Source organism: Alligator mississippiensis, chromosome 3 (assembly GCF_030867095.1).
Source record: "Alligator mississippiensis isolate rAllMis1 chromosome 3, rAllMis1, whole genome shotgun sequence".
In the NCBI taxonomy this organism is placed as follows: domain Eukaryota; kingdom Metazoa; phylum Chordata; order Crocodylia; family Alligatoridae; genus Alligator; species Alligator mississippiensis.
The window spans coordinates 87457876-87602054 of NC_081826.1; the positions used below are offsets into that span (position 1 = coordinate 87457876).

The 144179-nt window shown below is 42.4% G+C and overlaps 1 long non-coding RNA gene across 3 annotated transcripts; it reads left to right on the forward strand.

Annotated features, from left to right (window-relative positions):
• Nucleotides 1-12108: 12108 nt before the first annotated feature.
• LOC109283073 (uncharacterized) lies at nucleotides 12109-105908 on the forward strand. Of its 3 annotated transcripts, XR_009460754.1 has the most exons (4): nucleotides 12109-17627; nucleotides 26915-27078; nucleotides 72345-72524; nucleotides 105276-105908. It is a non-coding gene; the product is annotated as an uncharacterized LOC109283073 (long non-coding RNA). The 3 variants fall into 3 exon arrangements; XR_009460755.1 differs by lacking the exon at nucleotides 26915-27078; XR_009460756.1 differs by lacking the exons at nucleotides 12109-17627; nucleotides 26915-27078 and adding an exon at nucleotides 47845-48085.
• Nucleotides 105909-144179: the final 38271 nt, after the last annotated feature.

The following is a 144179-nucleotide window of genomic DNA, read 5'->3' on the forward strand; positions in this document are numbered from 1 at the left end:
AAGGAAATACCTGGCATGATGGTACACATCACTGTGGGATGCAGGTTCCATCCCATACTCACAGGCCTGGATTTTTTCTCTGTTTTTACTGAAAGCTGAGATTCCAGCAGGTTGGGCTTTAGGGAAAATACGAAATATTGGAATACTGGCAGTAATGTTATTAATGTTATTAAAGCTGGCAACATTGTAGTTCTTACCTCTTAAAGTTATGATTCAGGCTCTCTGCAGACTCAGGCAGATATCATTATATCCATTGTACTCAGGTTACATTCTCCAGGTTTTTAAGAATGCAAGGTGAGGTTCTGTTTTCAGTCTGTGATTCTGTGAGACTGGAGCCCTTGGCATGAACTTATAGTACTGATGCCTCTATTCTGCCCTGAATGCTGGAGCGGTAACTTGGGTAGCAGGATGGTGGGAAATATTTATTGCCTTCTTTATAAGACTGCGGGCAGAGTCAGGTAAGAGTGCAGTGCAAGAAGCCAAAATGAGCTGGCAAGATAGATTTGAAAGTGACTGACAGTATGTGGCTGAGACAGCAGGTACAAGGCATGGAGTTGTGGGTAGAAAGTTGCTTGTGGGAGAAATAAAGTAGACCCAAACTGGGGAGCAGAAGACTAAGGAGTATCTCTATTAAAATTTGTCACGGGCATGTCAGTAGACAGCTTGTGACTCCTATTACTAGGAAACACCATGGCTAGTAACTTATTCAAGGATGCTTGTTTTTGCATTTATCTTTTGAACACCTTGCCCTCTTTCTTTCCTTCCTTTGCCTTTATTCACTTGCTAGATGTTGCCTTGAGTGTAAGCTTTTTGGATAGGAATGTTATTTATATTATTGTTTGAACAATGCTTGGCACAATGGATCCCTGATCCCTTACTGGGTTATTTGGTACTTTTTTGCAAGTAGAAACAATGAATAATACAAGGACATTAGAGATGAGAGAATGAAATCAAGTGAAGGAAAGATACTTCTGCATTTATTTCTGTTTCTGTCTTTGTTCTTCATTTGGTTGAATAAAATTAATTACTTCTGCCCATTAAAGCAAAGAGAAAAATGTGGGCTATGTAGCCCAGGGCCCAAAATCTTGAAATCCACCTTGAAATCATTTTGAATATCATCTCTCGGGTGGTGTAAATCTTGTCTTGTGGCTTTTTTTTTTTTTTTTTTGGCTCTGCTCCTGGAAATCTCCGAGAGGCCTCCTCTCAGTACAAATGTTGCAAAAGGAATCTTGCTATTTGCTGTGCTATTGTAATTACTTTTTCAATAGGCCAAAAACTGCTGTGGACCCATCTTGTGAGAGCTCATATTCTGTATTTCTGATTTGTTGTCAAAATCTTTCTGGATATCAAGCTCTTGTTCCTGATCAAAACAAATTTGTTTTCCTGCACCAGGCATCTAAGTTTGTCTGTTTCCCTGTAAACCAAACTTCTATTACTCCAGTTTCACTGGGATGTAACAGCAAATACCAAACTGTGGAAGATAAAGAGGAAAACAGGACAGGAAGACAGAAATGAAACTCCCTTGGATACTTGGGCAAGGAAGGAGGAACCATGATTGATTTTTAATTTTCTCTCTCACTTTGGGGTCCTACTCCTGAAAGGCATTGTGCATCCCAGGCATGGAATAGGCCCTTGATGTCTGCTTTAAAATAGCAAATGGATATTGGCAGATATTTCATAACTGAAGAGTTTTTAATCTGGCTTGGATCTCTGAATTGTTCTTGGATGTTTTTGGCAATGAGATGTTTGGGCAAAATTTCAGGTATTACAGAAACGCTGCAAGTTAATAGTGTCAGAAGGGGTGTGGAGGGAATGCTGTGAGAGAGACAGTGCTCTACAGTAGTTCAGATTATTTTGTGGTAGGGTGTAAGAAAATTCAAATTAGATCAATGAAAGAAGTTACTCAAAAAAACCAAACAAAAAAAAGAAATCTGGTTGATTCTTGAATACAGTCATTGGCTCCACCCTGAGATTTATAGGGAGCTTAATTTGAGATATCAGGCATCTCAAAGATCTAGCAAGAAAGGAGGCAAATGTATCAGAGAAATTCAGGGTGAAGAAAATGCTGATGCCAATTTTCCTGGGTATAAGAGACCACTGTAACCTTTGAGCTCTGATTGTCAAGAAATGTAATGCAGTTCTGTATGACAGATTGCCACGGGGATTACCAGCAGGCAGGGGGAGAATAACATCCTGACTTATTTTGTTTTCAGTTCAACATTTATCTTTAAATATTTTTTTGCCTCTGAATTAGTTTCAATAAAACCTGCATCACTGCAGCAGGACTCATGGAGTTCCTCCAATAAAAAAGTCATTGTGTGTTATACGATAACACTGAACAGACTCCAGACACTCCATTTTCTTATCTTAGATATACAGTGTAGCATAACTCAAGTAAAGGGGAGAAGTTAATGTATCTGTAACACTAGGTAACAGAAGCAACAGTAGCATGTTAGTGTAGTAATAACTCTCACATGTGAAATATCTGAAGATGGGTTTTATTGAATTCCGTTTATTTAACCAGGATAAACCCTTGAGATATGGATCTCATTTACAAGATGGTGTTGGCAACAAGGCAGATTATTACAAGCACATGCTGAAGATAAGTATGAAACAAAAAGTGAAAGACCTGGTTATATTTTTAATTCTAAAGCCTTTCATCATGAAAATGTTATGAAAATAATTTGATACAATTAATATTTGCATTATTATTAATAACATTAGCACCTACTGTTGATGCAGTACCTTTTTCCCTAGGAATTACATTGAGGTGCAGAAGTTTCTATTTGGTCTGCACCCTAGATCTGTGTTGCATGATTGTTCTCATTTTGTTCAGGGAATTTCCAACAGGATCTACAGGTCAGCAAACGTATGCTGAATATACAACCAAGACTAGAGAACATGCAGGCAGTTCTGAGGAAGACTAACAGTTCAAGAGTCAAAGTCAAGGAGAGTGCCATATTCAGTGGAAATTTCAAAGTGAATTTAAGCAGGCAGGGAACTTAAGCAGTATCCAAAGTAGAATTTGACCAGGATTAACCTCCTTAATCTTGCTAAAAATACTACAGAATCTTTAATGATTGCAGGCATTCAGGACCTCACTCTTACATTTGACACAGAAAGCATTAAAAGATTTTGTTTATATGAATGCAGTTTTTTTTAATGGATAGCTTTTGAATGACCCCCTAAACAGATAACTGATCACATTAAAGTTAAATGTGATATGCTGGCACTCAACTGTGTGAGGGAATGAAGTGCTTTTCTATTTACAGGATAATGCTGCTTGATAATCAAATATCTCTGCTGGGTAAATATAAAGCCTCTCTCTTGTATTAAAGTGTTACTATGCTATGTTTACAAGATATTCTTTTAGTCTGTAGTTAACATACTTTAAATACTCTTACAGGTAAGGGGCAGCCTGCCAGTGACATATTAAGGCTGTCAAGCTGTTTATATATAATACTGAGTCTGCATTTTTGCTTCCCTTGAATTTTAGCTTTTCACACAACCTGTGTACAGAATAACACAAATTCAGTAGGTTTCTCACCTCTCCTTGTTGTTGATCTAGACCTCTAGAGAAGGACTGATTTGGCCAGCTGGTCAGGGGCAAAGGGAATAGTGTGATAAAAATAAATGACATTACTGCTTGGAACAGTGGAGTGGCATAGAAAAGATCTTTTATGCAGTGATAATATAAACAGAAGTATATTTGTATTATGATAACTTAACACTATTGTAGTCAAAGGAGAAGCTGTATTGACAACTGCTGTATAAGTAAAGCCAACATGGTTTCCTTTTGCAGGAAGAGGCAGTTAGCTATTTTAGCCTGAAATCAGGCAGAAGGTAGGGCAGAGTGGCATCATTCAGAGTGGCATATGATTTCATAAACAACAGATTTCTTCCTCAGATGCACCTCACAATGTAATTTGCTTATAAAAAATTATGCCTCACTGAATTAGTGAGTTTATAAGGTGCCACTCTGCTCTGTTCTGCCCTTCTGCCATGCTTTCCTTTTGTTTGCTTATCAAGGCAGCTTTCTATACTAGTTACAGCCAGGCACTGGAATCGGGAGATCTGAGTAATACTTCAAAGAGTCGCTGTGTGACTTTAGGCAATTCACAGAGGCCTATTTTCAGTTGGGTGGGGCCCAGACGCCCTGTTTGTATGTGGAATTTGCCCCCAGTTTTGTATCTACAGTTTAACTGTGGGAACAAATAGGGGTAGGTAACTGTCTAACTACCTGGTTTGCTTGCAAGAGCTTAGAAATTGAACAGCTCAAATTTTCATTAATGAATTTAATTACAGGTGCAAAAATTAAGGTGTAAGTTGGCTTGTGAAAATGTACCTTTTAATCTTGTCTTCTTTATATGTTTTAGCCTCTGAGTTGCAAAGTCCCAGCATTTGCTGGGCAGCTAAATAGGGAGAAGCTGCTTGTATGATTATACTGACACATTATGCTTTATTTTTCCAGTAGAGGGTGTTGTGAACCTCAGTAAGCGTCCTGTCTGTTTTTTCCTGGCTTTTTAAAATCACCATCCTGTTTTAGGTGGGGTACTAGTTTCTCAAAATTTCCCAGGAAAAAAACAAGAAGAATAATTACAGCAGTAAAGCACCAATAATCAAAGATACAGGCCAGTTCCCCAAAGCTTGTAAGCTTTCTTGCCATTTAACTTACTGAGTGGGCGTGTCTACACATGCACATTTTCTGCACAGTAACCAAAATTACTGCTCCATACAGGCACGCGTCTACACATGCACACCTGTACTGCACAGTAAATATGGTTTCTTACACCAACTTGAGTGTAAACTTGATACCTGCATCATGCAAGTATCACATTTATGCCCAATTAGTTACTGCACAGTTACGTGTGGACTAACTCTACCCACAACGTTAACGTGCTTTAATGCCTGCACATCTAAGCCTATTCCCTCTTACTGCACAGTAATTTATGCCCAGTATGTCTCTATCAGGTGACTGTCTCTTCCCATTAGATTTGAGTGAAGAATACAAAACATTTCCCATGAGAATTTATTTGAATTTGTAAATTAATTTACTATGCCTATGTTTGTACCTACCTCTGTGTATTTGCTTTCTCTAATTCCCTGGCAGAAAAAAAAATGTACAAAGCATGTTTTGAGGAAAATGCCAGTATTTGCCCTGTAAGTGCATGCATATGCCACAGCTCAGCAACATACGTACACACATGCCTAACTTTAAATATGAGTTCTGCCACTGACTTTGCTGAATGAAACTATGCAAGGTGCTGAAGCAATGGCATAAATCCTTACTGATAAAATATAGCTTATGCTTTGATGATCAATCCACAGTAACAAATTTGAAAAGATGCAAGCAAATGCCTACATTTGAAGAAATCATAATCTGATTATGAACGTGCAGTGAACGGGGAAAAAAACCTATATGTTTTTTCTGGATTTTTCTCTGTGCTGGTCACTGTGCAGGTTGCAATAAAAAGAAATCTAAAAGAAACAGGAAGTTGAAAAAATGCTAATGATGATGCTGAAAAATAATGTTTGGAATGAGAAAGCTGGGTTATGTTCTACATCAAAACTTGATTGCTTGGTGGCTCTGAAGCAGAGTGAGTACAGAGATGTCAGGGTTGCCAGGGCAGAAGGCTTTTCTTTTACAGCCATAAAATAATTGAGTCTCTAAGTTTTCAGTAATGTCCATTACCTAGTGAATTTTATGATACAACAGTGATGGGAGCTTTACAAGCATTTATATTGACAGATTATGATTTTTCCCAATGTTTTTTAATTATGCTAGCTGTAAACCTGCTGGAGAGATGTGGCTGTCTGAGGCTCTCATTGCTGTGTAGGAATAGTTCTAAAGAGCAAGAAGTATTGGGCTCTTAATTGAGCCCACAATAGCAAATTAAATAATACTTTCAAATATTTACTATAGAAGGAATGAAAATCATTCCTATATTAAAGTTAGCTAATATTTCCCATTATTAAAAAATCCAGTAGCTTTTTTGTAAAGTTCTCATATAGTCTATAGCAAATACTTCAATTTGGCAGGGGCAATTCTGTGGTTAGGGAGGTCCTTTTGGGTGTCTCTTGCTCAGTCATTTCAGGTTTGGCTGAATTCCATGCTGTAAAAAGTCACCATTTGCAGTCTGTTATGGTCTGCAGATCTCACTAGGGACTTTCTACTCAAATCTTTGAATATCCCATTTCCATGGAGCCGGCTTCACTCCCAATTAGTTTCTTTTTCTAAAGACTGCACAACTGAGCCTGCTACCCAGCTAAGCAGCCACATAAAACCATAGTCATAAACACTGGGGAAATGGACCGGGAAAGTGACAGGTCCATGCTCAGACATAGGTATTACACATTTGATTTTCTCTGCATCAAGATGAGCCTTGTTTGATTAGTCTGAATTCTGAAGTTATTCATAGAGTCTGGAAAGGCAAGAGTTTGAACCTGAGCAGGACTTAATCCAAATCCCATAGAAGCTAATGACATCATTTACATAGACTTCTGTGGGCTTTGGATCAAGCCCTGTTTCAGGTTCAAATTCATGTGTAGACCTGTGTATCTCTTTAAACTCTGCCTCTGGCATGATTTCACACAGATGCAGTGAGGAACATCAGACTGTGGGGGTAAAATAGTTCGAGTCCAGGAGACTGGAGGTGTAAGTGGTTGAAGTAAATGTAATCTATAGTTTAATCAGATGAAATAACATTCCTGCAGAGATTTTCTTTAGGAGGGCAACATACTAAAGCTCATGATCTAAAACTTTGCCACAAGTTTTAGAAAATGGGCTGAGTATATCCTCTTTAATTTTCAGATGAAATGTGACCTTCTCTCTGAGTTACATGAAATAACAACATACACAATTGAAAATCATATAGCTTAAAATTATCCACATGGCCAAGTTCAACAAATCAGCAGCCAGAAATTTTAATCAGACATTTAATCTTTCAACTGTGTAAGTGAGATTTTGTGTTTGTAGTGGCAGTGGGCCAGTTTAATCTCAAGGAAGGAACCTTGCTAGCAGTGTCCTTGAAGCTGGGAAGCTGAGAGAAGTGACCCAATACTAATCAGGTCTATCTGACCGGTGGCTCACATGATGGTTGTGACCATTACTGCCTGCTGCCATGGGCAGGTTTATTTCCTAGATCAGTACTGAGAAACAAAGACAGTTATCCCTTTTCCCATTAACATTGACTGGGGCTTCCAAAATAATAAAAAAATAGTAAAAAAAACCGAAGCATTAGTGATACTATATGTGTAATTCAATCCATTATTGATGAACTCCTAATGTGTTCAAGTCCTGAATAGATCAAATTCTGTATTAACCTGCAAATCTTTTTCAGAAAGACTCAGACACACTTGACATCCATATTTTGTCCACTGATGTCCCCAGCTTCCTCATGTGTATGTGTATCTGAGCGCACACATACTATTTCTTCCAGGAGCATGACTAATTTGTAAAGGGCTTATTTGCAAGGACCCAATGTGATGTGATGTGTGTGTGTGTGTAATATAACAAACAAGTTATCCTCTGCAATCTCAAGAGCATGTTCCAAAATGTCCCACCTTGGTGAAGGGTCTATAGAGTAGCTTCTGTATGGGTTTTAAAGAGTGTAAGGTGATCAGGTATTATCAGAACAAGGGTCATATAGGTATGTGAAAGGACAGATACATAGCCTTAGAGGAGCTAGAAGTAGAGTATTTAGCTTCCATTGGATTAAGTTTTCTGGCAAATGCATATGTACTATACTTTCTAGAATTTGATACCCAATTTTGGGCCACAGTGATCAGCTTGGAAAAATATTTTTCCCCAGCTATATTTTGCTATTGGCTTTGTCTCTTGGCATTTTGCAAGAAATATTCATGGGTTAACAGAGATCTCTTCAAACAAGCTGGAGGTGAGAAGTTGACACCTTCCTGCCAGTAGCTTTGTCTTTCTGTGTGTCCCTTCCTTTAGCAGCAGTAGTGGATTTCATTAGGAGTTAAAGTAGTCGATAAGTAGCTGAAAGAGACACAAGATGACCACACTGCTTGTTTGGCCTACTGGGGTCTCCTGAGGTGGTTTACCCTGGAGACTTCTGTATTGTTGCTCCTGCCACAACAGAGCCGCTTACAGGAAGGTGCCACTGGCTCTTCTATAGATGTGAACAGCATCTGCTGCTTTAAGGAACAATTAAGAGTCAAGAGGCCAGGGAAAATTCTATAAATTTAAAAAGACAAAAGTTGTTCCATCACTGTAAATAAACCTGAAGGTTATGCTATGTCACTTTTGGGAGATGTGACAGTGGGAGAAATTTTGCCTACACACTTACTGAGGTGGATGATCATCTTACAATGGTTTTTGAAGACTTTTTCCCAACTAATGTCACTACAGATTTTAAGCATGCTGTTCTAGCAGACCTCTAGACACACAGACTCCCGAGTTTTAGGACTACTTGGCACAGGCTCATTTTATAATTTTTCCTAAGTAGAAACCTGAACTCCCTTGAACTTTAGGAAATTTTGCATTAGGAATCTTGATCTGAACATTATGTCCCAAATTGGTTTTTTTGTAGGTATATCTCCAATTTTATGAAAGAATAGCTGCCTCGGCATACACATATTCAGGATGAAAGCTTGAATGTTGGCGAACCCATGTTTCTAATGATGAAATGTCAACTAAAAAATTACAGGGAAGTGAGGTCATAAATTACATAGTCTAACTGCTTGGTGGACAGTTTTTCTGGTATCCATGAAAGAAGTGGGTGCTGGGGTATATGCTTGAAGTACTCACATTTAATGAACTGCAGTGTAACCATGAAAATGGCCTAGGAGTCACCTTCCAGTCCTATGGTGCTATTTCATTGATATAGTTTAGCTACTGTTATCTATCTCTCTATTACCCATCTTTGTGGTTTTTGAGCACATTGCTTACAAAATCAAGAACAAAAATAAAATCCTTAGAGGACTTCGTAGATTAGCTGGCTTTTCTTACTTGTGGTATATAAAAATTCTGCCTGAAGTAGGGTTACATTTTAGAAAGCACATGTCTTTCTGTTCTCTTACAAACTGAGTGCATCTACATGTTCATTGTTGTACTGTAATTACGGTCCATTAAATTTACTACCTGTAATAACAGGTACTAACGTAATGTGCCATAATTGGTGCTACTGCACATTAGCACAAACAAATGGGTTTTTTTGGGATGCTTAATGTTCATTGGACTAAGTCTACCGTGCATTAGTGCAAATTAACACTTTTCTTGTGACAGTTATTTCTTATTGGACGAATCTTCTGCTCATTGGCACAGTTTTTGCCAGTCCACTAATGCGCAGTAGAATTAGTTCAATGGGCATTAAACATCTCCTGTAGACACGCCCACTTTGCAATTTCTACATAAAGCATGTCACTCTACAGTTCTCCAAACATGTAAATGTTTCCTGTGTCTCTCATTGCTGCAGTTTACTTGCATTTGTTGTTCCCATGCCTTTTTAATATGATTAATGTCATAACAGGTCTGTGGACATTCCTTACTTCTTTACCTTGACAGTGGAACAACAGTAGTGACAAAGAACAGGTTATGGCATAATGAATCTCTCTTTTGCAAGAAATGGCCTAGAAGTGCTTATAAGGATATCAGGCTTGGTGTTCACTTATTGTGCAATCTTATTCATCATCATTACTCTGGGTCCTTGTATTTCATTCTATCACAGAGAGAAATTTAGCCTAAGCTCAGGTTAACATGCATGTTATATAAATAAATGCCCAGTTATTTGGAACAAAGGTACATAAAATCTCAGTTATGGACATCCCTAGGTTAAACTGAATGTCTTCCTGCCCAGCCCAATAATGCTGTGAAGATGAAAGTTGACTACTTCATTTGCATATAGCAATACTATTGGTTAAAATTAGATTTGGTCCAGTTTGGACTTCAGGCAGGGATATGGAACTGAAGCTACTTTAGTGGCACTGATGGATGGTCTTTTGCTATCAATGGATAGAAGGGAGGCATCTATTTTCATACCCTGAGATGACTTTGTTTCATATGAGAGCTAACAGAGACCCAAGGTAATGTGCTAAAATGTTTGGGTTCTCCCTGGAGGGCAGTATGGCATAAAAAAATATAGAAATTACACATCCTGAGACTCCTCACTTGTAGAGTCCTTCAAGGACCAGTCTCTCTTCTCTTCTATTCAACATCTTCAAGCAGCCACTAGATGAAGTTGTCCTATGACATGGATTCAAGTATGCTGAAGACATGCAGCTCTATCTTATCTTCACTGTTCATCATGCTACTCTATCAGGATGTCCTCAGGGTTGGATGAGATCAGGTCCTGGATGAAAAGAAGCTACTAGAGGTTGAATCCAAGCAAGACAGTATGCTGGTGGGCAAAGGAAAGGATTCTGAAGAGTTTGTACCATTGTGAAATCTGCGGTGGAAAGTATAATTAGGAGTACTCCTAGATTTCTCACTGATTCTCAGCTTTCATGTAGTAATATAGCATATATAGTAATATATATAATAATATGCTATATTACTACATATTAGTATATCTAATAATACAGTAAATATATATATATTTCTATATTTCATATGGTAATATAAACATTATCCATGGATAATACTGTTATATCCAGGTGGCTAGATTTCATCCCATCTTAGTGGACAATGGCCTACCTTCAGTTCATAAAATCATAGAAAGAAGGACTGGAAGGGACCTGTAAGATCACGAAGTCCGGTCCCCTGCCATGGGGTGAAGGTAATTGGGCTCAAATGAGCTCAACAAGGTATTTGTCCAGCCTCCTCTTAAAGAACGCCAGAGATGGCGACTGCACCACCTCTGCCAGAAGTGTGTTCCAGATTCTAGTTACCTGTATGGAAAAGAAGTTTTTCTTGATGTCCAGCTGAAACTTTTCCTTGACTAGCTTGTGTCTATTGGTCCATGTCTTCCTGGATGGGGCGGGGGCGGGGGGGAGGGAGGGGCTTTCTGAAAAGTTGTTCTCCTAGATCCTGGTGTTCTCCCTTGACATATTTGTAGGCGGCTATCAAGTCACCTCTCAGGCTGTCTCAGCATTCTTTTGCTCAGGCTGAACAAACCCAAATCCCAAAGTCTCTCCTCATAGGACCTGTCCCCCAGGCCCTTGATCGTGCCCTTCTCTGCACCCTTTTGAGCTTGTCCACATCCTTCTTGAAGTGTTGTGCCCAGAACTGGACACAGGCAGACAAGGTTCCTTGGGTGAATTTGATATCTTTTATTAGACCAATTCAAATGGTTGGAGAATAGTTATTAAGCAAGCTTTCAGGTTCAAAAACCCTTTGTCAGGTTAAGGAAGCTTCAGCAGTTGGTGTGTGCTCTTCCTGGATGGAATGAAAAGTAAACAAGCCAGGGGCTGGGCTGGGGAGTCAGTTGCCAGGCAGATTATAATGTATCAAAAATCCAATGTCTGTGTTTAGTCCATGATCTCTAGTATCCAGGAGGTTGATGAAATGGAGCTCATAGGCTCGTCTCTGGGAAGTGTTGTGTAAGTTTCCCTTGAGGATCAGGACTGAGAGATTGGAGAGAGAGTGGCCCTCCTGTGAGAAATGTGCCCCCACCGGTAATTGAGTGTTTCTGTCTTTGATGGATTTCTGGTGTGCATTCATTCTGGTGCGCAGTTGTTGTTTGGTCTCTCCTACATATTTTCCATCAGGGCATTTGGTGCATTGGATGAGGAATATTACATTTCTGGAAGTGCAGCTGTAAGATCCTGGGATGCTGATGGCTCTGTTGTGGGGTGTAGTAATTGTGGGGGTGGTGGAGATGTGTTGGCAGGTTTTGCATTTCTTGTCCTGGCACGGTCTGGATCCTTTTGGTGTGTTCTGGGCTTGAGGAAGTTTGCTTCTGGTGATGAGGTTGGAGAGGTTTGGTGCTTGTTTGAAGGCTAGGATGGGTGGCTCTGGGAAGATTTTTTTAAGAGTAGGGTCTCTTTATAATATGGGTTGCAATTTTTTGAGGATTTTCCGTACAGGTTCAAGGGATGGGTGATACGTCATAACCAGCGGTGTGCGATTTGTGGGAGTTTTTCTTCTGTGCTGCAGCAGTTCTTCACATGGTATCCAGGTGGCTCTTTCAAACATGTGATCTACCTCTCTGGAGGAGTGTCCTTGCTGAGTGAAAGCCTTTTTAAGATTGGTGAGGTGGCGATCCCGGGTGTTCTCTTCAGTACAAATGCAGTAGTATCTGAGGGCTTGGCTGCATATCACAGCTTTTTTGGTGTGTTTAGGGTGATTGCTGGTTCTGTGCAGATATGTATGTTGGTCTGTGGGTTTCTTGTATACTGTGGTCTGTATTTTACCCTTCTGGATACTGATCATTGTGTCTGAAAAGGAGATGTTGGTGCTGGAGTATTCTAAAGAAAGTCGGATGGAGGGGTGGTGATTGTTGAATTTCTGGTGGAACTTAATCAGAGATTGCAGGTTCTCAGTCCAAATGATGAAGATATCATCGATGTATCTTAAGTATAGCAAGGGTTTGATGGTGCAGTTCTTAAGGAAGTCTTCTTCCAGGTGGCTCATAAAAAGGTTGGCATACTGTGGGGCCATTTTAGTGCCCATAGCTGTTCCCATCATCTGGAGGAAGTATTGATTATTAAAAGTGAAATTGTTGTGTGTGAGGATGAAGTGTATAAGGTCAGTAATATCTTTGGGTCTGTATTCTGGGTTGTAATCTTGTTCCTGTAGATATGTAAGGCAGGCTTGGATGCCATCCTGGTGTGGGATGTTGGTATATAGGCTGGTAACGTCCATGGTGGCTAGGAGTGTGTTGCTGGGAAGGTGGTCTATGTTTTTAAGTTTCCTTAGAAAGTCTGTAGAGTCTTGTACAAAACTTGCTCTGTGGGTGACAAGCGGTTTTAGGATTGATTCAACGAAACCTGATATTTCCTCAGTTAGGGTCCCATGGTTGGATATGATAGGTCTGCCAGGGTTCCCTTGTTTGTGGATTTTAGGGAGCATGTAAAAAGTCCCTGGGTTAGGCAGCGGGGGATCAAGGTCTGTAGTTTTTCTTGTAGTCTTGATGGAAATGATTTGATGGTATTGTTGAGTTTTTTGGTGAAAAGGGGAGTAGGATTTTCTTGTAGTTCTTTGTAGTAGGTGGTGTCAGAGAGCTGTCTCTTGGCTTCCTTTATGTAATCCTCACGGTTTAGGATGACTATATCTCCTCCTTTATCTGCTGGTTTTATTACTATTTGGTGGTTGGATCTTAGAGATTCTATGGCCTTTTTCTCTGGTAGAGAGAGGTTGTTGTGGTGGCGTGTGTTGCTGATTATTTCGTTGTTCATTCTTTCCCTGAAGCAGTCAATGTAGCGGTCAAGGTTAGGGTTTCGTCTACTGCGAGGTGTCCAATCTGATGTTTTTTTGGGCTTTTTGGCATTGATCCTTTCCTGAATGTTGTCAGAGGATGAGTTGTTGTTGGGAGTGGGTTCAGTTTGGTCGTGGAAATATTCTTTGAGGCGCAGGTGTCGGAAGAATTCTTCTAGTTCTCCACATTGAAGTATTTTGTTAGGGTATTTTTCTGGACAGAAATTTAGGCCTTTAGAAAGGCCAGATTTTTCAGTTTTGGTAAGCGTGTGTGTGGAGAGATTGATAATATTTGTGGGTTGGTTGCTGCTTTCAGTTTCATCGAGTCTGAGGCTGGAAGGTCGTAAGGTGTTGGTGTTATTCCTCTGATGGTTGTTTTGTGGCTGGGGAGCTTGTTCTTGGAGTAATTTGTTCCGTTTCTTCTTTTTATGTAGGATGAATGCTGTAGAAAGTTTTTCGTAGTCTCTTTGTATCCACTGTATATTGTCAGGGAACATGCATTGATTTTTATCTTTTAAATTGTTGTAGTATATGGTGATTTCCTTCCTGAGTTGGTCTCTTTTGGAGTAGAGTAGGTGAAGTAGATGATTTCTAATTTTCTCTGAAGTTCTTCTGCATAGCTGTGAAGCATATTTGGAGCTGTGTGTAGTAGTCAGGGGATTGTAGATGTTTAGTCCTCGGGGAATGATGTTGTGTTTCTTGCAAAGGCTTAGAAAATATATGTTGCTGTTGAGTTTGGCTTCTTTCTTTTTCATGTTGTATAGTTTCCATTTCAGACGGCTGAATTCGATATCTTCCATGTTGCAGGGGTTTGGGTCATAGCCATGTTGGTCTAAGGACATAGGCAGACAAGGTTCCTTGGGTGAATTTGATATCTTTTATTAGACCAACCCAAATGGTTGGAGAATAGTTATACTCCAGCTGTGGCCTCACCAACGTCGAATAGAGTGGGGGGAGCACCTCTCTGGATCTGTTGGTGACACATCTGCTGATAAACACCAGAGTTCTATTTGCTGTGTTGGCGACTTCATCACACGGGTGACTCATATTCATCCTGTGGTCAATTGGCACCCCTAAGTCCTTTTTTGGATGCATTGCCAGCCAGTGGACAACCACCCGTTGTATAGATATGGTGACAGTTCTTCCTGCCCAGATGAAGGACCTGGCATTTGTCCCTGTTGAAACTCATATTGTTTTGTTCAGCCCATAGGACCAGCCTGTCAAGGTCTTCCTGAATGGTTGACCTGTCCTCTGATGTGCTCGCTTGTCCCCACAGCTTGGCATCATTTGCAAACTTAATCATTGCACTTTTCACTCCCTCATCCAGGTCATTAATAAAGATGGTAATGAGCACAGGCCCAAGCACTGACCCCTGGGACACACCACTGGAGACGGCCTGCCAGGATGAGGCCACTCCCTCAATTATGACTCATTGAGATTGCCCACTGAGCCAGTTCCCAACCCACCTCATTGTAGCCTGGTCTAGGCCAGTACTCTCCAACTTGACTGAGAGGATTTAATGGGAAACAGTATCAAAGGCCTTTCTGAAATCTAGGTAGATGACATCCACCTCCTGTCCCATGTCCAGGTAGTTAGTTACCTGGTCATAAAAGGACACCAGGTTTGTGAGGCATGACCTCCCCTCTACAAAGCCACGCTGGTTGCTTCTCAGTACCCCACCATATGCGAGCTTGTGTTGATGGCCTCCTTGACAATTTTTTCAAAGATCTTCCCCAGGACCAAAGTCAGACTGACCAGTCTATAGTTGGCAGGGCCATCCCTCTTTCTCTTCTTAGAGATAAGAAACACATTTGCCTTTTCCAGTCATTAGGGACAACTCCTGAGTTCCACATCTTCTTAAACCGCCCCGCCAGAGGCACCACAGTTATTTGTGCCTTTGTCACCTCATGGCTGGGCTACAACAATATGGTATATCTGGGCACAATGTCTACAACAGTTAGGAAATCCCATTGCTGCAGTGCATCTCAGCAGCACAGGCTAGTTAAAGCACTTAAGATCTGCCCTCCATTCTTTATACTATCTTCCTATAGAAGTTTCAATGCAGTTCTTATTCTCAAGATGTTCCATGGACCAGGCTCAGAATAGTTAACAAGAGTGCCTAAAGTTCTGGTATGAAGACTGTGATTGACAAATATGTTCCTTTGTCACAGTAGAACTTGTCTGCATAGGAGACAAAGTTTTCTTATAGGGTTGCTTAAGGCTACATAATGAATTAAAGACTATCAAAAACCTAAACCCCTTCTGCTCTAAGTGCATGGTGCATTTCCTGAATTACTCTGTGTATATTTTTAATTTAAAAAGAAAACACTGTACTGAGCACACTGTCCATCAGAGGAATAAGAGAACCAATGCGTGACATGTGTTGTTAGGTTGCTTTAATGCAGTACTGAAGATGCTCAGATTCTACAGTGATAAGGGTGATATAAGAATATTGCCTAGGTTCTAGTTAATGTTTCTGGGTGATATTTTTATAGCATTTATTGGAATTTGTTTTTAATATTGGTTGAAACTCTTAAACCAGGAACTATTTCTGGAGAGATGAAAAGGTCCTTATATTATTAACATTTTCTCTATATATTTTGACAAGGCAACAAAACAATGGAGCCAGAGGTAGGACAAAGGACTTAATTAGGCTACAAAAGAAGACTAAGAGTGGGAGCACACTGGGATGGGGATAGGGAGTCTACAGGGATGAGACTAAGACTTTCTGGAAAAGAGGCTGGAACCAAGAATAGGTAGATGTAACATGAGCATTCTTAAGTTTCCTTCAGGTCCTGTTTGCTTCCATTTATCTGTCCCTCACCAAATGACAGGAAAATGCAGTTATATTAGATTACTAATGAAGTACCATGATCTGAGGGTGATGTGTTGCAGTGGTCAGTATCTCACTATGGTTCCAGAAGCATGAGTTCAAGCCTTGTGTAAGGGTCATACCAAATGCTGCTCCCAGTGACCCAGCTATAAAGATCTATTGGCTGGTAAGTTAAAGGTTGCTAGATGTTATAAAATCACGTGCCTTCTTTTTATACATTATGGGCCACCTAAGGTTGGACTGATCTTGACCTTTTACTAATATAGTAAGTCCCTATACCTGCAATTGGACCTGTACAGACAGGTCAGGGCATCTCTGTGAAGATCTTAGATCTTGAATGCTGATTTGAGTGACAGACAAGGTTCCTTGGGTGAATTTGATATCTTTTATTAGACCAACCCAAATTTGAGTGACAGTAAGATTAGGGAACTATTTAATTATTTTTGCAGTCCTTAGCTGTGATTGTTCTGATAGTTCAGTCCTTAGCTAGAAAGAACTAGAACCCTGTGATCAGGTGTTGCTATTAGGATGACTGGCAACTGCTCTGCAGACCATACTTGGAAGACTGCTTGTGTGTAATGGACAGTTCTGGGATTAAAACATGAAAAACAAGATAAACAGGTCTGTCTGTCTAGTTCCTTATGTAGTGCCCATCAAAATGGCCCTTATGTTTGAAGACCACCCAAAACAAAGATATAAATTCACAAAGGAAAAATGGGTTTGAGTAGGAGAAAACACTGTGTGGATAAGGTTTTGTTTGACTCAGTAACAATCCTATGGATTCAGTTGCTGTGTGACCAATAGTCTCTCTCTTTTTTTTATTGTTTTCACACAAAGAAACAGCAGCTCTAAAGATTTTCTAGACACTTTTTGAGGCTCAGCCCAACTCAGAGCCCAAAAAGTCTTCCTTTGAGTCTTATGTCACCTTCTGGTGTTTCGCCCATGAAAATATAGTCTGCTTCAAAGAAATGACACAGCCTCCAGCGTGGCAAACAGCATGTACTGAGAAAGGGTTCTGGTATTTCTGACTACTCTGTAGGATGTGTCCTTGCTTCGTAGATATTTAAGTTTAGCAGAAATCTTTGATATTTTTTGTTTCATTTCCTTGATATCCATCAGATTAGAGCAAAACTTGGCAACATCAGTATACAGAAAATATCTGTGGGTTTTTCTGTTTTTGTTTTGTTTCTATTTTTTTTTTTTACCATAAAAAAAACCCCATGAAATTCTCAAAAGGCAGTTTAAGTTGCAACCTGCCATAAGAGCACTCTGGACAGAAATGTTCTTGTTTTATGTTTCATTGTTTATTGATGCTATGTATTAATCATTCTATTTCCCCACCTTTCAGATGCATTATTTGTCACAGGCTCTGGTTAAAAATCAGCAGCTGAATAAAAATTCTGTGGGACCAACTTCTCATAGGGTGTAAATGAGCATATCTCCATTAAAACCCATGGAAGCTGCAGAACTTTATGCCAGGTGAGGAACTGGTTTGAATAATTCTTACAGGATCTGTATCATTCCTCAGTAGTGCAGACTGCATCATGCTGGCTCAATGGAAAATGAATCAAGCTTTTGAGTCTTTTTGTAAAATATTCTGATTCTTTATTGACTTCTATTCTAGAATAAATTATTTAAAACAGGAGACTTTGCTTTGCCTGATAGTGCTGTGACTTGTTGGAAATTTTCTCTATTGACATAAAAAAGCAATTAAAGGCTGATCGTGACTGTATTGTCTTTGAGAATCTTGTAGCACTACACTAGATTGGAAGGGATCACTGAATCCAGTCCCCTGATCTTGCAAGTAACCATGTCATCAGATCATTCAAGCCTCTCATTAATCAGAATAATGTGACAACATTTAGAAAATGTGATTCAGGCTTATCAAAATCATAGTTTTACTTTAAAATCATTAACTTTTTTAACACAATAATTGTAGGGCCTTTTCATTTGTCTTCAGGTGTAATAGCTTTAGGGCTCATGTTTTCAAGTTCTCTCTGCTTAAAAACCTACTTAAATAATGAACATTGACATTCTTGTGTAATCATGTGCCTCCAGAAGCTCAGACCTTAACCTCCACCACAAATAAAGTTAAATATGGTTGGCAGCATTGGTGCCATATCATTCTCTTAACATTATGCAGTATGAAGCTCCATAGGACTGAGAAAAGAATTAATTAAAAAAGGATGTTTGCTACAATAGGGCTAGTCAATTTGCTGCATCTTAATATGGAAAAAATCAGTTCCTGTGTTCATAGATTCATAGATTCATAGATGTTAGATCATCGAGTCCGACCCCCTGCATAAGCAGGAAAGAGTGCTGGGTCTAGATGACCCCAGCTAGATGCTCATCTAACCTCCTCTTGAAAACCCCCAGGGTAGGGGAGAGCACCACCTCCCTTGGGAGCCCGTTCCAGACCTTGGCCACTCGAACTGTGAAGAAGTTCTTCCTAATGTCCAATCTAAATCTGCTCTCTGCTAGCTTGTGGCCATTGTTTCTTGTAACCCCCGCGGGCGCCTTGGTGAATAAATCCTCACCAATTCCCTTCTGTGCCCCCGTGATGAACTTATAGGCAGCCACAAGGTCGCCTCTCAACCTTCTCTTGCAGAGGCTGAAATGATCCAGTTTCTCTAGTCTCTCCTCGTAGGGCTTGGTCTGCAGGCCCTTAACCATACGAGTGGCCATTCTCTGGACTCCAGGTTATCCACATCCCTCTTGAATTGCAGGGCCCAGAATTGCATGCAGTACTCCAACTGCAGTCTGACCAGCGCCTGATAGACGGGAAGTATCACCTCCTTGGACCTATTCGTCATGCATCTGCTGATGCACGATAAAGTGCCATTGGCTTTTTTGATGGCTTCGTCACACTGCCGACTCATGTTCATCTTGGAGTCCACTAGGACTCCAAGATCCCTTTCCGCTTCCGTGCCACCCAGCAGGTCATTCCGTAGGCTGTAGGTGTGCTGGACATTCTTCCTCCCTAGGTGCAGCGCTTTGCATTTCTCCTTGTTGAACTGCATTCTGTTGTTTTCTGCCCACTTGTCCAACTTGTCCAGGTCTGCTTGCAGCTGTTCCCTGCCCTCCGGCATGTCCACATCTCCCCATAGCTTTGTGTCATCTGCAAACTTGGACAGAGTACATTTGACTCCCTCGTCCAAGTCACTGATGAAGATATTAAGGAGTATCGGTCCAAGGACCGAGCCCTGCGGGACCCCACTGCCCACACCCTTCCATGTCGAAACCGACCCATCCACCACAACTCTCTGGGTGCAACCCTCCAGCCAATTTGCCACCCACCGGACTGTGTAGTCATCCAAGTCACAGCCTCTTAACTTGTTCACCAGTATGGGGTGGGATACCGTATCGAAGGCCTTCCTGAAGTCTAAGTATACGACATCCACCCCTCCTCCTTTGTCCAGGCGTTTCGTAACCTGGTCATAAAAAGAAACCAGATTGGTCAGGCACGATCTGCCTGCCACGAACCCGTGCTGATTTCCCCTCAGCATAATTTGTCCTGCCGGGCTCTCACAAATGTGAGCCTTGATAATTTTTTCAAAGACTTTGCCAAGGATGGAGGTGAGACTGACAGGTCTATAGTTGCCCGGGTCCTCCTTCCTCCCCTTTTTGAAAATGGGGACCACGTTGGCCCTTTTCCAGTCCCCCGGGACTTGGCCCATGCGCCACGAGCTTTCAAATATTCCTGCCAGTGGCTCTGCAATGATGTCGGCCAGTGCCTTCAGCACCCTTGGATGGAGCTCATCCGGGCCTGCCGACTTAAAGGCATCCAGTTCTTCCAAATGACTCTGCACCATTTCAGGGTCTATGCATGGAAGTCTGGCGCCTTGCTGCTGCCTCTCTACAACCCCAGTGAGAGATTTGTCGTGCCCCTCACTTAGGAACACTGAGGCAAAGAACTCGTTGAGGAGTTCAGCCTTGTCCCCCCTGTCCATCACCGATTGTTTCTGCCCATTTAGCAGGGGTCCTATTCCTCCCTGGGCCTTCCTTTTACTCCCTATATATCTAAAAAACAATTTCTTGTTGTCTTTTACTTGGGTTGCCATCCTCAGCTCCATGGTAGCTTTGGCCCGTCTAACTGCCTCCCTACAAGCACGAGCAGAGGAGGTATATTCATCTTTGGTGATCTCTCCCTGTTTCCACTTTTTATGTGCTCCCCTTTTGTCCCTTAGACTGCTCTGGATTTCTCTGGTCAGCCAGGGAAGCCTCCTGGCCCCTTTCCCTCTTTTGCCTCGCTCAGGGATCGTCTTGCATTGTGCCCGAAGGATCGTTTCCTTAAGGCACAGCCACCCTTCTTGGGCTTCCATCTCTTCAAATCTCCTACTCTGCAGTGCGTCCTTGACTAATCACCTGAGTTCATTGAAATCAGCTTTCCTAAAGTCTAGCACTTTCACCCTACTAGTTACCTTACCCACTCGCCGTCTTATGGTGAATTCTATTATTAGGTGATCACTGTCCCCCAGATGGCTACCGATCTGGAGGTCCGCTACCATGTCATCCCCCGTTGCCAATACCAGATCCAGTATGGCATTCCCCCTAGTGGGACCGTGTACCTCTTGAGTCAGGTGGAGGTCCTGTACACAGGTTAGAAACCTGCGTGAGCGGTGGGACTTTGCTGTCTGTGACTCCCAGCAGATGTCCGGGTAGTGTAGGTCCCCCATGACTACCGCCTCTTTAGCTTTTATGGTCTCCAAGATTTGCCTCAGGAGCCCCGAATCTCTTTCTTCTCCTTGATGTGGGGGTCTGTAGCAGACCCCTACCACCAAATCCCTTTCTCCTTGCCCCCCATGTAGCCTAACCCACAATCCTTCTACTTCCTCATCCTTGGATTCCGTCTTGATGAGGGTTGATGTATAATGCTCACTGACATAGAGCGCAACCCCTCCCCCTTTCTTCCCCATCCTGTCCTTTCTGTACAGTCTATAACCCTCAATATGTACCACCCAGTCATGGGATGAATCCCACCAGGTTTCCGTTAGCCCCACTAAGTCATAGGTGTTTAGTGCAAGCAGGAGCACTAGTTCATCCTGCTTGTTTCCCATGCTCCTAGCATTAGTATATAGGCACTTGAGCCCTGCGACTGGTGCCTTTGCTGCCCCCCCACTCCGAGTCCCAAGGGGCCCTTTGATTCTTACCTTCTCATTTCTTACCTGTGCCGTAGTGCTGGCCTCCCCATGGCTTTCAGGTTCCCAATGCTCTCTTTCTTCAGGCTGGGCTGTCCTTGTGGGTGCCACATGGTTTGGTGGTCCACAGCTTCCCCCGCCCTCATCTTCCCCTCCCCCCGGCGAGCCTAGTTTAAAGCCCGCCAGAGGAGATCCGCCAACCTAGAAGAAAACACACGCTTACCTTTGGGGGACAGGTGAAGCCCATCCCAGCTGAGCATGTCCCTTGTCGTGATGTGCGGGTCGTTGTCTATTAGTGTTGGTATTGTTAAAAGTGACAGTTTTTTATAAGTGGGTTCTTCATAATGAGGTTGTGCGGTATAGTCGTCTTCTTTAGTCTTGTTCTTTAGTCTTCTTTAGTCTTGTTCTTTAGTCTTCTTTAGTCTTGTTTTCTAAATAATGCAACTGGCCGTTGATGCTATCCTTTTGGATGTCAGTGTAAAATCTTGGGGATCAGTAAATTTAAATGTAAATGGCTATGTAAATGGGGCAGATGGTGCTATTTCAGTTATTGCATCTTTTCTTTAGTAGCAGTATTCATCTGAATTCAATTACATGAGAGACTCTGTGTGTGTGTGTGTGTGTGTGAGAGAGATTGTGAAACTGGAACTCGTGGTAGAAGTGATATCTTTTATTAGACCAACTAATAAAATGTGTGCATGTGCACACATGGTTATACATGTAATTTGGGATTACCTGTTAATTTAATGGGGAAACAAAAAGTCCCCTTTTCAGTATTTATTTTATTTGCCCTTGATCAATTTTAACTTATTTAACCAGTTATTCCAGACATTCTTGTGCAAATTTGTTTGTTTCTTTAAGTTGAACACTTCTCTTTACTTCTGTTCTGGTCAGGGATGTTCACCACCCCCTGCCCTTTGCTCTTGCCCTTGTGTAAATCTCATAAAACTTGAGTGAAACACAGCAGCACAGACAGGCAAATGATGACTTGACCATAAATTGACCTTGCCAGACAGTGGTGCCCTCAAACACGTCGGGTTGCCCAGGCAGACTGTCTCCTGAACGGGAAGCAGTGTAGCTGCCTCCACATGATGTGAGGGGTGTGTTAATTGGCCCTGTCACTCAGCAGTGCTACTTAGTTTGTCCTCTGCACTGTACAGACATGTTTACATCATTTCTGTTCGGGAAGAAGAATGCTCAGAGCAGTGCAGCATATTTAAGGGTTGCCTCTGCTTTGCTTGGTAAGCTTGTAGACTAGAAGTGGCCTTGGATTGTCATAAATGAAAGAGATGCTGCATTTATACTGTGTTTAGCACAAATGTTGACAATATAAAAATCCTATTCACAGAGAGAAAAAAATCAGCTTTTCTGCTGATATAGATAAAGCAGAAAATTTTATATTAAAATATCAAACCTTGTTAGCACATTTAGAACAAAATGCAGATTGTGTTAGGAAAACTCTGACAAGATTACTTATCTCTGTAGACAGAACAGTATTTGATAAATATAAAAGCAGAATCTGAAAAATAACAGAATTCTATAATTCTACAGTGGAATTTCAGTCGACGCGAGGAAGACTTGGCAGTTTCTGCAGTTTAGAAATCTTGTGAAACTCTTGAAGTTTCATCAAATTAGTACAAGTTTTGCAAATGCTTTTTTCACCTTGCACTAATTATATTGCATTGGTTTTCATAGAAATTCCATTAAAGCAGGTTGTTCTACCCATGCTCTGCAGATGTAGAAGAAACAAGAAGGATATCTTTGTCTGCTGCTTGTTCTTCTGTGTAGGAGCATGTGCAGGACTTGATCAAGCACCTTAAAAATGGAACAGATGCCAGGTTACCCAGCAAGTAGTACAAAGGAATGGAAAGGACTTGCTGAACCATTGAATCCATTCCCCTGCAATCAAATGTACCATACAGAGACCATACTGAAACATACATTAAATTAAATATTCAGGATTATGGTAGTCACTAGTTTCCTGGTAAATAATAAAATTATAATCCTACTCTAGTGACACTATATTTTATATCACCCACAGTGGTTCTACTGTTTCCAAATAAATGTATTTTCTGGCCCAGCATTTTTTTGTGGTTATACCTAAAAAAGGTCCTTGACATTTGTCAGAGAATATCTTAGTTAACTTGTCTGTACTTGGGAGGTTTACTTAAGATAGTAGTTTAAGTGGTTCAACCATGTTGGACTGTAGGCAGTCCTCCAAACGTTTCTGAATTTGAAGGCACCCCAACTGAAAACCACTGTTGTAATGTCAGCTTACCTACTTTATGTCCAGGCTGCTGCACCACTGCCCTCAGGTGGAACTGTCCCATGTGCTTCTGCTTCCAGGCGGTACATATGGAATGGGAAGTATGTAACCAGACAGTACTGATGAGGCCTCAGTTAGAGTGCTGTGTCCAGTTTTGGATACCACACTTCACAAAAGGTACGAGCCAAGTGGAGAGAGTCCACAGAAAAGCAACATGAATGAGTAGCATTCTAGCTAACCTGGCATATCAGGAAAGTCTTCCTATAAAAAAGGTTGTTTAAAGAGGATGACAACCAATTTTTCTCTGTATCTGCAGAGGACAAGACAAGAGGCGTTGTCCTTAAATTGCAACCAGGTACAAATAAACTAGATATCAAGAGGAACTTTCCAACTTTAAGGGTGGTTGAATACTGGATTGGATTTCCTAGCAGATTTTAGAATCTCTCTCTATCACTGGAAGTTTTTAAGTGCAGGTTAGACAAACATTTGTCTAGGATAGGGGTGGCTTTATGATTCTGAAAAGGGAGGTGCAGCAGAGACCTCATTGGTGCAGGCAGTGCCATAGCAATGAAGTTTGGTGCCTGGGGCAAAGCCCACAGCGGCAGCCTGCCTTCCATCCGCGTACAGATCTGGGGGGCACGTGCCCTCCCCCCTGATTGCCCTGGAGTGCATGCAGCAGTGGGAGCTACCCTTTCCCCATCCCTGCACCCCCCCGAATGAGCCATTCGTGGTGCTGTCCCATAACCCGTCCCATCTGGGCAGTGCCTGTTGGCACCCCTTCGCTTTGGCACCCAGGGCAGTTGCCCCACTTGCCCTCCCTTTGCTACAGCACTGGGCACAGGGGATAGAACCAGTGGTCAAGACTGGTGGCTGGGTCCAAAGATATTAACACTGAAGAGAAAACTGCATGCACTACACATTGGAAGGTGGCCGGGAGGCAGGGAGTGGGGGTGCAATTGCACTACTGCACCCCTCATGGATTTACCCCTGGTCTGGGATCATTTATGGGATGATCCTGCCCATCACCTCCTGAGGTCCCTTCCAGCCCTATTTACCTATGATACTGTGAATAGCTCTGAAATAGGAGTGCCACAAACATCATACTTCAGAAACCTACTGCTACCCAAAGAAAGGCATTAGGCCATGGCGTGGTTATAGAGCAAGGAAACTCCTTTTTGCCATGTCCTTAGGGCCCTGGATTGTGTTTGGCATGGAACACAGAAGGAAAATGAATCTACTTTCATTATATGGAAGCAAGTATTTCTAGTAGACAAACCAACACGCTCTTATTAAGTATCACAACTTTTAAAATATACAGTGGGATCAGGACAACTTAAGAGGGACACTATGAAGGACAAAGATCAAGAGGAAGAGAACAGGTAACCTCTAACAGAGGGCATAGACTATTTTAGTTATTGTACACCTTGTCTGTAGTCTTCATTTGGAAGCACGGTTCATTCATTTAAAAAAAAAGAGATAGACAGTAACAACAGAGAAACTCTAGTGTCTTGCTGTGCTGAGCAGTGACAGCCACATATGATACTATCTGACCACTAGTCCACTGGCTTTTCAGCCTCTCAGTATCTTCATGACTGCACCCCAGTGAATTCTAGGAATCTCAACTGAAATTAAACAATATCTTGAAGGAACATCAAATAGAAATGCAGAAGATTCATAACTTCCATTTCAAACATTTTCTGAATGACAGCAATATCTATCTTGAGCTATGAGAGAGCCTATTTTCTCATAATTTTACTGGAGTGTTAATACTTGATGTTTTTTTCCCTGTGACAGTTATGAAGGTAGCTACTGTTCACATATAAACTGGAGAGGGCTGGTACTTGTGAATCTAAATGGGACTGTGCCAAACAAAGGAATATTTGTATCACTAGTGACTTCAGAAGAGTCACTTCTGTTGCTTGGTCTTTTGCAACTAATTTTCTCACTCTGATAACTCCATGAAGGAGAATGATTTTGAAGTGACTGTGTAGGAGTGATGCATGATTTCTGCTTTGGTGACATCTATTGCTGGCAATCAGGCAAGAATCAGCCTTACCTACCTGTTCGTTTGAGTGTCAGTTGAAGTACCATAGATCTAGCCCCTTTGTGAAAGGATTTGTCTTAAAAAGCCAAGGTCACAGGGACAGCAGTCAAGGCAATACTTTTTTTATTCTAAAAACTTTAGAAAAACCTAGCCCAATACAGGTAGTAGGCCTAGGCATTGGTTAGGGATACTGCACTTCACAGGGGATAGTTTTTTCTATCTCTAATTTCTGGTGAGCAGCTATAACAACATAAGGTATGGTGTTAAACATGAGACTAACATCTCAACATCAGTAAAATGTTCTTGGCAGAAGACAGAGAGATGAAATTAATTAATTTGGTTCCATGCATTTGTAGGCCTTTCTGTGGAGACTTTTGGGCTGAAATCAGTGATTATTGGCCTGAATTTGTTATTGAATTTGCTAACCTGTACACTAACTTACTCCAAGGCACCCCTCCCCGCCAAAAAATATCCACAGTGTCGATAGCACCAAAATTGTCAATGCATTTTAAAATGTTTGCATCTTATAAAAAAGGCTGCCTCATTACAATGAGTGTGGAGGGGGACATGAGGGAGTTGCAAACAACAAATAGTCATTCTAGCTGTCTAGAATAAAAATGAGGCAGAAAAGGGGAGACTGAGTATCTACTTTGCAGTGGCAGCCTTCCTCCCCTTCTCTCCTCCATTCCCAGGGGATAAAAAGTGCAAGAAGGCTAGGCACAGTGCTAACACTACAACTAGCAATGTCTGCTGTGGCTCAGAGCGAGGCGGCTTGGCTCCTGGACTGTGTTTGTTGTTGTTCATACGGCTCAGGAACTTGGCAGGAGCAGAGCAGCCAGTTCCCACTTTTAGTCCCACAGTCAGGAAAGTCTCACAGCCTGTGGAGGAGACAGACTGACTGAAAGAGCCCAGCCAGCTCCACTGTAGATAAGTTAATGTACACAGAAGGGACGTAAATTACCACGACCCTCAGCAGCAGGACATTGGCCAGGGCCTGTCAAAAAGAGGACAAACGTCGGCAGGCTGCGTGTCTCCCTGACATTTACCTCCAGATAGAGCAGCCTACTGCCCTACAAGGAAGGACCTCTTGGAGCCAGGGTTTCCTTGAAAACAGCTGTGTGTCCCTGACACCTACAAGCTAATGCAGTTTTAATCAGGGGAATTAGCTAAGGGCGGTGGACTGTTTTCCCAAACCATTTGCATGGGGGCAGTAGGGTTTGGTTTTTTTTTCGTAATTCCCCTTTGTGACTCTATTGTCAGATCCATTATGTTTCTTTGTCTGTATTAAACTTTTCCTTTTCTTCCCTCCCCACTCCAGGGAATAAAGCATCTTTTTATCTCCACCCACCAAGCCCTGACGACACTGTTCTGTCTGTTTACATAGTGACATCATGTTCTAGCGCTGTTTAAGTCCCAGAAATAACTGAAAGTGTAAAGCAAACAGGAAGAGGATCTTGATGCAGGCACTGCTGTTACCTCCTTGTGAGTTGTAGTCATATATTTCTGACGCAAAAGACACATCTAAATATATGATATGCTAATAATAACATTCTGTCTTGCTATGGTGCTTTCCATCCGAGGGTCACAGTGTTCAAAAAACATTAACAAAAAGCCTCATAGGGCTCTGTATCATACCTTCCATTTTACAAATGAAGTAGTATGAATTAATCAATTTGAATAGGAGTCAGTAATGGAGCAAAGAATGGAGCCCAAGTCTTTTATTTTCAAGGTATTTATTGTAACCATTAGACTGTGCTTCCTTCTTTATACAAGTTTCTCTGGCAGGAGAGATGAAGATAGATTTAGCAAGGTATAATGAATGGAGGAACAACAGTGTGGAAATCCTCATAAAGCCACCCTCAGAGAGAATACTGTCACAACCCAAGGGTGTGATTTTGTGTGTGTGTGCTTCGGCACTGCTAAATTATTTCCTGCCACGAGGAGCTTTCTTTGCAGGGTGCATTTCTCAGTTGCAAAGAGAAAACCCTGGTGCAAAGAAATTCCCGCCACCCGCATGCAAATTTGTGTCCCACTATTGGCCAGTTCTAAATTATTCCCACGTGGTGGCTAGCGATTGGCTTGCTAGCCGTATAAGAGGCTTGAGTGGTTTCCGCCCAAGTTGGAGAACTCCGAGGAGAACCCCGCAAGGGAGGACTCCGTAACCATCTTGAGGAGAACTCTAAGTGCGCTGCGGAGCTTAACAAACCCCGCATGTGCCTTAGAGGAGGATACAGGGGCTGATCAACCTCTAGCCTCTCCCCGTCGCCTCCCGATCCCTCGACATACCCTTCCCTGCGCGCAAGTTCCACAGAGCCTAGCAAACTTCGTGTGAGTGTATCCAGAGCTCTTTCTCCGAGTTGTTTTCTTTGGTTGACACGACAGGCTCGCGTGTTTAGAGCCTTCAACTGGATTGGACTAGAGGTTCGCGTGGAAGGAACTCTTGTCCGCTTTTCTTCTTTTCTGTCTGTAACTGCAACTCAAGCAAGTTTTCCTGCCTGCACCGCGACCATTTTCGGCGTAAGTAAAATAATCTTTAATCAACCGCTAAGCGTCCAAGCCTAATTCTAGTCCGCCGGCCTGCATTCCCCGACCCGCGTGCCAGGGCTGCTGGCCACAGCCTGCCGCGCGCCCCCGAGGACCTCGGACCGCTCCCGGCCCACACAAATACTACCTTGTATCACAGTCTTATCAATTCAGTAAGACTTCTTGTGCAGCATCGTTCTATTACTAGGAGTAAAGGTTCATAGAGTTTATTACTGTAAGTACCAGAGGTAGAAGGCTTAGCCTTAGAGGAATGGATCTCTTTGCTTTCCCTACAGTGAGAAAAGCATCATTTATACGTATTTTCATGTTGCTTGTACACAGTTGTGCTGACTGTGCTTGGGTTTCTTTTTTGTTGACATATATGGATGTATATTCTGATTGTCCAAAAAGTTTGTAGATTGTTCCTGTGAAGAGACTCATGGGAATCATCCTGACTACACAGGTGCTGAACTATTTGGAAATGGATTTCAGGTTCAGCAAAGAGAGGGCACTGTCCCAGAGACCAGGGTCTGTGTCCAAGGGTCATATTTTGGTCTGGGGGAGATTCTGAACCCCTTCTAGAAAGACTGTGTGAGACTGGAGTAGATAGCTGGAGACCAGAGCAGTCCATGGTGATGTGGACTTTGCTAAACTTGTGGAAGACATTATTCTCTAGTCCCTAAAACTGTTTGGACTGGTGAATGGAGTTGTGGCAGGTGGAAGTTGTTGTCCAACCAAGTTCTGAACCTCAACAAGTTGGGCAATTAATATCCTAGTTCAAATGGATCAGCCATGTTTCTGATGGACTGGGTTTTTAGTGTGTGTAATAATATATGGTTATCTGTTTTTGTTTAGTATTTTCTTCCCAAGTAAAAAGTATTTGTGATTCACTTTCCCCAAGATCTCCTGTGACCTGGCAAGGGGGGGTGGGGAAGGGGGCAATCATGTGCAGACATGACCAGGAAAGATCTACTTTAATTTCCCAGAGTCAGAAATTGGACTGAGGCTCTAGTTTGATTATAGAAAAGTACTCCATTATGTGTTGAACCTATTCTTTGTTGTTGTCACTGGCACCTGGCAGAAAGGTTACATGTATTACTACTATTTATATTGTGGTTGCATCTGGAAGCCTGAGTTCTATACCACAATGTTGCTTTGCTTGGAATTGTATAACTTAACAAGAGCTAGCAATCAAAGTAAGAGATAAGAGCTGTCTGAGGACAGATAGAAAGACACAATAAAACAAATAAACCAAATGGGTCTGCATGACAAAACTTAGTTTCAAATTTGCTATAACTCTGTATTCTGATTCCGTTTTTTAACATTACCATACTTTTCTAGCGACAACTGCCAGCTCAATAAGAATGCAGGACTCATCAAAGGTGTTTTGTTAACAGTTCTGGAGACTCATATGTTCAGTTTCTCTTTTGGGTAGCGCTTGCTGCTTACCCTTGTCTTGCCAGTGGGTCCAAACCCCAAACTCATGCCACGCAGTTTCCTAAGGGCAAAATATGAGAGACTGCAATGTAAGGGATATTATATCTCCCTACTATGACCATCTGTTGTCCTTTTTCCTTCCTTTCCTCATTTTCACCTTTACTTATATGTTTGACCTATTGTGTTCATGGTCACAAGTTCCGGGAAGACTGTTTTAGGCTGGACATAAGAACAAACTTCTTTACCATCTGAGCCCCCAGAGCCTGGAATAGACTCCCCTCAGAAGTGGTGCAAGCACCTACTCTGGACACTTTTAAGAAACACTTGAATGCCTATCTTGCTAGGATCATTTGACCCCAGCCGACTTCCTGCCCTTTGGGCAGGGGGCTGGACCCAATGATCTTGTGAGGTCCCTTCCAGCCCTAATGTCTATGAAATCTATTCCCTAGTGATACAGGCTAGGGACAGACATTCAAAAAGCCTAAGGCAGAATTGATCTATGTTACGTGGTTTTCTGTAAGTGGCATAGTTTAGATCAATAGCGAACATAACACACATTCGTCCTTTGGTGAGTGGGGGGCCGGGGGAGGAGAAAATCTTAGACTTCAGTGGATTTAGAGGTTACTGGGAATTATAAATTGTGGTGTTGTCCTTTAGGATAAAATGCTGTATAAATGTCATATCACTATTAAAAGACCCAGGGGATATAGAAATGCATGAGCAAAAAACAACAACCCACCCCTGCAAAAAAAACCCCAAACCCAAAAACTCAGCACTGGCCAGAAGTGCCATACTTGTTAGCAACACATTCCCAACATGCTGAGGCAGAACAACAAACAGGCTGGTACTTGATTACTTTGGATAGTTCAACCACTTTTTAAAAACTGTGGTCTCATACGTGGAAGCAATCATATTTCAGTCAGGAGGTTAAATATCATTTTACCCAGCATAAATGATACTGTGGAAGTATTAAATTCACACATGAAGGCAGGCCCTGTAACTAACAGAACATGTATTTTTACCTTTTACTTTTTAATTTATATCTTAAGTAATGGGAAAGGTAAGAAAATGAAAGGGAAACATAAATGGGTTGATTAATAAATGGGAAATTGGCTCTGAGGTCGGACCCAGAGAGTAGTGGTCGATGGCAGCGAATCGTTAGGGTGTTCCATGACCAGTGGCGTCCCCCAAGGCTCTGTCTTTGAACTGGTTCTCTTTAACATCTTTATCAACGATGTGGACATTGGTGTCAGAAGTGCACTGGCTAAGTTCGTTGATGACACTAAACTTTGGGGCATAGCATTAACACCTGAGGACAGGCTAGTGATCCAGGCTAATTTGGATAAACTTAGTAAGTGGGTGGACACAAACCCGATAAATGTAAGGTACTTCACTATGGGGGAAAAAAACCCGCAGCATACTTATAGGTTCAGCAGTGCTATGCTTGCTAGCACCATTGCTGAAAGAGACTTGGGGGTCATGATTGACCACAAGATGAACATAAACCACCAATGTGATGTCACAGCTGGTAAAGCAAACAAAACCCTGGCTTGCATCTATAGATGCTTCTCAAGTAAATCTCAGGATGTCATCCTTCCACTGTACCCGGCCTTGGTGAGGCCACAGCTGGAGTACTGCATCCAATTCTGGGCTCCGCAATTCAAGAAGGATGTCGAGAAGCTTGAGAGAGTGCAGAGGAGAGCCACGCACATGATAAGAGGGCAAGAGAATAGGGCTTATGAAGAGAGGCTAAGAGCTATGGGACTCTGCAGTCTGGAAAAGCGCAGGCTCAGGGGGGACCTGGTGGCTGCTTATAAGTACATAGGGGTGTGCATCAGGACCTGGGAGAACGTCTGTTCACCAGAGCGCTCCAAGGAAAAACAAGGACAAATGGTCATAAACTCCTACAAGACCATTTTAGGCTGGACATAAGAAAAATTTTCGTTACAGTCAGAGCCCCCAAGACCTGGAATAGACTCCCTCCAGAAGTGGTGCAGGCACCTACTCTGGACTCATTCAAGAAACGCTCGGATGCTTATATTGCTGGGATCCTTTGACCCTAGCTGACTTCCTGCCCCTGGGGCAGGGGGCTGGACTTGATGAACTTCAGGTCCCTCCCAGCCCTAATGTCTATGAAATCTATGAAATAACAGGTACAAATTCAGGATAAAATGATGATCTTGATGATCTACTAACTTACACTTATTTTATGACTGGTGTAACTCCATTGATGTTAGAGTTACTCAGAGTTTGGCAGCAGAACAGAGAAAAAAATCAAAACTAAAATATATATACTGCACAATTTGGGGAGTTTAGAATACAGAATTCTGGCCACATATGGAGGAACTCTGCCACACCTCCTAGAGAGAGCCTTGCTATTCAATAAGTGGCTCTGCAAGAAGAGACCACATCCTCCGTTTGTATTTAGCTCCTAGTGTGAAGAGGCACTAACCCTGTTTGAGTATTACCATGTGTACTACTGCAAGACAAACAACAAACAGTTGTTCATTCTGTCTCTGAATACAATAACCAAATCTCTTCAAGGCCCTCTTTTCTCTGTTTAGTTACATTTCTCCAGGTCCGTCAGCTCTGTTGCATTGATGTTCTGTACCACTGCATTACACTAATGCGCTTTTGAGGCTAATATATGTTCTCATCTCTTCCAGGATGGAACACCCTCTCCATTTCCCTCTAAAATGCATTCACATTTCTGGCACTGAAAATCTTTATCTTTATGTGTTGCTTTGAGCACACCCACTGCTTCCTGACTTTAAACAGTTATGGGCCAGATAGAGATTTACTGGCATCAGATGATGGTTTCCTTAAAGCTGCTTTAAATCATGCTTTTCATACAGTGAACACGACACAACTGTAATTCAGTTGGACAGAAAGTGGGGACTAATTTCCCAAAAGTGAATGTATCTTTAGTAAGATACTAAAATGTGAATAAACACCTTTGAATGTTGAAAAGCCAGGAGTGAAAGGGTCAGGATTATAATCTGTGTCTCTGAGCCTATCTCTATGTTTTAAGTTCCAAAAAAGTTAAAAATCAGGAGATGGACAGATTTTTGGTTCTAATTTGGATGGGACTGAAATCTCACAAGAACACTCAGTCTCACAAGAAATTGCCCGCCATGATGGAAAGCTTATGATCTAAGATGATCTTCAGCTATATCTACTATTGTGTATCAAACTTGCTTAAAAACAAGTCATAAGATCTGGGTGCCATGGACTTCAAAATGGTACCAGAACTCTAGCATTAATTGAAATCTCAGACCTTACGCTTCTAACCTTACACTTCTGGAACCAGATCCAAACACTGCCTTCTTAGTCCTTCTGTAATTTTCAGAAATGGAGCAGAAAAAGACTTGTATAATATAGATTTCTTTTTTAGTCCTGGTCTGCTTATTCCTCTTTACATTTTTTAAATGATTGGCTCTATAGGGTTCCCCCACTCTTCACTGCTTCTATGCAGAACACAGTTAGGATGAGATTAGCTTTACGTTATTTTGTGGTTTCAGCTTTCATTTTGTTCACATTTCTCCAATTTCAAAATGATTATTGCCCTTTGTTTCAAATGGGACCTCTGTTGTGACTTATCCTTGAAATGGATAGGGGTAACATACAGAGTTCTTCTGGAAGGAGGACTCCCCAGTTTTATCTTTTGTGACTGATGCACTCTGATAACATTGCTGTCTTCTCTTTGGCTTCAAAGTATCTTGTGATGAGCTCCAGGTTTATCATACTGAGCATGAAGCTTTACTGGTGCAAACCAAGATTAAACCAGCAAAATCTGACCCACAGGCATTGAGAAGAATCTTGGGGGTACCCCTGATTCAGAGAAATATTTACTCAGCCTTCCATAGAAGGCCTCTGGCTTCTTTCATTAATGTATCCCCTCCCCAGTACCTAGCACTTCAATCATCCAGAGGCTTGGAAGTTTACTCAGATTTTTATCCAGATTTCTTTGAAGGGATGGATTAAGGCAGGAACCTTGGGATGCAGGCCAAGAAGCATCTACAGAGCAGCAAACCAGTGAGAAACCAAGATTCTATCCAGGGGAGCTGGCTAGGGAAAAGTGAAGGAGTCCATTCGAGGGAGGTCAACAGGAAGGAATCGTCTGGCTGAGGATGGAGGGCTCCATTGGGGAGCTGAGCAAGGAAGATGAAAGAGAATGGGGGAGGGGATAGTCTATGTTGGAAGGGGTGTGGGAGAGCAAAGTTTAGCAAATGCAGACCCCAGTCTGTCTTAAGCCACTCCTGCCTCCTGGGTCTGGAAATCAAGCTGCAAATCTTGTAAGAACAGGCTTTTTTGTGAGACATTTTGTACTCCCTGGTTCTGGCTGAATCAGAATCACTGATGGAATATCCTGTTAACATAGTGCAGTTTACGTTGTGGAAGAGATGAATAAGAGGAGACATGAAGAAAGCATGCAAAGTAATAAATGAATAGAGGAAGAAGATTGGGAATGTCTATTGCCCCTTTCCCATAGTGCAGGGGAAAAGAACATTTAATGAAACTGAAAAGTAGCCAAATTTAAAACTACTATTTAAACGACTATTTTAAAAATTAAAAGCTACTGTTTAAATTACTATTTTAAAAATTAAAAGCTACTATTTAAACTACTATTTAAAAAGGGAAATACCTTTACAAATACTCTTAGTCATTATGGCTCATTGGCACAAGATAAAATTGAGACTAAGAGCTTAAAAGGATTGAGCAAAGAATTAGATACATGCAAAGATGACAAAACTATGCTGAGTTATAATACTAGCAATTAAAAAAATCCTGCTCTGTTCAGAAACAGAGAGCTTTGGTTTCAGGACTGTCAGTTTATTTCTGTCTAATATGGGCGTGAAATAATTCGATTAAGGTGGTGAGATTTTATTTTGAGCTGATTAAAATTTTGTCAGTGGAAAAATTTTCTGTTTAAAAAGTGCTGATTCAGCAGAATCTCCATGTTCTGTGTGAATGTGTCAATTCCATAAAAGGTTGAGATGGAAACCAAGCAGGTTGGCTGCATATTTCTCCGTTGGGCAGCTGGTAGCAGGCTGGCTGGCAACTTAGATTGTTCCATGTTGCTGGGAATTCTGTAATGTCAAGTTTTTGTTCTGAGGCAGAATAAAATGAAACTTTGACAACCAAAGATTTTCACAAAACAGAAATTCCTGTCTTCGGCCACCTCTCACGTTTTATTTTTATTGTGCATGTTTGTTTTTGATTGTATCTGAGCTGGGTCTTTATACTTGATTATTTTTTCTTAATAAAACCAATTAGACCCTTTTACTGAATAAATATATTTGTGTCCCAAACTTTTTCTCCTTCTCACACAGCAGTGGAAAGTAGAAGCAACTTCCCTGACTTTAATGGAGCTTTATGTCAGTGAAATTAAGCTCAAAACCAGGCTTAATATAGGAAGTATGGCATGTAATCCTGAAACTGTTTTTTTAATCATTCATATAAATGTAGTCAAGCTCTTTTTGGGTAGAGGAAGTATCTTACTCTTGTAAACTCTTCTTTCCCAAATGTGAATCCCCTCACCTCTACAATACCTCAAAAATTCCTTGATTCATATTAATGGCTACATTTTAAATTATAGAATTTTTTATGCCTGAATTATAAATTTGGGCTACGAAGAATGTAGGACCCAATCCAAACCTTTGCCAGAACCCAAGCAAGTTTTTAATCCCTGGAAACATTTGGACAACCCTTTTCACTCCATTTATTTTAATTCTCTTCCTTTAATTCTCCTTAGTTCCAGGATCCAATTAGGACCAGAATTACTAAGACAAAATATTTCACATAAGAAGCTCTTCTCACATGTGTGTTTGCAACTGGACCATATGCAGAAAGGACCAGGAAATCTGTATGAAAGCCTAACTGGATAACATTTCAAGTCTAGCTCTGAGATGCTGCTTGATATGTATAGGCTACAGGGGTAGGGTTCATCATGTGCTAATGTAAGCACAACTCTTGTATCTTGAATAGCAACACAACAGCAACACAATGGGGGAAGTGACAAGTTATTTCCAGTTGCTTGCTTGCTTGCTTTCTCAATAGTGTTTGTTTTAGAACTGTTTTTATGGTTAATGTTTAACCTTTTTCCTTTCCACAGTAACGTTCATGTTATCAGTTCCATTGCTGAAGGTCACAGCTAAAATAAAAGTCATATCTTAACTGTGAATAAATAACACATGCAGAAATTAATTGAATGGGACTGACTCAGACACCTTTTAAGGTTTTCTTTACCTACGAATGTAAGCAAATGGTGTAACCATGTCCTTTTTTGTCCCATGAGCTGAAAAGAAAGCAAGGGAGCTTGAATGACCTATTGTGTTGCATACACACTCAGGGTCCATTAGGAAGGCTCTTGTTCTGAGAGCTAACTACTGTAGGAAGCAAACAACTGTATACATTTATAATACAAATGAACAAGCTTACCCACATAGAGAATTTCTAATCAGTGGAACTCTCTCTGCTAAGGAAGAGCTATAGAAAGGCTTTTGATAGATATTGTGCTCCAATGAATGATAACTGTGGTTTTGACTGATGTTGGGACCTGTCTGATAAGAGCTCTATAGATAAAAACAACTGCTTTTGGGGAATGCAAGACTAATGCATCAATTATTCAATTAAGCAAACAAATGCAAATCAAACCAATTTATCTCTCATGTTTGGGGACCTGAAAAATTTCAGATAAATAGGAATTCAGTGAAAGAAGGGAGTTACTGAGCCAGTTATTCATCTGGAGGGACAGTCCCCCTGAGATCTGGTAAGTGAGCTTCAAATTGAGAGCTAAGACAAACAAGGCTTTCCTATAAATCTAAAACTGTGTTCACTTGGAGTTTGAGGCAAAAAAAAACTCTTTAAAGAAGAGGCAAAGAAGGAAAAGAAACATATTAGCTGATAAAGATTTTGAAATGTCAACAGGAATTGTTCCATGTGTGTTTTGTAAATCTATATACTTGATACATTGTATGTAAAATACCAAATGGTCAATGTTTTTTTCCTTAATTTGAATTAAATGATTGATTTACCTGGCATCCAAGTACTGAGAAAAAAGGCTCCATCCAGTTATGTTGGAAAGCATAGAGCCCCTTATTTGTACATCAGAACAAAATGATGAAATATATCCAATGATTGATTTGCACCTGAGCAGAAAGTGTTATTCTTATTCATGATCTACTACTTTTACCTGCTTTTCTGAAACATACAGACTGAGTTCTGTTTCATTAATCATTTCTCAGACAGTTGCTAAGGGCCTGGTTTTGTCACAAATTGGGTAGAATTTATTTACTTCAGTGGCCAGTTGATGTGTATCGGACTGCTTGAGTAATTGCATTTTACTCAGTGTGGCAAAACCAGATTCTAAAGTTCCTTCAGTCTTGGTGGGAACAGAAAAGCTGCAGAAATTCTTAAAAGGTTTTCTATTCTATAGAAATTCCACATACAGGTGCCTGTATCACAATTGCCAGTAAATTTTCATTTACATTGGTTCACTGAATAGCCAAGAAACCCAAATGTTTGAATTGCTTCAGTTATATAGTTTTCTGAACATGCAACCATCTACATGAGAGTTTAAATAAATGTAATCTTCAGATGATATAAGTAGCATCCCTGGAGTAGGTGCATGTCAGGAAATTTGCTGGAGTACTTTCCATACTGATAAACCTTATTTATTAATGGCCAATAGAGGGCAATTGTCAGCTTACATGAGTTAGAGACACCCAGAGGCTGCTCTAGCTTTTGTAGAAGGCTGACCTGGGCTCTGGCTTTCACTAGGAGCAGAGATACAAAAAAGGGAGCTTTAATGTCTTATGCCAAGTGTAGCTCAGCTGGACATAAGATATGGGTTAATATCTCCATCAAGGTAAAAATAAAGCCTTGGCATGTGAGCCTTCAAGGACATAATTTACCCAACTATAAAAGGAATATGTAAGGGTAAAGGATTTATAACAGGAATAGAAATATGCAGAATGATGTAGCATTTGCATGAGTGTTAAACTTATTGACAATGATTACTATTTTCCTAAAAGACATTTGACTTTTCAAGTAAAAATTAGCATTGCAGCCTTATTCACTAAATTTGAATTCAGCTTTGAGGCTGAAGAGTTACAGTCCACGACTGAAAGTGAAAGTGGTTGTCACAAACATACATTTTTTTCAGGAAACAAACATTGGCAAATAGACAAATAAGTGGTTCTGTCTTACAGTGTGAGCCAAAAGCTTAATTTTCTGGCTGATAATGGCAGCACTAATGCTGAGGGTGAGAAACCTCTTACAAATTTAAGTGATATAAGTTTTCAAAAGAAACCAAAACTCTGTTGAAGAAATGGGCAGTGTTGCACTGCATCTTTCCACCCAGCAAAAAACTTACGACGCAAATGATTCCAATAGCAACAACATTTCTCTCTAACTGCCAACACAGACTTAGCTGGCACCATCGCAACTACCTCACCCAAAATGACTGCCTATAGCACTTCTCAGTCCAAATAGGAAGGTCAGTATTTTGCTGTACATCAAGGGGCCCAGACAGAGAGCAGGTTTTCACACTTTTCATCCCCCCCCATTAGGAAGGACTATTCCATTTTCTAGTTCAGGGGTCAGCAACCTATGGTTTGTGGACTGGATTTGGCTCAAGGAGCCTTTGTATTTGACCTGCAGAGCCACAGTGTTGGCAGCATTAGACAATGAAGGCCTGTGCCTATGCTGTGCTGCGCTGCACCACAGCTATGGGCTTTGGTGGAGGGGAAGCTTTCCCTGCACTGGATCACAGCTGGATGTCTGGGAGAAGCAGTGAAAGCAGCTGGGTTCTAGTGACTGCTTTCCTCAGGCCCAAGCTGTTTTTCAGTGCCCACCTGCGTCAGACCTGACAGATTCCAGCCCCCTGTCAGAAAATGTTGCTGACAACCCCTTTTCTAGTTGAAGGACTAAACACATGGTGTTTCCCTATGTAACCTCTAGTATCTGATGGGTATGGGACCAGGGTCCTAACTTTATGCTGTGGTCCAAGTCACTGTCTGTCATGCTTCCCTGCTTTATTTTCGTTCCTCATGTAACATCACATCACTTCATATAATACATTTGTTTCTGATTATAGGCAATGTATAATGGCTCAGCTCAGTGCCTTACAGTATGCCATGGCTTCGTGCCATGGGAAAACATATTCGTAATTTTTATGACCCCAGTACAGCAATGATGCATTCTTTGAAACAGAGTAATATAGAGAGGAATTATTTTGTAGCAGTACTAGGCATCATTACTCACAGCAGACATGCACATGAACTCATTAAGCCTTTGCTTTGTTATCTTTTGGTATTTCAGAACATGTGCTCTGAATGTCTTGTTCTTCCAAATCCAACAACATGTCCCCTTTCCACCCCCTCTGCCTAAAAATTAGAATTAGGTCACAAAAATCTTAATCTCTGATCTTGGGGCCAGATTCTCTTTTCAGTGTAATACTGGAGTGAATCTGAAGTCAGGAGTATTTTTTCATATTTAAATGGTGTTTAACAAACATTGGTGGAATGGTAATAGTGAGGGTAGAGAAAAAAAAGATGACCTGAAGTAGGTGGCTTGGTTCAAATGGACTGCTAAATCTTACTTACTCCAGAAGGAGAAACAAAAGCTGTATTTGAGGAAATAGGTAACAAATTCAATTAAAACAGAACCCTGTCATGGCAAGCTTTTTGGGGCAGCAATTACTTCTATGTACAGTGCATAGCCCAAACGAATTGGGGGGTTCGGGCACATACTGCAAATATGTTTTGTTGTTATCTATATTTCAGTAAAGTGTTGACTTGGATAGTGTCAGAGAACTAACCTTGGGAATGGAAAGGCTAATGCAGGCTTCACTGAAGGTGCATCATTTCGCAAGCCAAAATACTGGCATCATAAAAAGTATTCAGATATTAATTACAGAAGATTGGTGAAAAGTTAGGTACAGAGTCTACGCGCTTTTCTCTGTCCAACTGGCAGAATACTCATTGGAAGTCTCCCTCTGAGACACCTTTGCAGCTACAGTAATTGATCACAAGACACTGTAATTGAAGAAACAAACGTCAATATAATAGTGTACAAATGAGTTCTGTGGGGCCCATGGTATTATATGTCATTTAAATGCCACCCAGCAAACTTGATGCTTATAAGAAATTAACCCCAAAAATTACATAAACAGTGAGTGAGCCATTGTGGATGTGTAGCAATAGGAGTGTTTCTGATGCTACATCAGCAGAGATCAACACCGCAGAGGACTACACAACAGTTAGCTGCATTTAAAGTAATAGCAATGTGAATACCAATACATCATAAAAAGTATTTTGTGTGCAGACATATCTCACACTGTTAAGGGAACCAATCACTAACTTCTGCCCTTTCTTTTGCTAGAGTGAACAAAGTCTCATGGACTGACTCACTTCAGCAGAACTGTTTTTATCTCCCTCTTCCTCCCATCCCACCCATCAAGTAAAAACATTCGCCACCAAAACATGACATTTCATTGAAATGTTTTGCCCTTAGAGGGAAACAGTCTTTGAAAATTCTTTTACACTTGCTATAGGTTCCAAAAGTTGAACATTTAAAACCTGTTTTTCTATTTTTTCTTTAAATGTACCCCCTTTTCAGCCACCAGACTCAATAAATTGAGGTGTGATGATTCCCTCCCCCACCCCCAAATAGTTCTTTCTTTGTAACTTCCCCTCCCACCCCCCCCCAAAAAAAATCAGCTTTGGAAGCATTAAAATAGAAAGCTATGGGGAGCAGGGGTGAAAAGAAAGAGTAAGAACAAAACCCCAATTATTCATTTTATTTAATTTAGTGGCATCAAGTTGAAAACATGGAGGAAAAAGAAACAAAAAAAATTAATGCAAATATTGAATTTTGCAACATGAACAACTTCAGAAGTCTCATGAGATTCTTCTTTTTTGTTTTGTTTTTTTAATCTAGTTCTGTGGGGTAGTGTTCTCAAAGGAATAATAAATCAAAACCAGAATGATACAAGCACAAGAGGTGTGCTGTGCTACATATATTGGAAGACTGGATCACACTGGATCAAATTCAGCCTTGCTGAAACTATGTTAACTTCAGTGGATATATTTCTTTGTCCCATTGAGAAAAAGTTCTTTATTTTACAAGAAAGGGATTAAGGTGAATGTTAGGGTGGAAAGATTTGTTAGGAGGGACTGAAAGTTACTCTATCAGCATTTCACTGACTTTCTCTTTTGTACTCTGCTTGAACTAGATGGCTTTGGGAACACAAGTCATTCCACAAACAACCCATTCTTGTACAAGATTGACATACCAACTGCATTACCTACCTTGGGTCTCCTACATATTGTCATGAACTTATCTGAATTCTCACAGATGTGTACTAACATTAGAATCCTTTCTATAGCCTCAAAATGCAGTAAATCTGCCCATGCAGTGAGTCAGGATTTTGTCATGCTAAGTGCTAGAGAAAATCTGCATGAACTGATAACAACAAAGCTAAGAATAGTCTGTGTCTTCTGAGACTGGTTTTGGCTTAATATCATCCAGAAGATGACTTAAGTCAATTCCCTTGTGCTTTGTGGAGTGGTTAGGTGGAAATTTTGAATCCAGTATATCAACTGGACCTCCCTCATTCTTTAACCCTATTTCAAATGCCGTCTTCCATGGTGAGTTGACTATTGTTAGTTCCCAAACTAAATTAGTGGCATGTAACTTCCTTGGACACACCAAGGAGTGCAATTAAATTTATTGGACTAAATTTTCAGTTGCCTTAAGATGGCCCTGAAATTCACCCGTGCAATTTTGATCACTCACATTTTTGCATATGTAAAAGAGATCAGTAAACATCCAGGCTAGGGACAGACATTGCACATAAACTTGTTTAAGTGATCAGAAACTAGTTTAAATCTGTAATAGAACAGATGTTCAGTGTACATAAACCAGTTTGAAAATGGCTGAAACCAGTTTGAGATAAACCTGGTTGAATGTAGTATCAGACTTAACTGATTTGGGTCAAACCAGTTTATGCTATGTCTGTCCCAGACCCCTTGCTGGTTTAAAATAAACCAGACTCCCCCAGCATCCTGGCATGCTCTCTGGGCTGGATGGGGCTCTCTGTTCCACACCAGAGCTAGCCCCTCCCCTCTGCTCCCTGGTTGGAGTTCCTGCAGACTGCATGTACAGCAGGGTCTGCCTGGCTTCCCCCTGCCCCTCACTGCTCACTGCTTAAACAAGAATCCCCTCCTCCTTCCCTCCTAGCTCCCACAGCATGGACCCCAGCCCCATGGACCCTAGACATGTGGTATGCTAGCTAATGCCGAGAGGTGTCTGTATATGTCTCCAATTTCACTGGAATAGGCAGACAGTGGCACTTAGGGCATCAACAGATGCATGCACTGTACAACCTCCCTTGCCTCAATGCTAGCAGGGGTCTGGCAACACTTCCACCCCTTGAGCAGCCAGTGGGGAAAAGCCTGGGACGGTGCAGGTAGACTTCCCTAATCAGAGGTCCTGCCAGGGCCTGGCCAACCCAGCTCAGTACTGTGCAAAGGAGGGGAGGGCTGCTCTAGCACCCCCCAGCTTCTAGGCTGAGCCACTGCAGGCATGTGCCTGAATTTCCTCAGTCCAGAGAGAATGTCTCTCCAGTTACAAACCAGTTCTGCCTAGCCAGGTTAGACTAACCTGCAAAGATTGAATCAATTCAGCCTCAGGCTTTTTGAATGTCTGTCCCTAGCTCTAGACATCTGAGTGTCGTGGCTCAGATATGACCTGTGGACAGAAATGTGCATGTGAAAGTTTAAAGGCTGCTTTGAAAAATTTGGCCCATGGAAAGTTGACCCTATCCTAAATGGGTTCATTTGAAGAGAACAGAAGGAATGCTTTTTCAACAGCCAGTATGACAAAACTGCATTCTTTGAGAATGGAAATCCTATGAAGAGATTCACACAGTGAGCATGGTTTGGTCAGACACATAATATTAAGATACAATCATCGCCTCTTGTGGGCTAAAAAATGAAAATACTGGATAGAATCCCACCTCCCAGCTTCATGCTTGTCAAGAAAAGGATCTATTAGTTTCTGAAAGAAATAATAATGCAAAGTAGCCAAGGGGAGCTATGTGAACTGGCATTTAATCAATATTTCATAGAGGTTGTTCCCCTCTTTATTTTTTCATAATTCTCAGAACTGTAGTTATCAAACAAGATTTTTCTGTTCCAGCCTTTCACTGCTCTTCTCTTGCAGTGAAATTACAGAACTCTGGAAGGATTTACTTTCTTCCTTTTGTAATGATGATCTGTATCATGAAGATGATAAACTCCCAATCAAGGCCACATAAGAATTGGGAAAACTTTTTGCCACAAAAGAAAGCAGGAAATGTTGGAATTCATTTAATTTTTGGTTCTGAGAGTAATTTTTTCCAAAGGCTTCTAAGTGGCCAAATTCTGCTTTCACTTGCACCAATGGAAAAATATTGGCTTAGCTTTGTGCTTCCCTGCATCTTGTGCAGTCATTTTACATCAGGGTCAAAGTCTATGAAATGTGAGTAGAAATGCCAGTTTTCAGTCAGTTTTATCGGTATAAATGACTGGCTGTGATTTCTAGCAAGTGCAATAGAAAAGTGCCAAATATTACTGTCTTGTATAGCTAAAATCTCTTAAATCGATCCTACATTCACTGATTTGACTCGGAAAATGTAGATTGGAATTGTTATTGCATGTCCTGCTAAGATGATCTTCTGATGTTCTAGAGCCCAGAGACCTAGCAGGGCAGCCACAATACCCAGGGCAGTGCCAACTGCTCCAGTGCCCCTGCTCCCTGACAAAGGCAGCACCTGGGCTGCTACCCCAATTGCCCCCTTCCCCCTTTTACATTACTGATGTAACTTTGCCCTACTGATAGCTTAAAAGGTTTGGCTCAGAAAGAAGAAGAAGAAAGAAGAGAAGCTGGTCATGTTAGTGTGAAGTCAGCAGAAGGTAGGGTAGGGTGGCATTGGAGCTAGGGACAGATATTCAAAAAGCCAGAGCCTGAATTGATTCAATCTTTGCAAGTTAGTCTAACCTGCCTAGACTGAACCAGTTTGCAACTGAATAGACATTCCCTCTGGATTGAGGAAATGCCGGCACATGCCTGCAGTCACTCAGGCCAGAAGCTGGGGGGGCAGGGGAGGGTGCTAGTGTGCACCCTTGGCTGCAGGAGAGCTATGCTGGTGGAGGTGTGGCCAGCCCCGGCACTAGCCTGGAGTGAACTGGCTGGGGAGGGGGTTGAATTCCCCCCTCTCTGTCCTATGGACCTGAGCTGGGGTCCACCTGGCACTCCCCAAACACTGCTGCAGCAGCAGGGGCCCCCTCTGCCCCTGGGGGATTGCAGTGGGGTCTAACTGGTGCTGCTTGCTCCCTGCACCAGGAGAGCAGCAGCATAAGCCCCATCCTGCCTCCTCCACCAGACACTGGAGGGAGGGGGGAAACCCCCCTCCCCCTGCTCCATCACCTAAGGGGCCCATGCCGGCCAGCCTCTGGCTGCCCCCCTCTACTGCTGGAATGGTGATGGGGGAGAGACCATGATGGGGGCTGTAGCCCCTGTCGTGGTGTCCTGGAGTGCCAGCCTTTTCCTGGCGGGGGAGGCCGCACTGCAGGGTGGGCAGAGCTGCTTCAGACTGTACAGGGTGAGTGGTGGTGGCGCTGAGGGGGATTTAGGGGGCTATGGCCCCATCTGAACCCCAGTGCCACTGCTTGCCCTGCGCAGTCTGCAGCAGCTCTGACACCCTTCTCCCCACCCCGTTGCTTGTAGTCTCTGCCTCCCGTCCCCAGCTGGGAGGAGGCTTGCACTCCCTGGACACTGTTACAGGGGATGCTGCCCCTATCAAGGGCCCTGCCCCCTTGTCACTCCAGCAGCAGGAGTGGGGCGAGGCCACAGGCTGGCCAGCATAGGCCCCTTAGGGATGGGGGCAGGGAGGGGGGTTATTTCCCCCTCCCTCCAGCATCCAGAAGAGGGGGCTTATCCCACTGCTCACCCCTTGCAGGGAGTGAGCGGCGGCCGTGGTGGTGGCCAGACCCTGATATGGTCCTGAGGGGGCAGAGGGGGAAATAACCTCCCTCCCTGCCCCTTCGGCCTCAGGAGGCCATGCCGGCCAGCATCTGGCCGCACCCCCATCACTGCAGCAACAAAAGGGGAGTGCTAGGTAGACCCTGGCTTGGGTCTGTGAGATGGGGAGGTGGGAATTCAACCCCCTCCCTGGCCAGTTCACTCCAGGCTACTGCTAGGGATGGCTACACTCCTGCTGCAGGAGCAGCTGGAGAAATGTAGGTTTGTACTGGTGGGAAGAGGGGAGGTAGGGTGGGGAAGTTAACTTCTTCCCTGCTCCCTTCCAGGCCAGCATCTAGCCAGGCCTCCACCCCTGCCTGTCCCTGTCCCGGCTTGGGAGCAGAGTGGCGGGGCCAGCCCTGCCCTGCTGGGGCAGAAAGCACAGCCCAGAGACTGGTTTAACAGAACAGGAAGGGGTCTGGGACAGAAGTTGCATAAACTGGTTTGAGCTCATCAGTTAAGTCTGATACTGTATTCAACCAGGTTTATCTAAAACAATTTTGGCCATTTTGAAGCTGGCTTATTTGCGCTGAACTTCTGTTCTGTTACAGGTTTAAACCAGCTTCTGATCACTTAAACCGGTTTATGTGTAATGTCTGTCCCTAGCCTTATAGACTTTCTGGTTCAGAAATGCACATGCTTTAGTAGGCAACACCCTACTTCATCGAATGCTATGACTGGACCAGTGGTTCTCAACCATTTTGGATTTGAGTCACCCCTCCCTAACTTTTGTGGGACCCCATTTAAAAATGAATGTATATATTACAGTGCCTTACCTCCTTACACAGAGGCTGGGCAGTAGGGTTGGGGGATCATCTATGCAATGACAAGCCTGAGCCTCATGTACCTGCTTAGCTCACCTGGCTCAATTCACAAGCTCAACAATCTCAAATAACTGGAATATTCATAGTCCATTCATAGCATCTGATGAAGTAGGCTGCTGCCTACGAGTGCTTATGAATTCCAGAAAAAGGAGGCACATGAAAAGCATCTCTACACCTAAGAAATCACTGGGCATCATATAGAGACCTTGCTCTGCTATACTCTGGTGTAACTAGAACAGCCTTCAGCAAGGGGACTGGCTCAGTGTGATTAATCACATTCAAACCCCAAAGATTAACTATTGTTTGGAAAGGCACTTAAGGCTTAATACTTGTTTTCTCACTTGTAAATTGACAGTGCTATTTTCTGTATGTAACTCTTCTTTAACAAAAAACCCAAACCCTCAGGAATCATTTCTTTCTTGGCTGAGTGACAGTTTTCTTTGAAATGTAGGATTCATCCTCGCTCAGAGCCATTTTTATTTTGTATAGATTATACTTTACCCTGGCCCCAAGAATAAGCAGGTGTCTTCTGGGAGACTGTCATGCCACATAGTGTTATGGCATGATAATTATTATAAAGTATAATATGTTCCTTATAAAGTATCATAAATAGATGATATAGAAGACTATCTTGCCCCATACTGTTTATACCTGTTGGATTATTGGAAAGGGTAGTATGGGCAGTGAATTAGCCTCTCAAACCTCACATGTATTTACATTTAGAAAATGGGGTTCAAAGATTTAAACTTTGGAGGAGGGAAGCTTCAGTATTTGTTCTCTGCTAAGCAGTCCATCTTTCAGACAAGAAAAAAATGCTGTGGTCAAGCCAAGGCTCCTGCTCAACAAGTTGATGCAAAGCCAGAAAAATTATGGCAGAAACTATAGCCTAAGCATGACCAGAATTTGAACTACTAAAGAACAATTTTGTGTGTGTGTGAACTGTATACATTTCTTCCAAATAAGTTTTTGCTGTTGGTATTGCTGTGCCATTGAACAATTTACATTTTTTTTTTTTTACTCCCCGCCCTCCCCAAAAAATAATTAGAGGTTTATATTTTAAATAAGAAATAGCTGAACGAAATGACATGCTGTAAAATGCCTTGATAGTCTTCCAATGTAAAATGTTTCCATAAGACTTCTGAATGTGGTTTATGTCATAATGCTAAGTAACAATAGAAACAATTTGTTTAAAAAAAAAATTATAATTAATGAAGGCTCTGGAATTTAAAACTTTCAGCTAACAGTTCTTAAGTAGAGTATGCCTCCTTTCCCAAGTTCTTTGATGAACTTTTTGAGAGAAACAGAGTGAAACAATCATCTCTGAAACAATCCTGGATCCTTACCTTAACTTTTTCAAGGGCAAAATTCACAATTGGCATTGACCAGATTAGCTTAAATAAATGTGCCTATGGTATCTGCTAGCTGGGCAAGTTCATGGGTAGAGTAGGACCTGGGCCCCACAACTAGCTGCCTCTATGTCTGGCCTCTGCAATTTCCCTTCATAAACTATCCTCAAAGGGCTATTAACTCTGGACCCAGTCTAGCTCTTTCTTCCAGTCCCCTTATTCCTGTTGGACTTCATGCTCTTCTGTTCCTGGTATCACTCAATAGATAACTTACTTTTCATTTGACTTGTTTATCTGTCAGGTCCCCACAGACACTAATGGGCACTAAGGATTCTGCTTAAATCTCCTTCTGCTCAAATCAGGTATGATGGCTGTGCCTGTTGCTGACTATGCCGGCTACTCCTGAGTCTCTCTTTGTGTTGTCTCTGATCTCTTGCAGTATAACTTCCTGTTTCATTTCTTGGGCTGAAACAATCCCTTTATTCCTTGAAGTACATATATACTTTTCTGCACCATTCCCTGACTCTTCTTTAACCTTGAGTCTTCAGTGTTTGGGATAGAATGTGTCTTAATTGCTATTTCTTACTTTCCTTGAGTGTCCCATACCACAGTTACTTTCTTACCTACAACCGGTGGCATCAAAGCCTTGTAAAACTGTCCCTTAAAAATACATTGATGGTATGTGGATTCATATGGCCTTCTAATAGTCTCTCTCCTGTCTAGTTATCTATCTTCTCTTTAAATACTGTTTTTTCAGTGTCAGTGGTATAGTTATCTGGACAGTACAAAATCCACTCCCAGTTCCACATGATTGTGAGTACAAGAGTTACAGTTATACATTGTAATCAACCTCATAGCTATAAGGCTTGGTCTCGTGAAAGTTTTTCAGGAGTGCTCACTACTTGAAAGTGGATATGATCCAAAAAAATCCCTGTGAAAATTTTTCTAGGGAAATGGCCAGCACCAAATAATACTGATTTGGAAATCCTTTCACAGTGCCTCAGGGGAAGTGTAGTGTAAGTGCTTCTTGTTCCTGTGCACTTCTCTGAGCTGGGTTCTTTGCTTGGATTATATCTCCTGAAAATGAACAGTGGAGAGGGAAAGCAGTGCATCATGGAAGTCCCTGGTTGGGACATACCATGGGAGATGTAGTCTAGCTGGGGAGCTGATCCGTGGAGGAAAACAGAGATATGAGGTGACCAAACTACACTCCAATGCAGTGCTGCAGCAGTATGTCTGACATGAAATATTCAGTTCCTAATTTGAAATGACATTTTCATGGATAATATGGTAGGCAAAAAAACCTAATTTTCTGACAATACAATTTTAATAGAAAATGTTGACAAGTTATATTTCTGCCAAAGATGATTTTAAAATGACAGTTATGTATATGCTAAATGTGAATATGATGAGAACACTTACTGACCTGTAATTGGTCCAGTATTATTTCTGGAGATGGAGGGGTTGAGTTTGCTGATATTGCGTATATTAGTAGAGGCTGGCAATGATAAGTGAAAAGAAGGAGAGACAGGGGCATATATTTGGACAATGTATCAAAGTAAGACCTTGTGTAAATGAATCCATCTCCTGTTGCAATTTTACAAGTCAAATTATGCATTGACATAAAAGTAATGTAAGCCTCACATCAGAGGTGAGTTGGTCAGACAGTTGGCCTTTATTTTATTCTCTTACACTAGTACAAACCAGAAGCAACTCCAGTAAAGTCAGTGGATGTATAAAAAATATATTTTATATCAGTATGAGAATATAACTGATAGAGTTAAGGTTATTTAAGTTGTAAAGTAATGAGAGATATAGGGCTTGGATACATAACATAATTACAGTAGTATAATCTGCTTTTTCACCAGTGTAAACAGGAGCAAACATGTACTGTAATGTACAGCCCTGCACCCCCCTGCACTTGAATTCTGTTTAAAATTACCCAAGGAAAAAACAGGGGTCAAATCACCATGATTTAAGCTATATTGATGGAATTGTCTGAATATAACAGAAGTAAGTTGCCTACTACTACCTGCTCCCCTGCCACCTGTTCGTGAGGTTCTGCAATAGCTCCTACTACATGCAACTATATTGGAATAGCTGGTTGCCTGCTCCAAACACTGGCATTATGTACATTATGACATTGGTGCACAAAACTGATGTAAATTACACAGATAAACTTCACGTGCCCAGGTTCTTAGATAAATCAAGCTTGCCATGGTTATGCAAAATTAATTCAACCTACGTGGCAAGGGAACAAAAGCAAGAGTGTTCCAGGAAAAGTAACTAACAGCAGGGAGTAAGGTTATGTGCTGGGGGACCAGCTTCAACGTCTACCCTCCCTTTGTCCCTTAGGTATATAAATTACTCTTGTTTTGCCTTTCCAGAGAATGCTGTATTGGTGCATGTTCTGCTACTTGACTACTTATACCCAGCAGGTAACATCAGCAGTGGCGTAAGTTACTGTTTTGGTTGGCCCACGTTACAGAACAGTACTGGAAACAAAAACGAAAAGGAAGAAAAGCCTTTTTTAACATAGCATTAAATGCTTCTCCTCTCTGTATGTTCCAGAGAGAGTGTCTCTAGCAAAGCCAAAGATTAAATTTCATGTTCACAGTTGTTTTAAACCAAGATATTATCCTTCAGCTTTTACGTTTTTTTATTCTTTTTGAACTTATCAAAGCATTTAGATTAGGCTGAGAGACTGACTAGAAGAAAGCCAAAATAAATAGTGTAGGTTAAATTACAACTGCAAAGGGACCAAAACTTGAGCCAGGCTTAGAGTTATAGGGATTTCCAGCTATTCTATACAGTACTATAATATAAATTTTGTAGACTTGGCTCACATATCAATTTTCACTATACTGCTGATTTATTTCTGATTTCTAAGGTCATCCCTGCATTTAAAATATAATTTATCTTGTCAGAAAAGTTACTGATGGAGTTTTCAGAGACCCAGGTCAGCCTATAGTTCTCTTCTTTATAGAGTGCCTAAGGTCTTAATCCATTACCTTTGATGCATGAGGCAAAATGTTGTAGTTCTATATTTGCACCTAAGAACTGGAGATGCAGGTAAACTCTGTTTTAAATGCTTATATATAAACTCTGATTTACGTATCTGACAGCTTAGCTGATGTCACTCAAAAGTCAAAAGTCTGACTCTGAACTAGCTTATACCCATTTTACACTGGTATAACTCTGCTAAACGGGATTTACTCATGTAACTAAAATTGGAATCGGACCCAATATGTTTAACAGGGAAGAAAGATAATGGTGATATTTCCAACATAATCCAATTGGTAGAGAGCCCCATGGTGCCAAAGAATTTCTCACTATTACTCTCCTAGCTGGCCAGTGGTTACTTGCATTTACCTTTAGCACTCATCACATGACCTCAAGTAGACACCTTAACTTAGATGCTGCATTTGAGGCAATAGACTTTGTATCTGAATATATAAATTCCCATATATTGTGTATATTTTTATACTTAGTGTAGCATTTCTTCATAGTTTTTCAAAACCAAAATTATTCAGTTTCCTATTTTTTCTAATATTTTCACCCTTTTACTCTCCCTTCCTCCTTAGTCCACCACTGGAAAGTATTTTTCCTGCATATGTATGCACAGCCTGAGGGTCTACCTGTCTGTAGAGCCCCATAGATATCTTGGTAGCTTAGTGGTCCTGTAAAATCTCCAGATCTTTATGGGTACAAGTGACAAGTGTACAGCCAAAGATGGGTGTGTGAGTGGGGCTACTCCCTCAACAAAACTTCATCAGGAAATAAAGATACTCTCATTTTGGGGGGAAGAGTGATACCTCAACATTTGGAAATCATTACATTGGGAAAGGCAATTATTTTGGCTGAAAGGAAGGCTGCTTAATGAGTTTTAGCAAGCTGTCGAGGGCCACATGGGTAGCCTTGCCCCTTGATAGGTGCCCTGCCCCTGGTCGCCATCATGGGACCAGAAGTCTGGCCCCCTAACCCCTGACCTTTGCCACCAGAAGTCCCTCCCCTTGCCTCTGGAAGTATTCCTTTTGGTAAAAGTTTTGCCACCTTGGAACCAGAGAAAAAACAAATTATATTCTAAAATTCAAACACTACTATAACATATATTAATTTGATTTTTTTTAAACATTTTTGTCCTGATTTACGTATGTTTGTGTAGTGTACATAGAGGTGATAACATAATAGCTTAAAATGAAGACTTACTTTTGTATATTGTGGGCGGAGTGTGAAGGTGCAAGTGGGTGGGTGGGTACAGGGTTTGTGGGTGGCTATGGGTGTGGGTATGAGTATATGTGTATGTTGGATGTGGGGGGTGGTGTGAGGTTTGTGGGGGGATGGACAGGTGTGGAGGGTGTGGGAATGGGGTTTGGGGTGGGTGTTTGTGGGGGAGCATGTGGATGTGTGTGTTGGTGGGTATGGGGTTTGTGGGGAATTGTGTGTGGAGGGAGGGAGTCTGGGGGATTGTGGCATTTGTGGAGGGGGTGACTAGGGTGTATGGGGGGAGAGTGGCTGGGGGGATTGTGGAGTGTGGGGTGGCTGGGGTATGTGGGGGGTATAGAGTATATGGCAGCACTAAACAGTATGAATCTATGTGAAATGTTTGTAAATGAAAAATTATCATTGTATTTTTAGTATTTCAGCAAACCCTTGTTTTACAGGAACCAGAATTTGGGCAGGATAGTAGGGCTAACAAAATCACTAGTGGGGGAAAGTGCAGTCGTTAACAAAGTGAAGCTTGTGCCTGTGCCTTGGTCGGTGCTCTACCTAAATGAACAATGCAGTCCATAACAGCCAAATATTTCATCTTGAATCAAGGACTCAGGCCCACTGAATTATATGTATAAACTAGTCTATGTAACCACATATTCCTATCTCTCTTCTTGCCATGGACCTCAATCCCCATCACGTTAGTAAAATTAGAGATAACTTTAAAGCATTAGCTGTGCCTAAATATTGAATTGCAAACACATGTTTAGAGAAGTCCCAGAGTAGAGGGTGGCTGTATATATGGTACACCAACAGTACACTCAAAACTACAGTTTCTAGATACAACATGGCAAAGACAGTGTAAAAGTGTACCTACTTTGTCCTGCAGTGTCTCTGGAAAAAGGCTGTGTTCCAACCCACTGTCAGTTTTCAAAACTCATGGCAGGATTGGGATCTAAATCTGCTTATTTCTCAATCTCTATGTTGGCAAGATGGGGAAACCCTAACACTGTTTGAATGTAGCATGTTAAAACAGCAACTCTTTGAAGCTTCACGTGTTTGCTCCCTTCTCTCCTCCCCCACCTTTTTTACTCTTTAGCCTAGCTCTGCTGCTGTTTAAGCAAGACAGAAAATTATTTAAGAATGAATTGAGAGGCTTCATTCTACCAAAAGGTTAAAGGAACTGGTCTTGGACTTTACACAGCTTCAAGTTTTGTTTGCATGAAGGGAGGAACTGACCTTTGAGTCCAAACTCAGCTTTCCCCTCATGATTGCTAATAATACCTTCAGCACTTTGTCCATAAAGTTGCTGAATACAACATCTTGTATAATGAAACTAGGGTAGGGATAGTTCTGTTCTCCATTCTTGGAAATTTCTTCAGTCCAAAAACTGAATGAATTTTGGCTTTTTAAAACCCAATGGGGGTGTCTCATTTCTGATCTTCTGATCTTTCTGATACTGTGGACACACAAAGCTGATGAGAAACGGGAGTGATTAACCCGATTCCTTTTCATTGAGAAATTAGGATTTAATGCCCGTATCAATAAGAGGAAATACAGTCTTCATTCTTCAATTTACAAAGAGAGAGAGAGAGTGTGAGTGAGCGAGAGGGAGATTAACAAATATAATATACAGGAGCCTAAATTGAAACATCATTTTTCACAGGAAGAAGGCTTTGGCACAGTTCATGCTGTTTGTGATGTAGTGTCTCCAGTCAGCCTCAGTAAAAGTTGGCTGCAGTTTCTCAGAACCTGCCTTTTGAGACTCAGTGACTGCTTTTCTTCCCACAGATCTGATTAAGCTAATTGCACATTTTTTTAAATTATAAAATGGAGGTCATACATCTACATACAATTTGAAAAATAGATGTGTTTGCAGGGTCAAGTTTCACCCTGATTTTACAAAGGTGCTTGTTTTCTCTTTCTCTTTCCTGTTTTCAACTATCCTACTTATGATTTCAAAGGGGCTAGGTGTTGTGGAGCTGGTTTGTAGAGAAACTGATTGGGAGTTTCTGAGATTTTTTTTTTATAGGATCTAGTCATCATGATTTATAATATAAGGAATACCTAGAATATGAAAAGATTCTCCTTCAGCCAAGGTCTGAATTACAATAGTGCAAAGATCTGTGTTTCCTTCTTCCTCCTCAGATTTACACTTCTGACAGTACTGTAAGGCAGGGCCTGTAAAAATATGAAAGGAAAGTAGTAGCCTTCATAAAGTAAGTTACCTGGCAGTACCCCTCACTTCTTTGAGGGGCTTTTTCCGAAGGTAAAGATTGAAATACCCTAGAACATGCTTGAAAAGCAGATGCGTGGTCCCATTCCATACAGACTGCCCCATCAATTACTGAGCTGTTAGATACTACAGTATTTTTTTTTAAAGCATGTTTTAAAGATTCCTTCATCTCTGGTCTACAAAAGTATCAGTCTCAGGAAGCCTCTGCCTAGAAGCAACCCTGTTATATTATCCTCTCTACCCTGCCAACTCATAGAAACAAGAAAATTTGACATTCAGGAGCATAATGCCCCCCTTCATCCACCAGGTCTATGAAAAGATGGTCATAAAAGGCAAGGAATTAATGTGTGGGGGTGAGATGGGTGGGGAGAAAGAAAGCTGTGGTTTAGGGAATTTCCATAAAATGGCTTCAGTAGCTGTCTGCTCATGGAGATTTTCTACAATGTCTGGTATGCACATATGGGTTGACAACAAGTTAAAAGGACTTTGAAGCGCCCATCACAGCTATTTTGTAGTAGCATTATTGCCTTTCAGGAACTGAGCACTTCTTCTATGCATGATACTACATCAAATAAGCAGTATTTAGTATTAGTTTAGCACTTCATGGGTGCATTTACACATGCAATTAATGTGAAGCAATACATTCCGGAGCAGCTTGAGCTGAGTAAACTACTCCTAGGTGCAGCATCTACACAAATTGCTGCTGTCCTGGGCACATGAGCTGGGAAGAAGCAGGCTCAGGCTGCCAAGAAGCATGGGGGGTGAGCCCCAGGCTCCAGGTGGTGATACTGGGCAGCAGAGGAGGTAACTGGGGGCATGAGGTAAAAGTGCAGAGCCATGTGGCTAGGTGGCAGGTACGAGTCTGGCCTGCTGCTGATTGGGCACAATTTATGCCCATGGTCAACATCTACATGTGTGTTTAATTGCAGTAAATTACCCCACTGTAAGTACTATCTTACTGAGGTGTAAATTAGTTTTATTGCGGCCTAATACCATTGCACATTTAGACAGTAACACTTTATTCTACAGCTAATTAGTTTACCCCACAGTTAAGCACATGGGTAGATGTGGCACATATGTTTGAAGGATAAGATTTAATTCTTTAGTTTTCAGTGTGTGGGGTTGTGATCTGGTTTCTGTTACGAAGGAGAAGAGGTAGAAGCCCACTGGGTTAATCAAACCTCCCAACTTTTTGGTAGGTGTGTATACTAAATTCGTTTTCCTATTTGATAGTTGGAAAGACTCAGGGAATAAGGTTAGATGCTTTTCCCAAAGCAACATCAAAGCAAGCTGGTGACAGCGATGGGATTGGAGAATGGGAACACCTTACTCCACTCCTTGGGGGCTTCCCTCCAAACCAATCGCTTAACCTGAGTGTGCAATTTCAAAATGTCTCTCCTGACCTCTGTACCTCACCCTTTGCCTAATATCCCTATGCAACTACAGATTGGATTACCTCACACACACAGATTTTAAACTGATATATGTCTATTGACTTCAAGGATGTTACTTTTCATTAGTTATGTACATGAGAGAAGAAACACTGTGGCTAGGGACAGAAAGTTACACCTAAACTGGTATAAGTGATCAGAAACTGATTCAGACCTGTAACATAACAGAAGCTCAGTGCAAATAAACCACTTTTTCAAAATGGCTGCACCCAGTTTAAGGGAAATCTGGTTGGATTCAGTATCAAACTTCATGATCTGGGTGGATCAGTATCAGTATAGGTTAAATCAATGTATTGAACTTGGTCCTAGATCCCCTCCTGACTCAAGTTACCTCACAGTCCCCCAGCATCCCAAGATGCTTTGCAGCCCTGGGTTGTGCTGCCTACTTTGGTGGCATAGGGCTGGCCCACCGCCAGCTGTCACAGAGTGGAGGCAGTAAAGCCTCCACTCCCTAGCCTGCATCCTACCTGCTCCTGTCAGCCTTGCAGGAAGTGCAAGGGCCAACCAGAAGTAACGCTCTCCTAAACTTGGTCTTGGCCAAGGAAGATGATCTGGCGAGTGGCTTGAACGTTGAGGGTAACCTGGGTGACAGCAACCATGAAATTATCAGGTTCACTGTCCACCACAAGGTCAACAAATCAACCAGCAGAATTGATGTCCTAGACTTCAAAAATGCTAACTTCAACAGGCTCAGAGCATTAGTAGGGGAGGCGATGCAGGACCAGGAAGGGAAGGCAAATGGGTTGTACAAAGAATGGTTGTTGCTCAAGGATACAATCCTCGAAGCACAAAATAAAACTGTTCCCGCAAAGATGAAAGGTAGCAGAAGGGCTGACAAGCCCTCCTGGCTCATAAGGACGTTGTGGTCCTCTTAAAAAAGAAAAAATTGGTGTACACACAGTGGAAGCTAGGGGTTGTCCTCAAGGAGGACTATACAACAGTGGCCAGCACTTGTAGGGAAATGATCAGGAAAGCCAAGGCGGTGACTGAGTTTAGGTCAGCCACAGGAGTCAAGGACTATAAGAAGTCCTTCTTTAGGTATGTAGGCAGTAGAAGAAAAACAAATGGAAGTGTGGGACCCCTGCTTAACACCTTGGGACAGCTGGTAACCAACATTCAGGAAAAAATGAACTCCTTACTGCCTACTTTGCTTCGGTATTTTACCGGAGCAAAGGGAAAGACAAGCGAGATAAGGCTCAGAGGGGACATGCCAGGAATAACAGCCTCCCCACTGTGGATGCTGAGCGGGTGCAATGCCAACTAGAAAAGCTAGACATTTATAAGTCAGCAGGACTGGATCTGAGAGTGCTGAAGGAGCTGGCTGAAGTAATTGTGGAGCCCCTGGCAAAGCTCTTTCAGAACTCCTGGCACACAGGGGAAATACCTGAGGATTGGAAGAGGGCCAACATTGTGCCCATCTTCAAGATGGGGAAGAGGAAGGACTGGGGAAATTATAGGCCAATCAGCCTAACCTCTATCCCAGGAAAAATCCTGGAAAAGCTCATTAAAGAATCTATATGCGATACACTCACGGAAGGTAAGATTCTGAATGATAGCCAGCATGGCTTTGTCATGGGTATGTCTTGTCTTACCAGCCTCATCTCCTTCTATGACTGGATCTCTGACCACCTGGACATGGGAGACAAGGTAGATGCTATATACCTAGACTTCCAAAAGGCTTTTGATCTAGTATCCCATGATATCCTTGTGGGAAAACTGGAAGATTGTGGCCTCAGCTGCTCGATAGTTCAGTGGGTGGGAAACTGGCTACAGGGTAGGACCCAGAGAGTTCTCATAAATGGATCTGTGTCATCCTGGTGCAAAGTGGCCAGTGGTGTCCCTCAGGGGTCCATGCTTGGACCGGTGCTTTTCAACAGCTTTATCAATGATTTGGATGGGGGAGTGAAAAGCTTGCTGGCCAAGTTCATGAACGACACTAAGTTATGGGGCAGTGTGGTCATGTCGGAAGATAGGTTGCAGATACAGGCAGGCCTGGACAGACTCAAGAGCTGGGCAGACTGGAACCAGATGATGTTTAACACTTCCAAATGTAAGGTGCTCCATCTGGGGGCAAACAACCCTCAACACACATACAGGCCCGGTGGTGACAGCTTGACTTGCACCACAGCCGAAAGGGATATAGGGGTAATGATTGACCATCGCATGAATATGAGCCGTCCGTGCGAGGTGGTGGTCAGCAGACCAAATAACATGCTGGCATGCATCAACCGATGCATCTCGTGTAAAACTAAGGAAGTGATACTCCCACTGCAATCAGCACTGGTGAGATCGCAGTTGGAGTACTGCATCCAGTTCTGGATGCCACTCTTCAATAAGGACATGGAAAAGCTTGAGAGGGTCCAGAGAAGAGCCACCCATATGATCAGGGACTTGCAAGGCAAGCCATACAAGGAAAGGCTGAGGGACCTGGGCCTTTTTAGCCTAAAGAAGAGAAGGTTGAGAGGGGACTTGATAGCGGCTTGCCGCTATATCAGAGAAGTGCATCAGGAGCTCGGTAAACAACTGTTCACTAGGGCACCCCCGGGGAAGACCAGGACCAATGGATACAAACTCCTGGAAGGCCGCTTCAGGCTTAATACCAGGAAAACTCCTTCACAGTCAGGGTGTCCAGACTGTAGAATAAACTCCCTCCAAAGGCAGTGCAGTCACCTACCCTGGAGGTTTTTAAGAGGAGACTGGACAGTCACCTCACTGGGGTCATCAACCCCAGTTGTCTTCCTGTCTAGAGTGGGGGGCTGGACCCAATGATCTGCAAGGTCCCTTCCAGCCCCTAACAATCTATGAAAGCACCAGCCCCACCTAGCAGGGATCTGCGTGGTGAGTTGTGGGGAAGCCCCACCAGAGGTGGGAGCTTTCCCCCCGCACAGCACAGTGAGCCAGGCTGCAAAAGCTGCAGACCTGCTCCCTTGCTGGCTGACAGCCTCTCTGAGAGGCGGGGGGAGAAACTTACTCCCCAGCCTGGCAGTGGCCCTCCCAGCAGTGGTCTGTGCAGTGTGGTGGGGGGGAGCAAAAACCCCAGTCCTGCCCACTTACCAGCCACCAGCCTCTCTGTCCCAGCTGCAGGTGAGGCGCAGCAGGCACCAAGAGCCCTGTGTGTGCCCAGGGGCTTCATGATCCCCTGACCCTTAGGGATCACAGCAGCCACAATTCCCAGGGCTTGGTGGTTGCACCCCTGTGGCTGAGAGCCCTGTCAGCTTACAGACTCCCAGCCTCAGAAGAGACCCTGATACATGTGCAAATTAAAGTTTGATAGTAAGCAGCTATAAAGTTGGTACACATTTTCAAGATCTAACTTTATAGCTGGTTGGAGCTTTTTATCATGTAATAGGTACTTTGCTTGTGCAGCTGGTCTCAAGGTAACTGCACAATTAACTGGTTAATTGTGCAATACCTGTAACATGTAGAGGGTCCCTAGTTATGCTCCTGGCTGCCACTGATGATACTGGACCAGTGGTGATGTGTAGGGGGTGCACGTGCACCCCCTGAGAGCACTGGTGCACCCCCCTGATGGCCACACTTGCTGCTTAGGCAACGGGCAGGGGAGGCAGGTGGGAGCCCCACCCTGTGACCGCTGGCTGGGGAGCAGGGCTGCCAGGTAAAGCAGCCGTGCTCCCAAGTGGTGCATGAGTACCGGCTAGGGAGTGGGGCTGCCAGCCACGGCTGCTTTTTGGTGAGTGAGATTGGCCGCAAGGGGACCCCCCAGTCCCTGACTGGTCGCTGCGGGGACATATGCCCCCCTGACTCAAGAGGCAGCACTAGTCATTCATGTATTGGACCCTGAAACCTTTAACCTTTGGGGGCAGTTTGTGCTCTGTGTCTCTTTCTAGGTTTTTATAACATGCCCAATAGAGGGGGCAGCTCTTATTTCTGTTACAGGCAGAAACAGATCAGATGTGCCATCTTTTCCATAGCTAGAGCTGCATGCATTATTTATAGCAGCTTCTAGATTCAGTTCCTATCAGTTACTGTGGTGGGACCTCTTGTTTTGTTTGTTTTCCCCATTTTTCCCACAGGGTAAACTCCACTTGACTACTGTGTGCTGCCAGTGCTCATGGCTGTTGCTGTCTCTATTGAGTGTATAGTCTGTTTGTCACTTAGAGCAGTGTTTCTCAACCCATGGATCGTGACCCAAAAGTGGGTCACAAGAATATATGAAAGGGTCATGAACAAAAATAGATTAACAAACATTAAAAATGGATTCTCCTTTAAAGGAGAAAACCCTGGGAAACCGTGGCTTTTCCCTTGCAGGCTGGCAGAGTTCCAGCCTGCAGGGGGCTGATAGAGGCTGCTTGGGCCCTCCCTTTCCCCACACACCCAGCCCCTGCCCCCTGGGGACCAAGGGGGTAGTGGGTCGGGAGTGAGGGGCACTGGGTTGGGACTGGCCATCAATGTTTACAAATGGGTCTTGGTCCAAAAAAGGCTGAGAACCACTGACTTAGAGCATCTTTATAGCCTCTCTATTGACCCTGGGACTACTACTGAGAAAATAAACCCTGGCCACTCACTCTTGTCCCAACATACCAGAGGCTGGTAATTAGACTCGACAGCTTATGAGTGGCTCTGAGTAGCTGGGAGACCCTGAGACAAAGAGCCTGAATGCAGCCCAGGGGCAAATACTGGAAGCTGCTTAGGGGCCACTTCAACCTTTCTAGTTTACCTGTTGCCAATCTTGTGCATGCACGAGGAGAAATGAACGTATGATGCGTATTTTCTTAGTGAAATCCTGGAGTTGGGAGGGAGGCCATACAGACATAGTTTCAGAAGTCATAGCATATATTTCTTTTTGCCTGGGGACTTACTGGCAGGCTGGTTTTGTTTGCACAAACAGTGAATCTGACCTACAGGGGGACTAGACCCATGCATGCATCATTTCCAGACTATTATGCTCCTCCCCTATTCATCAGGCTCCACTCACATCTTCCCTTCCCCGCTCATTACCCTCTCACGCATGAAGGCCCAGCACAGACTTCCCTAATTAGTCAATAGATTTTTATCACTGCTATTTAGAAAGACCCTCAGCTTGAGCAAACACAAGCACAAGAATGGTCCCTTGGAGAGGAGAAGTAGAATACAAATTCTCTGACAGTCAGATTGCATTGGATGTGAACAAGCAAACACAGAGATCAAACTCCTTTGGAGTTTCTCTGCTTCCTTCTCATACAAGGTACAGGAGGTAATCTAGGTCTGCTGCTTAGGGATTGCAAGGGAAGGTTGATTGGCTTGAAATGAATTTGAATACATTCCACCACAGTGTGAGCCAGTGGTGAAGAGGTTAATAACCAAAACAGGGAAGAGAAGCAACTGGGTGAAGTGCGTTATTGTCTTGTGTCTGGATGTTTTACGTAGAGCTGTCATGAAACCTCACAGACTTAAGAGGTCCTACACTCTGGTTCCTGTAGCTTTAAAGTGCTCAGGATGATTTAGTGAAGGGGAGGGATGCCTGATCAGAGAAGTGCCTTTCACTTTTTTTTTTTTTAAACATGTCACTGATCAAAGCGGTGCCAGGGAGGCTAGGAAGAGCAGGATTCTAATGGATCAGCTGTGGAAAACAAGCCAGCAGACAAGTCCCAGTTCTCACGTGTCTCATAGGGGACTACTAGCAGATTAGGAAAAAAAAAACCCAAAATCCTCTAGCTGACCTCATGTCAAAGAGTTAAGTGTTATTTGGAAGGGACTAAAATAGGCATTTTTTCCTTATAAAACCAAAAAATATGTTTCCCAAATAGCTAATGATAATTTAAGAGGCCAATGGAAAGATTTATACAATTGAGACAATAATTTATTTTAGGCATACTTAAAACATTTGGTTTAAAGGCACAATGGATTCTGTTATCAAAGTGAAAGCACCAGTGGTCCTTTCTCCACACTACTCGTGGAGCTATGAACATGTCTGCATGTTTGCTAAGCTTCTACATTTTTATTTTTGCCTTTCTTTATATTATATATAGATTCACACATACATGTTATTCCTTTATTTAAAAAGCCCTACACATACATGTGTGTTCAGATTGCTCTCAACTATGCAGGAGTTCTTGGCACACATTCACAGACTGTCCTTCCTAGTGTATGCAAATTCAGTGCTGTTAGTAGGTTTTGGCTATAAAAAAATAAAACCTTATACTTATCCACTGCACAGGTGAAGCAGAAAGAATCATGCTAAACCATTTTTTTCACATTGCCTCCACTGAGAGACCTCACTTACAGGTGAGAGGGTATATCCATTCCCTCTACTCAGACTCTAACAAAGCACTGTATTCATCAAGGGTGCTATTGAATACTAATTACAAGATATTGTAGCTTCTCCTAGGAAATGCTCTGAAACCATTATCTCATTTCACCATTGCAGAACTAACTTGTGTTATCTACCCTTCAGTTATTCCTCTCCAGAAGTTCAAGTTATACAAGAGATAAATTAATTCCTATTATTACCCATTTACACAGAATTTGAACCAGTGACCCAACTGCAATTAAGCCGTTGTGCTAGCTAGTTCTTCCTATTGTAAATTGGGTAGATGTTTGAGGCAATGATCATCCAACATAAACTTGGTTGGTCTGGCCATGTCATCTGAATGTCCAACTCCAGATTTGTGAAGCAAGTTTTATTCTCTCCATTCAGCCAAGGTGTACACTCAAGATAGGGGCAGAGAAAACATTTCAAGGATGTCCTTAAGCACAACTTTAAAAAATGCAACATTGATATCAGCTTGTGGGAGATTATTGCCCAGGACCACCCCAAATGGAGGAAAAGTCTGCTGTAGAAATCTTGGTACTTTGAAACTTTACAACAGAAACAGGAGATGGAAAAGCAGGAGCGGCAAAAACATCATGTCATGGACCAAATCAAGAAACCAGCGCCACCCATCCCGCCCAGAAAAACATGTTCAAGCTGCAGTAGAGTCTGTCAATCCCAGATAGGTCTCATCAACCAGCTTAAGACATACAGATAAGACAATCATGGAAGCTGATCATCCTTGACTGCGAGGGATTGCCAAAGAAGAATAAATCAGATAGAAGCAACAGGTCAGGGTCCAGGTTTATGAGGAATGTGACGAGGATTATGTTAAAGATCCTTGTGTGGCAGATGTTTTTCACACATTTTGGTATCATTCTGGAGAGAAGGTGCTATTCTGTGTTCCATTCTCTTTTATCCTGGCTTCCTGGTGTGATTTTTACCAAGCAGCCCAACAGCAAAGCGTCTACCGCCTTCTGCAGAAAGAAACCTCTCTGGTGCATTTTAGCTACATTAAAACCTCTTATGCAGTCCTCAGCATCTGCTGCCTGTGCTGCCCTGACTAATCACACAGTTGTGGAACAAAACTAAAGACTTCTGAGAGCCAGTGAATGAAGACAAGGTAGTTATTTGATAAGTTAGCTGAAATCCCTGGATTATGTAAACAAAGAATGAGTTCACTTTGCACAAACATCTACATTTTCACTAGAATAAATCTGTAACTAGCTTTCATCTTTGGCTAAGGAAAAAGACAGTATGTAAAAATATACACTGGTATGTAATTATGTGCTTCATATTTTATACTCATAAAAGGTAGAAGGGTTTCTTATGAGGTGTACTCTGATTTATGTTTACATCTTTCAATATATTTGACAGTGTATACTGTATATATGGTGTATTTACAACTTTCCTTTAATTTAATATATTGCAGTGTGAGTTATGAAGTTAGTTTTATCTATGGAATGTTCTTCAAATAGTGCTGATAGAGATGCAAAAAAGTAAATATCAACATGTCGATATCTCAAATTCACAGGTGAGGGAATTGGACAAAAACAGGTGAAAACACATACATATGCTTGAAAATATCAGGGGGCCCAATTCATATTAATAGTTACTACTTTGAATTGTTCTGATGGCTAAAAGTAAATATACTTCCAATTTAAGGTCCCTTTACGCAGTCGGAGAAGCGTAAGGTAATTTTCATAGGAATGTTAATCAGTCCCTATATCTGATTTTGATCTCAGCTGTAGCAGTTCTACACAGGTATAATTTCGCTGAGTTCAGTGGAGTTGCTTCTGATTTTATACTAGTGTGAGATCAGGATCGGATCCTTGAAACACAAAATGGTCCTTTGAAGTCTGATTTTATTGTGCCATTGTACTGAAGTTCAGATGTAGAACCAGATCTGAATCCAATTTTTTTTTCTAGTTGAGCCCATTATACAGGTAGGCCCATACTGTAACACTGTGTTTGGTGTTTGTAAAGTGTCTTTGTTTAAGCCTGCATCTTAGCAACAGCTTTACAAAATATTTCTACTAATGTTTGATTCTCAGAAAGCTGTGGATTTTGTAACTGGTGTCTAGCACTGGAATGGTGCTATCCTCTGCCCATACTCAAGCCAAAGTATTTCTTTCCCTGCTGTCCCTTAAAGAGCCAAAGATCATGCTCAATGCCCTTCATAGGTAGAGGAACAATCGGAGGAAGCATTTCAGAAAGGTCGTTCCTCCCGTCTCCCTGGAGCGTGTTTTCTTAAATCAGTGGCGGCAAAGATCAAGTAGCGTTAAAAGAAAGATTTTCCACCTCAGGGCATTATGCATTAGAAGTACTGTACATTACACATGACCAAGCTTTAATTTCAACAAAGATCCTCCTGACAGACAGAGGAAGGGCCACAAGCAGGAAACAAGGGGAAAGGAAGGGTGTAGGTTACAGAGCTGCAGAGACCTAGGGGAAAATATCTATTAAAACCTTTGGATTTCTGGATTTTCTACAGAGATTTATTAATCCTCTTTAATATTAATGCTCTACTTGGTAGCCTGAGAGGAGGCTGAGGTGTGTGCTTGGGTGACAATAGGGTATATGTTGGAGGGATAGGAGGAGTGGCTTTGTGTGCCTGTTGTTGACAGAGAGGGACAGAAAAGAGGTGGCATAAGCATAAGAAGCCTCACTCAGAATGAGAACGTGTATATCTGAGCAGGTCCAAGTAGGGGGTGTTTTCCAGAGACAGGAAAGGCTAAAGTGTCTGAGGAGGTCATCTAAATACTGAATGCATTTTGTTTGGCTGACAAGTGGTCTGGCTGAGGAAGTGTGGTACTGAGTGAGAAGAACAGGTATTCTGAGCAAGAGGGCTGTACATCCAAGTGAGTGGTTCATAGTTATTTGCTGAGAGTATAAATTAAATGCTATAAAGTGAGGTGTAGGCCTTGTTCCAAACCTGTAATGGACCATAACAAGAATGGGATTTGGCCCATATGGCTCTGTAACATATGAGGCGTTCTAATCTCCTAGTGATTGTCCCAGGAACTTGGGATGGCAAATACATTGGCATCACCAGTATGATCTAGGGCAGTAGGATGTCTTTTAGAATCATAACATCATAGAAAATTAGGGATGGAAGGTCACCTAGTCTAACCTCTTGCTCAAAGCAGGACCATCTCCAACTAGATCATTCCAGCCAAGGCTTTGTCTAGTTGGGTCTTAAAAACCTCCAGGAGGTCCACAACCCCTTTGGGTAACCTGTTCCAGTGCTTTACTACCCCTTTTTGTGAGAGAGATTTTTCCTAATATAAGACCTAAACTTCCCTTGCTGCAATTTGAAACCCTTGCTCCATGTTTTGTTATCTGCCACCACTGAGAACAGTTGAGCTCCATGCTCTTTGGAACCCCCCCTACTTCTGGTAGTTGAAGGCTGCTATTAAATCCCCTCAGTCTTCCCTTCTCCAGACTAAATAAGCCTCAGAAGTCTTGTGCCCCACCCCTATAACCATTTCCACTGCCCTGCAATGGACTCTCTCTAATTTGTCCACATCCTTTTGGTAGTGGAGGGCCACTTTGGTATGAGAGACCTGATTTAATTCTACAAAACTATTTTTTTCCACCTGGGCTAGGGACAGACATTACACATAAAGCAGTTTAAGTGATCAGAAACTGGTTTAAAGCTGTAATAGAACACATGTTCAGTGCACATAAACCAGTTTGAAAATGGCTGAAACCAGTTTGAGATAAACCTGGAAGAATGTAGCATCATACTTAACTGATTTGGTTCAAACCAGTTTATGCAATGTCATTCCCAGACCCCTTGCTGGTTTAAGTTAAATCCCCCAGCAGCTGAGTATACCAGCATCCCGGCATGCTCTCTGGGCTGGGCTGTCTGCTCCACAGCAGGGCTAGACTCTCCCCTCTGCTGGAGCTCAGCACAGACTTGCAGGCACAGCAGGGTCTGCTGTCTTCCCTGTGCCTCCTCCCCCCCGCCTCACTACTTAAGCAGAGATTCCTTCCTCCTCTCTTTTATAGTTCAGACCGTAGCCAGCACATGGTATGCTAGCTAATGCCGAGAGGTGTCTGTCTGTGTGTGTGTGTGTGTCTCTCTCTCCAATTTCACTGGGATAGGCAAATTGGGCCCAGAGAGAGAGAGGCAGGGTATTATAAACCATTCTATAATTTTGTGTGCATAAATGCCTCAAAATACATAATATTTGTTCTCTCACACACACACACACACACACACACACACACACACACACACACACACACTGAACACTTAGGGCTTTTGGAGCTAATCAACAGGTCAGCCAGTAAGCTGTTTAAGAAGTTTGTAGTGGGAAGAGAGGCTATTGTTTTGCTAATCAGATGATAAAGACTGTTATTAGCCTCCCACCCCGCTCCAAGCTGGCTTGCTTTCCTGTCAGTTTGCTGCAGACAGTATGATGAAGCAGGGAGGGAGATTGAAAACCACTGTATCATCAACAGATGCATGCACTCCAACTCCCCACCCCAGTCTCAGCATGCTAACCCGGGGCTGAGGGCTGGCAACACTCCCACTCCTTAAGCAGCTGCTGGGGAAAAGCCTGGGACCATACAGGCAGACCTCCCTAATGAGAGAGTCCTGCAAGGGCCTGGCCATGCCCCACTCAGCTCAGCTCCCTAGTGCCCTCCGGCATCTAGCTTGAGCCACTGCAGGCATGTGCCTGAATTTCCTCAGTCCAGAGAGAATGTCTGTTCAGTTTCAAACCAGTTCAGCCTAGTCAGGTTAGACTAAGCTGCAAAGATTGAATAAATTCAGGCTCAGGCCTTTTGAATGTCTGCCCCTAGCCTAAAGGGACTTCTTCATAATTCAGCTAATTTGCTTCTCATCATTGTCAAACAGTAGGTGCTGTATGTTACAGATGAATAATATATCCTAACAACTGAAGAGAACAATTCACTATCCACAAACCTGTAATGACTATGTAGTTTCTAACAGCAAAGCAAAAATATTGACCAATAAATACTTAGCCATAAATAGATAAGAATGAGACAGGGATTCTTTCACTGACCCATTACTCTTCCATCATGTTTGCAGTATATCCAGCTTGTCACTTGTATATGCAGCCTCTGAATGACAGTGCTAACCTTGGTATCTCCTATGTAACCAAAAGTAAAACAACACACATATCTAGTGCATATAATATTAACAATGTACTTTACGCTTCCAGATAAAGCATTTGCTTGACTAAGGTACATCGGCCAAAACCTCTTAAATTTACCAAATGACAGACTCAATTAATTAGTACAGATACATTGAACTCAGTTACTATTCTTTCAAGAACTGGCAATGGGTGAATCCAGGAAGGTTTGTAAATTCAGTTTGGGTGGGGTGAGATAATCAAACAACAGTTTGGATGATCATCTGGACTTTGCTTAAACCTCTTGAGACCACAAAATTTGGCCTGGAAATCTTGTCTGAACATTATGATTTAGATAAAAACTTTCACAAATGTGTGCTTTTACAGTACAGAATTATTATTGCCTGATTATCCTTTCACTTACAGTGTAATTCCAGTGACTTCAGTGGAATTAGTGATGATTTACAGCGGTGCATACAACAAAAGAATTGAAACATGCATGATAAAATGAATGTTAATGAGATCTTGAGATTAAGTCAGGAAATTCTAGAAGGTTAGGTCTGCAGTAATGTTTTTTTTCATACAGTATGCATAGATCCTGTGGACCAAGAGAAGCTGCCGCTTGCAGTACTATAAGAAAGGAGGAGGACAGAGGAGCTTTTTGCCAGCCTACTTTATCCATGCAGTGGGCATACAGTATAACTGATCAGTTGCTCATATAAGATAAAATGAGTTTCCTCTTGTGCAAAACTAGTGAGAAATGAACAGAGCAAAATTTTGGGTCTTATGGGTCAGAGCCAGGCTGGGGAAACTGAAGACATTCAGGAAACATTACCCCTGTAAAAGGGGCAAGGACTATAATGAACACTAAAATCACAATATCTTAAAAAATACATCTTATTCTATTGTCAAGTTAGCACTAACCAGTATCCATGCCATTACAAAAAAGCATCTACAGAAAAGTTTAGAATTGCCACCAGTCTGAGATCACTTGGTGGTGAAGAAACCCTAAGGGTAGGGTTTGGCAGCCATTATAATGGTGTTAGCAGCACAAGGAAGCAAATAATGTGCCCAATGGAAAAGAGAGGAGCAAAGGCAGGAAGATCATACTAGTTATCCAAGTCACAGTACAGTGAGGGCACCAGAGCTAACAACCCAGGCACCATGAAAAGTACTCTGTACATGGAGGTCAGGCAGGCCATGGGTTTTCACTCCCATCCAAATGATGGATGCTGTCCCAGTGACAAGGCTAATGTGAAACCTCAACCAAATGCCCTGCTGACTGATTGAGGAGCTCATGCTGAAGTACTGCCTGCCAATTGAACCTCATTATCCTTGGGTTTAGCATAGTCTCTTAGAAAAGAAATATTACATCCTACAAGACCTTTACATTGACTTACTGTTAAGCAGGCTTGTTGGAAGCCCAGTTTCATGTCTAGGAAGAGAAATAGCTCAGTGGCAACAGAACTGTCATTTCTCCAATTCAGTTAAGCACCATGTGGACATATTTCATTTAACCTGACTCTTAAATTGTCAAATAATTTTAGAACAAAAACTGAAGATAAAACTATGTAATGGCTTTAATGCACTGTTCCTTTTCAGGGGAAAAAAGGCTCTTATCCCAAACTATTACAATATGGATAGGGTATCTGTATATTAAAAGCATCCAGTGCAGTTCAGTAGATTAACATGAATGGCAAGATGGGGAGATATGTGAGAACATTTCTATCAGCAGGGGTGGCTGACAGTTCAGATTTGGAAAATATATAGTGTTTGTTTGCAACTGGATCAGATCCATAGCCGGTGTGAACTGACTTAGTTCCACTGGCTGTGTTGGAACTAAGCCCATTCACACCAGCTGCAAATCTATCCCTTGCATTCCAATTCTGAGTACAAGGTGACAATTCAATAAGCAGCAGATTTTGTACCACAATGGGCATGTCTACACATTCATTAATGCGCTGTAATAACAGGTACTAACTCAATGCATAGTAACGGGTGCTACTGCGCAGGAGTGCTGGCACACACCTTTTTAGTGATGCTAATGTGCAGTAGACTAATTCTACTGTACATTAGCATGGCTTTTGCCATGAATTAGTCTACTGTGCATTTAGCATCTTGTGTAGATATGCCCACTTATTCCTAAACTACCCAGAAAATTTAGAGGGTGCACAGAGTGTGTGAGCCTCCCAGCACATTAGTGCACAGCTCATACAAGAGTCAGGTAGTTTTCCTTCATTTGTGTGCACTTCCTTAATCACACATGGAGTGAGATGATTGCTATCCTCACATTACCCTCCCAGTAAAGCTAAAGGGTACAGATACCACAGTAATGTGCAAAAGAGAAAAACACAAGCAGAAGAGAAGAGAGCCAAGAGTACCTCTACCTTAGAAAGAAGCCTTCCCGCCCATCCCCCATGTCTGTCTGAATTATTCAGGTCTTGCAATGATACTTAAAGCCTTCCCTGTTTGGATGCTGATCAGCAGACTACCATTAAGTTTAATAGCTCTTTTCAGTATCACTTCATTCCCCTTATCTCTTCTCTTCTTTGACTTGGCCTTTGAACATTAATCTGCTTTCTAGTACAGTCTGCACCCACCTTTGTTTGCTTTGTACTTGCCTAACTGTAAACTTGTTAGGGACAGAGTGCTTGTTACCTTGATCAAGACCTTTTTAACATATTGAGGGGCATTCTAGGCTAAAACAGGAACTTAATCCCAGCCCCTTTGTTCCCAATGGCAAACTGCCATTGAGATCATTCTTTAGGTCCAGGATGTTGCTTTAGGCCTATGTATAGTTGTGATCTGAAGTCCCACAAAATCTCTGGGCAAAAAGAGGAATAGCATTCACTTATGACAATGGGATTTATTTATTTATACTCCACAGAAGGATTCCAAAGAGTTTTGGTCTGGACACATTTTTATTTTTCATGTGTTTGCCTTGGTATATCTGGAAAGCAGAGAGAGGCTTGATATTATAAACCATTCTATATTTTTGTGTGCATAAATGCCTCAAAATACATAATATCTGTCCACTCTCTCTCTCTCTCTCTCTCTCTCTCTATAGGAGGGTTCAACAAGTCATTCCTACCAGCAATGAAAAGAGACTCACTTTGAGTATACCATTTCATAAAATTGTTGGTTTTTTTTTCCTTTGCCCCACTTCATAGGAAGGAAAGCAAATGTTTCTGGCACTCCACTGTTGGATTGTTAGCATATTTTCTTTAAGAAAAAAATAAAGAACATAAAAGATGTTTGGCATAGTTGCATTTGAGAAGTGTTGAGTGCCAAACTCAAACATTGAAAACAAATGTGTGTTTTAACTGTCACTTTCTCCATGATCCTGGGAACTGCTGCCTGATTTTCCCAGTGACTTGGAACTGTTATTATGCTCTTCTGCAGTACATAAAATATACCAGTATAACTAGTATCATGCAGCTTGAACAATGCTGCTAAGCTTCTGGTTGACTGCCTGGATCATGATGTCAGCAGAGCCATATCTTCATCACATGGTACTGGCAACAGTAGCTCAGTCTCTGCATTCAAACTGTCAAGCACATCTCTTGTGAGCAAGAAATCCTTCTTCATTTTTTGTTGTATTGTAACTAGACAGTGTGTATCTGTACTAATAATATGAAATGTCACACTTATCCATGCAGGAAATAGTTTCTGTCATCCTGAAAATGATCAGCTGGCTCTAGTCTTCTAGACCCAAAGTTTTCCTCTGTGAGCATCAGCCAGGAAATATGGGAAATGTTTTCTCACTGTCCCATGAATAAAGGCAGTGGGAAAACACTCCACACCCATTGATTAACTCCACACCCATTTACCCCTTAGGTGTGTCATCTACTAAGGCTTTGCTACTGGGACCTGTCAGAGTGTGACCCTAGTTAGATAGCATAAACTAAAAGTAACATCACTGAAGTCAGTGGGCCATATCCTAACTCTTCTTCCAGCCTCTTTTTGTAGCATGAGGGTATTAGAAAGCTGCTCTAAATGGCAGCTTTCTAGCCGCCTAAATGGCATTATTGGCACTTAAGCATAGGTTACAATTCTATTGTCCCTACACTGTGGACAAATAAGTATGCAGCCATAGACTGAGTATGCACAGTAGTCTACTCAGGTACACAATTACATACACACATCTGTTGTGGATGGAAGAGGAAACTCTTCCATTGTTTGAGCCCCAAGAGAAAAGTGGTTAGGTTACTTGCCCAGCAAATTGGACACCTGTGTTCTAGGGGTCTTCTTTGCCCAGCAGGTGTTTGTTCCTGCATCTCTCTGAATTCCTACCACCATGTTTTAACTACCATAGCATAAGTTAGATACTATCTACTTCCCTTCTCTGGCACTGCTTTTAAAGCTATCCCCTAGATAGCCATAAAAGCAAGATACATGGGGCCTGGAAGAAGAAAGCAAGTTAGAGGATGCATCTCTGTGAGAAGGCGGCCCCTCTCTAGAAGGGGGAAAGCCCTGGGTTCTAGTCTGGATCCTTGCTAAAACCTTGGAGAGTCCTTCACGCTCTGCTTTTAATTGGCTTCATGCGTACATTCTTAGTCTATGCACATGTTTGTGGTATGTGACTAGCAATATGCTATTTAGGTGCAAAGACAATCAAATTCACCTCATTTGTGTACATTAAGTGTTTAAGGCTAGGTACAGATATTCAAAAAGCCTGAGGCAGAATTGATCTAAGTTACACAGCTTTCTGTAAGCAGTGTAGTTGAGATCGGTAGCAAACAGAACACACATTCACTCTTTGGTGGGGGGAGTAAATCTTAGACCAAGTTATGCCATTTTTAAACCAGCCTGTGTGTGCCTAGCTCCCTTTCTGTTACAAGTATAGGCTGGTTTTGCAGGGTTTGAAATATAGAAGGGGGGGGGGGGGCTAAGCCCCCCCCATAAGACATGAGAGCACCCCTCGCCTCCATAAGAGACGAGAGCCTTGGCCTGCCCTGCACCTTTCTAAGCAGCTCAGGTGGCGGTGGCAGTGGTGGTGGCTTCTGGCTGCCACTGCTGCAGACCCCCCACAAGAGTCCAAGTGTAATTCGAACCCTGTGGTTTTGTGTGCCAAACTTCTGTTCTGTTATAGGTATAGCCTGATTTCTGATCACTTATACTGGTAAAAGTGTAATGTGTGTACCTGGCCTACGTGTCTAAGTGCCACTTTGATGTCTTATTTTCCCATAGACTTCATTAGACCTACTCCTAATTTAAACTGGAGTAAATGGGAAGAGAATCTCATCTGTGAGAAATCCAGGCAATCCATGTATGATCCATCTTTGACAATCAGCTCTCCTGGGACCTTCATGGTTACAGTTTACTTAGAATAGAATTTGCAAACAGGGGCTGGCTTTAAAGCAAAAGTGAAAGGAAGCAAAATCTAGACTAGAGTTTTATATACCGTTGAAAAGCTGTTCAGACACTTTACTGGTGATTTTATAATTGGTTTGACATCCTGTGTGTTACCTCATCACAACAACTATCCTATTTTGCAAGAACTGCAGAAGAAGTGATTCAGTAAGAAAACTCATCCTGTAAAAGTCAGAGACTTCAGAAATTGGCTGTATGCTGTCTGCTCTGGTCTGAAAGCAGGTCATCTCTCTTAATTCCCAGTGCATATTGTTCCTACTAAGGAGCAAAACCTTAAGAGGAAATCACATCAGTGAAGGGAGCGCCAGCTCCTTTGTACTATTTTTCAACCCTGCCTTGGGAGCCAATAATCTGTCATTCCTTGAATAAACAAGCACCTTATCATATCACAAACATTTATTTAACCCTTTTCTCCTGAGCTTTTACCAGCCAAGCAAAGTGGCTAGTGGGGGTAGCCCAATCCCTAGACTATTCTGGCAGAAAGGACAAATTTCCTGTGTATTACACCCAATCTGTAAAGTGTCAGGCTGCCCTTCTTCAGCCTCTGTGAAAAGCAGCAGCTTGAATCACTGCATCTCACATAGCATAATCAAATTTTCCTGCCTCCCCTCCTCTCCCCCAATACATTAACGCCTCTCTCCCTGGAGATGTACCCTTGATTCCATCTGAGGGGCTATCCAACTAGAGCTAGATTTCATGTCTTGGAGATTTGGGGGTGGCAAGGGAGATTGTTTACATTTCTTCTTTTAACAAGAGACTATGATGAACAGAGCTTTTGATTCCAAGTTGTTGAGGGGGATTTTTTTGAGATATTCTTTGACTCTGACATCATCAAAAATGGAATCAGCAAAGTATGTACATTTCCTTAGCTCCCACAATATCCATTTTCTCTCAGTGGATGTTTCTTGTTTTTCTTTTCCAGTGTTGCTCCCACACAATGAGGCCAATTTTTGTTCAAGACAAAGAAAATATAAACAGAGCATGGGTCTGGAATATGAGCAAGTCCTCTGAGCTCAGAATTCTTCAGCAGTGTGGAAATGGTGTGTTACATTAACCATTTGCCAATAAATTCTGGCTAATCAGATGCTGGACAGTATCTCAGGTAGGTTTGTTTGGGTCCCCAGAGGGTCACAAATACAGTTGGTTCATAGTTCATATCATGAAAAGTAAGAACTAAACTCTTGAACTAGACTCTTTGAAGTCTCAAATTGTTTGAAGTGCATGTATTGTAGGTAAGACCAACTAACTGATTGTAAATGATCAGGTGGGAGAGCAAAGGCCATATTCCTTGTACTATTTGGACATAATAAATATAGTAGTCACTAGCCAAAGTCCTTATGTGAATGGAGAGAGGCATCAGATAGAAGAGAGGATCACTGGCAGAGTGATGGCTTGGCATGAAGGGGCATAGGCATCTTAGTACTGAGTGATCAAAGTAAAGAGCTGCTAAATTGAAAAAGCAGTTAAAAAAATTGTTGACTTCTACATTAATGATAAGGATGAAAACCTAGCAGCTAGTCACAGAGTAAAATCTTTCATTCAAAATGATCAGCTTTTATGTTTGTGAACTTGCCTTTGTGATTGACCATGGCTAGCAAAGTACTAGAGTAATATCCTTTGCTATTGATAGCTCCATCTGCACCTTGTGGAAGGCAAATTATTGGAATATAAGTGCTACTGAGGACTCTAGTGGAGTTGGGGAAACTTTCTCCCCTATGACCAGCTATTATTTTCAGAATATTAGTTCTGTCCAGTGCTCCTGGATAAACCACCTTGTCTCTCAAACCTCAAAATAGCTGACTTCCCAATCTCAAACTTGTTAGTCATGGACTTAGAGCAGTCCCTTGGTCTCCCAAGCCTATGTGACTCCACCACTCTGCCAGTTGTTCTACACCATAAATGCTGTGTTTGGGCAAGCTGTTGCAACTGTATAAAGTCTACAGTCTGGCCAAGTTCTGCAGTTTTGGTAGATGTGCAGGTCATGAACTGCTGCTGAAATTTGTCATCTAGTTGTGGCACAAGAAATCATCCAGAGACTGGATTATGTTAAGTATGGTTTAAACAGGGAATATGGATTCTTATCCCATTACCTAGATTAGCTTTTGTGACCACTTTGTTTCTAAGGTTTCTTTCTTGTTTGCCTCTCCCAGAAGTGCCCCCCTCCCCTTCTCTTTTCCCCATTTCTTCCTGCCATTTGTATTCAAATAACTCTCTCCATTCTATACACTGCTCTGTGCTTTCACAACATCTGATGAAATGAGCTCCAGCTCCTAAAAGCTTATATTATCTTAGCTCTCTCTTCTCTCTTCTCTCTCTCTTCTCTCTCTCTCTCTCTTCTCTCTCTCTCTCTCTCACACACACACACACACACACACACACACACACACACACACACACACACTATACATGCACACTCAGTCTTCTAGGTGCAAATTTACCAAATCTACTCTGTCTTCTGATCCACTTGTCTCACCTTAGTCCAAAAACTAGACCCATACACAGGTGTAGCAGGGTAGCTCCATGTCTTGAGCAGCCAGTCACCCCCCTCAGTTACACTACTGGATCCATGGCTCAGCACTGGGTAAAATAAGCAGAAGCAAGGATTCATACAATATTGCTATGTGCCTAATTCAGGGATGGGCAATTGTTTTGGTTGGAGGGCCACTTAACGTGTTTTGGTGAGCTGTCAAGGGCTACAAGGGTAGCCCTGCCCTTTGACAGGTACCCTTCCCTTCCCTGGCAGGGAGTGGGCACTAGCTGCATCATGCACCCCCCAGTGGTGTGTGGCTCCAGCCAGAGCTGCACATGGCAGCAAGGAGCTCATCCAGGCCAGCCTGCCACGGGGCTTCTCACAGCACACTCCTGGCACTTTTGTGTCACTGGGGGGAAACCCTATGAGATGGAGCTGGCTGCCTTTTTCCACTCCCTGCTTCCAAGGAACCAGGAGGCAAGGTTCCCCACCACTTCTGGTGGTGTCCCAACATCTGCACGTGGTGGCAGGCAGTGGGAAAGGCACCATTGTGCAGGGCTTCACTTGGTGGTGCACTAGTGTAAGGAGCTGCCTGTGTGCTGTGGGGAGCCTCACGGAAGAGGTGGGCTGGCCTGGGTATGCTGTAGGGGTGTGCGAAGCAGGCTGTATTTGATTTGCATTCAGATTCAGCCCAAATTGAGGGACAATGATTTGATTTGTTGATTCGGATGACTGTCCCTATTCAATTCGGCTGAATCCAAATCTGATGATTCAGTGCTGATTCAGAGAATCAGCTATTCGGACATAGACACAGCTTTAAATGTTTTTTCTACATGCCTTGAGGTACCTTGTGAATGCTGAGATGGTGGGGTGGACGGAGCATCCCACCGTTGGCGGGGGGAGGGTGTCCAGTGTGTTCGGCAGCAGATCTGGAAGTGGACCGGAAATACTTCCAGTCCACTTCCAGATCCACCACTGAGTGCATGGGGGGACTCCCCCCACACCCCCACAACATGGCAATTGACCCAGGAGGTACCAGTCACTGAGCCAGGGGGAAGGAGGGTCCTCTGCGCACTCCCCAGCAGACCCAGAAGTGGACTGGAAGTGCTTCTGGTCCACTTCCAGATCTGCTTGCGAGTGTGCTGGAGACCCCCCTGCATTCCTGTGGGATGCTTCATCTGCCCTACCATCTCAGCGTTCACAAGCTGCCTGGTACCTTGAGGTATGTAGAAAAAACATTTAAAGCTGTGTCTATGTCCAAATCATCGAATATCTCTGAATCAATTCAGAGGGTTCCAGTTCGATTCAGAGAGATTAAAGGGTCTCCTGATTTGATTCAGAGATTCAGCTGCTGAATCGGGCCGAATCTCCGCGGAATCAAATCGGCAACAGAATCTTTACACAGCTCTAGTGTGCTGCTTGCTACCATGTGCATCTGTGGCCGAAGCAACGTGTCTCCAGGCAGCAGTGCCTGTGCAGGCCATGAGCACCCCAAGGGCCTCCACCTACTGCTGCTACTGCTGCCACCGGCAGAGGCTGTGTGCCATGGGGGGAGTTTGTTGGGGGTCTCATCACCTCCCCACCTCACACCCACACCTTGCCCATCCAAGCTTCATGCTCCCACCACCACCCTGGGCTCTGTATCCCTCAGCCCCATGCTCCTTGCCCCTGCCCAGATGCATCTCCCTCTACCCATGCCCCAGCTCGCCCTCCCTATGTACTGCCCAGAGCGAGCACTGCAGCATGGAGATGAGAAGGAGCCATTGGACACCAGGGAAGTTGAGCAGATCCCCTGGCAGCTGCAGCAGTGGCAGCAACAGCGCTGCCTGGAAGCTGCATGTTGGCTGGGCCGGGGCCCTTCCATGCATGAGAGTGGGAGTGAGGTGCGTGGGCTGGGTGGGATACAATTAATTGGTGGGTGCCCATGGGCCAGATGAAATTGCTTGGTGGGCCAGATCCGGTCCATTTCACCCGCCCCGGCCTAATCTGTCTGTGCTGTTGAGGTAAGAACACCTCTGTACAAAGGCCCAGGAGGAACAAATTCTCTCCCATACTCCACAAACTGATACCTAAAATAGTTCAGGTCCAAAGAATATGAGAGAGTCCCAGGAGTCCTAGCACCAAATCTGTAGTGCCTGTGTGGGTAGGCTGCATGGTTATGAGTTGTGTGCAATTCTTTATTCTGTATTCATGGAGCCCGAGTGTGGCCAGCATGTACACATGTGTACATGAATCAGGACACAGATATGAACTGCAGTGTACGGGTACCAAAAGAGATTATTATGGATATGAAATACTAGTGGTGAACACCTGATGGTCTCTGGTAGATAGAGAACACTAGTTTGCATATATTTTAATATATTTTACATAGATTCAGGCAAACCAATCAAAAGCAAGAACCTTTCCATATTAGATAATAACAATCCCTAGTATATGGAGACAATTACATGCATTTGTAGAAAGAAAATGTCTTTCTAATCTAATACATAATAAAAAATGTCCATATCCTATTTCTTATACTATTGTTCTCACAGTGGCAAGCTGCTAGAATATGGCAGAGAAACCTGTTAGTACTAAATTTTTGAATTATCACATAATTAATTTCCCCAAATTACAAAAGGGCATGCACATAACTTTAGCTATTTAGAATAACTCTCTCTACATGTTAGAGGAAAAATTTAAATATGCATATTCTTAATTTAGAACATGCATTCCTTTCACCCCTCGCTGCAAATAGTTTGTTCTCTGAACTCAGGAAACAACCCAAAACAACTGAAGACAGCCCCAGATGGTCCCATAGCAAATGTCAAAGCTGGGTGAAATGAAATCTTGCAACAAATAATGTAGCAAAAAAAAGTGCTTAGATTGTCTTGTGAAACTTTCTGCAGTCAATGGATCTGGATAATCTAAATTATGGGAGAAATCAGGGAAGCAGACCATGACTTTGAAATATTCTGAAGTCTCGGCTAATTTTTAACACAAACCTTCAGTCCGTGATTTCATATGAAATTACCCTGCATGGAGTTTTGAGCCCAGCAACAGAAAAACAGTAGGTTGTTCAAATTTCCCTTTAGGCCTATAAAGAAGAGCTAAAAATCCAGAGCTAAAAACCTGTGCCAAAACCCTGCTCCCACTGAAATCAATAGGAAAAAAACCATTTTCTTCAGAAAAACAAGGATTTCAACACTGAGTTTACAGGGAGGAGCATGTTCTCTGTAGGTCTAGGTAAGAGGTAAAGTAGTGTAATGGATTCAGAAATGACTCAGAAAGCAAAGAATAGTGGTAAACGGTCAATTTTCAACATGGTAAAAGGTTAAGGATGTGCATCCCCTAGTTGCCAAAGAGTAGAATCTATTTTATTTTAATTTGCCTATCACTGGGCATGTCTACATGTTCATTAATGCACAGTGCTTACTGCGCATTAAATTTAGTACTTGTCAAAGAAAGTATTAAATAAATGTACATTAGGCTGCCCTACTGTGTATTAACGCAATCTCATGCTTTTATCATGATGGTTAACAAGCAGTTGAGTAATACTACCACACATTAGCCTAATAGCACGGTTTTGATGTGATGCCGTAATGCAGTCAAGCAGTCTACTGTGCATTAAGCATCTCATGTAGATGCACATGCCAAGTGTTCTCTAAGTGAAGGTGAGTAGTAGAAGAGTAATATTGAACCTAATATGAAATATTGGTTTGTTCTGACTAGACAATCCTGGGAGGAATTTAGGAAAAATCTAATAAAAGTTAGAGAAATGGGCAACATGCTGGCAAATGAAATCCAGTGATAAAAAATGCAGATTGGAGCAAATACTTTGAACTACTAGTACAATGCATGCAGAGTCTGGTATTATAGAATCCAGGAACAGGAAGATTCTTGACCCTGAATGAATTTGTAAAAGAAATCTTGGAAACTCTTAAACTAAGAATTGAAATAACAGAGTCTGAGTTATGTCCTGTTTGGCTACAAAGAATCACAATAAAAGTTAATCTTTTCCCAAGAGTCAGACTAGAATTGTTTGGTTGCGAGTGTGTGACAGACAAGGGGATTGACATGTACATCAAAGAAAAATGTTGGTCAGGACTTTGCAACTATATTTGATTATTTTTGTATTCAACTATTTTCTAATTATTAAAAAGTAAGGTGCTGCTTTGTGTGCAGGCCATATTGTGCACATTCAATGCACAGTATGAATTATTTCCTGCCAACCTTAAGTTATTCACAGATCTTCAAAATGAAAGGTCTTTTACAAATGAACGAAAAGAATGCACATGCAATTGTATACATGCATTTGTACATGCCACAGTTGTGCAGTCAAACTGTTTACTGAATGTCTAAATGGAAGTCCAACTCTAAAGGCAAGAACAATCACAATAATTGCACAATGAAATGAAAGTGTCATTCCATGCTTACTGTGCAACAGAGCTCTCAGTGCAATTTAAATCAGTTGATGCTCTCAATACCTGACTTGCAAGTATTATGGAGACAGATTCTGAAAAACTGGCTCAAAAAGAGTCATGGAATGACACCACAAAGCTGCCCTAAAGCAAAAGAGGAATTGAATAAAAATGGAGGAGAGAGAGGGGAGGGAATATTGTTGGAAAAGGAATGGTGAACAAGGAGTTCTGAAAAGCAAGACTTGACTGTACTATGTGCCTATGCAGTTTTGCTGACTAGAACGAAATAATGGGTGAAATGATGGTGAAATCATGTTTGTATGAGCAGAAGCAGTGTCACATGTGCAACCACAGCATGGCTGCAAATCACGAGGCCAAATTAATCACTAGTGAACTTTGATGCGTTTAATTGCTTACTAGCAGGGATAAAATCAGGATTTATTGGAGAGAAAATAGATCAGTCATGTCCTTGCATTCATTCCCTTAACAGCAGTGGGGAAACAGCCAGGTCTTGATGTCTTACAAAACTTTTGCTGAGCATCTGGTTGGTGAACTGTGGCTTTCCCTAAATTTTCACAGCCTTGTCTGGAAGTCTCTAGGGTACGTATCAAAGCTGGCTACATGTACGAGGAGAGAAAAGATAAATGGATTATTTCTGAGTGATATGCATGTAGAACCCATGCTACTGGAGAATGCATTCAGTCTATTTTTAATGTACTCTTTCATTTTGCACCTGCTACCATTACAGATTTTTTATTGTTCCCATTATAACCACTTGTTTTCAGGAATGAAACATGAAAAATAACTCTGGATTAGATTTTACTCAAGGAACAGATTATTTTTATTATTGAAAAATAGGAAAAGATTAGCATGGCTACTTTTGACGCCGTTGGTACTTTTAAAAACATTTTAGAATGATTTAAAAAGGTTTTCATAATTGTAATACTCAACAACTAGTTTAATGTCTCCTTATTTATTAGCTGTGAAACTGAGCAGCACTTCACTGAGTACTCAAAAGCCATTTCTTGAAGATTTCATAATCCCAGAACTACATGAATTATAATTTTCAAGTCATTATATAGCCATAATATTTAAGGACAACAATGTGGAAAAAACTTTTATAGATATAAAACATTGCATTTTCTTTAAGTAAAAGATATTGCTCCCTGGGGAATAGGCTATTGGGCTGAAAGATGGGTAAGTTGGTCCTCCTCCTCTTCTAGCATCTAAGACTCTCAGTCATAGGTTTTCTCTGACTAAAATTTTAGAACTTATCAGTATGTACATTTATGAATTTGTTTCCCCTGCACTGCTAGCCAAGCAAAGTTGTACTGAGCATACTCACAGTAAGCTCATATAGGCAATGCTGAAGGAAGGCCTTCGATACGGTATCCCACCCCATACTGGTGAACAAGCTAAGAGGCTGTGATGTGGATGACTGCACAGTCCCGTGGGTGGTGAATTGGCTAGATCGTCGCACCCAAAGAGTCGTGGTAGATGGGTCGGTCTCAACCTGGAAGGGTGTGGGCAGTGGGGTCCCGCAGGGTTCGGTCCTTGGACCGATACTCTTTAATGTCTTCATCAGCGACTTGGACGAGGGAGTCAAATGTACTCTGTCCAAGTTTGCAGATGACACAAAGCTATGGGGAGAAGTGGACATGCCGGAGGGCAGGGAACAGCTGCAGGCAGACCTGGATAGGTTGGACAAGTGGGCAGAAAACAACAGGATGCAGTTCAACAAGGAGAAATGCAAGGTGCTGCACCTAGGGAAGAAAAATGTCCAGCACACCTACAGCCTAGGGAATGACCTGCTGGGTGGCACAGAGGTGGAAAGGGATCTTGGAGTCCTAGTGGACTCCAAGATGAACATGAGCCGGCAGTGTGACGAAGCCATCAGAAAAGCCAATGGCACTTTATCGTGCATCAGCAGATGCATGACGAATAGGTCCAGGGAGGTGATACTTCCCCTCTATAGGGCGCTGGTCAGACCGCAGTTGGAGTACTGCGTGCAATTCTGGGCGCCACACTTCAGGAAGGATGCGGATAACCTGGAGAGGGTCCAGAGAAGGGCAGCTCGCATGGTCAAGGTCCTGCAGACCAAGCCCTACGAGGAGAGACTAGAGAAACTGGACCTTTTCAGCCTCGGCAAGAGAAGGTTGAGAGGCGACCTTGTGGCTGCCTATAAGTTCATCACGGGGGCACAGAAGGGAATTGGTGAGTATTTATTCACCAAGGCGCCCCCGGGGGTTACAAGAAACAATGGCCACAAGCTAGCAGAGAGCAGATTTAGACTGGACATTAGGAAGAACTTCTTCACAGTTAGAGTGGCCAAGGTCTGGAACGGGCTCCCAAGGGAGGTGGTGCTCTCCCCTACCCTGGGGGTCTTCAAGAGGAGGTTAGACGAGTATCTAGCTGGGGTCATCTAGACCCAGCACTCTTTCCTGCTTATGCAGGGGGTCGGACTTGATGATCTATTGAGGTCCCTTCCGACCCTAACATCTATGAATTCTAAATGGTGTGTTAGTGACAAAAAACTGCTGCCACGTGGCTACATACCCACCACTTAGGCATGTGAATGGTAAATAGGATTTTGCCACATATTTTCATCTGTACCAAAGTAGCTTGGCTCTCCACCAAATCTAAAAACTCTCAGCCTTCTAGGGTAATATGAGACCAAGTAAAAAAAAATCCAAAATGAAAGCAAATGGTACAGGTCTTCTGCCCTTTTTGAACTATTGGAAAGATATCCCTTTGGTCCCTTAGATCTGAAGGAGATCTGCAGCCTTGAGCAACAAAATAGCCATCAGATCCATCCCCAAATTCTCCATTTGCCTCTTCTCTTAAAGCTGCTTTCTCAGGTTCTCCCATGGCTCCTTATTAAGAACTCGCCACATCTGGCTGTTCAAATACTTCATCTACCCATCCAGTTGTTTCAAAGTCTTCTCACAGACTCTGACTTTCAAGGCCCTTTCTCAAACTCTTTTACTAGGGTCAAACATCACAAGATTTACTCACTTTGGGTCTTCTCTTTCCCTGAAGAATAGGGTATGTTACTGTTAGGTACTTGTCATATATGATGGGATTATCTTTTGGGGGAAACAAAAGCTGCAACCAGTTAAGTGAATCCATTGTTAGTCTTGGGAAGAAAAACCATTGTTGGCTGTTTATCTTCATGCCCCACATCATACAGGAAAAGATGTTACCCAAAAGATAGATTAAAACTAAAGTGATAACTATTACATCTAAGTAATTGCCAAGCAAAAACTACTCTTTAGTAGACACCCATATTTCAGTATCACTCCTGACGTGCAGCTACAAACTCAGGTAGCTGATGATCTTACAGAGAATTGAATCCACACTAAGAAAAACTTCTGAGTTAGGACCAGGAAAGTTTTCAATCAAAATGGAACCACCTGTGGCCAAGGGCTAGCACTCACTGGGCATGTCTACACTGCATTAATGTGTCATAGTTACTGCATATTAAGTTTACTACCTGTAATAACAAGTACTAACTGGATGTGCAATAACTGGTGCCACTGCACAGTAGCACTGGCACATGCCTTTTTAATGATGTTAATGCACAGTAGACTTATTCTACTGTGCATTAGTGCAATAGCACAGCTTTTGCTGTGATGCATTAACATGCAGTATAATTACACATTAATGCACAGTAGACTCATTCTACTGTGTAGTTAGTGTCTGATGTAGACACACCCACTATGTACATTGAGAATGAATTTTAAATGAAGAAAAGTGGATCTGTCTTTCTAGACCTTGCATAATCTATAACATCCCCAGCACATTGGCTTTGGAAGAGAGGGGTCAAGACATCTTTCTAGAGAGATTATTATAGCAATTGAGCTGATGCTTAATCAGATATTTTCAGGTGTTTCTAGACCACAAACCCTCACATACACACTTGGAGATTCCAAAAAAATGGATTCTCCCAAGGCTCACCAACTTTATTTAATATATTTACCAGTGACCCGATGAACACTACCTTAGGCAGTTCTTATATGTAAATGGTATCTACTTTGCCTCAAAGGATAATAACTTTAAAAAAACTGAAAAGAATCTGAACAGCACTATAGCTGCTATAAGTAACTAATGCACAAGTCGACATTGACATCAAAGTCCATCAAAGTGTGCATCGCCAGGCGTCCATTTACACCATGCTCAGAGCCAAACTGAGTTTATAATCTTTGTGAATAGTTAGCAGTTTGTATACAATGCACAGCCAATGTACACAGATTCACCCTAGACTGAACACACACAAATGGCATCTCCAAAGGTCAAGAGTAGGTACAGTCTTGTGAACAACCTGGTAGAGTCTATTTAGGGAATCAATGCTCAAACACGTGTAGTCTGGGACTTGTTCTCTGCTGGTCAGATGGTGAATGTGGTACCCACCCTTGGTTAAATTTTATCCACACAGAGTAGGCACAAAGTTTAATCATAGCATGATAATTATCACAGACACATGGAACCCAAGAAACTTGTATGATAACCAGTGCTAGTCTAAATTTCTCCACTTAGCATCAGGCATCACAGTGGAGCCAACAAACTGATCACCAAGTTTTCACAAATGCTCCACTTGCTATTGTTCAAGAACATATGGGATCCACTCTGCTTCCAACTCTGTCTGAGGAGTCCTGTCCAGGTAATGCATGACACAGTTCATTCATCTATGAGCATCACCACCTCACTGGGACAGAGAGAGTAGGAGAGAACCTCTGTCACTACCAGGAACTTCTACGTTGTAACCAGGCTGGATGTGGCTCTAGGCTCCCATGCTACCTCTGGAATCAGCTTAATAAGTTCAGCTGTGGCATAATCAATTGTACCAAGACCAATATCTGTGGCATCCAGCACAGCCTACTGTGCACATGGATTTCTGCAGTGGCTGCTCCACAGCAGACTAGGCCATATGCTGGGTGGCTGGTCTTTTATGGTGGCCCCCCCGGAGGCCTACTCAAGCTGAACACTGTGGATTTAGAACACTACTGGCTCAGGACCATTCAGCTGCTGGGATTTTTTTTGTGTTTTAAACCTTGCCTTGCTTGTTTTGCCCACATACAATCACTACAATAATAAGAACTGTAAAATGAGCTCCTCAATAAGCAGCCTGCTTTCCTACCAGTTCTTCCTGTGAGGCCCATTGCCCTGAGCCTTGCAGTTCCCAATATTCTGTATGTTCTGGGTTGAAACTGGAGAGGGGCAGTGATGGACTTATAGCCTACGCAATGTCATGGAGGGATTTTAAAACTGAATTTGGGATCAAATTTGAACTTTTAAACAAAAATAATATCTGGGTCTGATCCCATTTGCACTTGCCTAGGTCATTCCCTAGTAACTCCGCTGAAATCCATGAGAGTACATCAATGTGAAATAGGCAGATGAGCAGATTCATAGATTCATAGATGTTAGGGTCGGAAGGGACCTCAATAGATCATCGAGTCTGACCCCCTGCATAGGCAGGAAAGAGTGCTGGGTCTAGATGACCCCAGCTAGATGCATATCCAACCTCCTTTTGAAGACCCCCAGGGTAGGGGAGAGCACCACCTCCCTTGGGAGCCCGTTCCAGACCTTGGCCACTCTAACTGTGAAGAAGTTCTTCCTAATGTCCAATCTAAATCTGCTCTCTGCCAGCTTGTGGCCATTATTTCTTGTAACCCCCGGGGGTGCCTTGGTGAATAAAACCTCACCAATTCCCTTCTGTGCCCCCGTGATGAACTTATAGCTAGCTACAAGGTCGCTTCTCAACCTTCTCTTGCGAAGGCTGAAGAGGTCCAGGTGCCCCAGTCTCTCCTCACAGGGCTTGGTCTGCAAGCCCTTAACCATAGGAGGCCATGTATCTCTGTAAAAGGCCCCACCAAACATCTGGATCCAAAGACATCCAGATTCAACTCACACAGCTTGAGCCCTTTCCTCCTTAAAACTAGAGAGTTAAAAATACTGTGCTTTCTGAACGTATGTTCAGCTATTAAGGACAAATTCTTTTTGACTGCTTTTGCGCACCTCCTTGTTCACCTCTGCAAATTCCTAACCAATGAGTATACTGGCAGTTTTCCTGGCTGAAACAAAGGTGATGGCGTGACAAAGTCATTAAACATCTAAATGTGATAACTTGTGTCGGAAAGTCACAATTAATTATGCTTATGATTGACTACGAAATTGGAACTTCGTAAATGTTTGGTCCCAAATGTGTTAACCTAATTAGATGCAAAGAATAATGATACAGTTCTGACTGCCTCTTATTTTTGCTGTATTCTAGTAAGGGAATCCTCATACTGTAGCAGTCCCTCTGGGAGAATCAGACCAAGGCCATTGTGTCCTTCTTATCAGGGCTGCCTGCCAAACTTTCTCAGGAATAAGTGTCATGTTGTGGTATCCCTATTTTCCTTCACCATAAAATAATAATCTGGCAGTACCTGGGATGACGATAGTAAATCAATACCAGACTGTAGAAGTTGCTATTATATTCAATCTATTTATCAAGCAGTGTCAACTAGCTATGTGAGCTGAAAGTGGTAAGAAGCTACTGTATTCTGAAAGAATTTTGCTTTAGAAAATGGGAACAAGATAATGTTCTAAGGAAAACCACAGAGAAACAAGAGTTCTTTTCATCAGCGAAGACAATTATTCAATACTGGTCTGAGTCTGCCCCTTTGCTAATATCACTGTATTAGCCTTCTACACCCTGGGTAAATGTTAACCATTGTACCTTGTTTCACTCTAGCCTACCCTAGCCCAGCCTTCACTTTAATGAGCATTAGAAAGAAAGAAAATGACGTCTGCGATGTGCAATAATTTTCTGCCTCCCAAAAGATATAGTCAATGCTGGTTTTGTCATTCCCACCACACAAAGTAAGAGTAATAAATCTTGCTCAGCCCTCAGACCTTCCTGGAGGCCTGTCCTTGTGCCATGATGGCTTCGAAGTCCTGGGCATTTTCCTGGACCAGCTGGTTTATCTAGCCAAGAAGTGGGAAGGCCTAAATATAAAGGCATAAATATCTTGGTGGTGCTGGTGCCTGCCCAACCTCTCCAACCACGGTCACATCTCGGTCATCAACACCCTGGCACCTGCTACTCTGTGGAAGGGGTGTGCCATCTTGAACCCACCAATGACCCTGCTCAAAAGGCTCCAGAAGTTCCTCATGGACTTCTCCTGAAATGGGCACGGAGGCTCTAGTAGGCTATCCTGTACTTGTCCACCAGTGAGGGAGGTCAAAGCCTAATTGACCTGGTGAGCAATCCCAGGTTATTGCATAGTATCACCAATAAACACCTTTTTTGTGACACTACTGCATAGTAGTGTAATACTACTGTGCATTAGCATCGCATCACATTTTTTGCCACATGATGCTACTGTGCAATAGTATCAGACTACTGCACAGTCAGCATCTCATGTAGGTGTGGCCAGTATCACATATAAAAGCCTCACTGGTGCTGGCATTAACAATTGTATTTATAAATGTTGAAGGGTTCTAGGCTATGGAATAAGAAATCTTTGCTAAATTCCCCCCAAACCTATGCACCAGAGGGGTGGGAACCCTGTGCTGTCTCTGCCCAGCCACAGGAACTGGACAGTGCAGCCACACACCAAACAGTGTATATCTTGGGGCTGGGGGACAAGTGGGGTGAGAAACATTTTTTTAATTGCAAAGTGCTAAGTTACTCCGATGTTGGAAACCAGATCAGTATCTAAGATTGATAAACGTGGTCCTGAATTTTTTTTTCAGATTGTAAGATTTCAATTTCATAAACGATTTCACTGCAGGTCATGTTTATGCTTCTACCTTCTGCTAACACTGTACAGCTTTGTGGATTCAAGAACAAAGACTGTATCCTTTCAGCTTTAGCTGACCTTTAAATAGTAAAATGAAGGCAAATGCTTGCATAGATAGTTTGGGTGATGGTGAGTGCATCAAATGAACATGATGCAAACTGTGGTGTGGAATACATCCAACATTTCATGTTTATTAGCAAAACTAAGAAAATTTTTTTTAGCAAAATTATCTCTAGAAGCAGAATCATGTTGGAAATGTAATACAAGCATTATTTATGCTTGTTAATCTGTGATACCCTGAAGCTTTATGGTATTGCATTTACAATGTCAGCTGTTATAGTGATGGTTCTTTGTGAGTCTGATCCCAACCTGTTAAAGTCAGTTGGAATCCTTTGTGAACTTTGGAACAGGGTCTATCTTTATAATGTTTATTCTTTTGGGCTTGTTTAGAACAGGCAGGATTGAGCCCACCCTTACTAGATATTTATCATAAAGGCTATATTTTTAATAAATGTGCAAAAAACAGACCCACTTTTGCAACCCCTTCCAGTGGTTAGTCTCTATGTACAAAATTATAGGCAGAAATTTTAGGAGAATAGGGAAGCTTCTTTGAACGTTTGTACCTCAGTATCATAGCAGACTTTATTTTTACAGTGTTTGCTCTCTACATAGGGAGTCCATAGGCTTTTATATCTCCTTACATTTTTTGGTTTTCTGTCTCAGGCCTACTGTAACCTGTTATCATGCCCCTACCTTAGGTCTCCTTCAGATTGTATCACCTACAGATTATACCTTGATGGTTTATGTTAGAGTTATATCAAAGATATAGAGACCATTTTTTGCTGCCCCATCTATTATGGTAAGCAAACTAATAATTCCAGTGTGTTTTCAATTATCAAATAATATCATTAATATAATGTAATCCAATATATATTAAATGTAAGATATATACTGAATAACTTTTCTCTTGCTCTCTGCACCCAATTTCCTGTATCGCCAGGATCTTTTTATAGTAACTGCTTTATAAGTTCACCATGAATGTTGATTGGAATGGTGTTGGATTTGCCTGTTATTGTTTACAGCCTTTATTCTATTTCATCTTTGCTGTGGAGACTTGCTGAAAAGTGTTTTCCAATTTTATGTTTACTGTGCCTTCCATACAGTCTTTCTCTCCTTATTCTGTCTACAACTCCTGTTAGTGGTAAAGGACACAGTTGTGACAGCCTCTTACCAAAACAGTTCCAAACTATGGAAAAATGTGGTCTATGTCAATACTTCACAGCTGATACTTATTTCCATATCAGTATCTAAGATATGAATGCCTTTGAATGCTGAAGAAGCTTGACTTGCATGAATATTGTACAAAAATCCCTCGGTTATACTAGTGTAGATTTGTGCTTCAAAATTTTGCCAGTTTTACTGAGAGCAGAATTTGGTTACATTTCTAACTAGCATGAGCCACACACACACATTAAGAAGAGAACTACCTGGCTGTATCTCTGACTATAGTTTAGTTGCCCAGTTCCTTGGTAGCTATTTTCAAACTGTGTCAGCTTCTCCAAGAGAAAAAGAAGAGTGAAATTAAAAATTGTTTTAATACAATTAAATGTTGGGAAATATAAAGCTATTCAGCTGTGACTAATAAGGAAGGGGGTGATAAAAAGCCCACCGGATTTGTGTTGGTGCAACTACCTGATATCTGTGGGGTATACCTGATATCTTCTTGATTATTTATACCACTATTAGTAACATCAGAGTCCCAGCCTGATGGTGTATGGTAGCCCTGCCTTGCATTTCAGTTACAATTCCTTTTTCATTGCATAACTTTGCTATTCCAAAAGTGGCATGTCTGCCATTCTGTTTCTGTAGCGGGTTTGAGCCGACTGGCTAATTGTTTCTGGTTTCTCTAGAAATGCCCAAGGTAGAGCAGACAGAACATCAGCCCTGGGGAAGAAAAATGCCTTTGTCTAAACCTTCTGCCTTTCGTCAGCTAATGTCCTAATTCTGGCATTTAGTAGATAGGCTTTTTTCCCACCCACTTAGACTTTGATGGAAACTGAAAGAAAACAAAATATACCTGCTCTGCAGGCCACTCCTCCCCTTAGCAAATGTTTCTTTAATTGGTTCAATTAGGCCTCCCTCACTTTTCATCACTGCAGGAATGGCTGTGTGAAGCAAGCCATGTATAGAGATTTAGCTGACGTTTAGTGACACTAGGCCCTACAGTCTCTGTAATATGACTAATGTCACTTGTTACATTCATTTGGGTCTCTGGGGACAAAGTCACTCTTACCCTGGAGCATGCATTGACAATCTCAAGATAACACTTCTTTGACAGAGTCAAGGGGTCCTGTTTCAGGGACTGATATAATTTACAGAAAGTTTCTAATCTGGGCATCATTTGTAATTTATATTACATGCCTAATTGTTGTGTTTGTCTTGATGCAAAATTAATAGTAAAGTTACTAGAACTGAAACCAACATTTTTTATGTTAGTTGAGTACAATGGAAGACTTCTACTGACTTGGAAGAAACTGTGTTCAAAAAAATAAACTAATCCCTCGAGTAAGCAGCTGAACACCTTTCTCACTGACTGCAGTAGAACTACTGCCATAAGTCCTTCATTTCACACTGTTTTACAGCTAATTATTTTTAAACTTTTAAAAAAAAATAAAATTCATCCTCACAGGGCTCGCCCATGGACAAACTAAGAAGTTTTCAGAAGGGAATTTCTGAAGTCAGTTAGTGGTTGGGGGCTCTTGACTGGTCAGTGTGGTTAATTATCTGAGTTCAGAGGAGGGAGAGTGATAAAATATTTTTCCCAGGGAGCCAAATACTGCGCAAGTATCGACTTCAGTGGGATAACCTGTAGAATAGAGCGCTGATCTTGTCCCAGTGACGTTAGTGAGAGCCCTTGACTCCAGTGGTCATTGGACCAGGTCCAACATGACTAACAATATTAGAGTTTTTCCTATAAGTGAATAGTGGTGTATGACCTTCATCAAATGTGCACAAACGGTTGGGAGAATGCATTACCGAACACTATCAGAACTGGATTTAGGGCCTTTAATTCCACTAACAGAGGCTTCCTTGCAAGTTTTCTATTATTACTTTTTTTGGCCTGAAACCCAGAACTCTGGCAGTACCCCTCAATGTAAAGCACTGGGGGAAGAAACTTGTGTCTAATGCCAACTGAACAGAGCCGGAATGAGTAAATGCAATACAAACCAGGGTACACAAGAGGGAGCTCAGAGAAGGAGTCATTTAGATTTCAAGGCAATCTAAGTCCCAGGCCACATAGGATAATGAAGAAGAGGGGCCAGAAGACTTTAGAAGGTATGGCTTTGCTCTTTTTTTTAAATTCAGGCTTACAGCACATTTTTCTGTAGTAGTCTTATTATTATTTTTAAGAGGAGTGAAATAATAGTTTGTCTCTTGAAGACCAAAGGCTAAACCAACTGATAAAATTCAGCTGCTATCTGGGATATATGCAGCTGAAACTGCCGAAACAAGCATGACCTCACTTCCTGTATATGTGAACTAAAGGTTTTCACCAGGAAATTAGAAATCAGCAAACTAGATCTGGCATAGGGGAAAGGGGAAAATATACCATTAGAAAATGTATTTCACTATTCAGACTTTATTATTTATTCTTCATTTATTTTTTATAATAAATTAACTACAGTAGGAATTTTAAGTTAAGAAAACTAAGAGAAAGTGATATTCATTTCTCCTGTCCTCTTTGGTTTGACACATACAGCTGCAGAATACACTGGGTTTACATACTCTGTCATAAATGCTTGCCTACTGGAGTAGTCAAATTGCATATGTGCTTGTCAGTACGAGTAAGGGGTCTGTGTGTCTCATAAGAAGTACTTGGCACCTCATGACCAGCCAGCTCTCCATAGACCATCAGCTTCTATATTTACTTACATACCATATCACACATACCTTTTCCCTCAAAATCAGCCCTCCAAAACTGTGAAAACAGCACTTTATTATTTGCAGTTTAACATTCATTATTTATTATTACACTTTATCATCATTATTATTATTTATTATTTATATTGATCATTTATCTCAACTATAAAGAACTATTTACAGTATAGAAGTAATAGTCTTGCTACTGCACTTGCAAAGGTCTGGGGCCTAGCTTTTTTTCCTGCTGCCACACTCAGACTGTCTCCTGGAACGCCACACTTCCTGGACACCCTATGCATTTCTAAGAGGATTTACTCTATGTCACACAGTCAGCCATGCCTCTGGAAAAAACTCTTTTTCCTACACTCACCCTTTTAAAAATAAGGGGTACAGGTTTCCCTTGCTTTATGCTGTACCTGCGTTCCTGGAAAATGGCGCATAACTCGAATTTGTGTCAAGGGAACCCACTTTACAAAGTAACAATAGGGATACATTCCAAGACCTCCACTGTACTGACCCCCAGACCATTTCTATCACTTTTACATGACAATTTTGGCACTCACCAACTGCAGACAGTACACACAAGCACAGGGCACTATCACAATGGGAATGGCAACTACAGAAACACGTGTCACGGACAACGAGCGAGAAGCACAGATCCACACAGGAGACTATATTTTGATGTGCATCACTCGCACAAAGCAGCTGACTGTGGGCTTCCACCACACCGATCGCATAAGAGTGAATTTACCTCACATATAACACATTTTTGGTATAAAAAGGGTCATTGCGTAAGAGTGAATTTGCACATACAGAACCAAGGGAAACCTGTATGTTTTATTTTGGGGAGGTGGGGTACATGAGGAAATATGGAACCAGTGGGCGCATCTATATGAGACACTACGTTGCTGTAGCAACGAGCTACAAGCTCACTGCTACGGTGACATAGAGTCGGCGGGCACAAACCATGATTCCAACACTACTGCACAGTAGCAATGAGCTCATTACTACTGTGCAGTAGCGTCAGAAATGACCCATGTGGTGCTGGGACTATGAAGTAACAGTGGTTACTGTGCAGTCCAGTGCATGTATAGATGCACCCAGTAAGTACTCTAAAGAACATGAGTGTTCTTCAAAATTTGGGGGTCTTCAAGTGAATTAATGCTAATCCATTAAAAAAACCCCACAGAATTTGAAATCATAATTTGTCATATCCTATATAAGTGTATTAGACTGAATAAGTTAGTGAAAGAAGTGGCTTCAGAAAGTATGGAGGGTTTGCCTAAAAAATCAGGCTATTAAACAAATACATACCATGTCCTTTTGGAGGGTAGAGGTGGAATCTAGCAAGCATCTGGATTGGCTTAGGGTTGCAGTTCTAGCTACACTGAGTCAAATTATAATTTACTCTTACGGCATGTTCTGTGCTGAAGTCCAAGTTCTGTTTTGGTCAGGTCCCTCAGGTAGTCAAAAATAGAGCTTGAAAACTACATGGTGGCAAAAACAGCATCAAAACTGACAATGCACTACAACGTTCATCAAGAAGGGTCTAAGAACTCCAGCATGTGGAGGACTGCCCTGGTGAAGTCTCTTGGGTCAAGACTTGGGTCGTTCAAAGGGTCAAGAGTAGTCAATGAACTCTGAATACAGAGGACCAAGTCCTGATCCTGAAAGGTATTTGGGCACCGCAGTGCCTAACTCTTGGATACCTTGCCATCTTGTTAATCTCTTAGTTTCCCATTAGATGCCCAGGCTCACCACACAATGCACCGAGGGCAGCTATACATGTGCCTGACCTCTGCTCTGATGCATTCTAATTAGATTAATAGAGTCTGCTGGAGCATTCTAATTAGCAGCCTCAATGTCATGTGTATGCAGCATCCCTGCATTTCAAAATGGCAGTGGGGGCACTTTAACTAAAGCTTGTTGAATGAGATTTAGTTAAAGTGCCCTGGCTGCCATTTTGAAGCATGGGATGCTGAATACATGAGACCTGCAGGCATTTTATTTACAGCAGCTCCCAAGAGGCTCTCTAATTAAAACACCTCCCACCCCCGGAGCACATCAAAAGATGCCACTAGTGAACAGATGCTCCAAAAGCCCCTAAGTGGGGAACTGCCCATCCGGCAAGATGCAGCTGAAAGAGGAAGTGCTGAAGTAACACAATGTACCTGTTTCTCTATCTCCTGAAGTTATGTGTTTAAGTCAGATCAGTGTTTACATGCTCAGTTTTCCTATCCCATTTGCAAACAGACGAAGTGGCAGAGCCTAGAATAGCTGACAGCCTTGTGGTCAAGGCAGTGGTTTAGGATGGAGGAGAAATGGGTTTAAACATTCCATGCTCTAGAGCAGAGATTTGAACCCATATCACTCCCCTCTCTGGATTTCAAAGCTAATCCCAAATAGTTATGGATCAAGCAAAACTACATTTTTAGAAAATAAATTATTGACAAAAAAGGTCCAATCGCATTTTCTGGTCTTTGCTGGATTACCGGCTCTAAGTACCTGCTGAGCTGTGGGAGTGTCAGCTCTTAGGTCGCTTTGCACATACTAGCCAATAGAAACTTAAATGTCTGGGGAGCTTAAGGTTATATGCAGCAGCTGAGCATGGCTCGGAGGGTGCCAGTGGCACCAACTGTTGGACTTAATGACCTACAGAAGCAGAGACATAACGATCTATCTTTCAAGAGCTGAGCCTTGGCCTCCCACTTAAGAACTCCAGTAATGTTAAAATGAACAAAAAGCTGTTTACATATACATTACATGAGTGTCTGCTCATAATATGAGCAATCTTATCATGACCCCACTGGATGCCCATGAACCTTGCAGGTTCACAAGAAACCAATTTGTGTGCATTCATTTGCCTCACGTACATGGTCTCTTATACTCCACTTCCCCTTAGAAGAAAAAAAACCCAAACAAACCACAAGCAACCTGGCTTTATTTGGTTTGAGGCATTTCATAGGTATATAGCTTGTCAGAGTCATATAGGGCAATTGCCGAGCAAAAAGCTTTCATTGCCATCTTGGCATTGAGTAGGTGGATGCATCAGTCAGGAGCCTGGACATACCTAATTTGGAAAAACTGAGGCATAATTTAGGCTCCATTTTGACAAATAGGATTTCCCACTACCAAAGAAAACATCTTCCACAGAAGTTGCCCTCTCCCACAGCTGAATACATAAACTATGGAAATCCTTTCACTTGGCTGCACCCACATCAAAGCAGTAGTTGGAGTGAATTCCCAGTTTGCTGTATGTCATGTTCAAAATATTCCACCGAGGGTGTTTGTGTGGGCGTGTGTGTGTCTTTTAATATCAGAGTGTCCCCACTCTTACTGGAAAGACACTTCAATTGTAAATAAACAGATTCCCAGGCTCACTCCATTACTTTCTATGGCAATACTTGCCAGGGATTACATTTCTGTCAGAAACACTCATGCTATTACACTCCTTGGCTGTTTTCTAAGTAATCTGTTACTCATGCCATGTTGACCTTAGATTGATTCTTCACTTTTTCTTGTAAACGCAGCACATCATTCATGTATCCTCCTGATTAAATTAATATTTGTAAATGGCATGGAATATAAAACGAGCAATGTCATTGTTAGGTGCTATTATGGAGATGCTCAGTAAAGTAAAAATGCTGGCAATGTATCATAAAGGAAAATAAAGATTCTGTGTAATGATGCATTACCTCTCTGCAAGTATTGGATGGGTAGACTTGGAGTGCAACAGGCTGCACTTCTGACAGACTACTGTAATATGGTTTGCTGAATGAGCCAACAATTGTCTTGCTAGCTTCTGATTCATGATTTTTCCCCCCTTGATTTTAGATGCGTCATTGGGTTTGTATAAGTTGCATATGTGTGACAAGTACGCTCATGGTGTGCCCGTAATGTAATCAGCCTTCATGACTGCTGATTTCAAATCTTTGGGAAACCCTGTGAGATTACATGAGGTGGGACAGGCTGGGTTGATTATCATGGGAGAGAAATTGCTATGCTGAAATACACTGTGCTGGTCTATGTGAAATGATCCCATATCAGAGTACTGTTTCATGAGGCATGTATTGGGTAATAATAAAAAAGACTGCATGCTTGATTGATTTGTTTTACAGAGATGCTGCAGCTCTAGTTAATGTTCTAGTCATGTGCCCATAGACTAGTTTTGTAGGAACAAAGGGCTAGAAGAGTCCTCCTGGAACACTAGGTCTAGTCCCCTATTATCAGAGTCCCTTACATAAATTGATCAAGCTCTGTTTTATAGCTAGTCAGGGGTTTAGCTCCCACAGCTAAAACTGGGAGGCTTGTCTTAAAATCTACCCTTTTGATTGTCAAAATTTATTCATGAGCAGTTTTAACTCATCTGTTCCTGTGCCAACGTTGTCCAGTAACTTAAATAGCGTTTTTCTTGCTGGTATGTATTTCTCTGACGTGTTAACAGAAATCAATCATATCCCCTTGCAATCTTTCTTTTGCTAAACTAAGCACACTATCTTATTTGAGGCTTTTCTTGTAAGAAACACTCTCCATTGTCACAATCATTTTACTAGCCATGCTATGCACCTGTTTGAATCTGAATTCACTTTTCTTGAACATGAGAACAGAACTGAGAATAGTAATCCATCTGAGATCTCACTAATGCTGTGCACATTTATATTACTATTTCCATATCTGTACTGAAAATACCTATCTTGATACAACCAGAGACTCCATTTGACTTTTTCATATATACTTTACACCAGTAGCTCACAACCATCCCAAGATCAGCTAGTTTCCCTTCAGGCATTTCCAAGGTAAGTCCCTAGGTTTTAGGAAACATTCTTATTAGTACCTAAGTGCAAATCATAGTACTTTGTACTATATTTTATTTTAGTGACTAGTGAAAATCTTAAATATGACAAACCACTGAGGAGCTGAATGAGTAAATGCCCTCCATCTGATAGTACAGTATAATTCATTGTTATCTCTCCTTTAGCCCACCTTTTACAGTTCTTGTATTAAACCTCACCTTTTCCAGCATAATGAACAATTTACCATGAGGAACTGCATTCAATGCCTTACTGAAGTCCAGGTAGATTGGTTCTACCATATTTTTCTTCTCTAAAAACTAAGTTATCTTATCTAAGAAACATCGGGTAATACTGGCACAAGGCATCTGTGGTAAATTATGTTGCATGTTTCCCCATTTTCCACGGACCTCCATGTCTTCAATTATTCTTTCTTTCAAACCTTGCTGTTAAAACCTTGCATATCACTGAGATAAGACAAACAAGCCTGCCGGTACCTAGTGATTCTCCCAGTTTCTTTCCTCCTGTAATCTGAGCTGCCTTCTCCAAGTTCCATACAGGTTGCTACATCACTCTCTTAACTGTCTCGGGCGGTCGGAGCCGACCAGAGGATCGCTAATTTAATCGGACGTCAGGCGGGCTGGCTATGGAGAGGCGAGACAGCTTACTGGTTTTAAAAGATTGCTTTTACTTATGCCACATGGAATGGCAGCGCAGGCCTCGAGGTAGCTTGCTTGCATTGTCACAGATGCTAACGAGTTACGAGCTAACGAGTTTACGAACGAAAAGGAACCTGCAGGAAACGGGGGGGGTACGTCAAGGACCCGGTGATGGGGAGATATTGGTGGGTGATTGGTCCGCCAAGTTTCCTCGATCGCGTTACAGAGTTCTCCGTAGTTACTCTGCCGCGTGCTCAGAGGTCTCCGACTTGGGCGGAAGTTGCATGAACTTTTATATGTCCGGAGTGGCCAATAACGGACTGCTAGGTAGGAATAACTAATGAGGCGGAACGTGACCAAATTTGAAAGTAACTGTGGTTATTCAGGGCAGTTCTATTGTGACAGGGGCACTCAACTCATTTGGTTATGACATTAACCAGTTTTGTTGTTACTGTGCTTTTAATGCAGACATTTACCAGTGTGCTTAGGCCAGAGATGATGAGTATATAGCCCATTAGCCTTTAACACTACCCTACTTTGGCCTATTAAGTCTCATAAGCCTTCAAGTCTGCTCAACTTCAAAACAGTCTTCCACTTCTTGCTTGTGTAACCATTTTTGGTGGGGGATCTAATATTGTCTTGTAGGTGTTTTAATTCCATTGGATGGTGCCCTCTTAATCTTCTAAAATGTTCATTTATCTCATCTCTTCTGACCCCCTGACACTCTGACACTGGAAGCCAATTGATGGCTGAGGTCCCTTTCTATATCATTCTGGTTCAGGTACTGGCTTTCTCTGAGTGTGGCAGACACAGCCAGGACTTCAGGGTGTAGCTGTAGCTTCAGCGTGATTATGTAGCTGTCAAAACTTCTGATCAAGCGTGCCCATCTAGGCTGAGCACTCGAACCATCACACCTGCCCCTGATCCCTGGCTAATGAGATTGCCCAAATTTTCTGCAGAGGCAAGCAATTGGATTAGCTGCTGAAAACAGTGCTTACCCCTTTTGAAGCCTACCTGCAGCCCTAGGCTGCAGGCATGGCTTGATGCAGTCCCTGTCTTTTCTAGCAAGCCTCACATTCACTGTTCCTTCTGATTCTTCTGGCTCCTGACAGCTTTGGCTTTTGCTGTCTTCAACCTCAGATCTCCCCTAGCACTGGGTACTAGCTCTCTGACCCCTGGCTTCTGATTTGGGGTTGCTTCTTTGATTCCATCTCTGGGATTTCACCCTTCAGGCCACTGACAGACGAGCATACACCCCCCCCCCCAAGTGGTGCTTTGCATAAGCACCCGCAGGTGTCCAGGGAGCCTCCTGCAGCAAAGGAGCTGCCCGTCCCCCCCAGCCCTGCCCCCTCACCGCTCCCCGCCACTCCTGGTCTCTGTGGCTGTCTGCATGAAGGGAGGAAAAGGAAGGGGGAGCGAGTTGTGGGCCTGGGTTTGTTTGGTCTGAGCTGGCGGAGGAGGCTGGTGGGGGCCGCAAGGCAGGGAGCTCCAGTCCAACTGCTCCCTATCCAGCTCAGGCTGGACAAACCCCAGCCCACAGCTCACATCTCTTCCCCTCTCTCTTCCTGGAGACAGCCCCAGGAGTGAGGCTGGGCTGATGCACCACAAATTAATCTGAGGGAACACAAGTTCCCTAAAATGCTCCATAGTGGAGTACCTTCATCTGATCCCTCATTTGAGGAGGATTAATTTGTTGCACTTTTAAAGCACTCTGCAGCTACGCACATGTCACAGATTGCATGACAAATGTAATGTCTGTCTGCACCTTCAGTCTCCCTGGAACTTGGTCCCTGTGTTCTCAGCCCCCTCCAATGTAGACCCTGGCCTGCTGCTCTTGTAATCTGCACTCACACTTTGCTGACCCCCTAGCCATTCCTAGGGGCCTACCTACAGGGCCAGCTGCCTACATCCTGGCTGAATGCTTACAGAAGCTATCTGCCCTGATTCTGTAAGCCATCTCCTATGATAAATGTCCCTTTGTGCAGCTATTTGATAATTGTTGCAAAATGTATTCATCTGTGTATAGAAAAGTGTTATCCTTGGCTCCTTCATTATAGTGGGATATCTGCTAGCTTGCAGTTTCTATAACTGCTTCTGTGTCCTGTCCGCTGTTCCTCTTCTGGGTTGCATCAGACTGGCCCTCAGGGGAGATTCAGTTCTCTGGCCCATCAGTCCCTTTCCTGAATTACTACCTAGTCCAGTGATTCCCTGCCATCTTAAAGCCCAGAGAGTTTCTAAAGAAAATTCTAGAGGCTTTTCAGAAGCTCAGCCCTGAGTTATGTGCCATATTTTTCCTTATTTCTTTGCATTTCTCCTGGTAGGCTCTGGCACTTCTTTGTCAAATAGAGGGACCAGACCAAGGCATCTGAAAAAAACAGTTTGACCTCAGTAACTAACCTCTGCAAGATAAGATCCATGTATTGCTCTGCTTCAAGTAGCTCTCATGTAACATGGATCCTCATGAGCAGGGATCCAGGTTTTCTGTTTCTTGCAGAAAAAGGTGGATTTGCCCCTTTAAAGGAGAAAAACAGGTATTTTCCCTTTTGAAGTGGGAAACTGCAGGTTTCCCCTTTTGCAAACAGCTCCCTGCGGGCTGGCAGAGTTCCAGCATGCAATGAGCTGCTTGCAAAAAGGACCCCAAACCCTGAGACCTGTCTGGAGTGGGAGGGGGAAGGGGAGTGGGGATAGGCCCTTTGCCTCCTGCAGCCTGTGGGATAAGTAGGGCCTGGGATTCTGGGCCCATGGGGGGCACAACAATCAGGGCACACTCTAGCAAAACAAAGCTCAGCCAGGAGGGGAAAAAGCTTCCAGACATCTGCCCTACTGTAGGAAACTCCTATTATTGCTGGGCACTATAGAAAGAGACTGAATACTGTTGAACACCTCTTTTCTGCCATCTTGCTTGCATTCTTCTACCCTAACATCCATAATTAGTCCAGAGGCAGCAAATGTAGGGTTGCAGCCATGTGTCCAAATGATCAGCAAATAGCAGCAGATACCACACTAGAGATACAGGATGACCCCACCCACTCTGTAAGGTGATGACTCCCTGATTGTGCTCAAGAGAGAGCTGAATTCGCCATGCCATGACTTATGTATTCATACTATCAAGTGTCTGACAGCAAAATATTTCACTTCCTATGTTTTCCTGGTAAGTAATTTATGTACCTTGTGAGTGTGTCTACATGTGCATTTGATCTTGGACAATGAGCAGTGGCTGGGGACATTCTGCATGACCCGGGCCATCTTCCTGGACCCCCTGGAGCAGCTCCGCCCATACCTGGAATGGCAGGACACCAGCATGCAACAGCCCCTCTCTGCAGACACCCAGCCTGCCATCGCCCTGTTGAAGCTGGCCCCGCCCACCAGCCTCCACTATGTGGGCCACTTCCAGGGCCGGCTCACCATTTTTTGGGGCCCCCTGATGCAAAGAAGCCATTGGTGGGTGGGGTGGCGAGTGGCGGCAAAAGCTGGCAGCAGCGCAGAGCGGTGGCACTGGAGTGTTCACAGCATAGGCAGAAGAAGAAAAAATAATGGGGGGGGAGGGGGCTGAGTGTGCACATGCACATGCCCCCTACATGAGAAAATCTGCAGGGGGAGGGGAAAGGGCCACGGGGGGAGCAGCACTGTGCTGTATCAGTCCCGGCTCTCTGCTGGCCCCAGCCACGTCAGGCCCGGCTGCCACACCAGTCCCGGTCCCAGCCCCGCCAGCCACGGCCACCACTCCAGCCCTGGCCCTGGCTGCCTCCTGGCCCCAGCTGCACTGGCCACTGGCCCCAGTCGTGTACTGCCTGGAAGGGGCCCAGAGCCATGGGCCAGAACGGGGCCAGCCTCAGCTGCACCACCAGCCCAGAGGGCTCTGTGGCTCCCTGCTCCTGCTGCTTTAAAAGTGGCGGGTGCCTCCATGTGCATCCTGCCACTGAGCAGGCTGGGCAGTGAGGCACATGGCACCACGCTGAGCTGCTTTCAATGGAGCGGCAGTGAAACACAGAGGCAAAGAGTGGAGCACAGCTCAGAGCTGTGTCCTACTTGCCCCATGCAAAGATCGGGGTGGGGGGCACATGCTTCCCCACCCCTTTGGCTTCCCAGCACTGCACATCTGGAGGAGCCACTGGGCTCCAACTGTGCCACGGCTCAGCCCAGCTGGGGCCCCGGCTGGCTGTGAGCGCAGGATATCTGAATGTGTGCGCCCCTCCCCCCTGCAGCAGCTTCCCGTGGCTGGGCTACCCTAAAACTATGCCTGCTGCTGCCCTCCATTTGGGGTGGCTGAGCCCTGTTAGCCCTCCACTTCTGCTGCCTATGGTTCATGGTTGCAGGAAGCCCTTTGGCTGCGGGGCTCCCTGTGGCTGCAGGTTTCACAGGATAGGGCAGGCCAGCCCTAGCCACCTCTTCAGTGTGGGCAAGGTGACTGCTGGGGAGGCCCTCTTGGAGGTGTGCAGCATCCTCCAGGATGTGCTGGGGCACACTGTGCTTCACATGTATGACCCCTTGGACGTGGTGGCGTGGTTCCGCACCCTGGGATTCCTCCAGAGAACCATTATGTAGTTCAACTTGGTCTAATCCAAAGCCCAGTGATTTCACCAGGCTTTGGATCAAGAGCTATAACATATAGTCGTAGTTCAAAAGGATCTTGGATTGGAATAGGAGGGGGCACTGTAGGTCAGGGCTGAAGTACTATGGCTGTGTGTACAAAGCCTAACTCATAGTTGGCAAGAAGAGAAGGAAAGGTGACCTGAGAAGAATAAAAAGATGCCTGTTGATTAGGCTGTTGCTTTTGAGACATAAAGGAGGTTTGAATTCATATTTTCTCTCCAAGGAAAAAGACCAGATGACTTCTTGAAGGCTCTTCTAGCCCTACTTTTCTATGATTCTAACTGAACCATGATCATGAAATGTTTAAAATTGGCAATACTAGCCCAAAGAAAAGCACAACAAGTTAAGGGGAACCTTCAAGGCTTTTCAAAGTCAGGATGAGAAAGGCAGAGTGAACTTGAGTCAGGGAGCTTCAGGCTTCAAGGAGGAACAGAGGAACATGAGTCATCTGGGAATTTTACACTCAAGTTTAGAATTGCAGCACCTATGTTACTGAAGAATTTCTAGCTCAGCAGAGCAAATGGAAACCTTCAGGAAATTTCAGATGCAGCAACAGGGTAAAAGTGAGTCATCTGAGATTTCAGTCAGCACAAAACAACAGCTAAATGAGTGGGGGCCACTGAGGAATTTTGCATTTTACAGGTTTTCCATAGTTGGAGTAAATGGTGCTTGGTACAAAGTCACTCTGTTATTTCCTCTGCTTCAGTAATTTAAAAGAATTAATTTTATGTTTACAACTTAAAAACCGCACAAAGGAAGGTGCATATAAAAGCTATTTTACTCTGCTGATGACTTGCAATGTAATCTTACAAATATTTATTCATGAGGCTTTACTTACCAATAATGATGGAAGGGAATCTGAATATGCAGTGCCCTAAATACCATACAAGATCACCCAAGCTGTCCAAAGAATTCCTCCCCCATGTAACTCCATTGGCTTTGAGGCTCTTTAAAACAACAATAAGCTTTACCCTATAAGTTTAGAGATACTTACAACATTCATGAACAGCAGCATGTATTAAGATGGAATCATAGAAATTATGGAATGGAAGCCTCAACTTTGAGTTTCTTTCCCTTGTGTTTATTTAATACATTATTTGCTTGATTATGAGTGTGATAATGATATACCAGTTTATTCTGTAAATATCTTTTCATCTTCCTTTCATCTTCCTTGCTAGTCATGATTTATGACCAGCCAAATAACCTAGCTCTCCAGGGTCAGAAATGGGTATTCTTTGTTAAATTACCATGTATAGCTAGCTACATGGTGATTTGGATAAAATAATTCATTCTAAAGTTCCCAGGAGTCTTCTTCAGTCTCCCAGGAGTGCCTTGGGAGGAGAGGGGGAGGCTGGAAGATGAGTGTAATCTCAAGAAGAACATTATAGTGGAATCTAGCAGAAGGAGCCAGATGGCAAGTTTTCACTGAATAGCACATTTTTTAATAGCTGTGAAACTCCTCTGTCTGCACACAGCTTTGCTGAATGACAGCAGAAAGTACTTCTAATTTATCTAGTGTTACACTTACGTTATTTCTTCAGAAGATTTCCCTGGTTTTTCTCTCAAGCTAAATGCCCCATTTCAGTACCAAAGCCAATGTTTAAATATCTGTAAAAGTTCACAAAGGCAAAGTTATGGGAGGAAAAGAGAAAAAATTAATCAGCTACCGTCAGCATGGTGCACCCTGCTTCTTTTGGCCCAATGTACTTAAAAGTGACTTCATTTGTGACTGCAGTACAAAGCCAGAATCTACCATTGATATGCTCACACATCTTCCATTGAGCTCAATGAGATTTGCACATACATGTCTAAGGCCAGAATTGGAGGGGGGAGGTGGGAAGGGAAGGTGGGAAATCAGTGTTGGAGGTAATTTAGTGGTTTAAAGTCAAATGGAAATTATTACACTTGTAAAAGTATTGTTAAGAATGTTCCCATACATGCCTTGGATTACTGAGATGAGAGCCTCATCTTCTGATCCTGAACGTTGTTCTATGATAATAACTTTTACTTGAGACTATATAAAGAGCATTTTCTCTCGATGGTGTTATGATTGGAGAAACAGATTTTGAGATTTCTGACTACAAGCATGTAACATACCAAACCATGCATTAACATGGCTTCCCCATCTCTGTCCACTTTCTTTGTTTTAAATGTAATCATCTTGACACATGAAGTAGGCTAGAAAATTAAGTACACCCCAGGCGCAGCTAGTGAACTCAGACTGGTGGGGCCGGTGGAGCATTACACGGGAGCTGGGGGGAGGGGTTTGCAGCTGGCCGGGCACTCTGGCTGGGAGTGGGGAGGCTGCAAACCACCCCCCCACCCTGCTCCCGTGTGCCGCTCCACCCACCCCACCAGCCTGAGTTCATCAGCCATGCCTGGTACACCCATTGGGCAACTCTGACAGGCAGTACTTCTTGCATAAGCACTCAGTCTAAGTTTAAAGTAACCAACAAAAAAAAGTTTAGTAAGTGAAAAAGGAACATGCTATTGATTTGTTAATACAGCAATACATCAACTTCATGTTCAGATGAGTAGTAAGACAACCCCTGCCCCTGCAACTGCCCCACACAGAGATGACCGTAGGGGGGTGTGGGACCCGGAGCAAATCAGCCTGTGCGAGGCCCCTTTAACACTGCAAAGGGCGGGGCTATAGCTGCTCCACCCAACTCCCACCCAGCTCTATGGGGACCCCAAAGTGTGGGGTCTGGGGCGGTCGCCCTGATTGCCGCCCCCCCGCAAAGGACTGTTCTGCCCACAGTGTTTTTACTTCAATTTTCCCACATTGTAGTGTGAACATAGAATCATAGAAAATTAGGATTGGAAGGGATGTCAGGAGGTCATCTAGTCCAACCTCCTGCTCAGAGCAGGACCATACCCAACTATAACATCCAAGCCAGGGCTTTGTCTAGCTGGGTCTTAGAAACCTCCAAGGATAGAGATTCCACAACCAGCGTTCCCTCTAAGCTGTGTGGCATACATGGCCACACAGGAGCACTTATGCTGCGCTGCCAGGCATGCCTGCGTGGCTGTGCATGCCATGCAGCTTAGAAGGAACACTGTCTACAACCTCTCTGGGTAACCTGTCCCAGTGCTTTGCTACTCTCCTTGTGAGAGAGTTTTTCTGAATATCTAACCTAAACTTCCCTTGCTGCAACTTGAGACCATTGCTCCTTGTTCTGTCATCTGCCACCACTGAGAACAGTCCAGCTCCATCCTCTTTGGAACCACCCTTCACATAGTTGAAGGCTGCTATTAAATCTCCCCTCAGGCTTCTCTTCTCCAGTCTAAATAAGCCCAGCTCTCTCAGCCTCTCCTCAGAATTCACGTCCCCCAACCCGCTAACCATTTTTCTTGCCCTCTGCTGGACTCTCTACAGTTTGTCCACATCCTTTCTGTAATGGGAGGCCCAAAACAGGAATACAGATGTGGCCTCACCAGTGCTGAATAGAAGAGAATAATCACTTTGATCTGCTGGCAACACTCCTGTTAATGTAGCCCAGTATGCCGGGACTATCAGTGGGTCTGCGGAGTGAGGGTGTCAGAGTGGCTACGACATCACACAAAACTCTGAAAGGGACAGTATTTTTTAGAGCTGCAGACTGTGGCTGGAGTCCAGAAAAAGGGCCACAGGTTGAGAGAGTGAGAGAGGAGAATAAACCCCGGGATTAAAAACCCCAAAAAGGGCTCTTCTGGTTTTTTTCGAACTATTTAATTTACAATTTTGGGTGGGGCTCCTTGACATTGGGACATATCAAGTCCTACCATGACGATATGCAAGATGCAGGTGCAAGCCAGTGGGTCCACTTTCTTCTGGGTCATTGAGATATACACAGATAAAGCCTAAAAAAAAAAAAGAAAGAAAGAAAGTTCTCACTTAAAGTCTATGATTTCAAGTGGCAATGGAATATCTGGGTGGTGCTAGGATGAGGCGTGGGGGAGGTTGGAGCCCCGGAAGAAATCCCAGCAGAAGTTGCTGGTGACAAACTATGGTAGGACATGAGAAACACCTCCCAACTAATAACAAAAAAAATGTACGGATGTGGCAGGTGAGAAGGGGTTCGACCAAGAAATAGCCAAGCTGCCTTAGACTTATGTTCGACCTGAGGTAACCCCCTCACATGCATCAAAAGCCCTGCTTAAAAAGTCAAGGTAGCATGTCCGCTGCCCTTCCCACATCCACAGAGCCAGAAATCTCATCATAGAAGGTAATCGGGTTGGTCAGGCATAACTTGCCCTTGGTGAATCCATGCCAACTTTTCCTAATCCCCTTCTCCTCCTCCAAGTGCTTAGAAATGGATTTCTTGAGGACCTGCTCCATGTTTTTTCCAGGGAATGAGATGAAGATGACTACTCTGTAGTTCTCTGGAACCTCCTTCTTCCCTGTCATCAAGATGGGCACTATATTTGCCCTTTTCCAATCATTGGGATCCTCTCCCAATTGCTGTGAGTTTTCAAAGATAATGGCCATGTTGGCCAAGTCCCTCAGCACCCTCTGGGTGCATCACATCTGGCCCCATAGACTTGTATACATCTAACTTTTCTAAATGGACTCTAACCTGTTCTTTTGGCACTGTTGGCTGTTCACCTTCTCCTCAAACTATGCTGCCAGGTGCAATAGTCTGAGAGCTGACCTTGCCTGCGAAGGCTGAAGTAAAAAGGTATTGAGTACTTCAGCCATATCCACATAATCTGTCACTAGTTTGTCTCTCCCATTCAGGTGGAGACCCATACTTTCCCTGATCTTCCTCTTGTTGCTGACATACTTGTAGAAACCCTTCATGTCCCTTGCTAGCTGTAATTCCAATTGTGATTTCATTCCTGTGTGCCCGTGTAGCAAAAACCCCAGTTTTTCTTTCTTCTTTTCTTTTAAAATGCATTCCCTCCCCTTCCCCAACCATTTCTGACTTTTTCTCTCCCTCTCTATTCCCTATAGATAAGTATAAGTGAGCTAAGACATAGGATAAGCTTCAGCATTTTATTTTGGTAGCAAGTTGTATTTGTTTTGTTTTTTTCTCCTTCCTTATACTGTATAATTATTATATTTATATTGATTTTTACCGTTCTATATTACTGTTTTACTGATACTATATGATTTAGGCCTACATATGTAAGTTAGCATAAGTCATGTCAAGTTTCCATTTTGTTTGTCAAGTCTCCATCTTTTCCCCGTGCCCTGTTGTGTAACCTATGACTCACACCTACCCCTCCTATGTAACTTGCTTCCTAGATGAATGGGAATGAATGCGGGTGCTTGAGAGACAATGGCAGTAGGTCTAAAAATATCTCCTTCTGAATGACCGAACCATAAACACCAATACCTGGACCAACGACCCAGCCATTGGAACCACCCTCAGCATTCAAAGAAACAAAAGATGAGGCAACACACCATTGTGCCAAGGCTGCACATGCTCAGTAAGAACACCTGGAGCCCTCTGGAACAGGACTGACATTGCCTGAACAGGCCCTCCCCATAAGAGATCATAGGTAGTCTGCCCCATAAAAAGGGGTAGTGAAGATTGACTCCTTGGGATGCCCTTTCCATCTGGACCAGCACCATGCCACACCACCTATCCACCCAGAGGCCCTGCTGGCGACCCCCCTCTGGAAAACACCTACTGGACAAAGACCCCTTTCCAGCCTGGATAGGTAACTATCACCCCCACCCCCTCTTCAACCAAGGACTTGGACTCTGATTCTCTTCTCTACCTGGACTCCAACTCTTCCACTGAGTCTCTTTCTCCTACTGCTACTGTGTGTGTGTGTGTGTGTGTGTGTGTGTGTGCGCGTGTGTGGACCAATAACTTCATAGGGCTGTGTAGTGTGTTGTCTGTTTAATAAACCTGTTATTTTGAAACCCTGAGTTGGGTTTTTGTCTGTTTCCTGACTGCCCCAATCTCTTAGCTGTCTGCCTCTCTCTCTTTCCTGGCTGTCTCCTCCTTGCCACCAGGCTTTTCCCTTTGCACCAGTGACCTCAAGTAACCCTGGGGCCACTTGATCTTAAGTAACCCCAAGCCTCAGTTCTTCAGCCAGCTTCTCTCTAGTCCACCGATTCTAATCCCAGTTCTGGCAACTTTCACTCCCTACACTTTAACTCTCTCTCTCACCTTAACCTTCCCCCAAGTATCCCAGGTACCCCAGCACACACATACATACCATACCATCCAAGTTAGAAACTTACCTGTGTGTATGTGTAGGTGGGTTGTATGTGTGTGAACTGGTGAGTGTGTGTGTATATATATATATGTCACTGTGTGCATGATATACAAATTAGTGATCTGTGTATATGTACTGAGTGTGTGGGTATGGACAATTGATTTTTGTCTAACTTTTGGGGTGTATAGTGTATGTGCTTGAATTGGCGAAAGGTATGTATGTGCCTAGGCTGGTTTGGATGTGTATGTGCCTGAGTTGGTAGTGTGTGTGTGTGTGCGTGTATGTGTGTGTGTGTGTGTGTGTGTGCGTGCGTGTATGCATCTAATTGATTTGTGTGTTTGTATATGTGCAATTGTGTCGCACCCTCTTGTCTAACAGTGCAATATTGAGATCCTGAGAATTGGCCTGACCCCACAGGGCAACACGAGCAACACTTATACTCCTCCCTGCTAATGCTATTAATTTATAACCTGAGAGAATGGGTTCCATACTAGTCTGGCTCATGGACCTGTAGAATGATTGTCAGCTAATTTATGAAAGCAGAATCTTTCTTCCATTTTTACTAGTGATAAGTATACCAAAATCCTGAACTGAATTTACAAGACTCACATTTAGAAAAGCTAAACTTTGACTGCACAAATGCGATAGACCAGTCATTGAGAGACTAAATAAGAAACCCCACTAAGCCATTTTTGGCTGTGACTGCTCTTCCAGCTCTCTTCTCAGTCAAAGATTATCCCTTGCTTGTGTCCTACAATAATCATTTTTATTTTATTAAGGCCAGGAAGGACTGTTAGAACATCCAGTCTGATCTCCTTTATATCACAGGTTATTGATTTTTACTTGTTCTTGACTCAAGCATACCTTCCACAAGGGTACCCAGTCCTGATGAAGAATCCCATGGTAATTTCATAGACATAGATTTCATAGATTTCATAGACACTAGGACTGGAAGGGATCTCAGAAGATCATCGAGTCCAGCCCCCTGCCCAAAGGGCAGGAAGTCAGCTGGGGTCATAGGATCCCAGCAAGATAAGCATCCAATTTACTCTTGAAGGTGTTCAATGTAGGTGCTTGAACCACCTCCAATGGCAGGCTATTCCAGACCTTGGGGGCTCGGACAGTAAAGAAACTCTTCCTTATGTCCAGCCTGAAATGTTCTTGCAGTAGTTTATAACCATTCAACTTCGTCATCCCTTGGGGCGCTCTGCTGAGCAAACGAGCAAAAGGAGAGACTAGAGAAACTGGACCTTTTCAGCCTCCGCAAGAGGAGGTTGAGAGGCAACCTTGTGGCTGCCTATAAGTTCATCACGGGGGCACAGTTAGAGTGGCCAAGGTCTGGAATGGGCTCCCAAGGGAGGTGGTGCTCTCCCCTACCCTGGGGTCTTCAAGAGGAGGTTGGATATGCATCTAGCTGGGGTCATCTAGACCCAGCACTCTTTCCTGCTTATGCAGGGGGTCGGACTCGATGATCTATTGAGGTCCCTTCCGACCCTAACATCTATGAATCTATGAATCTATGAACTGGACTCAGTACTCCAGCTATGGCCTCACCAAGGCCGAGTACAATGGGAGAATGACGTCCCTGGGATTGTTCCAATCCCTCTCACTGTTGAAATTTTGCATCACTAAATTAGCATATTCCTAGAGTAAATCTGTCCTGATCTCCATTCTAGTACAAAAATAAAATCCAACCAAATTAGGGGCAAGTGGGTAAAATAATGAAAACTTCCACATGAATGTGCAATAGTAGGACCTGGTTTTGAAAGGACTTCAACCTGTCCTCCTCTTTGTGCCTAAGTTTTGTGGCTGTAAATAGTTGTATGTATAATTTGTAAACTGGCAATTGGTACCATTTAGCTATGTTGGGTCACAGCTCTTTCCCTTTGTCTCTCTTATATATCCTGCTCCATAGCGAGGCATGTTTGCTGGAAATGATCAATGTGCTGTCATACATCAGCGCAAAATTGGGGACAACAGTGTTAGTGTCTCCCAGGTATTGATGTTACTATAGCATTTCTAAAGATTGCTCACCACTCTAGACATGGGCAAAAAAAGAGATTCAAAGACAGCTTGAAAACCATTGTTAAGTTGGGAATATATGGGACCCATTTTGAGAGCCAGTTGTCAGGCAGTCTTATCACATGTCCTGGCCAATGGAGCTGGTGCCATACAAACAGAGTTTCAATGTTGATGATGTTCACTTGATCCAGAATGCTGGCATTTGTCCCTCCATCCTTCCAAATCATATGGAGGATTTTCCTGAAGACATCACTGATGGTAGCATTCCAAAGCATTCGAGTTTTTCTCACATGCTGTCCAAGATTCAGAGCCATACAACAGGGTAGGGATGACAACATCCGGTTAGGCGAGAAGTTTGTTTTAGGTCCTAATGCCATGACCATTGAAAACATGATTTTGGAGATGCCCAAAGGCAGCACTGGCAGATTTTATTCAGTGTTAAATATCATTGTCTATATTTACTTTTTGGGAAAGGTGGCTACCCATGTATGGGCAAATGTTCAACATTCTCCAAGGATTGTCCCCTATCGTAATGCATGGAGGAGCAGCTGGTTGTCTGGATACCTTTAAGAATGTTATGTATAAGTTGTTACACTGGCCTGGGGGATTGCAGGAGGGAATAAGAGGTAACTGCAGACCAGTAGGCTAAGAGGGTTCTCTGGATAAACATGCTTTATCATTCTATAAGTTTAACTCCTTGTTCTTTTGAGAATAACACATGGTACCAAGAGTGGGGTGCAAAGAAAGACAGAAAAATGGAGCATCTCAGAATTCCAGAGGCGTTAAAGCGGTCTAGCAATGCAACAGTAAACTGGAAGAAATTTAAGCAGAGCTTCACCATATATATGACGGCCAGTGGAGCTACAGAGAAGAAAGATCCACTCAAGGTAGCTTTTTCTTTTTTTAAAGACAGCAGGCCCAAAAGCCCTGTCTCTTTATAATAGCATACAACTGTCAGAAGCAGAACAGAAAAACTATGGCACAATAATAAAAAAGTTTGAGGAATATTGTATACCAAAACAAAATGAAACCTTTGAGTGGTTTCATTCTACTGTCTCCACATGAAACAGCAGAAAAAATGTGAAATGATGGAGGAGTTTGCCAAAGACCTCTGACTGCTGAGCCAGACATGCAACTTTGGAGACCTAAGAGAGTCCATGATCAGAGACCAAGTAGTATTGGGTATAAAGGATACAAGCCTCAGGAAAAAAGACTGCTAGATGATCCTGAGCTTAAACTGGAAAAGGCAGTTAGAATGTGCCAAGGGGCTGAAATAACATGTGTCAGGCTGCAGAAGCTGGAAAAAAAATGAAAGCAAGCTGAGCTAGAAAGGATTACAAGACTGCAAAAAATGACAACACACAAACAATACAGAAAGGAGGACCTCACTGTGAAGCAGGCAAGCAGAGGCCAAAGAGAATTGCTTAAATAAATAATGGTTAGCCGCAGATGCTATTGGGGAGGGGGGGGGGGGGGTTACCATGTAATGCCCTGCGTTTGATAAGCACTGAAACAAATGCAAAAGATTCAATCAGTTTGCAAGAGTTTGCAGAAAGAAGCAGGATGCACCACACAAGAAAACAGCAGGTGCACGCACTATGCAACAAGAGGAAGAATTCCTCATTGGCACAATGCAAGAAGTTAATTCTTCTGAAGATTAGACAATCACCCTGGACACCAATGGACTAATGGTAACTTTTAAATTAGAAACAGGGGCAGAGGTCAATGTAATATCAGAATACATTATTCAAAAAATAAAAACTAAACCTGTGTACTATGAGAATAAGAAAATGAAACGTAGAGCATATAATGGGAACATGATTGCAACCAAGGGTGTTTGTGCATTGCATGTTATACACAAGGGTAATATAGTAAAAGTTCAGTTTGTAACAGTCCAAGGAAAGCTAGTGCCAATTACTGGGCTGTGAATGTGTAAAGTTCTAGATTTGACTGAGAGAATGGATGCCATTGAGGGACTAGAAAACAAGAACATAAAAGAGTTTTATGATGTGTATTAAGGCATAGGGAAACTCAGCTAAGTACAGGATAGAATTAAGAGAACCAAATACTCCCACCACACATGCCTCAAGAAATGTTCCGCTTGTACTAAGGGGTAAGCTGAAAAAGGAATTCGATAGATTATTTAACATGGGCATAATAGAAAAAGTAGAGCAACCAACTGCTTGGATTCATTCACTGGTCATAATAAAAAAAAAAAAGATGGATCCTTAAGGTTGCGTCTGGATCCTAAGCAAATGAACAGATACATCAAAAGGGAACATTTTCCCATTTCCGTTAGGGAAGAGGTTTTTGGCAACGTGGCAGAAGCTAAATATTTCTCTACTGTGGATGCCTCTTGTGGGTTTTGACAAGTTGCCCTAGAAAAGAATAGCTTATGTACCTTCAATGAGCCCTTTGGAAAGTATTGCTTTCATAGACTTCCTTTTGGACTGTGTTCTTCGTCTGAAGTATTTCACAGAAAGGTGCAACAAATTTTTGAAGGTCTTGATGGAACTATGTTTTGTATTGATGTTGTATTAGTATGAGAAAATACTATGGAAGAACATGACTTGAGGCTAAGAAAGGCACTAGAAAGAGCTCACGGATCAGGTTTGAAACTGAATAAACAAAAATGCAAATTCAGGGTCAAAGTAATAACATATCTGGGAGAAAAGCTCTGAGAAAAAGGGTGCAAATCAATTCCGCAAGGGTTAAAGCCATTACAAACATGCCACCCCCTATGGATAAGGAAGGAGTGCAAAGATGATCAATTTTGTAGAGAAATATCTACCTAACTAAGCACAGTAGACCAAACACTTAGATCTCTCCTAAGAACATATGCTTCGAAAGAAGGCATTGAAGCATCTTTGCTTCAGAAACATGGGGATAGCTAGAAACCAGTAGCAGATGCATCTAGGGTACTCTCTAAGTCAGAGTGTCTATCTGTCAACAAATTGAGAAAGAAAGTTTAACTCTGGTATATGGCTATAAGAAATTTCATATATTCATCTATGGGAAGCCTGATAGCTGAAACTGATCATAAACTTTTGGTAACTGTAGCAGGGAAAGGGTTATCAGACATGCCACCCAGATTACAGAGACTTTTCTTGCAACTGCAAATGTATGATCTATTCTAGATGTACAGTACATGCCAGGAAAATATCTACTTATTGCAGATACATTGCTCAGAGCATATGACAATGGAAAGTGACAGAATTCCAGACACAGACGTAGTACATATTAATCTAATTAAAAGAGTGATTCCTGTCACAGACAAAATGTGGGCACTAATTGCAGAACCTACTGCTCAGGAAACCACATTGCAAAAAGTGATAACAGCTATTTATGCTGGGTGGCCTGGAAAATATATAACTAGCCCCTACTCTCAGTTCAAGGAAGAGCTGTCAGTACTGGATGGCATTTTGTTCAAAGGCTCACAACTTGTTTTTCCAGCAGTGCTAAAGACAGACATGTTACACAGAATACATAAGGAGCATCGAGGCATTGAAAATCCAAAAGGAGAACAAGGGGTGCTTTATATTGGCCCAACATAAATAATGTCATAGAAGATGCTGTAAAGGCTTGTACAACTTGCCTCAAGTACAGACCAGTGCAAAGAAAAGAGCCCATGATGGCCATGGAGGAGCCCATAGCTCCATGGTATCAAGTGGGTATTGACTTATTCATGAACGCAGGAAAAAAATATTTTAGTGCTGGATTATTATTCTCATTATCCTAAAATTGCATTGCTCAAAAGCACAACAGCAAACCATGTCATAACTCACATCAAATAGATTTTTTCTAGATTCCACAACTTGTGAGAACAGACAACGGACCTCAAGTCAACTGCCCTGATCTTAAAGAGTTTGCGATCAAATATGGATTCTGTCACAACACTTCAAGTCCTAAATACTACAATCTAATGGTCTGGTGGAAAATGGAGCACAAATAGTGAAGAAATTGTTGACAAAAGCTACAGATTCACCTACTGATGTTTACCTGTCACTCTTAAATTACAAGGCAACTTCCATGAAACATGGATTGTCCTCAGCAGAAGTGCTGTTTAACAGGAATCTCAATACCAGGCCACCAAATCTTGTGGATGATACTCATCAGAATGAAGAGCAAAACATGAAAACTAGGGCTGTCAATTAATTGCCATTAATGGGCGTGACTAACACAAAAACAAATTAACACTTTAATGTCTTTTAAACACACGTTAATTGCTGCTGCTGGGCTGCACATGCTGACCCTCCCCCTCACTGCTGCCTGCCTGACTGTGCATGCTAGGGGAAAAGTGGCTCCTCCCCATCGCTTCTGCCGTGTCATGCACACATTCACACACGTGGCCAACAAGAAGCCACGCAGGATCAAGTTATCTGGGTGCTGGTGCTGGGCAGGGCAGGGTGAGGCGCCTGCCCCTCCAGTGGGGGAATAGGGCAGAGGGGCCCTTTGAGGGTGGTGTGGAGCTCCATAGCTGGGTAGATGGCCCAGGGGCTGGTATGCTTGCAGGGGCCAGGCAGTCCCAGGAGCCACTGCTGGGGCGAGCAGGGGTGCAGGTCAGGAGTGAGGTGTGCCCCCAACAGGTGTCCTCCTTTTTGGAATTGGAAATATAGTTTTGACCCTTTTCACTTACTGTACTTAATCACTAGGCAGAAATTAGCACAGTTCTACTCTGTTCTTATGGGAACAAGTTGTAATTAAAATCAATTTATTTGAAAAATATAGACAAAAAAAATCCAAAATATTTATAATAAATTGGGGTTCTATTACTGTTTAACTGCACAATTAATCACAACAATTCTAGCGATTAATTGTGATTCTTTTTTTAATTGTTTGACAGCCCTAATGAAAACATTAAAAAAAAATTGACAAACTTAAACAAAAAAGGTACTGTGACAGTGGTTTCAGAGAGTTACCACAACCGTACAAAGATATGGTGCCTATTTCAGATGGATGAACATGGAAACAGAAAACACTAGTTTTCCATCAAGTAGCTCCCAGAACCTATCAAGGACTCACAATTGAAGGACAGGTATTAACAAGGAATAGATGACACTTGCAGCTTGTAAAGGGAAGAAAAGAAGCATCATCACAAGATTCAAAGGAAACAGAGTTAACAACAAATGACAGAGGAGTTTGAAAATGACATGGAAGTAGAGACACCTGAACAAGGAAACCAAACAAGAACTGAATCAATAAGGATTGGGAATGCAGAGAAACTGAGAAAATCAGTTAGAGCTAAAAAGCCAATACAAAGACTAATAGAGACCTGTTAAGATGTGCTTTAACTATGGGTTGAATTAAACATCCACTGTCAGTATTACATGGGGATATGTTACATGTAAAGGGAAAAGACAGGTGGATACCTTGAAGAAAGTTAAGTATAAGTTTCATAGATGTTCATAGATTCATAGATTGTTAGGGGCTGTAAGGGATCTTGTAGGTCATCAGGTCCAGTCCCCCTGCACTAGGCAGGAAAAGATAACTGGGGTCAAGTGACCCCAGCGAGGTGACTGTCTAGTTTCGTTTTGAAGATTTCCAGGGTAGGTGACTGCACCACCACTGGAGGGAGTTTATACCACAATCTGGACACCCTGACTGTGAAGGAGTTTTTCCTGGAATTGAGCCTGAAGCAGCCTTCCAGGAGTTTGTATCCATTGTTCCTGCTCTTTCCCACGGGTGCCCTGGTGAACAGCTGTTTGAGTTCTTGACGTACTCCGCTGATGTAAGGGTAAGCTGCAACCAAATCCCCTCTCAGCCTTCTCTTCTGTAGGCTGAAAAGGTGCAAATCCCTCAGCCTCTCCTCATATGGCTTGTCTTGCGAGTCCCTGATCATACAGGTGTCTCTTCCCTGGACCCTCTCAAGTTTTTCCACATCCTTGTTGAAGTGTGGTTCCCAGAACTGGATGCAGTACTCCAGCTGCGGTCTCACTAATGTGGAGTACAGTGGGAGTATCACTTCCTTAGTTTTGCATGAGATGCAACAATTAATGCATGCCAGTGTGTTGTTTGCCCTGATGGCCACAGCATCGCACTGCCAACTCATGTTCATGTGATGGTTGATCACTATACCTAGGTCCCTTTTAGCCGTGGTGCAAGTCAAATGGTTGCCCCTGAGCCTGTAGGTATGTTGGGAAGTATTTGCCCCCAGATGGAGCACCTTACATTTCTGAGTGTTGAACTTCATCTGGTTCCAGTCTGCCCAGCTCTCCAGACTATCCATGTCCGCCTGTATCTGCAACCTATCTTCTGGCATGACCACGCTCCCCCATAACTTGGTGTTGTCCGCAAACCTGGCCAGTGAGCTTTTCACACCCACATCCAAATCATTGATAAAGATGTTGAAATGCACTGGTCCAAGCACAGACCCCTGAGGGACACCACTGGCCATTCCTTGTCAGGACAACACAGATCCATTTATGAGAACTCTCCAGGTCCTACCATGCAGCCAGTTTTCCACCCACTGAACTGTTGAGCAGTTAAGCCCACAATCTTCCAATTTTTCCACAAGGATATCGTGGGATACTAGATTTAAAGCAATTTGGAAGTCTAGGTATATGTTGACCTTCTTTCCCATGTCCAGGTGGTGGGAGACCTGTTCATAGAAGATGAGATTGCTAAGACAACACCTACCCATGACAAAGCCATGCTGGCTGTCATTCAGAATCTTACCCTCAAAAAGCGTATCACACACAGATTCTTTAATGAGCTTTTCCAGGATTTTCCCTGGGATGGAGGTTAGGCTGATTGGCCTATAGTTGCCCGAATCCTCCCTCTTCCCTTTCTTGAAGATGGGCACAATGTTGGCCCTCTTCCAATCCTCAGGGATCTCCCCTGTGTACCACGATTTCTGAAAGAGTTTTGCCAGGGGTTCTGGAATGACCTGAGTGCCAGCTCCATCAGCAAGAGTGAAGTCCATCTGGTCCTGCTGACTCATAAATGTCTAGGTTTCTAGTTGGTTTTGCAACATCTCAGCATCTACAGTGGGAAAGCTGTCATTCCCCCCATCCTCCCTGTGATCCTTATCTCACTTGTCTTTCCCCTTGGTCTGCTGAAATACGGAAACAAAGTGGACATACAGGAGTTCAGTTTTTTCCTGAGTGTCTGTTACCAGCTCTTCCAAGGTGTTAAGCAGGGGCCCCATGCTTCCATTTGTTTTGCTTCTGCTCCCTACATACCTAAAGAAGGACTTATTATTGTCCTTGACTCCCTCGGCTAACTTAAACTCAGTTGCCACCTTAGCTTTCCTAATCATTTCCCTACAGGTGCGGACGACTGTTGTATAGGACTGTCCCTATCTTCCACTGTGTGTACGCCTCTTTTTTCTTTTTCAAGAGGACTGTGATGTCCCTATTGAGACAGGAAGGCTTGCCAACCCTTCTGCTACCTTTCTTCTTCATGGGAACGGTTTTCTTTTGTGCTTTGAGGATTGTGTCCTTAAGGAACAACCACTCTTCGTGCACCCCATTCACCTTCTGTCCCTGGTCCTGCATTGCCTCCCCTACTAATGCCCTGAGCTTGTTGAAGTTGGCATTTTTGAAGTCCAGACTTCAATCCTGCTAGTTGATTTGTCAACCTTGCAGCAGACTGCGAACCTGATGAGCTCATGGTCATTGTCTCCCTGGCTACACACAATGTTCAAACCACACACCAGATTTCATAGACATTCAGGCTAGAAGGGACCCCAGAGGATCATCGAGTCCAGCCCCCTACCCCAGGGGCAGGAAGTCAGCAGGGATCATAGGATCCCAGCAAGATGAGGATCCAAATGTGTCTTGAAGGCGTTCAAAGTGGGTGCTTGAACTGCCTCCGGTGACAGTTCACCCTAAACCTTGGGGGCTCTGACAGTGAAGAAGTTCTTCCTTATGTCCAGCCTGAATCGGGCGCAGTGGAGTTTCTGACCATTCAATCTTGTCATCCCTTGGGGTGCTCTGGTGAACAGACGTTCCCTCTGATCCTGATGAGCACCCCTGATAAACTTATAGGTGGCCACCAGATCACCCCTGAGCCTGCGCTTTTCTAGGCTGAAGAGTCCCATGGCTCTCAGCCTCTCATCATAAGGTCTGTTTTCCTGACCTCTGATCATGCGCATGGCTCTCCTCTGCACTCTCTCAAGCTTCTCCACATCCTTTTTGAATGGTGGAGCCCAAAACTGGACACAGTACTCCATCTGTGGCCTCACCAAGGCCGAGCACAATGGGAAAATGACGTCCTTGGATTTACTTGAGAAGCATCTATGGATGCAAGCTAGGGTTTTGCTCGCTTTACTAGCCACAGCATCACATTGAAGGCTCACGTTCATCTTGTGGTCAATCTTGACCCCCAAGTCCCTTTCATCTGTAGTGCTAACCAGCATAGCACTGCCAAGCCTATACGTATGCTGCAAGTTTTTCCTCCCAAGGTGGAAAACCTTGCATTTTTTGGTGCTGAACACCATCAGGTTCTCACCCGCCATTTCCTGAGCCTATCAAGATCTGCCTGAATCACCCTCCTGTCCTCAGGTGTGGATGCTTTACCCCAGAGTTTGGTGTCGTCAGCAAACTTGGCCAGTCCGCTTCTGCACCAATGTCCACGTCATTGATGAAGATGTTAAATAGTATAAGCCCTAGGACAGAGCCTTGAGGGACCCCACTGGTGACCGCACACCAAGACGATTGGCTTCCATCAACCACCACCCTCTGGGTCCTACTGTGGAGCTAATTCCCCAGCCAGCGGATCGTGGTGAGGTCGAGGCTGCCGTTAGCCAGTTTTACAAAGAAGTGATTATGGGATACCAAATCGAAGGCTTTTTTTAAGTCAAGATATACGACATCAATCTCTTCCCCCTTTTCCAGGTGATAGGTCACCTGGTTGTACAAGGAAATGAGATTGGTCAAGCAAGACCTACTCACAACAAACCCATGCTGGGTATCTCTCAGGATATTGCCATCAGCTAGTCCATTAAGGATGGCTTCTTTGATAATCTTTTCCAAGACCTTCCCCAGGATAGAGGTCAGGCTGATGGACCTATAATTTGTTGGATCTACTTTCCTCCCTTTCTTGAAGATAGGCACCACATTGGCCTTCTTCCAATCTTTGGGCATTTCACCAGAGTGCCAGGAGTTCTCAAAGATCCATGCCGGGGCTGAGCTATGATGCTTGCCAGCTCCTTGAGTACCCTGGGGTGTAAACTGTCAGGGTCTGCTGACTTGAAGGTATCCAGCCTGTCAAGGTGTTCCTTCATGAGGTCAGCTTCAATGGAGGGTAAGGAAAATCCCTCACCTGGGCCTCCCTGACCCACAGTGGGCAGGGACGTCCCATGGGACTGGTGAAAAACTGATGCAAAGTACCCATTTAGCAAATTTGCTTTTTCATGGGTTGTCAGTTGTCCCATCTGGTTTAGCAGGGGTCCAATGTTGCCCTTGCTTTTCCTCTGGCTCCCCATATATCTAAAAAAGGACTTTTTATTGTCCTTGATATTTGTAGCTAGCTGGAGTTCCATCGCAGCCTTGGCTTTCCTGGTTCACTCCCTGCAGGTCCAGACCAGTGCAGAGTATTCCTCCTTGGTGGTGGTTCCAGTCCTCCATCCTTTGTAGGTCTTCCTTTTAAGATGCAGAAGGTCCGCCAGTTCCCCTGGAGAGCCAAGAGCGCTGCTGTGCCCTTTTGCTGCCTTTCCTCCAAGATGGGATGGACTTTGCTTGCGCATCCAGGATTGCTCCCTTGAGGAGCAACCACTCGTCCTGAACTCCCCTCCCCTTTGGCTTGTGGCCCTTTAGGGCCTCACTGACAAGCCTCTTTAGCTTGTCAAAGTCAGCTTTCCTGAAGTCAAGGACTTCCGTATTACTGACTGACTTGCCAGCTTTATGGCAGATGGTGAAGGTGATCAGCTCATGGTCACTGTCACCCAGCTTCCCTTCAATTATTAGGTTGACTATTAGGTCGTCCCCGGTTGCCAGTACAAGGTTGAGCAGCGCTTTACCTCTCGACGGCCTGTAGACTTCCTGTGTCAGACAGAGGTCATCCATGCATGATAGAAAGCTTTGCAACCCCTCAGATTTGGCTGAGCACTCCCCTCCCATGAGATGTCTGGGTAGTTAAAGTCTCCCGTGACAATCATGTACTGGGAGCATGCGGCCTCAGCTAATTCCCTGGCAAACTCCTGGTCACGGTCTTGACCCTGGGTAGGGGGTCTGTACTAGACTCCCACCATAGTATCCCCTGTGCCATGTTCCCATGGATTTTAACCCAGAGGGTATCAAGTTGTCCACTGCGGGTGCCAATGTAGGCTTGCGGGGATGTGTAGCTTTCCTTGACATAGAGAGCTACACCTCCGCCACTTTTGTCCACTCAATCTCTTCTGTACAGGGTATAGCCATCTATACCTGTGGCCCAGTCATGGGTGGAGTCCCACCAGGTCTCCGTTATCCCTATGACATCATAGTTATTTGCATTTAGCAGGCGGACAAGTTCCTCTGGTTTGTTCCCCAAACTCCTGGCATTTGTGTATAGGCATGCAAGTGTCCCCTTGGGGGCCCTTGCCTTGCCTACAGATTGTTCCAGGGCTGGGGCAGGGGTGGATTCCCTTAAATTCCTTGGCCTGCTGGCTTTGCAAGGGTTGCTCAGCGGGCCAGCAGTAGCAGTAATCTCCCTATCCCATGGCAGGTTTAGTTTAAAGCCCGGTGGAGCAGGTCAGCCAGTCTGGCTGAGAATAGCCTACTTCCCAATGGAGAGATGTGGAGGCCATCCCTTCCCAGCAGCTCGCTGCCTCTCTCACCAAAGAGTGGACTGTGGTCATGGAAGCCAAGGCCTTCCCGAAGACAGCAGCGCCGCAGTCTTTGGTTAACTACTGGAACCTCCTCTCCCTCCTCAGCCCATAGCCTGAGACAGGGAGGATTGAAAAAAACCCAACACCTGCGCCCAGATCACCTGCACCAGATCATCTCCTTTGGCCAGACCAAATCTAGGAGAGTGGTACCTCTGGTTGGTCCTTGCACTTCCTGGGTCACAAAGAGCTCCTTGATTACAGTTAAGAAGTTACATGATTGATTCAACCTAGCTAAGTTTTTCTCCCAATCTATGTCCAGGTAATTGAAGTCACCCATGACAACCAAGTCCCTTGGACACGCAGCCTCTGTCATTCTTGAGAGAACTCCAGATCAAGCTCCTCCCCTTGGTCCAGTGGCCTGTAGTAAATGCCCACAGTTAGGTCTCTCTCACCTTGCCTTCCCCTTCCTTTCCCCCCCACAAAGCTTGGGTTTCAAGCTGCTTATTTTCGGAGCCAATGTCAGCCTCCAGAGTGGTGTACTGCTTCCTCACATAGAGAGCTACCCCCCCACACAACAAGCTACCTAAGTTGTTACATTGGACCTGTGTATTGCAGGAGGGAACTGCAGATCAATAAGCTAAGTAGACTTTCTGAATAAACAAGCTTTATCATTCTATAAGTTCAACTCCTTGGTCTTTTGAGAATAACACACTGGTTAGTTTGGGATGGGTTGGCTTTTGTGACATTGACAGTGAGTCCAAGCATTTAATATTTCTTCACAAAAGCAACAGTGACTTAGAGCTCTTTAATTGAATGGACACATATGACAGAATCTTCAGAATACTGAAGATCACTAATGGAGATGTTGGTTATTGTGGATTTGGAACACAACAGGTTGACATTAAAGAGATTTCTTTCCATGTAATATTAGATGTGGACTCCAGATGGAAGTCTATCAACAATAAGTGGAATAACTGTGATATTGACAGAACAAGGAGCACAATGACAAAACAAGGAGCAACAATCAAGGAGCAACTTCCAAGGTTGCAGCAAGGGAAGTTTAGTTTAGATATTGGGAAGAATTTTCTTACTAGGAGAGTAAAACACAGGAACAGCTTACCCAGAGAGGTGGTGTAATCTATCCTTGGAGGTTTTTAAGACCCAGCTAGACAGAGCTTTGGCTGTGATGATCTAATTGGAGATGGTCCTGTCCTGAGCAGGGGGTTGAACTAGATGATCATCCCTTCCAACCTTAATTTTCTACTTCTATATATAGAAAAAAAGTGTCTTGGTGCAATCACACATTCAGTGCTTGACTCCAGTTCTAATAGTGAAGGTATCCATTTCTGAGTCATCACTTCAGACAGTTGCTGTCATGTCATTGTGAAGAAGTCTGATTGTGGTAACAAATTTTAGTGGGCATCCAAATCTCATTAGTATCTTCCATAGGACCTCTCTGTTGTTTGAATCAAAGGCCTTACTTAGGTCAATGAAAGCCATGTGAAGATCTCAGTGTTGCTCATGGTGCTTCTCCTGCAGCAGTCTAGCAACAAAGATAATAACTATTGTACCTTGGAGTGGTCTGAAACCACATTGGGGCTTGGGTAGAAACTCCTCAGCAAAGAAAGTGAGTCTATTGAGGAGAATGAGGGTGAGGATCCTCACAACTATGGACAGGGGTGAAATACCATGATAGTGTCTACAATCCAATCTATCTTCTTTCTTGATTATGGTAACAATTTGGGTATCCCAAGTCACTGGAAATCTGTTCATGTTTCCATATTTTCATAACAATGTGTAGTTCATAAAAGAGCTTTTTCTACCTTGCTTAAAATTTCAGCTGCTATTCCATCAGGACCACATACTTTGTTGTTCTTTATCTGCTTAATGGCTTTCAAGGAGTTGTAATAAGTTGATAGAAAAGGGGAAGGAAAAGTTTATATTTTAAAATTACACATGCATGGCTTATTTTGCTTCTGATAATTGACTTCAAGGAATATCCTTTTTATGCCAACTGCAGAAAACTTGAGTGTGTTGTATATATCATCTAAAGAGTCACTGCTTGGAAAAAAAATGTTCTGTGCCTTGTCTGAGATATGTACTATTCCCTTATATTTCAGGCAGAAAATAACTTGCATCTCCAATGCCACTATGTGGTGTTATTTGGAACATATTTCCTTGTAAAGGTGTAATCTCTCTCTTCCAAATCTTTTCTTTAAAAACAAAAAAAAGTGGGGGAGGGGTTCACCTATGGACAGAGTGCATTGTATTGTATGCCTACAATTTAAAACTGATATGAAGTATGTAAATATAATGAACTTAGATTGTTTCAACATAATCAAAAAGTATTTATTGAAGCTGATGACATTCTGTAGTCTGTGGTATGCAGAAAAAAAAAATCAGGCAGGAAAGTAGGATTGGAAGGGACCTTCCAAGGTCATCTAGTCCAGAGCACTTCAATGCAGGACTATCCCCGACTAAACCATCCCAGCCAGCTGTCTGGTCCTCTGGTCTTAGATGATAGGAGTAGTTTGAAATTATATTCTCCCTTGTTAGTAACAGTAATTGCTTCTAGCATTATGGAAAATGTGTATGTTTTAACTCATTTCCATTTCCCCTACTTTCCTATGTCCCTGCACTAATACCTTCTCTTTTTACTAGAAGTTATATTTAACATGGCATCTGTAGTTGCTTCATTTCTACATCAGTCTTGCCAGTGATGCCATTCCAGGTCAGAGAAAACAGTTTTAAGTTAACCTGCACTCCCTCTGCTGGTTCTACGGCTGCAATCTACACAACACTGAACTCTGATTTTTTTTTTTTAAGGATTCCACCTTCTGGCACACAGCAAGTTGCAGTCACAAAGAGATAGTCATGTAACTTTATTTCAAAAAATATTCTAACTCAGTTGGAAAGAGGACATTTTCATCCCTAGACTTGAATGTGCAACTTCATCTGTAAGGTTCAGTTTTTCTATTTACAGTTTATGTAATTATGTTTTTAAAATCAGTCTGTATATGGAAGGATTTCCACCACTATCACATTGACCCATGCACTACTATTCATAAGGATCTGATCCTGCAAGTTAGAGACCCTTCAGATCCTACTGATTTCACTGGACTTTGCATGTGAGAAAGGACTTAAAAGGTGGCTGTCTGAGACTAGCTTATGGATATACAGCACATTTATACCATGATAACTGTGTTATAAGGGGTTGTATCACGAATGGTACCACTATATTTACAGCGGTACAACTTTATAGTTCAGACAAGGTCTAAGTCCAGCGGTAAGCATTGGCACGACTGAGCTGTAAGGGCACATCTACGTCGCCTCTACATTGGGTCCTGAAGTACTGCCATGAAGTGTGCCTCACTCACAGGGTGCCAGTCTTTGCACACCAAAGTAAGAAAGTGAGGCAACGGTGCCACCTTAAAAGCAGCTGTGAACATGCACCAAATACCACACCCAAACCAGAGCATCCAACAATAGTGCTGAGCATACTTGCTCAGCTACAGTGATAATGAGGATAAGCTGATCTCACTGCTGGACCTGGAGAAATTGGGTAGGGCATGCTTCACATCAGTGCTTCTGGGTACAGAGGTGTAGATATGCCCTGACTCAATTCAGTAATGCCATGTAGAGCAACAATTCAGGCATTGGGGAAGAATTCATTTTGCCATTTTTATAAGACAACAAAGTTAACGGAACTACTCACACAACCAACATGATATACATTCGGGACTGGTACTTGACATTTTTCACATTTCTTCAGAATATTTTACAGAGAGATTAAATAAGATAGTTCTTTCAGTTGCTATCTGGCCAAAATGTAGTTTATATATTTGTAGTCAGGAAATGGATTAATATAGATTTAGCATTAGAGTGACAGAGCAAAATTGTTTGTTAATCTATTGAATAGTGGTTATGCCTAGTCAGTGAAGATGATACTGTAAAAGTCAGAGCAAGCAATTAGTTGTGTGCAGAATCATATAATTGGAGTTTCTTACTATTTTTACATAGTTAATAACTAAAACTGCTTTCAGTCAAGGTAATAAGGCCTTTCCCAAGTTTAATTTTCACTTATTTAACATTAATTTAGTTGCTAACACAATGAGCATCTAGAAAGTTTTATGGTGCCTGAACCATTAACATTTGTGACTCTTCAAGAGAAGCAACTAGCAGTTCCTCATTTCAGCCTTGAATCAGTAGATGTTCAACATAAAGCCTCTTCAATGAAGTCAAGATTTGTAGTAGGTGTGTTTCTCCTGTAATGGAATTTACCCTGGTCTAAGAAATGTGAACATAAATATCTCATTTTAGAATAGTTTGCTGCCAAAATACTGCAGCTGAAAGTCAGTCAGTGAGTATTCATTTCCCCTCAAGAAATATTGCTTAATAAATAAAAGGAGAGAGTTAGAGACAAAAAAAAAAAAATATAGCAAAGAACATGTCTGAAGGACTTGGCCTATTTTGGTCTTTGTCCAAATTATTTAGTGATTTTTTTTTTAATTCAACAGTGCCAATTTATGTATTGCATACATTTGATACTTGCTAGTAAAAAATTGAGCTGGTTCTTGTGCTTAGACATATTGACTGCAGTCTTCGGTTTTGACCCTTAACGAAGCAAGTGTAACCTGTAATTTACACCAATATTTTTGGTGTGAATGGCAACATAAGAGAGCTCTCTTCCCACTAAGTCTCTTAAAATTTACTGTTTCTGTGTACGCTTTTACTAAATCAATTTAAACTAAAATGTTTGTTGAATGCAAATGCAAAAGGCAAGGGTGAGAAAAAAAAAAGGGTGAACATGCTAAGTTCGTATGAATACAAGAAATTAAATTTGAAGGTCTGGCTCAGCTCCAGTGAGAATGAGGACAAGCTACACATGGGATTCTCTGGTAGTAGCTTGTGGACTTTTGGCTTCAGATTATAATTCTAAGAAGGTTTGAGCAGTTGTGGCACTCAACTGGCTACTGCCACATACAGTACAATGATTATCCTGGTGCTGTCAGAACAATAGAGAATAAACCTTATAAACCAGATATTTTTCTTTAGCATATTAGTAGTTCTAGTATTTTTTTTTTAAAATAAAATGCATTTATCCTCACACAAGACAATCTTTGAGCGTAGAAGTTGCATTCTCAGTTTGGGCAAAATCAGAAAATCTCAGATGGCTGTGTCATGTGCAAATGTGCAAAACTGTGAGGTCTTGATTCAATGTTTTACTCATTCAGGTAAGACTGAGATTTTTAACTAAACCTGAGAAATATATATTATGGTCCCTCCTTCCTCAGCCTGTACAATGATTGGGTCATCTATAAGGCTGGGCCAAAGGGATCATATGACATACAGGGATGGTAGCCATACCACCCTTAACTCCTATGCTAGCAGCATATATTGAGGCACCATAGAGCTACAGCTTGGCCTCACTGGAGAAACCTCTTACACTGGGATAACATTTCAGGGTGAGATACTGTAGCTAAGGCCATGATTTGCCAGCAGAATAGCTTAAACACCAACAGTCAGGTTTCCACTGCCCCTCCATCCTATCTATGCTACATTAGAGGACCAAAACAGCTGAAATTAGATCTAGGAGCCCCTGATACCAGGAGAGAAGAAGTCTCCTGATGTGGAAAGTCAGAAAGAAAGCCACAAGCTGTCCTGCAACAGGACACTATTCTCCTGAACAGTGGTGCAGAAGGTAGGACTGCGGTTCTGGGCAATGTTGCTGTCTATTAGATTCCCTAAAAAGCTGTTGTAAAAACAAATGTCCCTTACAGAATTTCTGAAGTACTGTGCAAGGCCAAGGGATGCTCCAGCACATGGGGCAGCCCAGAACCAAAAACGAACAAAGGGGGCCTTCTCTGGACTGGAGGTTCTGTGCAGCATATATTTCAAGAATGAGGATCAGACCCTCTGCTGTTGGAAATCAGTGCAGCTCCATTTTAACCTGGGCTTTCTAATAAATCATTCTCAGAGGCCCAAATTCTGACCCGTCACATCAGTGTATAGATTTAAATCAATATTACCAAAGTCCATGTGATACCTGTTCAAAATTTAAAGTGATAACTGAAGGTAAAATCTGGCCTCATGGTTTCTCTTTTGGTATGGACACCTTTCTTTGAAGATATATAGCTTGAGTGGCCACACCAAACTCAGGAGGCTTTACCTTTTATACCATTCCATATATGCCTGTGCCTCCAGATTGAAATTCCTTTGGGGTAGGGACCTGGTAGCATGGAATTTCCACTGTAGAGCACCAAAAATGTGCATCGCATTACTTTAGAGCTAGTCCCAGTTCTTCAGCTCATTCTCAATGAATGCCTTCAGGTTGCCCAAATAAGGCGACTATGAAAAGTGAAAAAAAAAATAATTTGGTCCTCAGTGATGAATGAAATTATAATAAATGATGAACCTAAGGGATGAACTGATGCCATTCTGTGCCAGTGAACAATAGCCTTAGTTTGCCGGATGTACAAGATCTACACTTGGTTCTAGAAATTCCAAGAAAAGGGACTTTGGCAACAGCTTGAATATAAGTCAAAAAAGTTCAAGAGGATCTGACTAACAGGCAGGCAGCGCTCAGTAGTAACCAACTATTTGGAAACATTCTTGGAATAAGTTTTCAAGTATCTCATCCTTGATCAGATTTGCAAAGGTAAAAGAGCCAGACTTTACTTTACTAAGGTCGTTCATTAGCACCTCAAGTATCACCCCTTACCATTCAAATCCTAGAGCCAGAGCTTTCTACCTCAGACAGATAAGACCTTTTGGGCTGTTTAAAAAAATAAAACCAATCTGAACAGGTTCTTCATGTATTTTGCTTTTCATCTCTTGAGGGTTTGACTGAGGAAAAATGTTGAGGTCGTAATGACCCAGAGCATCAGGCTCAGCAAATCACTTAAAAATAAAAGGAAGAGTGCCTTGAAACATAAAAAGCCATTGGGAATCTGATAGCTTCTCAGGCCAAAGTGGCCCCCAGGATTGCGCGGGGGGGAAGGGAAATCTACCCTAGGCCTGATTCACCAGTTGTCTTGTGCTACAGACTTGATTGGAGCCTTGTGTCATTTCAAATGTCCATCCCACTGGCATGGTTAAGATCCTACAAGTTCTGTAGCCAATGACATGTATGGGAATGTGGCTAGGATCATGTGTAGCCACCTTAGACTTCCCCCACCTAGAGGATTGGGTTTAGTATGGGCAGTTTTCATTGCAACTCCAAAGCAGAGCTTGAACTCATGCCTCTATATTTGTAGCAAGATGCCTTACCAGTCTATCACCATGCCCTTATCAGGTCATGCAATCAGTTTCTTCCTTGAAAGAAATGATAGAGGGAAGTTTAATAAGGGCAAAATAAGTCATAGTAATAAAAAAGGCTTTATTTATTAAAAAAAAAAAAAAGCTCTTCTGTGCCAAAACATGTCATCTTCTATCACAACCCTTGTTTAAATTTAGATCAACTGCTAAACCTGCTGCCATTGAAAAGAATGGTGAGAATCTCAGTGATTTCAGTGGCACTGTTCTCCAACTCCTCCCACACCAAAAAGTAGTAAATAAATAAATAAATAAAGAGAGAAAGCTATGGATCCATTAGCAAGACTTAAAAAGATTTCAGAATAAAAGAGGCTTGAGATGTTTATCATTTAACGAAGTAATATTCAACAACAACAAAAGACAAAAAAAGAATGAGGAATAGTTCTCAGGAAGTTTCTCTGAATGATGATATACATTTTCCCCAAGATAAGGGGTGATGAGACATGAGACAGGAGGAAGAAGAAACGTGCAACTAACTGGCCCCTTGGTTGGTGGAAAAACTGTGGGGAGCAGAACTTTAAATCCAGACTGAATCCAAGAGGGGCACTAATGAACTTGGCAGATTAAAAAAAAAAAGAGGCCACTGCTCGAGACTGTAACCTCAGGTAGTCCCAAAACACAAACTCTGAGTCACATGAAGAAACCCACTGAAGTCTCAGCTTAAGCATGACTGCTTGCGGGAGTACAAGATAACACCCTTGGCAGTTCATTGCCAGCTCTGCCTTCCACAGCACGATTCATTTTTATTTTTTTTAAGGGAGAAAAGTAGTATTACATCATTCCTAGGATCCTGTCATGAATCCACTGATCATGTCTCCCAATCTTTATTATAAATATAGTCAATAGCCAAATGCAGCAGCAACATGGTTAAACCTCCCCACCATTACTGACTGATTTGCTCTCCTGTGTCTCTTGCAGCAATATTATGTGGAGTCCACTCCTTGCTCTACCCGAGATGAAAGGAGAATGAGAATAAACATCTCCATCTTTTCTCCTAGCATATTCTGTCTAATATGCATGGCATTTTTATTGTGGAAGGGAGCAATTTGTAGGAAGAAATGAAAATCTACAGCGTGTCAGCTCATACAGGCTAATGATGTTTATACAGACATACCACACTGATGGAATAGTCCCAACATTCCCTTCACTGCAAAAAACAAAAAGGAGAGAGAAAGAGAGGAGTGACCCAGTGCTCCCCTCCCCCGTCTCTTTCCTGCTCAGCAACCTGTACTTGACCCTCCAGAGCCTGGCTCTGCTCAGCTTCCATCCCGCCCAGCCGGAGCCAGAACACTGATACCAGGCAGCTGATGCTCTGCCTCATCCAAAACACACACTTCTTGAAAACACACGCCCACTGCATACTTTGGGGGGCGGGGGACAGGGCTGAAAGGGGGAGGGGAGGAGAAGGGCCCACCTTCTCTTGCAACTTCAGTGAATTTACACTTGCTCTTGGAAACAATTGGACAGGATGTGCTATGCTACTACTGTTTGCCAAACACTACAAGTGTCAGGAGAAGCTGGGCCACTTCAGCGTGGAAATATTTTAAATGCTTAGAGGGGGAAAGGAGAAGGTATTTAGCCAAAAATGTCACGCCTAGATGCCTAAAGTTAGGCACTTAAATGCATACTTAAATACCTGGCCTGATTTGTCTTTTTTTAAAAAGAGTTGCTGACTCTGCACAGCAATCAACTGAAATTGTGGGTGCTGGACAGCCTGGGGGGAAAACAAACAAAAAGACAGACCATTGATGTGGTCTTCTAGCTGTAATCCAAATTAGCACTTTCAAACTGGGCTGCCTAAAATTAGCTAAGGATTTAAGTGCCCTAAATTAAGCACCCCAGTTTGAGCAGGATGGTCTTTTAAATGTTTAAAATGGAGAGTTATAATAAAATCTCAACATTGTAGTAGCACCTGGAGGCCCACATCAAGGACCTGATGTGTGAAGTGCTGTACAGGCATATAATCAATGGCCCTCATTGCCCCAACAATGTGGCTATGGAGCAAGTGAAGAGAATGCTATAGCCTGCAGTGAGATAAATGTGTTTTGATCTTCTCTCATGCAAAGGAAGCCTACACACCATGAATAATTTGTAACCTTGTACAACTGGGAAGTATACAGCATGATGAAGACAACAGTAATTTCTCAATAAATTCATACCCTTCAATTCTCATAGATTTATTGCCTTTTCTCTTCTCCCTTCACTACAACAATTCTGAAGACATGATATTGTGAGTTGCTGTGTGCTTTCTACTCCCAGAGTCAAATGTAATTAACAACCATTAATGTGTGTGGGAATCAAGTCTTTAATAAAAATATTTTTTCTGCAGTTCTATAGTTCTATGAAGATCTAGTCTCCAAATTTTCAGCAGGCCCACACCTGCCTTGCTCACAAGTCTTGCAACACATTTTTAAGCCCAGGAGAACTGAAATGATTTCTTAGCTTTCCAAGGAGAGGAAAAAAACATAAACAAACAAAAAACCCACAAGCTTGTGAGAGCTTTGCAATACCTGCTAAGGACATACAGGTTGGATGAATGGAATGTAAGGTGGATAGAAAACTGGCTGGATTGTTGGGCTCAAAGGGTAGTAATCAATGGCTTGATGTCTAGATGGCAGCCGGTATGAAGTGGAATGCCCCAAAGGTTGGTCCTGAGGCCAGTTTTGTTCAATAACTCCTTGACCTGGAAGATGAAATGGAGTGCACCCTCAGCAAGTTTGCAGATGACATCAAGCTGGGGTGAGTAATAGATATGCTGGAGGGTAGGGCTAGGATTCAGAAAGACCTCAATGAACTGGAGGATTGGACCAAAAGAAAGCTCACAAGGTTCATTAAGGACAGGTGCAAAGTCCTGCACTTGGGATGGAACAATCCCTTGCACTGGTACAGGCTGGGAACTGACTGGTTAAGCAGTAGTTCTGCAGAAAAGGACCTGGGGGTTACAGTGGACAATAAGCTGAATATGACCCAACAGTGTTCCCTTGTTGCCAGGAAAGCTAACAGCATACTGGGTTGCATTAGGAGAGGTGTTACCAGCAGATCAAGGGACATGATTCTTCCCCTTTAATTGGCACTGGTGAGGCCACATCTGGAGTAGTGTGTCCAGTTTTGCCTCCCCCCCCCAAATACAGAAACGACATGGACAAACTGTAGAGAGAATCCAGCTGAGAGCAATGATAACGGTAAGGGGGATGGGCACATTACAGAGGCTAAGGGATCTGGGTTTATTTAGTCTGGCGAAGAGAAAAAAACTGAGGGGGGATTTAATAGCAATCTTCAACAACTTGAAGGGTGGCTCCAAAGAGAATAACTGATATAGACAGAAAAAGGAGCAAGGCGACAGAACAAGGAGCAATGGTCTCAAGTTGCAGCAAAGGAAGTTTAAGTTAGGTATTAGGAAAAAACTCACAAGGAGAGTAGGAAAGCACTGGGACAGGTTACCTAGAGAGGTTGTGGAATCTCCATCCTTGGCAGGTTTAAGACCTGGCTAGAGAAAGCCTTGGCTGGGATTATATAGTTAGGAATGGCTCTGTTTTGAGAGGAGTGTTGGACTAGATGACCTCCTGAGGTCCCTTATGGAGGAAAATGTAATTTTCTATGAATACCTGCTTGACAGGTTAATAACTTTAAAGATGAGAGAAAGTACCCAAGTCCAAATGTTTACTGTGTTTTCTAATTCCTGCTTACAATACTGCTTTATATTCAAATACATCAGAATTTTAAGCATCTAATACCCTGGCAATCATGCTTTCATGCTTTGGTTGCACTTTTGTTCCTCCTTCTATCAATTCTTCTACTCAGAGTTGATTATTTGTCATGGTTTTCATGAATCATGAATTCCATTTTTGTCATATTTCTTTTAAAACATCCATGATATACAAGGTCTACATCTGTTCATGGAAGCTGGTCTCCTTGAATATTTTCATGGATTTAATAGAGAATCATCCTGCAAAACCTCATTCGTGTGTTTGATCATTTCCTATTCAGGGGCTAGTTTTCAGGGAGCAAATTCAGAGTTCATACTTGGTCTTGACCTTATTCCTACATAGTTACTCAAAATCTCCTAGCAAGGTCAATACACCAGAGGAAATTTTAGTTTGTACATGAAATGGAATGCATAACTAGAAGCATAAGTGACAATTGCTTTTTTCACTACAAACACTGAACAGAAGTGGTTGAAACCATATTTATATTGGGCACTTTTACATGTGGTCCAAGGGGTGGGGAGGGCAGCACTTTAATTAGAGCGGCTTTCGGAGCTGTGCTAATTAAAGTACTAGAGCATCTCGTGTATCAGCATCCCCACACTTCAAAATGAGGGCAGGGGTGCTTGAACTAACGCTCGTTGAACAAGCTTTAGTTCAAGTGCCCCCACTGCCATTTTGAAGCATGGGGACACTGATACACACAATGTGGGACGCTGATGGAGTGCAGTAATTACCACACTCCAGCAGACTTGATTAAATGAGTAATTATAGTGTGTAGGAGCAGCCTCCACAACTGTGTACAGGCTCCCATTAGTTCTGAGTCTGCAGGTCACTCCAGAGTCTTATGCATCTAATCAAGTATTATGGTCACATAGACAAAGTTCAGAGGGCTTTTTTCTACCTTAAGTAGGTACTTGCTGGTCTGTAAATCAGCCTACTGCAAACTTGGAAGTGTCCATAAATTCCACGCTGAGTGACAAGCTGATTGTTTTGTTTAAGGAATTTTTCTGGAGCAGTTAGGGGCAAGAGAGGACACAAATGTGGATTTCTGTGGTGATGTCACCCAGAGAGCTATTTTCATTTCTGTTCATTAGTTACATTGAGTCAAATTGCCATGTAACCACTTTTTTTTTAAGCAAGTATCATAAGAATAATTTGCTGTAAGGAATTTGGTTCAGTGTATAGAAGATATCTTTACCATACTGAAGACTGGGATGACTTCCATTCTTTTGAGCTTGTATAAGGAGTGTTACATCATTTTCCATCTTTGCACCTGCTCTTGTTCAAATTATAAACTTTACATCAGCAATTTTACCTTAGTCATTCATACACCAATGACTATCTCATGATTTGAGATTCTATAGTTGATATAACCAGCTGCCTGTTAAATGTGATAGTTTTGTTGTGCATCCGATGCATCTGGGGTCTTCCCGATCCACAATTAAATTGTCCTAAAAACTGCATTGTACCAGATCCTCCCTTTAAGAATCAGCATCTAATTGTTCTTTGTCTAGAAAAGATGTAAGTGGAGTGAATTAAAAAAAAAAGCCACTAAAATACTGTAATTAAAGACTATTCTCATGCAGCCATTGCCCAGCCATTACCTAGAGACTGGAGTACTATGTTAGTGTCAAGTCACTGAAAAACTAGCCGTGTGTAGCCATTAGATGTATGGGCCATTATCACACAACTGATTTACCATCCCTGCATGCATTTAGGGAGAGGGCTGCCATATCTAATCGCATGGGATAGAAGAGCCAGCTTGCATTATTATTCTATACCAGAGAACTACAATGGCTGCACTTCCAAGCCTCTGAAATAAGGACTATCACATACCTAGTCCTTCATCTGAAACTAGTATTCACAGTAAACTGAGCAGACTAGTAGAGTACTGAGGACATTAGATGACTTGGATGTTCCAGAGCTGCGGTTTGCATTTGTATAGATTTCTCCATTATCAATATTTGCCCAGATATTTTAGGCGTCTGAGTAGGTACACATGAAACTAAAAATCAAGTAATCATAGTCTGAAAACAGCCCCTCAGCATAAGTTAGTTGACATCACCTACATTGATTTATTCTGTAAAACAATTGCCTATAAATCAGTAAGATCCTAATTGTCCCACGCTCACTCAGACCATGTAGCACCTACTTATGTTACCGACCCTACTACAGTCCCATTCTGACCACTAATGAGTAACCTCAGTTTTCTCACACTTGTAGAATTTAGTGAAATCTCTATGCCTTTGTTTCCCTCCTATGTTCTAAGGCAAATTCGCTCTGGACAAGGCATAATGAAACACACAGACAAAAAAGAATCCTTATTAGAGGAACACACTCGTGTATTTCATTTCTTTCCTGCATAAACCTTTGTTCTTATTGTAACCTGAAACTGAAGGCTGTAATAGATTATGATGATGGCTGCATGAACAGGTTGAGTACATTGTTTTTGGCCTCCATCTTTCCCATTTTTTTTTCCTTATTATTACTCTTGTCTTTGCATTTCCCTCCAAGTTCAGAAGCTCAATTGTAACTCATGTTGTTGACATTATGTGTTTGCCAAGTTTTGGTATTTCAGTATTCATACATCTCTAGTTTCATTCAGTTTCCCCTGTGTGCTTTATCCCTTTTATCTTTGGCCTTATTAACGTGATTGCCCTGTGACAGCATTTGCTGGAATTTGTACAGGAGGGCTGGAACAACTATAGTTTCCCTGTGGCTGCTGAATGCTTATTTCTGAGCCATATCATACCTCTGTGGGAGAGTGAGGAGTATCTCGTATTACCATCCTGCTCTTTCCACATACTCCTTGTTCAGCTCTTCTTCTCAATGACACTGATACCTTCTCCTAGAGTAGCCCATGGAGGTTCCACAAATAACTTACCAGGTGTCACAGTGAAATGAAACTCTCAGCTCACTAAGTGATGAATGGGTGCCTTTTTCTTTCATTTATTTCTCTCTTTTATCCTACTGATGCAGCATTGTCAGTCTAGCGCACACAGAACAAGAAGTCTGTAGAGACTTTTCCACCTCTTCTGTGAATATACATCCTGTGCTATGGAAGATTTTTCTAAAGACTTCTTTTAGTCTCTTGTAAACATCCTCCTCTGCATTCTTAAAATAAGAATCTGCCCCAGCAGATTCTGTCCTTGAGTTTGCACTGCATCCCTTTTGTGCTGGAACAGGACTGTGGGAATTTAATCACTATTGTATGAAAGCTCCTATAGCACAAACACTGATCAGTTAAGCTCATACTTTATATACCTATACAATTTCAGTGACTTGATTTAAGTAGGTTCCCTGTAACCTGGGACATAAATTATATCTGCCATACTGGTTCTTAGACCATTCAGGGCATTTCCCTTTCCATAGCTGTGCTTCCTCCATAAGTAACTTTCTAAAGTAAAACCTTCCTCCTCCCTGCTGGCCTTCACTTAATTTTAAAGACTCAGTTAACCTGGTGATGCACTTTTCTTAATCCAGATATACGGAAACCGTGCCCAGCTTTAAGGAGTTCAAACAATTTAGCTATAGATGCCTAATTTTGAAAATCCTTTCTAATCCAGCATTCCAGTTTAACATTCGTTTTCCCCACACATTGTATATACCAGTTTTAATCCTTTATCTCTTCCATTTCTAAATATTTTACAGGGTTTTTGTTTTATACAGTTGAAAGGAATGCTGCTCTGATAAAGCAGAACTATCATTTCTTCAAGCTGTATTTCCCTAAACCTCACTCTTCATCTGCAGCTTTTAAACAAAAATCTTTACTAGATGAAAATAAAGACTGTGAATTTCAGTGGTACATTTAATAATTCATAAATCAAATGAAGTTCAAACAGGTTCAAAGTTTAAAAGTTTAAAAGTTTTGCTGGAGCTTTAAAGTTTAGACTGTCAGAGACGTTGACAAAAAACTTTTCCTGTCTGGAATATTTAAGATTGTTAAACTGTATCACTTACATGGATATTGCTACATATTTTTCAACCAATAAATTGTCATCCAAGAAAATCCTGATATTATGATTTTCTCTACATACATATTATCTATATAATGGAAAAGTAACAGATCCATAACTGTACAGGAGATCACAGCTGCCTGGCATGGATAAAATAAAATGTCTTTTTAAAATAAGCCTCTGTTGGGCACCAAGAAATAATTTATTAATGCTTCTGAAAAAGCAGAGGGTAGGAAAGATCTCATTTTAATGGCTTGTACATTGTAAAAGCAGAGTTCTAAAAATGTGTGCAAATATAGACTGGACTAAAGACGATAAGTTTAAGTCTGATGTCCTTTCAAAACCTGGAAGGACCAAATTGCATTCCAAGTTAAACCAATATAACCAATATAAAAGTCAGGAGTGACTCTATTGAAGTTGATGGGTCTAAGTTTAATCGCATTTGTATTAATATAACATAATTAAAAGCTACTCTTGAGTTACTTTGATATAAGGTCCATCTTGAAGAGATTAAAATACTTTCTAAGATGCTAGTCCATTTAATTTATGTTTTTGGACATATAGATATACCAGTGCAGAGTCTGTGGCCACAAATGGCTATTCATTGCTACTGGTAGAAGAATAACTCAGGAGACGTGTGCATGTGTTCCAGCTCCTTGGCTGGAACTACACAGGTAAAGCTCTCCGGGCAGGGGGCGTGAGAGGGCTGCTCCCCGAGTTACTCCTGCCCTTAAGAAGCCCATTACTTAACAGCCTGAAAAGGGGCCAGGATAGCAATAGGCAACCTCTTGGCTTTTAAAATTGCTATGTGTGCGCCCGTTTGCCTTCCCAAACCCAATCCTGGCTCCCCAAACCTGATTTCTGGCTGCATGGCTTTTAAATTACTGCCTGTGCCACCCAGCTGCGCGTAATGCCTTTTTAACAGTGTCTTGACTATATTATAATCCTAGTTCATTCCCATTTTATTTTTGCACTAATTTTATTTTCTGAGTAAGTGGTAAAGTAGACATCTTAATATTACAAATTGCTGATCAAGAAGCACTGGTGGTCAAATAAACGATGTTATGACAAGAGTAAATCCCCAACCTCGGAGAAAGAAATCAGAACAAGAAAGTTCCAGGCCCTTTCCATTTTTGGCTACAGCCAAACCAAATTTGATTATTGTATCATTCCTGCTAAACAAAACCAGTGTTCTCTCCAAGCTGCGCGGTGTGCGCAGCCACGCAGGCTCGCTCATGCCGTGCTTCCAGGCATGCCTGTGTGGCCACGCAGCTTTGAGAAAATACTGAACAAAAAAAATTAACCTCCTCCTTCCTTGGTCTCTTTTGTGGTAAAGAGAACTCAGTATCATAGAAAAAGTTGTAAGAGCTAGAAAGGACCTCATGAGGTCATCTAATCCAATTCCCTCTTTCTAAGCCAGGGATGTCCAGCTTCTGAGTGGCTGGGGGCTGCAGGCCCCCCAGCCACACACTACACACCCTAGGCTCCATGCCATGTGGTCCACATATTGCACTATAACCCCTCACCCCCCATCTCCACCATGCTGTAGTGGCTCCCCATCACACAGTCTGAAGCCCCACACTGCACCAGTCCCCAACACAGCCTGTGACCCATCCATGCCACACCAGGTCTTCAAGCCAGGTATCCCCCAATGCACCCTGTTGTCCAGCCACATGAATGTGCCACATCACACAGGCACCTTATGCACATGGGTGCAATGTGTAGCCCTGACCCACCTTGCTGCACAGCCCCCGCCACATACAACTCCTGTTGCCCCACACCAAAGTAGACACTGTGCAGGCCCCAGTCCCTCCAAATATTCAAGCCACAGGCGCCCTCAGCTCCATAGGCTGTCCTGCTCTGTCCTACCTCAGGAGTGGGGGCAGGCTACAGAAGCTGGAGGAGGGCACAGGGCTCAGGAACTCCAGCAGCAGCAGCAAAAAAGCAAAAGGTGGGGGTGACTCCTGGACCAGTAGCCAAGGGGCTGCAGTTTAACCCTGCAGGCCACCACTTGGACAGCCCTGATTTAAACCATCCTCTACAAGCGTTCATATTTATTTTTAAAATCCCATGAACAACCTTCTTGTACAACTACCAGGCACAGTGCCCCAAACCATGAAAAAACACCTTAACTTGTTACAGGGAATCCAGAGGAAGTCGATGTCCTGCCACTTTTAATAGCAGTTTGAACATCCAGTTAAAAAAATGACCAGTTACCAGCTCCTCTCTAGGCCAGCTCCTCTCTCTGCCTAGATTTCCTCTTACCTTTCTGTTGACCTGCCTCTTCAACAGTTTCCCAGGCATTGTCTCTAGCAAAACCTAGAGACAGAGCAACCAAGGCCACACAGGATATAATAACCCCACAGCACAGCAGGTGTGACATCTCTATAGCTTGCATTCTTTTTTTCTGGCAAGAACAGAAGTTTTTTTTATATCTGTGGCACCTGTGGTCTCACTAGATTATAAATCACAGAAAGCTGTGGTTCATAGCCAAGCCAAGCCAAGCGTCAAGAACCCTTCTTTAAGGGCCACTTTGTGATAGCCCCAGTCCTACAAACCCAAGTGAACAGCTTTACAAATACAAGGAGACATAGTGACATTACCCACAAGAAGAGACTTAATTGTTTAAAAATTTGCAGTACCACAACAGATTCCTGTTAGAGTAGCACCGATGAGAACAGGGTTAACAATTCAATCATGCATGATTGGAGGACTTCAAGAACTATGACTAAACAATTCCACCCCAACATGTAGGATGAAAAGACATGAATATGGTCAGACTTGGAAGAATACTTTTAAAAAAGTAATAACTTTCTGTGCACTAGCCAACAGCCTGGTACCAAACCAGAGAAAAGAGAAAGCAAACACCTGCCTTTCTAGCTCTGGGAAGTACTTTGTTTCCTTTGGAAGGTTTCCTTCAAGAGCCCTGAAGGCTGCTTAATCACATACTTTCTGCTTTTAATGAGAGTAAATAGTGTGTGTCTAACGGAATATGATTTTGCACTCTATGAAGAAGGACATGACCTAGCAATAATACTGGGCTACTGTTTCAGACCTATCAACAAGGTGACCTTCAAACCTGGCAACATGAGCCTGTCACTTGTTTATATAACATAAATATTTCACAATCCTCACCAATTATTGTATGCTTAACTTAGAGCTGTCAGATTCCACCTGAACTGTAAGAGACCTAAGAACTGGAACGGGTCTCAAGCAGACAGTTTTCAGGAATTCTCCTCTGTGCTACTTCATTCAATGTTCTTCCTTACTGGAATGAGAGGAAGAGTGTTCCCAATAACATAGGCAAAGCTCATTTCTACTTCGGCATTAACAAATTATACAACAGAGTACCTTGAAGAGCATCCAGCATGTAAGAGCTAAGATTTCCAAAGACCCCAGGTCCCACTGAAATGAACAGTTTGTCTTACTCTCATCTGGTACCAAGGTATTATAAAAATAGTTACCTATTTTTATAAAATGGACTTCCAAGTCTCATTACATTAATGTCTTTCCAACTTGTATGTCAGGATAGAGCTGTTGGTATGGTTAATTTTCATAGGAATTGGATGTCTGAAACCCTAAATGTGCTTTGAGAAGTCTCACCCTAGTTTTTTAAATGTCACAGTATGCCAAATCCAACCTAGATCACATACTTAAGGGACTTATGCAGCACATGATAGAGGGTATCAAGCTATGTCCAAAGCAGGGTTGGGGGGGGGGGAGGAGGAGCAGGAGGAGCTGTGTGGAAAAGAAAATTCTTCCAGTTACTGTCAAATCCTACCCATGTGACATAGGAAGTATCACAACCAGGGCAGAGTAAGGCAGGACACCTGCTCCAGATGCCGATTATGAGGGAGAACCAGGATGCCCCCTGCCGGGAGTCTTCAACATGGCAGGGGAAGCTCTGCGCTGCCCCTGTCCTGCCATAGGAACCGGGCAGCATACAACCAATGTATCTGGGGGGTGCAGGGGACAACTGGAATGGTGCTTCTGTCACCCCACCTGGGAACCTGTGCAGCAGCAGGAGAAGCCCTCCACTGCCCTTCCCCTGACACAGGAGTCAGGTAGCACAGCAGTATATTGGGTGGAGGAGGGCTGAGTGGCGTAAGAAAAATGGAGCTGCCTCACCCTGGGGAGCCTTTGCCAGAACAGGCATAACCTTGCTCCCAGTATGTATGGACAAGCAAATGAGGCACCAAAATCCACTCTGAGGGAGCCCAGCTGCAGGAGAGCTGACACTGCTGGCGCTGAGCAGTGGTGGCAGCAACCCAAGCAGGTAAGACCCTACTGCTGCCCATCTCCCTCCCCTACCTATCTACCAGGGTCAGTATACCCTCACCTCCTTCCTACCCTGGGCACTTGGTGAACCTGCTATGCCATAGGGTGTAGGCATTAGATTGTAGTCAGGGAGCAAGAAGATCAGCAGCAGATTCCTAAGCTGAGTTCCTCAAAGGAGACATAATGTCTACATTGCGACCATGGTGGAATGACAAGGCTAGCAGCTGGGGCGGGGGACATCTTTTATTGATTTGGATATGATATGAGAGCAATGTACCACTAGGCCCTCCCATAGCCAAAGGTTGCTCAACTTTAGTACTGTTCTAAGTGCTGGATACATGACACACAGTTCACATCTGTAAGTTCTGTCCCTGCTTTCTATTAGTGGAATCATGCCTGTTCTTCTGGGTTGTGGTTTTGGGACAGGAAGCAATATTTGTCTCATAATGTAGACATAAAATACAAATAAGAGTACAGTGGATCATAGCATGAAAGTATTTCACAACAATTTACTATCTGGCACTCTCATAATTAATGAGAGTTATGAATTCTATTTTTAGTACTGTTAGAGATAGTTGTCAAGATATTAGAGAAAGCCATGTTGTGTAATAAGTGACTAATGTATCATTTTCCCAAGAATGTGTCTTAGGATGCAGAAAAATGCAGGAAAATTATTTCCAGAGTATTCAAATTGCTGTGAATGCTCTTTGATATGCAAAGTATACAGTAATCTGCAGTGTGGAAGGCTTGATCAGCTAATTAAGCCCCAACTCTTCCAAATTCAACTCTTGTAGCTCAAATGCAGTTCACATGCCACATGTTTTATTGGGGCAAATACATTCTAGATGTAACTCCATCTAAATAAATGGTATTATATATGGAATAAGTCTGGGCAAGAGCTAGAGAATAAAATATAATAAAATTGCCAATGACAAAAAGAATTGAGTAAATTTGAGGCCTCTTTTGATATAAGGATTACTATAATGGCAAAAATGAATAAACAAGGTGTTTGGTATTGCTTAAAAATACAGTGTGCCAATAGGGTAATAATGATAGCTCCATTTATATAATTAGCTTTGCCTGGACAGATCCATGTATTTCCTTGATTTCAGCCTAATCATCACACACCTTAGTTTAGTAGAGAACACTTGCAGAAAGTCTGGAACTGCTCGCTTCCCCTGTGTTCTTGTTAATCACACAGTTTTAAAATACCTGATTTTCCCTGCCTTTAGACACGACTAGTAAAAGGATGAATATATAGCCCTTAAGCTGAGTAGCCATTGATGCAAGTAGTATCATTGGCTTTAGTGTAGTTATTTGCCTGAGCAAGAGCTACTCATTGTAACGGATTCTTAACTGGCCACTTAATTAGGGACTTGATTCAGGAAAGCAGTAAGATAAGTTCTTAAACTATTGTCCTGACTATATGCTTTCCTGTACTTAATGGGTTTTGCCAGGCTAATTAACTACCTTCATGCAAACATTCAAAAACAGTAGCCAGGTTCCATGCAAGAGATCATTTGGTACCACACTGATAGGCAGAAGCCAGGGTAGATATAGATATGTACCTATTGACAATAAGCTAGCCAGCAGATGGAGCTCTTGTTAACTAACACTGCACTGACAACCAAGATTAGCTTTACAACAGTAAGAAAGGCAAAAAAGGAAAAAAAAATCTTGGCTTGCACTACCTTAAGGAAAGTGAAAATGGGGAAGTTACTTAGGATTTGCCATTTGGAAAGTGACAAAATTGAGGGGGAAAATAGTGCTATTTCCAAACCTCTGAGGGAATGGCACAAACAGTAGAAAATATAAAGAAACTATAGAGAAATCTTGGCTTGGATGCCAAACAAAATTGAGCATGTCCACCTGAATCTGCTGTATTCCAGCTAGGTTCTTATAGCGCCTCTGTCTCCATAACATGTCCCGATGGTTCATGGTGTAACATGACCATCATCTAATCTCAATGTGTGCAGTCAAACTAACCTATATCATTTAAAACTGGCATCTTAGAAATGGGAGAAACAGTCAAATTTTCTGGTGTCTGTGCCATATCTTTCAACACTGTCTTGCCAGATGCACAAAACAAACAAACAAATTCCCTCCTTGAACGCAGATAGCATAAAACTTTTGTCCTTTCTTCTAGGTTGGCTACATTCCTCACTATGTGCTGATATTGTTTACTTGTGTGGCAATATTACACAGACTGTCTCAGTTATTTGCCACGCAATGCAATTTATAAAAGGTGGAAACCGTTTGAGGTGATTAGCCATATTTGCTTTAGAGACACCCGGTACTGGAATTGTTTGGGGAGTGTGTTGCAGGTCAGACTGCACAGTATTGGCAGGGCTAAGGGAGAAGACTTGTACAGTCATATTAACCTCATTCCAATTAGTCCTTCCTACTTACAAGCACTAAACTAGTTGGCAAAAAGAGAAAAGATTTAGAAGTAAAATGAAAATCTCTACAGAGTTCCTGCTTAGTCATCCTGAGGGGCAGAGAAGTGACTCCTCTTGTTCTGGGGCTTACGTTATGTCTGCTGAAGTTCTCTCAGAAACTTTCCAGTGGATGAAGATCAGTCAGAGCAGTATGTGCACTGATCCAGACCCTAACACGTCTTTGGGAATGGGATAGCAAGAAAGTACATTGGCTTTTATGCCCCTGCTACTTGTGGGCCAGAGAAATTCTTGCATATCAGAGAAATCTCCAAGTGCCTGTGCAAGAGAGCTGTGCAGGTGAGCAGCACAAAGTGGCTAGAATGGAAGCTAAAAGGTCCTATATCACTTTGCCTAGGTGTAACTGACTGGATATGTTGACAGACCATGGAGAAGCGAGCTCATGAATCATTTCCTTTCCCAGAGAATAAGACAAAGGTAATAAACAGCAGTTAACGATCGTTGTAAAAGAACGTTTCCGTACTACAGAGTATAGCCCACAGAACGCAAAATGAAGAACAGGATCGGTAGTGGGATTTTTCAGAGCTTTAAAGCAGCTGCGTAACACATTTATTTCCTGCTTTAAGAAAGGTACTATTAAAGCCGTGAATGCTAGAGGATGAATCACATATGAAAGACACTCTTTGTCTTTCTTTGAAATTGTATATACTGTGAGATAACGCAGGATTTGATTCTACAGCATTCATTTGGATCGTGTGGATTAATACACACGTGCATACACACATGAACCCAAATACATCATCCAGTTGGAAAATTTTTCAAAAGAAGCTTTCACTCTATGATGTTACCTTGCTGTCAGTTGTCAGGTTATAATTTGCAGTCATAAATATATCTTCCATGAGAATGAGAAGTCCTGCCAAAAAGATTCTCATAGTTCATAAAAAATAGTTCATTCCTAATGACCACTATTTCATAGGCAACTATATAATTAACTACTGCCAGGAGGCAAAAGTCAAAGAAGGTAGTCAATATAAGGTTAGTGTCTGCATGGCAGAAAGAGAAATTATGATGTATCTGAGTATATTTGAATGAAAACATAAAAAAGAATAAAGGAAGCAGTGCCTTATTGACAATCTGCTATTTTTGCATTCTTTGAGTCCCTTTTTCCTTGTTTGTGAGACCTTTTATTTAGAAAATAGCAGGTCTGTAGGTAAAGCCTTCTTTAAATCTAGGCGGACATCTCTTTAAAAGTTACATTTGATAACAATTAGTATTTAATAGCAGACATGAGGCTTTAATGGTCTTGAGCAACATGTACTCTTCAGCTCTGCCCATAACCATGCAAATATTGTTCCACTTGTTTCGAAAGATATTTATTGACACTTAGCAATTTATATGAAGTCATGGACCTTTAAAATAGGTCCCTTGCTAGAAACTTTATTGCTATACTATACTGTTTGACTACAAATAATTAACTTACTAAAACATTACTGAATAACGCTGTAAATTTAGCAATAATAAGCTAAAAAAGTATATTTTTGTCCATTGAGTTTTCTTTAAAACAGAAATGAAGTTGCTTCAAAACACAGATGTAAACAAAACTCAACAGCAGACTAACTTCTGGCTGCATAACCATAATCAGACTGTGTCATAATCCTGAATGTATGTCTTTGAAGAACCCCCTGTTTTGCACAAATGCTAACCTACCTATTTAACAGATACCTGTGCTTAAGGCAAGCATTAATTAATACTAATACTAGTATTTCATTAATACTAATTCTAATCATACCAGTCTATTCAACAATCCTATGTTTCATCTCTCTTTCCCTTTATATTGATGGTAAAAGTTACTTGTTCTATAATACTTAGCTTCATCTACCTGTCTGATATATTTAATCTACTCACAATCTAGTGTTTGTGACTTCATAACAGAACAAAGTGTAAAAGAACATACAGGTATTTGATAGTGACATTTGGTAAATGAATCAAATGCTGTAGGGTAAAAGGTATATGGTTGACAGCAAGAATTAACTCACAACTTCTGGAATCAGCCAAAGAGACTATAAACTGCAGATGACAGGTGAAGAAGGTTGTAGAAATATATATTTTTCAAAAACTGAAAAACGTCTAACTTTGCCAAGTGCCTTGCGGCTGCTCTAAAATAGCGTGTCCATTCCCAGAAGCAGTTTACCATGATAAACCTATATTGAAAATTAAAATAATGTTTTAGATTATCCTTTGTCACAGCTTGTCTCATCTACAGAATTCCCCCGTACCCAATAGTCAAGTTAAGACTGAGTCTTAGAAACTTCACCCATCTAAGCCCCAAAACTCCAACTGATTTCAAGGAATGGACACTGGACTCGGTAGTATTTAGGGTAGCTTGGTACCATACAGAGTTTTCCTGTACCTCACACAATTGTAGTTAGCTGATGTGTTAAGTGAAAACAACCTCTCCTAAATCATTCCATCAAGTTTCATGAAGAGCTTTCATGCTCCTTCATAGATTGCTTCAGAGTCAGTGATCATGCTCAGAGGTGTAATAAATGTCTTTCTATTGTAACCAGCTGACTCCATTCGGGCCCATCATTTTACAGGGGCAAGATTAATTTGATTGGTGTCTAATGCCAATTATATTAAACAATTAAAACATGCAGATTAAAACTGGAACACAATGAACCGAATACAAGGACTCCCATTTGATTTTAGTGCAGTTGTGTATAGGTAACTGATATACTGGTATATTTATATATTAAAACTTTTTAGCCCAATTATTATTTTTGAAGGAAGAGTTTGCCTTGTTCTTGACGCAAGTGTGAATTTTGGCACCTTGTTCCCACACATCCACCATGCTGTTGCAAGTACTTTGTTCATGAGGTGTTCGCTGCTAGAGCCACTTTTAATTTCTGTCTGTACTCATCACGCTGAGGACTTTTACTAAGTGGAAGTAGTCATTTTGGACTGTCCAAAATTTAAAGAAGAATAAATCCCAAATCAGAGTTGGACCACAACCGTTCTGGACTGCTTATAAATGGTGCAGAAAGCAGAAGATGAGTCTCAGATATGCTTAGGAGGTTCTTTGTGCCTTTTCCCTTCCTCCTCATATTATCAGTGTCTCAGTAATATGTGAACTAATGATTGCAGCACCTTGGGATGCCTTGAAATCCTTCCAAGGGTAGTTTGGGGTACCAGGCAATGTTATCATTGATAAGTGTACGAACATGATTCACAAGGTAAACCCAAATATTTCAATAGGAATTCATGGTATTAAACACATTCTGACCAGTTGTGGTTTTTCTGAGTTGTCTGCAATAGAAGAATTGCTTTATTATTTTTCTGTAGTCAAAAAAATCAATGAAAACTAAGAGCTGGTGTTTTTTCCAAAAGGTGTCTCAAGTTTAATGAGAGGTGCCTCAAGTCTAAGAAGACTGAGAACTACTGGTTAAGGCTCTGTATGGTCAACATCTTCTGGCCTCTGCAGGGACCCCCAAATATTGTTTTTATGTATATTTTACTGATTATTATAAGGAACAAAAATTACCAAGGAAAGAAAGATAG